Below are 122,882 nucleotides of genomic sequence, written 5' to 3'. Positions count from 1 at the left end.
TCATGATGCCACAGCACGCGGTGGATTCGTCCCATTGTGTTTCCCATCGGCAAGGAGCTCAGCACCCTGAAATCCAAGGACACAACCAAACCAGATCCCTATTCCTGTCTTTTGAGATTTTCTGGGACTCCCCCTGAGTACCAATTTCTGTATCAGTCAGGGTCCAGCCAATGAGACAGAACCATACCAGTCATTGCATAGAGGGGATTTAGTATAAAGAACAGTTGGAACCGTTAACTAGGTATAAAGCTGTAGCTAAATAACTGGAAGTTATTAAACACAACTTAAAACAATTTTTTTAATGTTTGTTTATTTTTGAGAGAGAGAGCATGAGCAGGGGAGTGGCAGAGAGGAGACACAGGATTCAAAGCAGGCTCCAGGCTGTGAGCTGTCAGCACAGAGCCGGATGCGGGGCTCCGGGCGCTCAAACTCATGGACCGCGAGATCATGACCTGAGCCGAAGTCCGACGCTCAATGGACTGAGTCACCCAGGTGCCCCTAAAGACAACTTTAAAGTTGTAAAAAGACAACCCTGAGAGATCACGGAGGCGGCAACAGCAGGAGGCATCTATAGCTCGTAGGGCTAGGAGAACAAAGGGGAGCGTTTGGAATCACTCAAACTTAGCAACTGAGAAGAGGGGCTCCGCAGGGCTGACACTCAGACCCCTGTGTCTAATGCTGGTGTCTGGTGTCTCCGCGCATGGAGGAGGGACCAACACCGCTGAGGAAGGAGTGCCACCTGGCTGGCGCTGGTGTCTCTGACTGGGACACCGTGAAGCTGGTTCTGAAATCGTTGGAAAAAATCTGCAAAGTGGATTCAGCTGCTGCTACGGGAAGGCACTGCTGCCACCCAGGTGAAGGGGCGTCGCTACAGTGACCTCACAGGAAAAGGAAGCACACAGGAGGGCGCTTCTCTTCCTCCTCTGGACTCACTGGCTCCCTCTAGTGGCCCTTATTGGCAGAGCCAAATACAGAGCCCGCTGACCGAACAGAAATGTGATTTGCAGAGCCCCGGCTCCCCGATCTCATAATAGAAAGCAGAGGGTGGGTTTAGAGCTGCGAGACAGCAACTCGCTAACTAGCCCGAGCGCTTTTATAAAGTATTAGAAGAAAGAGGTGAAGTTAGGTGAGAATTAGCTGGTTTTCAAGCAGAGATGGAAGGGAAATAGAGACAGTCCAGAGGTAATGGCACTTTCAGAGTCAGAAAAGCTGACTGCGTTTAGACAATAAGTAGTATAAGACTGAAAAGGGTCTTGAAAGACGTGAGCACCCGTAAGGCAAGTATCAGCCGAAGAGTGTGGACTTCCCAATTATTATTTCACGTGACTTTGGTGTAGCCACCATTACATTAAGCATGAGGCAAGGGGTGATGAAGCAAATAAATAGATTAGCTTGAGAATTCTGTCTACGAAAGAACTTGAGGGTGGTTAGTGTCACATGGATATGACTAGAAGCAAATAGAACAGAAACTTTGTATTGTAAACGTTGCAGTAATTTTGTATGTCAATTTGACTAGGCCACCGTATGCAGATATTTGGTCAAATATTATTCTAAATGTTTCTGTGAAGGTATTTTTAAGGTGAGTTTAACATTTTTAAAGTTTATTTATTTATTTTTGAGAGAGAGAAAGAGTGGTGGAGGGGCAGAGAGAGAATCCCAAGCAGGCTCCACACTGTCAGCGTAGAGCCCAACACAGGGCTCGAACTCATGAGCTGTGAGATCATGACCTGAGCCAAAATCAAGAGCCAGATGCTTAACCAACTGAGCCACCCAGGATTAGGCTCAGAAATGTTATATTCTTAATGTTTTTAAGAATATATTTTTAAAGTAATCACCACACCAATGTGGGGCTTGAACCCATGACCCCGAGATCAAGAGTCGCCTGCTCGGCCAATTGAGCCAGCCAGACACCTCATAAGGTGAGATTAACATTTAACCAGCAGACTTTAGGGGCGCCCGGGTGGCTCAGTCAGTTAAGCATCTGACTTCAGCTAGGGTCATGAATCTCACGTTTGGTGGGTTTGGGCCCCACAATGGGCTCTATGCTGACAGCTCAGAGCCTGGAGTCTGCTTCGGATTCTGTGTCTCCCTCTCTCTGCCTGTCCCCTGATCTCACTCTGCCTCTCTCTCTCTCTCTCAAAAATAAATAAACATTAAATAAATAAAGTTTAGTGAAGCAGATTATTCTCCATAAAGTAGGTGGGCCTCATTCAATCAGTTGAAGGCCTTAATAGAAAAAAGACTGACTTCCCCCAGTGAAGAGGGAATTCTGCCAGCAGACTGTCTTCAGATTTGAACTGCAACATCAACTCCTCCACGGTCTCTAGCTGCTGGCCTAACATGCAGATTTTGGATTTCCCAGCCTCACAATCATGAGCCAATTCTCTCCCTTGTACCCATCTATATGTACCCCACATATGTACACTTAATATATCCCATTAGTTATGTTTCTCTGGAGAACTCTGACTTATATGCCAAAAAGGCTTTGTGGTAACTGTATTGCCAAAGAATCCATGAGACCAAATTTTAAAAAACCTTTGTCTGCCTAAAATTAGTATGAAATCTCAAGGGACCCTGAACAGTCAAAACAATTTTGATCAAGAATAAAATTGGAGGTCTCACATTTCCTGATTTCAAAATGTACTACAGGACACCTAGGTGGCTCAGTCGGTTGAGCATCCGACTTCAGCTCAGGTCATGGTCTCACCGTTTGTGGGTTCAAGCCCCACATCAGGCTCTGTGCTGACAGCTCAGAGCCTGGAGCCTGTTTTGGATTCTGGGTCTCCCTCTCTCTTTGCTGCTCCCCAACTCATGCTCTGACTCTCTCACTCTCTCAAAAATAAAATAAACATAAAAAAATATTCAAAATGTACTACAAAGCTACAGGAATCAAAACAGTATGGTACTGGCATAAAGACAGACATATAGACCAATGGAATAAAATTAAAAGCCTGGAAACAACTTTGCATAGAGGTACCTGAGTGACTCAGTCAGTTAAGTGTCCAACTCTTGATTTCAGCTCAGGTCATGATCTTATGGTTTGTGGGATCAAGCCTGGGATTCTCTTTCTCTCTCTCTCTCTCTCTCTCTCTCTCTCTCTCTCTCTCTCTCTCTGCCTTTCCTCTGCTCTCTCTCTCTCAAAATAAATTTTAAAAAACATTTTTTAAAAAAGAAAAGAAAAAGAAATAACTTTGCATATATGGTCAAATGATTTCAACAAGGGCCCCAAGACCAGTCAATGGAGAAAAGACTGTCTTTTCAACACACGGTACTAGGAAAATTGGATATTCACACGCAAAAGAATGGAAGTTAGACTTTTCTCTCACACCACATACAAAAATTAACCCCAGACGGATCAAACACTTAAACATAAGAGCTAAAACCATAAAACTCTTAGAAGAAAACAAAGAGCAAAACTTCATGACATTGGATCTGGCAATGATTTCTTGCACATAACCTTGAAAGCACAGGCAACAAGAGAAAAATAGATAAAATTGGACTGCATCAAAATTAAAACTTTTGTGCATCAAAGGACACTATGAACAAAGCAATAAGGCAACCGGGCAACCTATGGAATGAGAGAAAATATTTGCAAATCATGTATCTGACTGGTATCCAAAATATCCAACAACTCAAAAACAACAAAAAACAAGCAACCTGATTTAAAAATGGGCAAAGGAGAGGTGCCTGGGTGGTTCAGTCGACTAAGCATCCGACTCTTGATTTCAGCTCAGGTCACCTCATGGTTTGTGGGATCAAGTCCCATGTCAGGCTCTGCACTGACAGCACAGAGCCTGCTTAGGAGTTTCTCTCTCCTTCTTTCTCTCTCTGCTCATGCTCTCTCTCTCTCTCGCTCTCTCAAAATAAATAGACTTTCAAAATATGGGCAAAAGATCTGAATGTTTTTCCAAAGGTATACATTTCATGCACCAGTAAGCACATGAAAAGGTGTTCAACATCACTTATCATTAGGGAAATGCAAATCAAAACCGCAATGAGACATCACCTCATACCCACTAGGATGGCTATTAGTTAAAACAAAACAAAATAGGGGCACCTGGCTGGCTCAGTTGGTAAAACATGTGACTCTTAATCTCAGGGTTGTGAGTTCAAGCCCCACATTGGGCATGGAGCCTACTTTAAAAAATAAAATAAAACAAGTGTTGGTGAGAATGTGGACAAATTTGAAACATGTGCATTGCTAGTCGGAATGTAAAATGGTGTGACTCCTGTGGAAAACAGCATGACAGTTCCTCAAAAAATTAAACATAGAATTAGCATATCATCCAGCAATGCCAATGCTGGGTATATACCCAAAAGAATTGAAAGCAGGGACTTAAACAGACACTTGTCTACTAATATTCACAGCAGCATTATTCATTAATAGCCAAAAGGTGGAAGCAACCAAAATATCCATTGACAGATGCTCCATTGACAGATGCTTGGATAAGCAAAATGTGGTGTATTCATACAATGGAATATTATTCAGCCATAAAAAGGAAAATGTGACATAGGCTACATACAATACGGACGAACCTTGAAGGTATAATGAGAAGTGAAATAAGCTAGTCAAAAAGGGACAAATATTGTGAAGGAGTGGCCAGATTCACACAAAAGTAGAATGATGATTGCCAGAGGATGGGAGGGTAGAGGGAATGGGGGGTTACTGCTGAATGGGTATCAGGTTTTAGTTTGGAAAGATGAAAAAGTTCTGGAGCTGAATGGTGGTGATTGTTGGACGACAAGGTGAATATACTAATGCCACTGAACTTTACACTTAAAAGCGGTTAAAATGCTAAGTTTTATGTTATGTATATTTTAACATATACATACCCATGAGTGCCCGTGAGTGCACACATGGGTGCCTCTGGCTGGCCGTGATTTAAAATAATTTTTTGGTCCCCATGCTTGCACCAGCAGGAAGTAGACTGTGAAACCTGCACATTCTCCAAGGAGCTCATACTGCCCAAAGCCCATCTCAGATGCGGCCCTAAAGGATAATCAATGAGCCAGAGGGCACAGCCAGGAGGCCTGGAGAACAATGGACAAAGAAGTCCCTCCTGGAACAAATCAGTGTCTAATCAAGGAGTGTCTCCAGCCCCAGGGAAGAGGACTTTGATAATCTGACCAGTGGAGATTCAGAACTGCTTTGGATCAGAGACTGTGACACATCTTCAATTCTTTCCTTTTCTAAATAGATATTTCTAAGGACGTTATTCTTGCTCTGCCATTGGATGTTTTGCTTTTTCAGTTCATAAGGAACCAAATCAGAAGCAGACTGAGAGACTTGGAGCTGAATATAGTCACTAGATGGGATTTGGGGTTATCTCCCTTGGGAAGGGGTGTGTTCTCTCTGTGAGAAGAGCAAAAACAGGTATTTGGCTCCGAAAGACAGACTGAGGCAGACTGTGACACAAATATCTGTATTTTCTTCTTCCTAAACCCACATCCAGACTTTATTTCCCAGTAGGGTTCCCAGATTTAGCAAATAAAAATACAGGCTGCCTGGTTAAATTTGAATTTCAGATAAACAATGAAGAATTTCTTAGTAGAAGCATGTCCCGTGCGATGTTTGAAACCATAATTATACTGAAAAAAAAAAAAATTTGTTTACCCAAAATTAAATTTTAACTGAACGTCCTGTATTTCATCTGGGAACCCTACTTCCCAACCTCCCTTGCAGTTAGATGCGGCCATGTGACTGAGTTCTAGCCAATGGTACGAAGTGCAAGTGATGTGCATCTCCTTTAGGCCTGGCCTCTTAAAACCTCTCTGAAAGCAGAGGACTCTGAGCATCTAGAGGGGGAGTCACAAAATGGTAGAAGCCTAGGTCCCAAACGACTGGGTAGAAGAGGCCTCCCTCTCCAAAGCTGCACCAGGCTACGATGCAAACAAAAAAAGGAGCTTGTATGATTAAGCCACCGAGTTTTAGTAGTTGTTTATTACAACAGTTAGTCTATCTTGAATAATATCCCTAATCCCTAAATCAATAACTTTTCCCCTCCTTTCCTTAACAGTGGGTGATCTTAGTAACTATCTGTTTCTTCTTGAAACTTTCTCTTCCCTATTTTTTTTTTCTAGTCCTTTGATGATGATGATGATGATGATGATGATGATGATGATGATAAATACCCACTGCTCATGAAGTTCTTACTATTGCCATGTGCCGTGCTAGTGCTTTATCTAGTGTCTCATTTAATCCTCGTAACTACTCTGTGGGGTTGGTGCTATCACCCCCATTTTCAGGATGAGAAAACTGGCTTGGAGAAGTTGAATCACTTGCCCAAGGTCTTCTAGGCCCTCCTACTCTATACTTTTCTGACAGTCTCATCCGAGATCATGGCTGCTGCTGTAATGATCATGTCTGTGTGGATGGCTCCCTGACCTCTCTCCTTGTCTCCAGTTCCACATTTCCTGGCGTATGAATGTGTTGAATGTGTTGTCATTGTAAACTCAGCAAGTCTGAAGTGCAGCTATTCATTTGTTGGACTGTTCTAAACACTTTTCATTTAGTTTCCACAACAACCCTATGAGACAGATATTATTCACATCTGTGAGGTAGATAGTGTTTCCATACTTCACAGGTGAGTAAACGGAGGCTCAGAGATTCAGTATCTGGCTCACATTTATGCGTCAGTACGCAGATCTCAATGACAATACCTCAGTTCCACTCAAGCTAAGCTTCTTCCAGTCCTGTTCCATGGCCTGCTTCCTATACTCATTCTCTGCCCTTAACTTTCAAATCCTTTCTGTCCTTCCAAGTCCAGCTCAAAGGTTATTTCCCCGCCAAGTCTGTTCAGGTATTACAAACTGGAAGGGATCACCACTTTGTGTGAATTTACAGAGGACTTAATCTGTACCTCACTTACCTTTTCCTAAGCATACAAGCAAAACTTTAACTCTTCCTTGGCATAAAAAGTTCAAGTAGAGAGGTACAGAGCAAGAAGTTTACGTGGCCCTTCAGTCTTCAGAATTTTCCAGTTTCTACCTTGATTAATGTTTCTGTGTATCTGCTAGCAACTCTGTTAGACAGTTATTTGAGGGCAGGACATATAGCAAATCACCTTTCGTCCCTAAAACAGGCATAATAAACAATTGTTGAAAGAATCCATCAATTTCAAATCCTTTGAGCTTGCACACACTACATTTTTAGACGAAGGTGAGAAGGTCTGTTCAAGAAAAGAAGTGATTTTTCCTCAAGGGGACTGGTAAAGACATGTCAAACACTCCCTCTCCTCCCACCTTCATTAAAGAACAAAAAAGCATCTACTTCTTAGGTGTATGGAGCGTCTGGTTTCTGTTTTAGCTGGGTCTCAGAAGGAAATGACTTTTCTCTGAAATTGTAGACGCCCAACCCAGCTGCAGCATTGTTAGACCTTAGGGTAAACAGGAAGCTTCCTGCCTTGGGCCCTTCATGTCCCTCTCCCAGACTATTAAAGACTGTTAATAGGATGGTAAAAGGACAGCTGCTGGCCATAAAATCAGCCCATTCCTTAGATCCTTAGAGAATAGCAACTAGATCCCTCCAAGGTCAGAGAGAAAACTGTGTCCGTCTCCAGGTCACATACCAGGTGTGTCCACCTAGCTGGGGTCCTCAGTTATCTCCTCTATGATCAAATGTAACCATTAAGGCCTTTGCAGAACACCAAGAGTTTGATTCCTTGGTATTAGTTGAGAAGGTGGGATTTCCATTTACAAATGGAAAGGGTTTCTGGTCCTTGAAAGAATTTGTGTCTGCAAGCATCATGTCCTGTTCACCCCCAAAAAAGAGGTAAAGAGGAGAATCCATGAAAACAAAGCATCTAGTGCTCCTACCTCTGCGGTACAGAGCTGAAATAGGACCTCAAGTCTTCCTGCACACGGGGTGGATTTGCAGCTGTTGGTGAGGAAGGAGGGAATGGTTTCTGCCAACTGGAGGGACACTAGGGCAGGGGTTATCCTCTTTTGCCAAGAAGGGCACTCGGGTGTCTTGGCAGAAGGCAGAGGGCTGCCCCAATCTGTGTGTACATTTTCAGAAGCATTTGACTCTGGACCAAATGCTCTCAGCTGTGCTAAAGCTGGGGCAATGGATGGGAAATGCTTATTGGCCAGGCTGACTAGAAGCTCCAACAGAGGGTGTTGGGGCTCAGCCAGGAGCTTCCCTTCAGCTGGCAAGTTTAGCTTTCTGTCATGGTCAGAGGGAGCATGTCAAAATTCCAATTCTCAGTGCTCTCCAGAAGCTGTGATTACCCATCTATTTTGAAATTTCTGCTTGTTGGAATTTTTAGCTCAAACAGGGATCGAGTGGTGACGATACAGAGCCTCTTACCTGGCTCAAAGAATGAGCAAAAATAGCTGAGGAGGGGTCAATGCTCTTACCACCAGTACAGTGATGGGCACATAACCAAATGGGAGCCAGAAAGATACCATTTCGTTCAACCTTGTACTTACAATTTTTCAATTCATGCTGCCTGGTTGGCTCCTCTGACCCATGTCTACCAATCAAGCAAGCACAGACACTTGGGCAGGGCAGGGAAACCAGTCACCACTTTGACCATTTACTTGCCCGGCACAGATTTACTTACACAGGTCAGGGAGCCGTATTTGCCAGGTGTCGCTGCTTTCCCTCATTCAAAGGAAAGGTCACTTGAGTTACTCGTCAGAGTTGCACCCAAGAAGGGAGAGTTCCTTCTAAGTACTGAAGGCAGGAGAATTGGATATTTTCTCCTAAACTCACATGTTTGAGCCGCTACACGAAGTGTTTAGACTGGGGTGATTCCATGGCTTAAGGCAGCTCTTAAGATCCTAGAGCAGAAAGGGACCTACTAGATTATATGGCCCATCCCCTCTCCTCTCCCAATAGGATAATATTATTTCCCCCAGTTTCAGAAGGGGTGACTAAGGCTGTGAAAACCCTCCCAAGGTCACACAGCTGGTAAGTGGGGTTTTACTGAGAGGACTACAATCCAGGTCTCCTGCTTCTTTGTGCAATGTTCTTTTTACCATGACTTTTTCCCTAAGAAATTTGTAGTATTTTAAAAAAGGTAATTCATTGCCTGCATAACCAACACTTGTTTAATTTGCCTATCTTTGCAAGTTTTTTCGTATAAATAAATGAACGAATCATGAAAAAAGTAGTCAGAAACAATGTCCCATTAAAAAGGTGGTCCTACTTTACTTCTTACTGCCACTACACTGTTCAGGCCTCTGCCATCATGTGTGGACTATTACCAGCCTGTCAGCTAGAGCTTTTGATGAAATAGACATTTAAACAATTTACATTTAAATTTACATGTGGGTCAGTGGTAAGTTTGCAACTATCTTTGCTATGCTTGGTTGAGGGGACAGATCCAAGTGTAACTTTAGACCTAGAGTATGATTTCTTTACTCACAGAGAAAATAGCTGCTACTAATCTAAAATTTGCCACAGCCAGGACCAGCAGGGGTTCTCCAGTGGCTCACACTTCTCCCAGTCCTGACCAACCTTCAGAGAGAGAGACGGAGGGGTTCTAATGGACGGAGCAACGGTCCCAGGGCAGTGCAGCCAGTCCCAGTGAGTATCTACTTCCAGACCCCTGAGACTCCAGGTCACGTCCAAGGCAGGAAGTTGCAATGTAGGAGTAGTCCCAGGAGCCAGTAAGACAGGAAGTAGCCCAGAATGCATCGTGTGACTAGAGAACAGGTTTTCCAGTTGTACAAAAGTCCCATGATAGAATTCCTGAGGACCTTTTGTCCTGGTGGGCAGGCCCCTGCAAGCGGCTTCCAAGGCACAGTCTCTAGGGATCTCAACAGTGGCTCTTGATCCTGAAGCAAGTAAGCTGGAAACCAGTACACAATAGGAGTGGAGGAACCTAGAAATCTGGTGAGAACCTGAAAATCGTAAGAGAGGGAAAACTGACATTTATTGGACTGTCAATGTTTCAAACCGGACCAGCCTGGGACTTCCCTGCTGCTAGGTGAACTACAGCCCCATGACTAGAAATGTATTGTACTGGAAAAGAGACACAGCAGAACTTAGGATCTGCCTGATAAAGCTGTGTGTGACACCAGCCGGGTGACCTCAATGTTACAAATAAACAGCTACAGGCTAATTACTACAGTAATGGGCCAATCAATACTAAAAACTCTATGGGGTCCAATTTTAGCCTAGAGCCTGGACTCTAAACACTAGGCTGTGACGTGGGCTCTGGGGACCTGAAGTGGTTTCCTCATCCCCTGGGAATGGCAAAACAGAGGGAAAAGGGGCAGGCAATCCTGTGGTTCAACATTTTCCCTTCTAGGGGAGTTCAGAGCCAAGTCTCCACATGGCCTCCCTCATCTAAGCTGGAAACTCTAAGCTTTGCTGGCACGCACTCTACTAGTTAATCCAGCTACAAACACAGAATGCTACTTTCTATTTCCCCTGTGCCTCTTATTCACACAGCCCAGAGAACTTCACAAACAGCCAATGTGCGCCTCCAAGAGGCAGAAACTGCTAAGGAGTGGCCGGCACGGAGAAAAACAACTTCCTCGAGATTATGTGGGAAATGGGGCCACAGCCAGGAATAAAAAAAAATAGAAAGAATCAAACACTTCCCATTCCTATCTCCCCACCCCCACCCCAAAGATGGCACAAGGGAGCTCCTCTGAAGACGGAGTATCTGCCAGAGGGGAGAGCACCTCAACAAGTCAACACTCGAGCAGACACTCTGGGTGTTAACCATACAGGAGGGGAAGGTCCCGAGCTCTCCTCTGCACTTACTCCTTTATCACCATCACATCAGGTCCTTCTACAACTCTCGTGTCTCCGCACACACCCTTCATCTGCCCAGAATAGCTTTCCTCTGCTTCTTAAATGCATTCCTTCTTACTCTTTAGGACCCAGCCTTAGTATGATGCCCTCCTCAACTCCTTCAGTCCATTTTTTGCTCCGTGCTTCCACAATACTTGATCTCAGAACAGCAACTCCTCTTCCATCCCGCTATACCAGAATTTTATCTGGGAAGTGTCTGTCTCCCCATTTCTACCATGAGACCCACCAGGGCAGCAACTCTATCTCACTTGTGTTCCATTCCTCAGTGGTCTGACCCAGGATCTAGACAAAGAAAGCCCACAAATAGTTGTTGAATGAATAAATTAGGTGCAGGTTTCTCAAATGGGAGAAGCTAGCAGGCTTCCTTGTCCCTGGCCAAGGGGTCCTGCCTGTATTCACACCCTTATCCCAGCCAGGAATTCACACCCTTATCCCACCTCACCTGAACATGCATGCACAGACTGCCAAACAGCAACAGTGCTGCAGCGTGGACCAGGTACACAAACACCCGAGGACCGAGGAATCCAGAGTCAGATTTTTCTAGGGTCTTACTCTTCTTGCTCCTTTGCATTCCAAGGGTAAGGCAGAACCAAGGGTGGGTGGTCACATATGTCCACGTGGCCCAGGCAACCAGGAGGGCCACTGGTGCCGCCAGTAGGAAATTGGGCACCTGCTTGAGCTCATAGTATCTCAAAAAGCCAACATTCCAGTAGATATCCTGGATATAGCTATATATTAGGGGAAGTTCCCAGGAGCACCAAGGTGGCTCATTTCCCTCCACGATCCGGTAGCCCTTGTCAACAGCTAACTGCAGCAAGGGCTTAGGGATGGGGTGGGCTGAGCCTGACAGACAGAACTGAGTATAGGCATAATACTGAAAGAGGGCAAAGGGAAGGCCAAGTATGAGCACAGAGAGGAACACAGAGCCCATCAGCTTCAAGAGCTGTCTCAGAGGATTCAGCACCATGAGAGAAGACAGAAAGCTTTGGCACTGAGAATACACGAGGAAGCCAATGTTGACCAGCCCATTGGAACGTACACCAGTGGCAAGGGCAAAGAGGAGTCCACTAGTCCAGCTTCGGCCCCTTTCCAGCTGCCCCATGGCGCTGAATGTCAGGAGGGCAAACAAAGCTTCTGAGTAACCAGCTGCCAGGAAGACATTGGCTGGGCTGAGGCAGAAGAGCAGGGCTCCGTAAAAGGCCTGGCGGGGACAGTGCAAAACCAGACAGCCCAGGTCGTGAAGTGCGACTGCAGCCAGGACGGAGAACAAAGAATTGAGCAATGCTACTGAGATTAACAGGCAACTCCGTAGGTTCAGTAAGGCCCGCAGGGGTCTCAGGAGTTCAGCTCCCACCAGGAGAGCCAGGGGGAAGCCAGGGAAGAAGGCAAAGTTGTGCTCATACAGATAGCCGTGCTCGGCAATGAACAGGAAGTGTTCCGCATCCCAGTGAGACAGGCCACCCAGAAGACCTTCCACAAGTTGGTCCACAGAGCCCGAGGGGGTGAGGCGAGGAGGAGAGAAGGCTTCTGCACGGTGATCTGGGATGACGACATTGAAGAGAGCCTGTGGGATGAAGGAGAACTAGGATTTCGGTTGAGCAACTGGAAGGGAAGAATTACCATTTAATAAAATGAGGAAGAACCGACTTGTTGGAGGACAATCGGGAGTTCGGTTCTAGACTAGCTAAATTTGAGTTAAGACATTCCAGCGCAGAGGTCAACAAGGCAGTGAGATCTAGGAGTCTGAGGGTAAGGAGGGCAGTCAGGGCTGGAGATGTAAATTCAGGCATCATAAGTGCACAGAAGGTATTTAAAGGCATGAGACTGAATGAGATCATCTGGAGAGGAAGTATGGCTAGAGAAGAGATATCGGAGGATTGGGCCCTGGATGTGTCAACATTTAGAGGGTTGGGGCTTGAAGGACAATGAGGATCCAGAATGAAGATAAAGAAGGAACAGTCAGTAAGGTACCAGGAAAACCAGGAGAGAGTGGTGTCTTAGAACCAAGTGAAGCAAGGGAGTGATCAACTCTGTTAAGTGCTGCTGGGAGGTCAGGAAGATGGGGACTGAAAAGTGACCACTGGATTTAGAAATGTGTAGGTCACTGGTAAGTTTGACAAGAGTTATTTCAGTAGAGTTGAGGACACAGCAGACTTCATGGACTGGGTTTGGCAGAGAAGGGAAGAAGGCAGACTGAGGCAAACAGACAACTATTTGGATAAGTTTGGTTGTAAATGGGGTAGTAGTGAATGACAATGTGGGAGATAAGTATTTGTTTGTGAATGGGAACAATCCAGTGGAAAGGCAACCACCAGGTTTGCAGGAGAGAGGGGAGAATGGCTGGAGCAGGCAGAAGGGGGTAGGAACTGCTACACAGGTAGAGGTGGGGGGCGGGCCTGGAAAGGAGGGCTGGGTTCAGCCTCACTTCAGCAGTGAAGGCCCAGAGGTGCAGATGCAAGCGTGTGACGGAGGAGGTGGGAGCACTCACAAGGCCATTTCTGATGGCATCCATTTTTCTGAGTTTTCACTCAGGGAAGCAAGTTGGGGAAAAGGTGTTAGGGACTTGAACAAAGAGGAAAACGTGTAAAATAAGTCATCTCTGACTCTAGTTCTCAAAATAGGCTGTGCACTGGAATCACCCCAGGAAATTAAAAACTACTGAGGTCTGAATGTCTGGGTCCTATCCCCAGGGTTAATGATTGAACTGGTATGAGATACAGCCTGGGTATTGACATTTTTTTAAAGCTCCCCCACGGGGATTCTGATGTACAGAACAATTTGAGAGAATGGGAGGGTGAATGGACCTGGGAAATACACTAAGATTGCCAGGTAGCACTAAAGACTCACTTGGGCCAGTGATCTTGCAGAGAAAGAGACTAGTCAATACAGTTGTGTGTTCTCTGGGCAGACGCAGCAGTAGACAGAGAATGAAACTGAGCTGTGACTGGGCTTTTGTGTTGTAAGCCAGGGAGAAGGGAGCAAGCGAATTATGCGTGTATGCCTGGTGGACTATGGAATCTAGCTGGCTAAGAAGGGGCATGGAAGCCATAAGGTGGATGAGGCACAGTGAAACAGTGGTAGAACCAACGGATTTTAAGTTCTGAGGGGGTGGGAGAACCGTTAGAACTGGGTTACTAGAGGGAGTGAGCTGGAAAGATAGGAGATAGTGGTTAGTTGTATCAGCTGTATTAATATTGAAACCACCAAGAAATCAACAGTTCTGGAAAGAGCAATGGTGAGTCAGGAGCTAAAATCTTCAAGGAATGAAGAGGAATGAATTGTCATTAACAGAGATGCCAGCAACAATAAAGGGTAACTGGGGATATCATTTGAGGCGTGAGCTTTAAAGCTGGAAGGGGGCTGGGGGAGAGAGAGGGATGATGAAGTAGCATTATTGTCAAGTGTCTTTTTGCATCATTAGATTGTCAGTTACTTAAAGGAAAAGAGACCAAGACTTTTCATACTCATCACCTAGCACAGTACTCAGAACAGAGTAGGCACTTCATACAATTGTGGTGGCTGAGTGAGAGAAGAGGAGACATACTCATTTCCAGATCACCATCGGAATTAGTCCTGGTTCCCTATCCCAGATGCCAGTTCACGGTCCTGCCAGTCACTCATCTGATGCTGTTCAAAGCCATCACTGAGTCATTTTCCCCATATGACCCCATTTTTAAGGCTCTCTCTCTTTTTGGTCAGTTTCTTTATCAGGCCACTTTCAACAGTGAAGACAAATGGGACAGGAGAGATAGTCACAGAAAATGGCCCTAGTCTCCAAGTTGAAGCTACTTTTAACTAAACCTGGGGCCCAGCAGAGGCTGCTATGCCTCATTGTGTGGGAAGGGAGAAAGGAGGTTTCCAGAAAGGAACCAGCTATGAGCCTGAGGAAGTGCCATTTGTGAAAAAAAGCACACATAATTATGCTAATATAACATCACTAGGTTGTTGGCATCCATTCAACAACACACAGTGAGAACATACTAAGCACTGAGCACCGTGCTAGGCACCAGATAGAATTCATATATGTGAGAAATTTGATTAAAATATGTATCAAGGCCAGCCTCAGAGGGGAAAGGGAATTAATTGTAAAAGTGCAAATGCATTCTGAGGGTTGTGGTGGGTAAGGCAGCAAGGGGCGATACCAAGGGAAGAGTTGGGACATTGCTGACTAACCGAGTATACACAGAGTGTCTCAGGATCGTGCACTCAACTGACTGACACAGTGCTCAGTCTCCTGCTAAGGGGACTCTAGGACAATGCCTTGTGCTGTCATGCCCTAATGGCATCTCTCATTACAGAACTTCATGGTCTGTTAGAAAGCCCACTACCTCTGGAGTTAGGAACCCTGGGGTCTGACTCTGGCCCTTCTCTAACTTGCTGTGTGTCTTTAGGGAAGCCATTTAACCTTTCTGGGCCTCTGCTGCTTCATGTGTAAAACAAGGGATTAAAAGATCATTTCTGGGGCACCTGGCTGGCTCAGTCAGTAAAACATGCAACTCTTGTTCTTGGGGTTGTGAGTTTGAGACCCACACTGAGCATGAAGTTTACTTTAAAAAGTCAGTAAGGGGCGCCTGGGTGGCTCAGTCGGTTAAGCGTCCGACTTCGGTTCAGGTCACGATCTCGCGGTCCGTGAGTTCGAGCCCCGCGTCGGGCTCTGCGCTGACAGCTCGGAGCCTGGAGCCTGCTTCCGATTCTGTGTCTCCCTCTCTCTCTGCCCCTCCCCCGTTCATGCTCTGTCTCTCTCTGTCTCAAAAATAAATAAAAAACATTAAAAAAAAATAAATAAATAAATAAAAAATAAAAAGTCAGTAAAATATTTTTTAAAAGACCATTTCTAAGAGTCCCGACCACTTCTGAGTTATCAGGTATAGGTGTCTATGGTTCCAACCACATGGAAGGGTACACCTGGGAGGCAGAAAGAATACAGGGACAATTCTTAGTGCCTAGCCCAGCATGTTCAGGACAAAAGATCAGAGACTGACCTGCAGCACCAGAGTCAGGACACGGCAGCTGACTGCAAACCTCAGCACCTCTTTCCTGGATGGATCCATGGGCCACATCCTCTCACCACCGGGAATTCAGGGGTGTTGCTGCCAGGACTGAGCTCCCTCGGGTTTCTAAACTCCAAAACCCAAGGAGAAAACATTACATGTGGGCCGAAAGTAAATTCTTGAAAGCATTCTTCACAGGAGACTCCCCCTTCGGCATTACATGGCAAACTCAACCACCTAACGGCCCAGATGAGGGAAAAGCATCTTGAAGGCAGATGGGACCCACTTGGTATCACCCTGAAGCACTGTATTGTCAGGAAAGTTCTACATGAAGATTGGCATGAGGTTGGCAGCTAAGCTCGCAGAAAACCTTTAAAAGACTGTTGAGTGCCTCTATGTAGGAACTAAAGACCTGGGTTCAAGTCCTGACTCTGTCGCTCACAAGGTCTCATTTAGTCCTTCTGAGCCTCAGTTCTTTACGTATAAAATGGGATCAGACTATTTTTTTCCCCAGACTATTTTCTCTCACAAAATTGTCATGATGGTGAAATGGACGAAAGTGTGAAAAAGTACTAGCAAATCCATGTTGTGGTTGCTATTATTTGGTGTGTGCCCTTTTCCTCCTGCCCAGAATAATAAACTAGATCCCAAACCAGAGTCCCAAAAGTGGGGCATAGAACTGAACTGGAAGACCATAATGACTACACACTCTAGCCTAGCTCTCTGATGTGTGTTCAGCTGGTCTGTTAAATTAAGTGGAGAAGGAAAAGAAAACCACCACTCAGCAGGACTTCAGCCAGCTCACATTGCTAAAACAAACTTAGGGGGAAGACAGAGTCGACTACTAGGGATGGAGAAAACTCTTATTTCCCCATCTCTTTGTTGGAATGGCAGCAATGTATAAACAATTGCAAAGCCATTCTGAGGCAAGGAATGAACTTTAAGGCTTTTTTTTCTTTTCTTTTCTTTTCTTTTTTTTTTTTTTTTTTTTTTTTTTTTTGGTCTTAAATAGTTCCTTGGGCTGAAAGAAGTAGCAAAGGCTCCTACAGAACATTCAAACACCAGTCTGGGAAATCAGAAGTGGGGACAAGAGCACCAGAGGCAGCTCACTGATTTGGGGTGCACTATCCCTAACAGAAAAAAATATTAAAACTTAGAAATTAATGGAGAGGGCTGGAAGAGTGTTCTTTCTTATCTGGCCAATACCTATCACATCTTTAGGTGTCACCTGTTTCTGGAATTCTTCTCTGATGCTCACTAGACTATTTGATATGCTCTCATTATACTCGGCCTTGTCGTCCTTACTGCTGTTGCTTATTTAAGTTGCTTGTGAGGGCGGGGGCTTTGTTTTGCTCCCAACTATACCCCCAGGGCCTGGCATTATAAACAGGCATTTCAAGCCTGTGTTCCCATTGAGTGGAAGTGGCAAGAACAAGATATGGCATCACCAGTTCATTGGCTCGGGATATAAAATCGCTGCTTTAAGTATTCCTCCCACCGTATCTCACGGTAAGATCAAGACCTAAGTCACAGAAGCCACAGGAAAATACAATTCCTCCAGAAAGGGAGCAAGGTTGGCCAAGGCTGACAGTACACTTTCCTCAGCAGAAGGGGGCGCCTGCTGCTCACTCCATCACCAGGAGGCCTGAAGGAAGGGAGGGGCCCTTAACGCCACACCGGTTTGCTCATCAAGATTCAGTTCAAAGGCAAGCTTTTGAAAAAAACCAAAGAGCCGCGGTAGTTTATGAATCTACCCAACATTTCCAGCATCTGACTCGCTGAATTGAGAGGAACTGCAGAAACAAGTACAGCCAACTTCACACGGCGGCTGATTCTTTATCCTAGAGCGAATTCACTTTTTCCCTTCCTTCTCTTCCCACTCACATGCAGAAGAAAAAGTTGGGGACAGAAAAGCAGTTAACCCACCTCTGCCTCTTCACCAGGCTTCCATTCTTCCTTTCCTCTCTCCAGAGTCAAGCTCTAGCCCCCGCGACCACCGGAGACTTGTAACCTACTCTTAGCTTACAGGTAAACCAAGTAAAAAACAAAATAAAGCCAGTGAGTTGTCCCTCTTGGCTAGTTGCAGACCTCACTTCCCAACAACCCCTTGACGGAATCAGACTCTTGAATTGGCAGGACATTTACAGGGCAACTAGTTTTACTCTATCTTCCCGGGAGATAAATATGCCCATAGTGGTGAATAATAAAAATCTCCTTGGTTTTTACATCAGAGATCTCATCAGACCCTGTGAGGCCAGTATGGTTACCATCGCCATTTTATGGATGTGGAAACTGAGGCTCATTGGGGTCAAGTGACACACCTTAGGCTATATTTAAAGAGAATGTCATTTTTTTCCTTCTGGAACTTCATGGTCTTCCGACCAGCCTTCACCCGGGCCAAAGGGGATGCGCTCTTTCACAGCCAGGGCAACAACCCAGGTCTCCCAAGTCCTAGCCCAATACTTGTCCGAAGACGGCGCATGCTCCTACTGGGTATGCTCAGGGCAAGGGAGGGCCCTATCTGAGACTCTGGGGGAGCCTGAATCGGAGCCCTGGACCCTTGGATGCTCCCTTGGAGCATCCTCTGTGGAGTGAGGAAGTTTCCGTGACTCAGGGTCCTTGGGGCCAGAGGCCTCGCTGGCTGTCGCGAGCCAGGGGCCGCCTTCTGCCAGCCCAGCCGGGTCGGAAGCCCATTCTAACCCTTACTCTCGGACATAGTCCTAAATGGACAGTGGGCACCTCTTCTCCCAAAAGGAGCCACGGCTCAGGGACTACTCCCGAGGGGGCCGGCGGGGCCCGGCCTAAGGCCGGAAGGCAGGCTAGGGCGGGAGGCTGTAAAGGAAGAGGCGGCACCGGGAAGCCGCTATGGCGGAGGGGCGGGGCTCCCCGCTTCTCGGCGGCCTCCGCCTCATTTCCCTCGGCCTCCGTTTGACGGCTTCCCTCCCCCGAGAACTCCAAGGCTCCCGAGCTGGCGCCTGGTCCACAACGCCGGCCCGTCTCGACCTCCCAGGCGGGGCCCGAACCTCGGCTCCTCCATCCGGGGCCCCGAGCATCCCGCGCTTGCGCACTGGCTCCGCCGAGGCGACCCCGCCCCCCTCCTGCCCGGACTCGGTGTCGCCCCGCCCCCTTCCGCGGCGGCCATGTTGACTCCGGGCGCGCGGGGCGGGGACGGCGTGGACCCGAGAGTCCGCGCCCCTCGGCCTTGGCACCTTCCCGCCTTGGTGACACCTGAAGAGTTCCCCCTGGCGCTCTACGCGCCTCAGGCCCCCTCCCTCTCCTTCCGTTAGTCCGCCGTGTGTCAGAGTCGGCGCTCTCGCCCGGGTTGCATCCCGCAAACATCCACTGAGTTCCCGATGTGTGTGTGCTGAGGCTCTCGGAGTTTCGGGCCGCCCCGCGACCTCTTCGCAGAAGCCGGAGAGAGCCGCACTTTCCCTGCTGTCAGGCAACCCCAGCTCAGCACAGGGCCTGGCACACAATAGATGTTCCCTGAATAGAAAGAAACGCCTTGGGGTTTCTGTGGCCAGCAGTGGCATTCTGCGTCCTGGGTGTGAGGAAAGTGGGGGATCCCCCTGCTTTTCCCCTTCAGCTCCCTACTTCGTGTCCTACTTCGTGTCCTACTTCGATCCTCAACCCCACCTCCTCAGGTGGCTAACGAGGATTATGAAGGAAACTTAAGAGAATGCGCCCCGCCCCTCCCCCCCCCCCCCCCCCCCCGACTCTTCTTCCTCATTCGGGCAGTTGCTCTCGTAGGAAGTGAGGCCAAAAAGAAGAAGAAAAAGAAGCTAACTCAACAAAACCGTCTGTTAGGGAGGAGCGGCCGGTGGGCACCCCTGTAACGGAAACTGTTAGCACAACTTTGCACCCTCCTTAAAGGAAATAGATAATAAATCCTTCTCCGTTGGTGGATTTCTTGTTTCTCAGGATTCCAAAGCCTTCTGTGGTTTCAGTTATCGGCCCTCCAGAACGGAGCGAGGGTCTGGGTTAGCCTCTGGCCACAGCCCCGGCTGAGGGAGGGGTTTTATCTTCTGCCACAGCTATTAACGTGGGTGGGAACAAAGGGATGGTTGCTATCTCTCCAGGCAGAGAAAACTAGCCTCCGTCAGTTCTGTGGGGGCCAGGGACTGTAGCTTTTGGTTCTCCCTCATTGCAGGCTCTGAGACCTAAGCTGCCCTAGGGTACTGTTGTGTGTAAGGTGGATCCGGTAGAAATCACATTTTAGTCCTGTGTTGGAGAAGGGAAACAAATGGAGAGGACTCTCCCCCCGGTTTTTCAGGGACGCTTGTCCTCAGCTTCAGACGCCCCTGAGTGAATCGGCCAAGCTGTGGTGCACACTCGTGACTGGGGCCTGAGGTTGTGGCTTGAATCTCTAGAAGTCCATGAGGCTCCCAGCAGCACTCAGTTTGCAGAGACAAAACTGAGCGGTGTACCGTACTTGCTTTGTGAATTCACAAGGGAGAAAGACCAGCATTCCTAAGGTTCCCTCTATCCACACCAAATTCTCTCAAAAATCTATTTGTAAAAAGGACAGGGGTCTCTTGTGACAAGTCAGAATGTTTCCTAACAGCTCAACCGTCACCCGTGACAGGTAGAACTTTGTCCAGACCTTCAGCTCTACTTTCCAGCAATTTCTCCTTCCTTCCTTTCTCTGCTGCCCACCCCCCTCCTCTTCCGCTCTGTTTCCTGTTTCATTTTCTGGCTTCTGCTCTGACAGGAGAACAAGAAAGCTGAACCTTGTGCTCTCAAAGCCCTGGCTTGTCAGAATGGAAGAAGACTGGGTGGGATGGGAGGGGGTTCTGGGCCTCCAAGGCCGTGGGTAAGTAGTTGAGGAGGCAGCTCTCTCCAGTCTGCGTTTAGAGTCTGCAGCTAAAATGGAGTCTGCATCTACACAGGGAGCCAGCTGAGCAACCAGCACTGTGGGAGAGCCAGGGAGACAGAGACGTATCCAAGGGCTCCACAAAGACTCTATACCACCCATCCACTTCCATTAAGAAGCAAATGTCCCATACCGCCAACAAATGATTTCATAATACAAATCCCTGACCTAAACAACGCAAGCAATGCGTCACTATTTCTAGAATCCTAGAAGGTAAGGGTTACAGCATTTCTGTTTCTTCGACTTGCCTGGCTCTGCTCTTGCTGCTTCCCCTGCTTGAAATGCCTCACTGCCAGACCACCCTCTAGCCAGCCCACTACCTTCAGGTCTCAGCTGAAAGGTGGCTTTGTCAGAGGGGCTTTCTGCCACTACCTGGCCACAGCCAGCACCCTGTACTATCCCATCACTCTGTTCTGTTTTTTTTCATAGCACCTATCATCACCTGATTGTCTTAGGAACTTTCCTCCTTCCATTGTCTGTTTCCTTCTTATGAAATATAAGCTCTATGACAGCACAGGCCTCGTTCACCAAAGTATTACCAGCACTTAGAACAGTGCTTTGCGCATCGTCTATACTCAGTAAAGATCTGGTTTATGAATCAGCTTAACCTGACACCAATTGTTTATGGATATGGGAACTAAGGCTCAGAAAAGAGGAGTTACTCGCCTGAAGTTACATAGCTGGTGGTGAAGGTGGGACTTGAATTCGGATCTCTGGCCTCTGAAGCTGGTTTTCTGTCCCTCCACACTACTTTAGTCTTTTTCGGGTTTACCTCTTTCCCTCTCTTCCTTTTGTTCCACACAACTACGAATCTTTACAGGCTATGCCAAGAATCCTGCATCGGGCATACCATGGCTTAACGGCTCCTACCTCCTCTTTCCTCTAGTAAATTCCCATATTACCTCTTCGATTTAGTCAACAAAATGGGACTGCCTACTGTGTGACAGGGGATGAGAATGTAACACAGAGCAAGACAGACACAGTCCTCGTCCTCGTGGAGGAGATGGTGGTAATATCTACCTCATGGGCACAAAGGGCTCGATAAAGATGGGCTGTTGTAATTCCCTGAACCGAAAGGGGGAGAGAGTGATGTTCCCACTGGAGGTGTGAAGAAGGAAGGTTGGTAGTTCTCATGGAGCACTCACCATGCTGAGCAACCTGACGACTCATTTCTTTCTGTAGCTGCCTTGCCTTGCTCCTGCACCATATCCAAGCCCCGGACCGAGCAGTGTTATCTATTCTCAGTAATTCAGTTTCAGACACTAAACTTGCCTTTCTTTTTTTTTTTTTTTTTAGTTTATTTATTTTGAGAGAGAAAGAGAACGAGTGGGGGAGGGGCAGAGAGCAAGGCAGAAGGAGAATCCCAAGCAGGCTCCTCATTGTCAGCACAGAGCCGGATGGGGGGGGCTCGAACTCACGAACCGTGAGATCAAGAGCTGAGCCGAAGTCAAGAACCGGATGCTTAACTGACTGAGCGACCCAGGCACCCGAGACACTAAACTTTCCATGGCCCCAGTCCTGTGGGAATGATGGAGTAGGTGACCCTGATCTTGGCTTTGAGGCCACGCCATCATGGGATAAAAGTGACCACACTGGCTTCTGATTCAGTCACCGCCAACTGTTAGCAGGCAGGTCTAATGCCTGTGATGACAGGCAGGCATCTGTGCCTTACGAGAACTTTATGCCACTTCTTTCCCCTGTGGGTATCCACTGGCAGTTTCCAAGGGTGCCCGGTGACATTTACATCCATCCTGAGATCTGGGGTGGCACCAGCCAGGTTTTGGACATTTACCAAAAGCAGCATCCTTTTGGCCTCTGCTGTGTCATTTGAAGATGTCCATCCACCGTAGGACAGAGTCCCCACCCTGCCTCTCAATTGCAGGAGCCACCAGACACTGACCCTTTAAAGGTCATGACACTAAATATTTTTCACCCTTCTTTCGGTGTTTGCCTTTCAGTAGTTAGAAAACCTTGACCCCACTGAGAGGCCTAGTGGGAAGGGCCTTAGCCACTTGGGGGTGGCAGTGGCTGCAAGGCAAAAGAGCCAATGAGGTTGAGAGTATTGTTTAGGCCAGACTTGGCTGCTCTCCAGCTATGAAAGAAGGTTAAGGTCACTTGGGGGGTGGGGAGGGAGGAGCCTGGGAAAAGAACTACTGGCCACACCCCTGGGTTCTCTACTGGCGAGGTTCTATTTACTTCTCAAAAGCAAATTACTCACAGCTCAGTGGCTAGCCGTTCTCTCAGCCTGTGGTAACTCCAGTCAGAAACTGGAGACCAGGCTAGGCTCCCCCTGCATTGCAGGAGAGTAGATGAAAGGAACCCAGGAAACCAAACTCCTAGGTAATGCTCCACACACAGCCCAGAAATGCACTTTCTAGACTAGAAAATGAAGTTGAAGAGGCCCGGTGCAACTATAGCCATTAGCAACACCGCTCACCAAAATATAGATATGAAAAGTTTCCCATGTCGTTTTTTTCCAGGAGAGTCCTAGGAAGGCATCCTGGTTGACAGAGGTTCGCCATTGTCTCTACCTCCCCCTTAATAGAGAAAAACACTGATTATTCATTCCTGTCCCTGACCCAAATATTAACAACCACACTCAGGCTGATGAACACTTGATTGATATTCTTGGGACACTTTTTACCTCCTGCTGAATACAACAAAGATCTTTCCTGCGGAGCTCCACAGCTAGATTCCGTTACTCCTTGTTGTCCTCTGACCCAGGAAGGAGGGCCTTCGTCAGCAGGACCTTGCTTGGTGTGTGAGCTCAAACCAGCCACTTTCAACTGTAAAATGGGAACCAGAATACTGATTCACAGGCACAATCCTCAATCCTCCCTTGTAGGGTTATTTGACCTACTACATCTGGTACCCAAGTGGGTACTCACTAGAGCACTGTGGTTTCAAGTTTACTTCTAAGTGTCCACAACAATAGCATTTTCTCTGTTACTGCTTCTGATCTCTCCGTTGTTTCCCCAAAGAAGATGAACAGAGAAGCTCTATATTGCAACATTTAGCCTCATAAAAGTAACTGCATCTGGCCAACATCTACAATTTCATTCAACAACTACTTAAGTGGCCAGGCTGTTGTAGGACAGGGATGGAGCAGTGAACAAAATAACCTCCCTGCCCTCAGAGAGCTTACATTCTAGTGGAAGACGACAGGGGAGTACAATATACAGTTGACCCTTGAACACTGGGCTTGAACTGCACAGGTCCACTTAGATTTTTCGATCCGGTGCAGTACTCTAAGCGTATTTTCTGTTACGATTTTCCTGACATTTTCCCTCTCTACCTTGATTGTAGAAACACTGTATATAATACATGTAACATACAAAGTATGCGTTAATCAACTTTGTGTATCAGTAAGCCTTTTCCCGTCAAAAGTAGGCCGATAGTGTTAAGTTTTGGGGGGAATCAAAAGTTACACGTGTTATTTCTGGGGCACCTAGCCGGCTGGCTCAGTTGGTGGAGCATGGGAATTCTTGATCTTGGGGTGAGGAGTTCAAGCCCCACGCCGTGGGTCAAGATTACTTAAAAAGGAAAAAAAATAAAAGCAACATGTGTAAAATTTAAAAAAAAAAAAAATTACACATGTATTTTTTGCTTGGGCAGGGGGTTGGTGCGCCCCTAACCTCCACACTGTTCAAGGGTCAACCATAACAATAGGTCAGATGGTAACAAGTGCTACCAAGTAAGGTAAAGCAGAGAGGGAAATAAGGCAGGGGAGCAGAGATTGCTATTTTAAATAAAGTAGCCAGGGAAGGATTCGCTGATACAGTATTTGAGCGAAGACCCGAAGGAGAGAAGGACTTCAGCCGTGTAGTTATCTGGTCAAAGAGTATTCTGGACAGAGGGAACAGTAAAGTGCAAAAGCCCTGAGGTGGAAACATTGCTATGTGGTGGAGCGAGCAACGGGGAAGAGAAAAGGGGCCCAGGGAGGTAATAGCAAGCCAGATAATGGAGTGAGACGCGCTGAAGGATTTCTTTTTGATCTTAGGTTTTAAAGGGAGCGTTTCTGGTTACTATGTCAAGAATAGGTTCAACCAGGCAAAGCAGAAGCAAGAAGGTCAGTTTGGGGAGTAGTTCGTGAATTCAAGAAAGATAGGACAGCGTCTCGAACTACAGTGATAATGGCTAGACTGAGGGTTCTTTTTTGGAGAGCGCTAACATACTGGATGTAGAAATGATAGTAGTTGGGTTTTTTGTTTTTTTTTTTTTTTTTGCCAAGGAATGGAGTTGCTGTTTACTGGGCAAACTATGGGAGAAGCAGGCTTCTAGGGGGAAGTCAGAGGATTTTAGCTTGGTGGGGTGTTCAAATTAAACTTCCAAGCAGAGATGTCAAGAAGCAGCTGAATGCTCAAATCTGGTAACAGAGGAGAGTGCCAGTCTGGAGAAATAAAGTTGGAGGCTGCCTCGAGATAAATGATTGTCTTACTGTTAAAGATTTTCTAGAAAAGCAGATATCCTCCCTTCGCCAACTATTCCCGAAAGTTTTTTTTTCTTTCCTAGAGCATCATCAATTTCTTTGGCTAGTACACCCGTTTCATTTCAAGAGGCTACCGTGTTTTTTATGTCTAAAACTTCCTCTTGCAGGTGTAATCATCTCAGACGCTTTCTTGCACTGTGGAAGGTAAAGCAGGATGTGATGCAACGGTGACAGTGTCCAGGATGCCACCACTCAGTGGGGAGAGAGAGCGCACCACAGGAGATTTCCAGAAAAAAAAAAACAAAAAAAAAAAACAAAACCGAGACCGGCAACTCCCCATGCCCCACCCCCCGAAAGGTCAAGCTTTTAAATAGTCGGAAAACAGTAAAAAGCCTCACAAACGTCTTACCAAGATTTAATGTACATTTATTCTTAACACGTGGAACATATAGTATAAAGATTTCATACTGAATAAATGATATTCATTAAGCCAAAAAAGGAAAAAAGGAGGAATTTACATCAAGTTTTAGCTACATTGTTTGAAATACAAATATGCAGATTTTATCACTGAAAAAATCTCAATTGTGTTTCTTCATCAGGAACTTCAACTGAACCTAGAACTTTTTCACACCTCGATTAGAAAGAAAACAAAACAAAACAAAAAACCCGGAAAAAAATAAACTATAAGTTGATTGGCTGCTGAGACAGCAAGGACTTTTTACAGAGACCTGTACAGCATCGCGCCGAGGGGGGCGATGTCTGGCAAGAGATTAAATAGCTGTGTCTCGCTTTGTGCAGGTCACCAACTTGTTAACTCGTCATACTATAAAGGGGTAGCTGGGAGGGGGACCAAACTGTGGGTATCCAAGGGTATGTGCAATGTACAACGTCATGTATATACACACGTGGCAGCGCAGCCGCTGCAGCTAAGGTTAAAACCAGTTCTAAGAGGTGATCTCAGGGTTATTCATACAATCAAGGAGGAGAGAAAGAGGTCAGGGTGTTGTAGGTTCACACATGATACTTTGGGGGAAAAGCCTTTTTTTTTTTTTTTTCTCCTCAACGTTTAACTAAAAACATTTTTAAAAACTACAGCTTGCTGCTGACCCAGCGTTTTCTCTTGTTTCCATGTGAGACATTATTATTACAGTATGTTTACAGTATCGGGTGTACAGTACAGTACATGAAAGGGTCTACACTCTACTGCACAGGCCTCTCCAGTGAACAGAGTCTGTCCACAACTGCGAACTTCTCGGCTCCCGCAAGATTGTGAATGTACAACAATAAACCACACACAGTTCAGCAGTCACCTTTTTTGTCCTTCAGAGGGTTTTTTTTTTTTTGTATTTTTTTCCTTTTTTTTTTTTTTTACCATTAAAAACAGTTATGAAATGTGGCATCCCGTCGATGCAAGGGCCGGGAAAGCCATTTTTATTTTATTTTATTTTTTTTCCCCAAACTCACTGTAAACGACAGTAACTTTGGTTAAAATAAAAAAGTCTTCTATGTAGGCAGAGCTTTGTCTTTTCAAACAGGGTGGGGTCCTGAGGGGAGTGAGGTGAGGACAAGGAACAGACAGGTGTCGGGGGGGTGGAGTGGGGGGGAGAGGAGGAGGAAAGAGAACTAGGAGAGACTTTTGACCCAAGGGAGAAGCCGGACAGCACAGGGTAAACTGGATTCTGAGGTGGTTTTGCATAAATAAAGGGCAACAGTCAGTTTCTAAGTTCTCCACACACGCACACACACACAGGGAGGGAGGTGTCCCACGGCTGTCATGACTGGCCAATCAAAAACAGTACATCACAAATGACTTGTGAAACCAACGAGTTCATCAACGGTGAGACCGAGATGTCCAACAGCCGCGACTCGTACAGCGTGAACTCCGAGTGGTTCTCGTCCACCTTGGCCAGGGCCAGCAGCGCGCGGGCAGCCCGCCGCATCATGTCCACGCTAGTTGGCTCGAAGGGCGGGTTCTGCATGTGGAGCAGGCTGGCCTGGCTCTGCTGGAACTGTGTGGCGGCAAGGCTGTCCTCCAGGAAGCCCAGGAGGTTGCCGATGCTGCCCTTCTGCACTGCGATGGCACGGGCCGCCAGGCTGTCGCCCTGCGCCAGGTTGGCCAGCAGTACCACGGCCATCTCCCGGCACACCGGGTTCTTTCGGTCACTGAGGAAGCGCACCATGGTGCTATACAACTTCTCCAGGCGGCTGAAGGGGGGAGTGGCCAGGATCAGGTCCACATTGTTGTCCTGGATGCTGAGTTTGCTGAGGGTTTCCAAGACCAGTCTCTGCGGGGAGAGGACGGCGTTGGGGCCCAGGGTGGAGAAGGGGTCCTGGGCTTCGGCGGAAGGGCAGACTGCCCAGTGTAGGAGTCCGTCCAGGACAGGCAGGCAAATGCTCTCAGGGTATGGGGAGAGGTCCAACTGCCCCGAGATGTTGGCGAGTGTGACCAAGGTGTTTTCCCGGAGCATCTCCAAGCAGTCCCACCACCACTCCACTTTGTTGCAGCTCACCCCTTGGTCCTGCTCCTCCTCCTTCTCGTAAGTCAGTGGTGCCTGCTTCCGCTCTGGGTGCTTGTGGTGCAGAAGGATCAGCTTGCCCAGGATCAGCAGCAGCCCCGGGTGTTTGGACATCTCAAAGTCGTTGCCTGGCACGAATGACAGGCTTCGGATGGTGTTGGAGACACAGACGCAGCGCTTGGCGAGGGAATCCTGCCAGTCCAGAAGGGTACACAGTGGGGTCTCATCTTTACTGTGGGGCTCGTCCTCTAGGATCTTGATGTTCCGGTGGCTCTGTGCCGGGCTGATGCCAAACGGAAACTTGCTGCTCTCCTTGGTGGCCTCTGCACTCTTAGCTCCCTCCTCGCTCAACGTGCTAGACCGGGTGGACAACATGTCATCCATTGTGGCTGTGATCCGTTTCTCTGGAGGGCCATCGGGTGGGGGGCCCTCCTGTTCTGTTGTCCCTGGTGTCCCCTCTGCCGCCGTGACGTGTTTCCGGGTGACTGGTGGGCAGGGCACGTGAGGCCGGGTAGGCAGCAGCTCCGTCTTGCTCTCAAAGTGGGTCTGGATATGCTCAGTGGTGTCCCCCCCACCAATCCGCCAGTGCAGCAGGCCACTGTCAAACTCCTGCACACGCCCAAGCTTATCTGAGCAGTCCACCACAAACGGGTCATTCTTCTGCACGATCTTTACCGGGAGCTTGTCAAACTTGCTAACCAGTTTCTCCTCACTACTCTCCGAGGCCGCCTTGTCCTTGCTCGAAAAGGCCATCTCCTCATCATTTTCCACTACTTCCTCCTCTTCTTCCTCCTCTCGTTTAGGACCTAGAAGGTCTTCCTCCTCCTCCCCCTCCATAGGGGCTGGACTAGACGCCTTGCTGAATCTCCCAGGGTCCAGTAGTGTTCTCTGTCCTGGGTCACCCACCTCATACTCCTTTAAAATGCCAAAGATCTCGATGAGGCAACGCCGGAAATATTCCACAAGGAGCTCTAGCAACCCTGGGAGCTAAAAGAGGAAAAAAACAGGAGATAAATTAAGGGAGAGAAGTGGGCTAAACGAGAGAATCCTTGACTTGAGAGGCTCCCCCAAGGTCTTCTAGCAGATCTCCCCGCTTTCCTTGGAGGTCAGACATCTGTATCCCTGGGAGAGATGAGAGTTGCTCCTTTCCCAAAGGCTCTCCGCAGAGCAAGTCGTTGGGTCTCTCCCATGCCCAGCACACAGTTCTCCCTTCTGCTCAGCCTACCTCCACATAAGCCCGCTTCCAGCAGGACAGACATGCTGAGCGACAGCCCTGCACCTCACCATCTCACAGCCTCCTCTTTCCCTACCAATCCCTGCTTTTCTTCCTCAGGCCCAGTTTCCTACCCACTGGTCAATGCTACCGTCCCTCTTACGATACCCTACGTCACACTGCCAAGTGTAGCCCGAGGCTAGGCACGGTGGGATGACCCCTCTAACACGAGCTGAGAGAAGAAGAGATGCAGTGCGGACAGATGTTCACCTGCTCTCTTCTCCAAGCTTCCCAACATTCCAGGAGGCTAGACCTCCATGAATCAATCGTGCAACATAATGAAAGGGATGAGGCTTCGGTCCTCCAAACACTGGTGCAAGCTGGTGCTAGATAGACCCAAATTCCAGCTTGGATCCAAAACAGGCTAGTTATCTCTAGAAGAAAACCCTAATTGCCAGTCAGATTAAATCTCTGGCAAGACTACAGCAAAATGGAAAACATAAGGGCTTTAGAATTAGAAAGACCTAGGTTTGAATTCTGGCTTTTCTAGGAACTAGCCATATGATTTAAACTCTCTAAGCTGTACTTCTTCTATCTTTCCACTGAACATGACGGAAATTCCTAAACTTTACACGGTGGTTCTGAGGACTAAATGGAATATATCAAATGCCTGGCATATGGAAATCAGTATCTGTTCCTTTTCTTTCTCATGGGGAGGCAATTTTATAAAATGGACATCAAGTCAGGCTTTGGAATCAGAAAGACCCTGATGATAGCTGTGTGAACTTGGGCAAAGATAAGACGCTCAGCCGACTTACTCATCTCTAAGAGGCCACATGTGCCTCAGAAGACTGTTGTGAGGCTGACATGAAAGAAAATATGAAGGATCTGGCACAAGGTGACGGCACAACAAATGGTTAACTATTAATAACAATGCTCCCTAGTCAGCTCCTTGATAGATGGGTTGGTAAGTACTAAGGATGATCAAAAAGACTGGGATGGTGCAGCAGAAACTCTTCCCAGCTAGTGGGAAAACTCAAGGTGCACACATCCTGTGGAGAGAGGATCCGGAGAACCATCTCTCTGAAAGAACGTAATTAAAATACCACCATCACCCCTCGCCCCCCGCCAAGCCTACTTCTTTCCACTTCCCTTTCTATACCTTAGGAAAATGGGATTGATAAAGACCTCCCGTACTCATGGTGGATGAAGTAAGAAGGGGGAAAAAAGAAACTGTCATGCTCACTAACAAAGACCACAGGTTTTTCTTGTAGTCTGAAAAGGTGGTGTCCTCACTCACACCAACAGAATCTGCATTTCTTACCGATTCCAAAAAGTTTCTCCCCAATTCCCTTTGAAGTCAATCCTGATACCTTACACAAATTATTATTGTTCCCAGTGTTCTGGGCCCATGGCCAGTGGCAAAGTACTGGCATGGAATCAAAGCACTGGCATGGAAGATACCAGAGAGTGAGTGAGAGAGGGGAGACCATGTTGGCCGGGGAAGGCTTAATTCCCTGTGTCACGTAGCACTGTCTACTTCAAGAAGGTCTCAGGCCCTCCCATTCTTCCAATCTTTCCCAGGCACCTGTACTCACCTGACTGAGGTTGAAGGTCATGATGCTGTTGTCGTCATACAGCAGGATGTTAATGGTGTCTAATGCCCATGTGCTCTCTGCCAGCAGCCCAGACTTGAGGGACATCATTACCCGCCATGCCTCCGGGGTTCCTGAAATAAACCTCCATGTCGTCCATCTACCAAGCCCAGGTTGGCCGGATGCTCCCCCAGGGCTGGCCCATCAGTCAGGCTACTCTGAAGATAACACATGGCGGGAGGCAGTTCCTATCTAGGAGAGGACACACATCTGCTTCTAGGCTCCCTTAGGACATCACTGCATGGCGCTTGCTTTTAGTAAAGCCTCATACCAGCTGTTTTCCTTATCCAAAGTTCTTTGGCTCTATTTCAGACAACACTGGACCAGATTTTATCTCATCCAGAATGTTGGGATGGAGACAAAAAATGGACAAGACTTTAGGAAGAGATAAAGCAACCTGATTGGGGAGGTCTCCTTACCAATGTCTTTCATTGTGAGCCGCCTCCTCTGCTTCAACACAGGCTGTGTTGCTTCCACAGAGCCAGGTGGGAAGGTGATGTCCCGCCGAATCATGGGTGGCTGCACAGGGGCAGGTGCTATGTGCGAGGCAGGCACTGGGGGACCTGCCTTTTGCATCTTCATCCCAGAGTGCAGGAATGGAGACTTGCTAGGGGAGGTGCGGTTCTCCATTGGCCGGGGCAGGGGAGCGGGGCTGGATACCTGAGGAATGTGATTCTGCATGCTTGGCGGGGGCTGGTAGTTGGATGGAGGGGGCCTTGTCATGGGGGGCACGGGGGCAGAGGGACCATATGGGGGCTGACGTGTGCCATGGGAAGGCCACGGGCCTTCATGGTTGGCCCTCTGATCCGTGTGCAGCATTTCATCTGTTCGGTTCACACCATGATAGGCGGGGCCCTGGGGGGCAGAGCCAGTGCTCTGCCTGTTGGCGTAATTGTAGGTCATGTCATTACGCCCTTGCCACATGGTGCCTTGCTGAGTAACCTCAGCCGATGCCTGTATGGGGCCGCCCATCATTTGCGGTGGCATGTTCTGCTGGGCATTGGAGCCGGGGGGTGCAGAGACACGGTCTCGGCCAAACTGGAATGGAAACTGGTTCTGGGGGCCGCCTGCTGGTCGGCGCTCAGTAGCAGCAGCGGCAGTGGCGGGGTAAGTGTTGCCATACTGGTTGTACACATCTTGCTGAGGGGAAGGCTGGGCAGCTTGCTGCTGGCTGGCAGGCTGGGGCTGGGCTGGGGGCAACTGCTGCTGTTGGGGCTGCCCCTGCCCCGTGCTGTACGGCACGCTGTACATCTCCCCTTCGTGCCGCTTGGCAGGAGGGCCGTACGTGCCATCCATCGGCCGCTTGTAATTCTAAGATAGGGACAAGCAGAGGGGAGGTTAAATTCTGCACTCAGGGACCCAAGATCCAAACGCAGCTGCCAAGATGGCTACACCAGACACTCGCCAGGCTTACTTCCACTCCTCTAGAAGAGGACATGGTCTCCAAGCGAACAAAGGATTCACCTTTACAAATGATCTTTTGAAGTTGTTTCTGAAATCAAGAACCATTCCCTATTCCCCTCTGGTTCTCCCTTGCTCTGTGTAGAAAAATGTACATAAGTCTAAAAATCAAAATAAGGCCTGTATCTGGCCCTTGTGGAGAACTAGAGAGACTGGACTAGAATCTAAACAGGACGAGGTTGAGGGCTTGGCTCTTCAGCAGAATTGGTCATGTAGGTGGGAGAACACCAAAGTATCAAAAGCAAGCCTAAACTTTTCAACTTCGTTTTCTAACTGCCTCTCAAGGGGAACCTGTGTGTCAGTTCACCCTGTTACCCTCCTCACCTGCTGCTGCTGCTGATACATTGTGGTCTGCTGGCTGGGGAAGGGGCTGCCGGAAGGGGTGCCTTGAGTGGAGAACTGATTGCCATAGGAATCATGTCTGCGGGAGGGAGAGAATCAGAGGATCAGGGTGGGAAATGGCAAAGCCTGAGCCACAACGACACTAGGACCAGGGTTCACTCACCGTTGTTGCTGCTGCTGCTGCTGCGGGGGGTAGCGGCTAGGAGAATACATCCCCGAGTCTGGGTTGGAAGGCATGAGATTCGGCTGTGGGGCTCCAGTGCCCATGTTTCCCTCGGGTCCTATTCCAGGCTCCGTCCTAAACACAATTGAAGAAGTGGATTGAGTCCACTAGAGCTGTGGGGTGCTGGGGTGGGACAGGAGCGGGGGCCATGCTTACCTCACTCTGTCATAAGGACCTCCATAGGGATAGTGCTGTCGAGGTCCCATCGCCACATTTCCCAGCCCAGGGCCGGCAGCTCGGCTGTAGGGGTCTCCCATTCCGCCATTGGGGCCCTGCCCTGAGGACATGAAGGGATCACTCCCTGGAGCTGAGTACAGAAAGGAAGGCAGTGAGCAAACGGGTAAGCCAGCAGGCCTAGCAACCCACACCTTGCCTGCCCCAAAGACCAGGCCCTGTTTGGAGCTTGGGTTTGTTCCTACGGTTTCCCCGGCAAGTTCAGAAGAGATCTAAAGAGGCTCCAACCAGCAAAGAGCACATACTTGTTAAGGTATGACAAGGTAAGGCCAGGGAGAGGGAGACAAGAAAGGAGGTAGGGACGAAGAGTGGTGGTTAGGTCTGGAAATGCCTTATCTCAGAAAATGGCTCGACAAGAACCCTGAGCCACTCTCAAGACATCCCCCCCATTTCCCTGGCCCTGTCCTCAAGGGCACGAGGCCAACAGTAATTGGTCACCTTTCCTCATGCTGCCATAAGGATCCTTATTTGGCTCGTAGGACATGCGCCCCATCATGTCAGAGGTATTCATACTGGGCTGGTACCCAGGGTTTGGAGTCATGGAATTCCGCTTCTGGAATGTGGGGTCACTTCCATCAGGAAAGGCATCCTGGATCCCAACCGAATTGCTCCTGCTCCAGAGTGAGGAAAGCCAATTAAACCCCAAATAAAGCAATTCCTCCAGTAAGCAGGGCACATGCGAGTCACTGGCTGGGCAGGCAGAGCAGGGACCACTCCTGGGCTGCACAGAAGCTCATGCACTTCTGCTCAGGTCTTTCAACCCCCCTGCCCCTGCTCCTGGCCTTACCTCATGCCTGGCAAGGGGGGGATCTGACTGTGTGGTGTGGATGCTGGAGTTGGTGGCTTCAGGTCTCCTCCTTCTGCCATGGAACTGCTGGTTGACTGAGGTGTCTGTGGCCCCTGCATAGACCCAGATCCCGCTGTGGACAGAGATGTGGGGTGAGCCAGCAAGTGTTTAACTCTCACAGAAATACACAAATGCCCCAGGATCTTTTTGGAAGGGATTGCTATAAAGCTAAAGCTGGGGTTCTTTAAAGCCTGAATCGCCCTTCTCAGCAGGAGATCGATCTATAAGGCCAGGTAATAGAGGAGGGAATTTGAGGGGTCTATTGCTCCTTGCTACGATTTCACATTTGGAGAACAGGAGTAGTGTGGCAATGCCATCACCACGCTGGTGATTTCCTGGACTCTCTGCCAGCTTCCCTGACTATTTTGCTTTCCTTCCCCAAGGACTCTGGTTAACTTACTAAACCCTGTAATGCTGGAGCCCAAGTTCCCAGGCAGAGCCCCTAGAATCCTAGGTAGGAAGGCTCCATCTTGCCCTAAACCTGCAGCGTGCTTTAGGAACCTAGGAGCTCCTACTCACAAGAGTCTAGCACAGTGTCACCACTTAGGTTCCAATGTTCCTCCTCTAAGCTGATGCGAGCAGAACCACCAGTAATTAATGTTTCCATTAGTTACCATTCCCAACAGCAGACATCCCACTGCTTAGGCCTCCCCAGCTGATGAGTCATCTCAGGCACTCATTACACCCTCAGAGGTCAATACCAGGGCACATGTGTTTACACCCACCTTCTAGGAGCCCTGGCCCTCTTCCCTCTCCTTCCCATGCTTGCCCAGGACCCAGCCTCCTCTCAGAAAGGAGGGTGGGCAGAGGCCCTCCCATGAGAGAGTTCCATTCATATCCCTCCCTACCCGCTCCTTCCCATTCATTAGCATCTGAGCTCCCTGGGGAATTCAGGGCTCTCGTCTGAGCGGCATTCTAAGGCGCTGACATCAGTGGGCCAAAGCTCCCAGATGGCCCTGCCTCACTGCTATTTGTCAGATTTCCCCACTCCTCTGGTGTCCCTCCCACTCACTAGTTTACAAACATTTGGCAAGATGCCAGGTGCACAATGAAAATTAAAACTTAAGGGCTGCTACAGACTACGTCTCAAGGGAGTCGCCACCGTCCGCTCTTTAGTCTGCCAACGCGTTAAAGCCCTGTGGTAGGACAGGGTGGAGTACACGTCCCCGGTGCCAGGCACTGCCGGATAATGAGCCTGGACCCTGAATGGGTTGGTGGGGCGGCTCACCCAGATCCTTACCAGGAGAGGGAGGCTGGATCTTGGGCTGCGACTTCTTGGAATCAGCAGCTGCGAAGATGTCTGGGGGAGGGTCTTCCCCCCGTTCAATCTTGCACTCAAAGGCATAGAGACACTGGATGTACTGCTTTTTCAGGGAGCTGGCAGCGCTGCTTGAGGTGCCCACATTGAGGTTGGTCGCAAGTTCCCGCCATTTTTTGTTCTTGTTGACCTGTACAACCAACCAGAAGAGTCGGGGTACGTCTTCCACCTGATCTTCCTGCCCACAAGCCCCAGACCCCATCAGGCTTCCAGGTTCTCATCTCTTAGGGAATCACGGTTCTCAGTCAACCACCAAAGTTAACCCCGCTTGGTGCGTAAGTCCGTGACAAATGTTAAATCCATGGCTAGCGTCCCTCCACCCTCAGCAGGCTCTATCCACAGATCACTGCAACTAGCAGACAGTGCTTATTCACATGAGGGCAAATTTCACATCACTGTTAGTGGGAGAGAACAGAATTTAGAAGGTATGATGCTTTACACAAGTATATTACTGAAAACTGTTGTGCAAATCACCATCAGATCCAAACCCCTTTCAAGGCAACAATAAAAAATCACTTTTCCAAAACGGAGATGTGGTACTGTCAGCCACCACTCTGCCTGACTTACTTTTGTCAAACTGGAGGTTTCCGGGTTTTTCTTTTTTTTTTTTTCTTGGTGTGGGGCTCTTTGCAAATTTTACATTCTTGTGCCACTGCTGCCCTCCTTCTCAGTGACATGTAACTAACTACAAGCCCTTCCCTACTAGGCACTATCCTGATTGTTCAGGAGATGCTTCAGGCCCTATAACTTCTCTGTGCCTTCCCAGCAGCTAACCTACCCTTCTGCCTCCTTTCCTAAGCTTCAGGACACGCTGACCAAGACCATGCCCCAATCCCTACAATTAGACAGTCTTTCTGCTCTAGCCAGGCAGGCCTCCTTCTTCATGTATTCTTACACTTATTCATCTACCTCAAAGGCTGGGAACACCAGCTTTCCAGTCCTAACCCATAACGGAAGTTTAATATGTTGTCATATCTACTGATCTGGTACCCGTGATACCAGAGAGAAGAGTGATAAGGAAGCAAAGACAGGGACAACCTAGATGGCGGGGAGGTGACCAGAACACGTCCCTGGAACAGGTAATGTCCGAGATGAATTCTGAAGGTTGGAGATGGTGTCGGTCGTGTATATTCCAGACTCTCTCCTATTTCCATGCCACTTAGGCCAGTCAACTGGAATGGCCCCTTCCTCTGCCTAACACCCTACTAATCCTTCACAGAAGCTCAGGACTCATTTTCTGCCTTCTTGGAAGCATGACAGACTAGCTTCTAACAGCGCTATTTCTCCTCTGAACCCCGTCTTTAGCGTTCAATTACATCATAGCGCCTAAAAGGCTGGCATTCTCTCACAAACTGCAAGACAGGCACAGGCTTCAGGATTCCCTCTGTACCTCATCCTACATCATTTAATGAATCCAGAAGCCCATTCAATCAAAAGCGTGCCAAACCTAAGCCAACAACCCCCCCACCCCCCACCCCCGACCCCATCCCCACAGGCAGGAGAAGCCTGGCTAGGAAAACTCAACGCCAGGGATAACGGCGGGAATGAGCCCAGGGTCACCTCAGAAGCCTGCTGTGGCGTTGCTTCCCACGCCAGTTATGTGGCAGTGTGCACGTGTCTTGTTTTGTTTTGTTTTCCTTTGTGGGGGAGGGGAATAAAGCCTGAAGGGAGAAGGAATTCATAACTGACTGTTGGCTGGCTTCATTCCAATCACTTTCTTTTCTGCTGGTGACAGCTGTTTTCCTCTTCTGATTTAGAAGGTTTGGAATACATCTCTCCCTGCCACGCCTCCCCCTGAGCTAAGCCACAAACTCAGATCCAACAGTAGGCTCCTGATCTAATGACTACGTAACACACATAGGAGGAAAGTTTGCAAGGCACAGCATTGCCTCAACTGTGTGCCTCATGGGCTGAGTGTAAAGCAAAACTCTAAGGTTTCAGAGCAGAGGCAGGGCTCAGGATGGAGTTCAGTTCAGAGTTTTTCAGCAGAAATGAATCCATTCACTTAAATATCCCATACAGAGTAACTAAACAATTTCCCAACCTACTTTGTCCTTCAGAAACTATTTCTACTAAATAGCTCCTGAAATCTCATCTTCACCGGGAAGTTTCCAGGAAGGAAAGGGTCAGCCACTACTATGGCTACCTGGGTACCATCTCACAAACCAATTTACGTGGCAGAAATCTTGCTGTAAGCTTTGCATATTATTTCCAGCTTTAGACAATCTAGCAGGATACACACTATCCCTACTTTACAAATAAGAAAAGTTAGGACTCAGAGTGGCCGTACACCTTGATTAAGGTGACATATATTGTTAAGTGGCTAAGGAAGAATTCAAAACCAGGCCCATCTCTCCAAACCATGGTCTTGCTTGCAATGCCAGACTGCCTCCCATGGAATCAGAATGTCCACATTTTGCCTATCTTTGCACCCCAGTGAGAGCCTAGACATATGGTAAACTCAATGCTAATACTTCATACTAGCCAGGGAGGTCTCAGCCTCCTGCCTATGGAAGCCCCATGCTTCCAGTCTATCAGTATGTGCCTCAGAGAGCAGGAGACGGTGACGTCCCTGTGGGATGCTTTGCACCAGGTGAAGCCACTGAGCACCTAGAGAGAGGCTTGTTGAAACCACAGGGGAAGCCAAGTGCTAGGCACTCACCTGAGTCAATCCACCAATCTCCTTCACAGACACATAGAGGCGATAGAGGTCCAGAGGTTTCCTACCCACAGCAGGCAGATTTGTCATGCCCATGGCCTTCTCCTCCGTGAAGGCCAGATAACGGTCCACCCACATCTTCCTCTCAGGCTCACCACCCAGCTCATACAACTTGGTGATCTTCTCATTGGTTGTAGTAGAAGAACTGGATTTCTGGAAGGGGCAGGTCAAGATTCATAGGAATCGGTCAGATTCAAAGCCTATGCTAAGGGTCTCAGAAGTCCCTTGATTAGGGTAGTGGTAAAGCTTCTTATTCTGGGGTACCTTGCATTTGCAAGGTCAAAAGACCAAATGAGAGCTAGAAATTCTTCCTGTAAAGGAAGGAAGCTAGCACTAACTATATATAATGCATTGGGCGCTATGCTAAATGCCTTTTCATATTAGGTATTATAAATTATTCTCCTCTTCAAAGATAAGGAAGCAGGCACATGGAGGCCATTCCTAAAATCTCACAGTTTTTAAGCAGCAGAGCTAAGTGTCAAACCCTTATCCACCTCACATCAATGTCACTACTACTCCCCTGCTATCACCCAGGAGCCTAGGCATGCTTTTATACACGGTTTCTGAGAATTCAAGAAACTCAAAACATGATCTTGAGACAATGGGATGGACTAAAACAAAAAGAAACTTCCTCCTCTCAAGAAAGGAACGGTCTCCTACGTGCCTAAAAAGGCTCTGGATGTTAATTATCCTGTCCAAGACAGGAAGATGGCTAAAAGGGTCTGAGAGCCAGAGGTGAAGGTCCACAGGAGGTGGCAGCTGTAGATTTTTACTTTCCCCTACTTTATAAGATGGGGAAAATGGGGTATGACAAAGGGCAGAAATGTTTCAAATGACTCAAACACTGAGCAGGTCCCCAGATTGCCACATAACCCAATAGACAGCACACTCAGGACCATCCTACAGGGAGGCCAAGCAAGGGCCCAAACCCCACCTGCCTCATCTCCTTCTTTAGAGAACCCAGGGCACCAACCATTCCTACTGCTCTGAGTAAGGTCCAGGAAGAGAAGAGGAACTAGTTGCCTATGGCACACACCACCTATCAATGCATGAGCACAGGGTGCACAGTTTCACAGAGGGCATTACAGACAATTCTACACTGCTGGCCTGGCACTTCCTCTATAACAGACAGCTGTGAGAACACTGTGTTATTTACATCAGGACCCCTTAGGCTAACTGAAATCTAATTCCATGAGCTATTAGTCTGGGAACCTTCATGATTAGAAGAGGTAAGAGCAGCCTTTTCTGAGATGATCTAATCCATGTCATAAAAGACTAGAGAATCTAGTCACCCTCTTTTCTTTTTCCTTCCTATCACTGGAAAGCATGGGACAGAGAGCTGAGAGGAGTCAAGATATAAATCATTACCTTGGATTTGGATTCTGTCTTGGGTGTCCCATCTGCCTTGTTGTTCATTTTGGTGGCTGGAGTTAACTTGACGTCCCCAAGGCCCATCATCTCTGGGCTGGCTGCCATCCCTATAAAAGAGGGAAAAAAAATCTCAAGTCCAACAAGCGTGTGACAGGAAGATCATTCTAGACGAAATTCCTGGAGTGAGCAAGGACTTGTACTTACCTGCTGAATTGTTGGCCATGGTTCCACCCATGGGATACGGGGGTCCCTGAGGGTTGATCATGCCAGCCATACTATTAATCCCTTGCCCATAGGGAGGTCCTGTTCCCATCATGCCTCCCTGATTCATATTGGGGTAGCCTGGTGGCCTGAGGAAGAAGATGGAAAGTGTGAGTGAGTGAGTGAGAGAGAGAGAGAGAGAGAGAGAGAGAGAGAGAGAGAGAGAGAGAGAGAGAAGACACTGAGCGTCACACTTGGACCTGAGCTGAATAGAGTTTGTGAACAAAGATTATCTACTGAGGCTTATACAAGGAAAAAGTTTATGGGTTTCCCAAACCAAAACCATGTACCACCTGACCTAGATATTCCCATCTTCTACCTCCCACAAGAAGTTCTAAGAGGGTTCAGGCTCCAAACAGGACACAGTAAAGCTCAATTTTAAACGATACAGTACTTAAAGAAGGAAGTCCTACAGTGTCTCTCTTTAAGTACTGCCTCCCTCTAAGGCACCTCCAGTGTCAAAATGTGTTTCCATACAAGGACCTTCTGTATGGCAAAAGGCCTAAATTAAATGCTCAACTTTACCATTCTTTGTTATGTCAAATCCCAACCAAACTGGACCCCTCACAGCATTGCACCTGGATGGACCTACTGCAAACCCTATGGTTCCATCATTCTTCAAAGTACTATCAAACTCACCTCTTTACCATTAATCACCCTATTCTACCTTAGTTCATCAAGATTTCCATAAGACAAGAGTCACTTTAAGAACTGTAGCCACCAACAATGGAGTGCATGGACAGAGCCTTCAAAAACTAGTAGAATCATATTCACTGAAGTCAACAGCCACCAAATTGAGTGGCCAAGGAAGAATGGATGAATCTTCAAGTCATTAAACCAAATCACATGAGCTCTCTGCACTTTAGTACCAGACTCAAACACAAAGAACCATACAGAACAGTAGAAAAATGGCAAACCACAACCCTGCCATCCTCTATTTCTCACACTACAGATCCAAGTCATGTGTATATTAAAAATCCTTTTGGAAACCAAAAAACTAGATTGACACAAGAAATAAAGAAACTCTGAAGACTTATTTTACTCATCAAAATAATCTGTGTTTACATATAGTATCAGGTCATGTGAAACTTGATACCAACTGAAGACGCTTAAGAATCAGCACTTTGGATCCTGTGTCCACCCCCCCACCCCGGCTCTCTCTGCCCCTCCCCACTGGTTCTCTTGGTTCTCTTTCTGTCAAAATAAATAAACTTAACATACACACACACACAGAACCAGCACTTTTGTTGTGTATTTCACTGTAAGGAAACTCAGTTTTCAAAAGAGCTCTCAATAAAATACATATTTACCAAGATGACATGGTTTAGAACCAGAAGTGTCTCAAGAACCTGAATCACTTTACAATTTATTTCCTTGTGCTGACACTCTCTTCACTTCCCAGACCTTACCTGTTTTGGATAGAGTTGGCAGCAACATGCATGGCGACAGCAGTTTCTTGAGTTTTCCGGTTCATGCCCCCTGGTGGGGGACACATCCCTGACCCAACCTGAGGTGGCATATTGGCCATGTTAGGGCCATAAGGCCGGTTGCCCATGGAGGCATGACTCATTCTCCCTGGAGGGAGTGTGCCATAAGGTGGGATGCCAGGCTGCCCATGCATCTGACCTCCAGCACCCATAGGGTTCATGCTTCCAGCCATGCCTGCACTGGGGTAGTTAGCATTGGGCAAGGCATTATAGTTTGGCTGCCTGGGGTAGCCTCCTGGGAGGGAAAGAAGAAGAGAAGACACAGAGATTTGGTTAGTGACTCACTAGCAACTCCCAAATCTTGCTCAGCTCTAAAACTCCAAAGATAATAAATGATGGGAATCACTCAATATTTGGTCTGGTAAGACCAACTTCATGGCAGCCTTCACCCCATTAAAAAAAAAAAAAAAAAAAAAAAAAAAAGGTGGGGGGAGGCCAGGAGCATACAAAGGCAGGCCTCAGCTGTCCTCTCATCTTAAAGACAGTACACAGCACAAAGCAAGGGTGGCTGGCTGGCAAGGCTAGCTTTGTTGCTATCCAAGCCCTTCAACTCCCGGAACTCTTTCCTTTCTACGTGCACAACCTGCATTCTCTCCCATACTCTGTGTAAGACATTCAGTTTTACATCTGTCCAGGGCTCATTTTGAGCAAAGATACATTCTATAAGGACTAATTTATTTTAATTACCATTAAGTGTCTGTGCCCAGTCTTGGGTTAAACACCGTCTTCCCATTTTACAGATGAAAAAAAAGGCTCAGAGACTTTCCACTATTTTAGGACCTGGCTTTGGTGGATTTAAAGCAAAGGGCAATCCTACTCTTGCAACCCAGATAGCAGCATATCAGACAAGGAACTGTTTTCTCCTCCCTCCCATCTCTATGTACTCCTAACTGGGCAATATACTCACCCTGTGGGCCGTACTGACTCCCCTGGGGACCATAGCTCCCCATGGAGTTCTGCTGGTAGGAGCCCATGCCTGTGTGCATCTGTCCACCCGAAGGCTGACGCGGAGATAAGGCCGAGCCGGGCTGGGGGGAACTGTACTGGGGCATCTGGGGGTTCCTCTGCATGTAACCTATTTGTGGGTAGTGTCCATATAAGTTATTACCTCAATACAATGAGAATAAATGCGCTCCCTTATCACAGGACTTCACCATCTACATTTTCTTTAGCGAATACTTGCATGAAGTCTCTTATGTTATTTGCTATATAACTAGGTGCCCTTTTAGGGACCCTCCGAAGTGACATGGCCATTAACCAGGGCATGCCAACTGTTTCTATTAAATGGGGGTTGAGAAGACAAACAGCAATGACAACAAAACGGTACATGATTTGAAGGGTAAAGATTTGATGCTGAGTCTTCAGTATTTGCTGACCAAATTAGGTACAATGTAGGGAGGAATCCATCAGAACACAAACACTGAGAAACAAAGACTGGCGGGGTGGGAGGAGTGGTGCATGCACAGTGGAACATAATTCTGGAGCCACCAACATGGTTAAACCCACTGTAACTTCACAATTTGCTGCTGGGATTGTCCTAAGCTTCCTGGTCATACAGCTCTCCCAAAGCTATTGCACAGGATAATCAAATGGCTCCCTTAGACCTCTGCACCTCCCTGAAAGCCCAGGGTCTCACCTCGATCTTGAGCAATGCTCGATTGATTCATGGAAGGATGCATGATGCTGTCCGACTGGCCACTGGGTGGCCGAGGTGGCATCTGGTTGCCTGCTCCAAACAAAGAAAGAAGCCAATAGTGGCTAAGCCTGGAAATTCTAGCTCAAAGGTCATTTCAGAGAGAAATGGCTCCTGGGAAGGCCAATACCAATACCACCTCCCAATACCACATACACAGAGGGACCCAACCAAGGGGCTCCCATCTCTCTTCTTCAAATGCTGAAGGGAAACTTTGCAGACATGCTCTCTGTGGCAGTGGAAGGCTGGGGCTCCCTGATATCATTGGGGACTAGTCCCCTTTCCCTCTCCCCAAAGTCCAGCATTTGAGGGTACCTGGCACTGCAGCAGGCGAGAGTGGTCCTGAGCGAGACTGGGCAACACTGGCGGGAGAGCCAACAGGGGACGGGGAGGGGCCTCGGATGCCAGGCAGGTGAGGGGAAGTATGAGGAGAGAAAGGAGACTGAGCTGGATTACTCTGCTCTCCTTGGCTGCTGGAAATCCCTGATGTGCTCACTCCAGGGCTCAGAGCTCCTTCTGTCCCCATGGGGAGATCGTCTATTGAACCAGACAGATCCTGAAACATACACACAAGGACATATATTAGCAATATTAGGCAGAAAGACTCTTCTTTCAACAGTCGTACTATACGGCTAACATCTTCCTTAACCAACCAAAAGCAAATACACTGCACACGTTATATAGTCCTGATACTAAAGCTTACAGATGGCAAAGTCTATTCAGAGCCAGATAGAAAATATTTTAGACTCTGTGGGCCATTAGCATTTGTCACAACTACTCAACTCTGCCATTGTAATGCAAAAGCATAATCAGATAATACATAAACAAATGTGTGTGACTGCGTTTTTTTTTTTTTTTTTTACTCTTCGCTAGCTGTGTTCTAATAAAACTTTATTTATATCTATAAAAAAAAGTAACTAGCCCATAAGCTGGAGTTTGCTGACCCATGGTCTATCTACCAGAAACAGATCATCTAGTACTTTCGTCTTCTTTCCTGTCCCCAACATCTATAGTCATAGGAAAGCTGCTCTTTCAGTGAGCCTTTAGTTCTTTTCCAATGGGGAAACTTTATAAAACACTGCCAGGATGGCACCAGGAGTTGGCTACAGTTCCCCTCTCCATCAGGTTATTATAAAGTACATTTATCAAGGACACACTTGTTCCAAGTTACCATACAATAAGCTTAAAGTGTAGGAGGTGGGAAAAAGATGTATTGTATAGGAAAGACAATTCCCTTTCTGCCAAGAAGGTCTGGGACTATATTCCTAACAAGTGGACCACAACAGGGATGAACAAATGTACAAATGTTTACCAACTGAACAAATTCAGTTTTTGTCCTAGCTTTTTTGTTGTTGTTTAATGAGAACTTGATGTTTATTGGGGGGCCTTGCTTGCCTTGAATTAATCAGTAAAGAGTTCACTCTAGGTCAGTAAACTCCAAGATTGGCAACCAAGAGCTCAATATGAAAAATATTCGCCACAGCAAATGCACCGCCGGCCCCAGCTTCATTCTCTAGCAATACCACTGGTTCAACACCACACATTAACTTCAAGCTGGGAACTAACTGTATCCTGAAGAAAGGATGAGAGCTTTGGGTATGGGCTCAGGTCTGGGAAAGCTCTTAATACTCAAATGGTTAAGAAAGAAGTTCTCTTAAAGAGACACATCTGAAGAGAAAGGAGATCCAAAATGGCCTGATCTAAGTCCATTGCTACTCCCACAACAAGCTCATCCTGGAAAGATTATGTCGAGACGACTCTGACTCTGGAGTCTGATGATAACATTGAAGGACAGAAGGTACCTCTTAGGCTCTCTCCCAAGTATCCGGGTTGGTTGGACCTTCTGCAAACCATGGGTTACTTCACTAAGCTGGGAACATTTCTGCTGAGTACTGTGTGAACAAAGCTTGCCCTCAACGCAAGGCAGGCATGTAGGTATGCATTTGTGGATGTGTCTAGCTCTCCAGTGTTAGCTCAGAAAGTCAGAAAATTCTAGCTTTCCTCTAAGCAGCAGACCTAGAACACCATAGCATGCTTTAAATATACAATTAGAATTAGTCCCATCATGGACGAGAACTCAAGAAGGCCCTCCTCTAGGTAACACCAGAGTGTCTTCCCTTCCAAAGGAATAAAGTACCTGTAGCTATAAAAAGCCCTGGGTTCATTCCAAGAAAGGAGGATTCCACCCCCATGTTGAGGGTTAAGCTATACCAGGGACAGCTGGCTTCTAAGCCAAAGAGAATAAACTCAAAAGAGGCAGCAAGAAGACAAGAGGAGCCAACTGTGTAGGCCTTGAAAGCCACCTGCTAGGCTCTGGTCTGTATCAGAAACCACAGCTCAATGCTCTCTTTTACAGGGGCCAGTAGGTTCCCTCAGCATTCCTTCCCTCAGTATCCATTCCTTATCAATCTGCCAGCTTCTGGTAATAAGAATTACTTGCTTGCAGAAAAAAGAAATCAGTGTATTCTGAAACAGAATAGGAATCAAAGGTCCATCCATAAGAACTTGGCTCTTTTCAAATGGCTTTGAAAAATTAACTGTTTTGGGGTGCCTGGGTGGCTCAGTCAGTTAAGTGTCTGACTTTTTTTTTTCTTTTTTTTTAACATTTATTTATTTTTGAGACAGAGAGAGAGCATGAACAGGGGAGGGTCAGAGAAAGAGGGAGACACAGAATCTGAAACAGGCTCCAGGCTCTGAGCTGTCAGCACAGAGCCCGATGCGGGGCTCAAACCCACGGACCGCGAGCTCATGACCTGAGCCGAAGTCGGACGCTTAACCGACTGAGCCACCCAGGTGCCCCTTACGTGTCTGACTTCTAATCAGATCATGATCTCACGGTTGGGGAGTTTGAGCCCCGCGTCGGGCTCTGCGCTGACAAGCCCAGAACCTGAAGCCTGCTTCGGATTCGGGGTCTCCCCCCTCTCTCTGCCCCTCCCCAGCTTGTGCTCTCTCTCGTTCTCTCTCAATAATAAATAAACTTTTTTAAAAATCTTAAAAAAAATTAAGTGTTTTGAACATTTTTCTTTTTAACTGAGTAAGTAAAGCATAAATATTCTCATGATAAAAACAGTTCCAACAGTAAAAGCCAAAGTCCCCTTTTGCTCTCTTTCTGCTGCCCTCAGCTGAGGAACCCTGCTCAACTAGGTGTATATCCTTGAAATCTTCCGAGGAACTCGGGGGGGGGGGGGCGGGGAGGAAGAAAAAAACCCCCAAAACAACCCACCAACCACTGTTATATAGGTCGGGCAGGGCCTACGGATGCTCACATCCACAGGCTGATGCTTCAGCCACAACTTCTGTTTTTAAAAAACCAGGCTCTCCACAGATCCACAAGTGAATGTTCTAGTCCTGCTGAGAGGTCCCAGGAGTTGGAAGAAAACATCAGCAGCCCCTGCGACAGGGCTCTCAGGACCCTGGAGGTAACTGCAGTGGCAGTGTGGTGGCTTCCTTCAGAGATACACTGAGGAGGGCTGTCAGTTTTGGTAAAGTACCCTGAGCTCCTTGGAGAAAAAGTGCGAAATAAACCACTGTCAACAGCAGCCCCACGTGGGCTGGGATGCCTGGGCACAGAATAATAGTAGGGAAGGAAGCAGCATTAATCTTATCTCTCTGATTTGGTTGGTTTGGGGCCAATCTCTCAAACTGTCATTTTCAGCAGATGGCAACTGGTCAGCATGGGGGTAGTTGATTGGGGGAAACAAATTTTTTTTTTTTAAGAACCCAAACGTTAGCATAGGAAGAGACAGATCATTTCCCATTTGAGCATGTATGATGTGCCAGGCACTTTATGGAATTCCTTCATTTCCTACCACTCTTGGAAGCACTCCCGTTCACATGTGAGGATGAGCACGCTGATGCTCAGAGGGACTGGGTTACATGTCCAAGTCATCCAGCAAGTAAGTGGCAGAAACGAGATTGTGATCCCAGGTCTGCTGAACTCCAAAGCCTGTGTTCTCTCTCTCCATTACGCTGTGATACCGTATGGACTAAGGGGAAAGCACCACACCTTTGTGTTAGGAGACCAAGACCTAGTGCTTGGCACTTATCAGTTGTGGCCTTGGACAAAAGCTTGCAACAAGCTGGGCTTCGTTCTCTCAGTTATACAAAGGAGGACTGGACAAATCGGAGTTTGTGGTACCCCTGGGGCCTATGCATGAAAGTCCACTGGCACCATATGGTTGGGGCCATATGGAATATGCAGTTACCGGCAGTAACACCCTGGAATGAGTGATATGACAACACATAAGCAGTGTAAAGATGTAAGATGTATCTATCAGTCCCAATGGCTAATCACAGCAAGTGTGTTTATTGGGAATTAGGAGGGACTGGTAGGGGAGGAAGACTCCGAAGGGGAGAAGTCTCTCCCCTCTATCCACACGGACAGATAGTGCTCTGAACTCCATGTCCTTTTATTGCACGGGACACACCTCTGCTTTCTACCCTACAAAAAGCCAGTTTTTCAGGTCTTTTGTTCCACAAAAAGCCGGATGTCTGGTTGTTGAGTCAGACCTCAATGTGCCGAACAAGTTCGACTTTCTACAACACACCTATCACACAGACAAAGTTCAATCAGCCTAAGCCCCTATTCACCTGGTGGGGGCCACTTTTAGCATTTCCAAACTCAGGGTCTCCGTTCTTGCAAAAGGGCCCACCTAACAGGTACCTTCCAGGAGGTCTACTGAAAGAATTGTAGCAATGCCCCTTAAGTGGAAAGATCTCTTTCCCCGGGTTAGCTATCTTCCAAGCATAATCCTGCTGAGAGATGGGAGGTAAGGATCAGCCCACTCAGTGCCCTGCCAGTTCCAAGGAAGCAGCAGGGCCAGGGAGAATTTCCTCACGTGTTTCCAACGTGTTTCATGCATTTTATTGCTCATCTACCATGCAGATCAAAAGCGCTGGAGCAGGTCCAAGTATTTCACACAGAATCTCACACTCCAGGCTGGCTACAGCCCCGAAAGCCTTCGTTTCTTCACTTGAAATACTGCCCAATGTTATTTTGGGATGTGACCTGATAGAGGAAGCCCATAGGGACTCCATGACGATAACCGTTCCAGCTGTGATTGGTTGCCCAGCCCCAGCAAGTGCCAGCATGGGTTTGTCAGGCTCTGCTGACAAACAGAACTCGGCAGCTAACACCTTCTCTTCACACCACAACAAAACCATGCCTGAAATCACACAGTCCATACCTCACTGGGGGGTGTGTGGGGGGAGGCCAGCCAGTGCTCTCGCAGGAAGGACTGCAAGCTCTAACATGAATTGGCTGTCTGATGAAGTACATTTTCAAAGCAGGAAGATACCAGATCAGGGTTAGAGGAGGGGGGGGGGATTCAAACAATCTCCTGACAGAGCCTGAGGATGACATCAGTTCGTTTTGCTGCGCAGATTAAATAACATCAACAGGCAAGTCTAAAGTACAGGCTCGTGGAAATGCTCAGATTCAGGGTTTTCTCTCAAATTTGGCTGAATCCTTGAGAAATGGAGCTTTTGTTAACCCCCAGATGGAGTTCTCGTCTTCTTTCAGTTGAGGAGTGCTTTTGCCAAGTTGTGCAGACTACTGGCGAGGAAACCACCCACCAAGAGAACCAGGTAAATCCTATACACATACTTATAGGGTGTGTATGTTGGGGTGGGGGTGGGGGGAACCTGGAAATTCAGCCACATTCACTTAAATGACTTTTCCTTGAATGAAAATGCACAGCCTGAAATGACCAAATCTGCACTGGCATTTGTCAAATGTTTTTCCGGCGGCATACCTAACAGATCCATGGCCACGGCGGGAGGCTGCTCCCATGCTGGAGAATGGGAGGAAATCCTGAAGAACACAGAAAAGGCTGGGAGACCTGACTCTTGAAGAAAGGCAGACAGCAGGGAAGGAGGCAACAGCCTGGACAAACTTCAAGGAAAATGGAGTATGGCAAGCTTAATTATATAGAAACTACTTAAGGCAAGTGAGTTTTGGGGGAGACCTGGTTTTTCATAAAGACTTCCTTAAGCAACTTAATTGTCAAGTGTCAGGGGAAAAGAAGCTACCTCAAACGCTTCTAAAAGATATTCAGTACAATAAAGCTTCAGTTGTAGGTTCTCTTTTCCTCAGTATTTGCTAAGTGGAAGAAAGGGTGATCTGACCCACCCCAGACTAGTAGGGATTCCAGAGTTACAAAACTCTGCCCTTGTTCCAATGAGTGGTCAACAGTCCAACAGACGAGCTGCCATCCCTGCCCAGAGAGCAGGCTAGCTGGTGCTGGCTGAAATGCCAAGAACGAATCAATACACAGAACAAGCTGCCTCTTAATCCTGGTGGTACTTTTTTTTTTTTTTTTTTAATGTTTATTTTTGAGCAAGTGAGCGAGAGAGAGTGGAGGAGGGGCAGAGAGAGAGAGAGAGAGAGAGGGAGGGAGAGAGAGAGGGAGGGAGACACAGAACCTGAAGCAGGCTCCAGGCTCCGAGCTGTCAGCACAGAGCCTGACACGGGGCTCGAACTCACAAACCACAAGATCATGACCTGAGCCGAAGTCGGATGCTTAACTGACAACTGAGCCACCCAGGTGCCTCATACTGGTGGTACTTTCAAGTCAGGGGCTAAGCAGGGATTAACAAGGTGAAAGGGAAGGCAGAGAGGCTGGAACCATCGTTTTAGCTTAGGACCAAACACCATCTCCTGCTTGAACTACACCCACTGTTTGGAATGGCAGAAACTGCTCTGGGAAAGGCTAAGAGAACTTGATTTCCTACCTAACCCCTACCCCAAGTTTCCCAAAACCCCCCACTGAACTCCCTCACAATAGGCTATTGTTCTGGAGATAAGGGGACATTTCTTCCTGGTACCTTCGGGCTGCCAGGTGGGGAATGCACAGTAAAGGAGAGTCAGAACTCTTCTGGTCTCCAGAATGCTTTTCAGGAGCCCACCTCCACAGGGAAACCCCCTATATATACACTTCAGAAGTCATAAATAAAGCTCAAGGAGACCAAATCTCCAAATTCAAAGGATGCTGGAAAGAGGAATAAAGCAAGTCTCCTTGTGGGAAGGGAAGCACAACTGATACAAATATGGGACTCTCGTGTGTCTAACCCTCAGGCACATGGCTGACTCACATTTAACTCTCGCAACCGTCTTCTGATGCAGGCATTCTCCCCATTTTACCAAAGCAGGAGCTCAGAAGTGAAATGACTTACCCAAGGACAGAGAACTATTAAACAGAAGCACTGGAGTTCAAACCCACAGCCCTCTGATTCCAGAGCATGCACTCTTTCCACTGTAAAGGGGAAGCTTGCCACCATGAGAGGCGATGCTCCACGCTCCACAAAAAGCCTGGCGACAACCCGTCTCTGGACATGCTGAGTGCCTACCTCCATGGTTCTAACAAGTTAACCTCACTAGGCCTTGCCTGGCTCCTATGTAGAAGGGAAGACTAAAACTAGCTAAGCTAGCTCTACTAGTCTGCAATGCCTCACACTCCCCTCGTTCCTAGCCGCTCTTCCTAGAAGAGACCTTCCTTTCTAGACCTTCTTTCATGGCTTCTTTCAAATCGGCCCTTTCATCTAGAACTCTCTTAATTTAAACTTACTATTGCTACACTAAAGGGTATGGTACTTCTTCTCACCTCTGGGCCCTTAGAGGGGTACTTAATGTACAGGGGGTAGGAGGAAGGACAGTGTGACTGAGACTCCAGGGAGACCAGCAGGAAGTTGAGTCCCATGAAGGTATCTGGTCTCCGCAGGTATTCATACTGAATGTGCTCTAATAATGTTATCAAGCACAGGGGTGTGGCCCAGAGAGAGAAGTCAAAACATGCCTGGCCTCTAGATGGCCTCATCTCAGGCGATTTCAAACCCTCACCCAGACCTGCAGGCAAGCAAGCTTCAACCCCCTGACCACAGCTGTTCTCCAACAGGGGGGCACCAGAACTCTCCTCTCACACAGCCGGGTGGCCCATTTCCCAGAGAACTGGGTGGGAAAACCAATTACTTGAAGCTATAGGTGCAGCAACTATGGACTAAAATCATTTATTTTTTGGCTTGGAGACTTCAAAGATAAGAATAGCTTCGTGGGGACAAAGCCTACACAGTCCCAGCACAACTTCTCTGGCCTTTCACTCTCACCCCGCGGGCGATGCTCAGAGTCCCTCCAAGGGTTCCCCTTGACCCAGTGCGGCAAGACTGATAGCACTGTGTTGAATCTGCCTGTGGGACCAGAGCAGGACCAGGCTATACCCTCTTATGTTATTAGTAACCAGAAAAATGTCAGGCACACAAAAGACAACATGCTTCATAAATGTTACTCAATGAACCAATCTACTCAAAAGCATCCTCTTTAGACCCAGTCTCTCTGTCTTCTCTCTTTCATTTAACCTTCACTCCCACAGTAATCCCATACGCGACCGAGCTCTAGACCTCTACATGGAGGGAGAGACTCTTGGGTGCCGGCATCAGGGGAATGAACTCTCCTGTCTAAAACTGCCAAGTACAACCCCGAACAGGCCCTGGCCACTTGGGTAAGAGCTCTTGATAGAACTGCAGTGCAGAGAAGGAACGCCTGGAAAGGAGGCTGCCGGGAGGCGGGGCTCTGTGTCACTGGAGAAATTTCAATCTAATTACAAAAATACAAGAACCTGCTGTTCTAATCCACCTCAGCAAAATCTCTTGAGGTAGTTCTGACCCTTTGGGTGGGGGCCGAGGGCGTTTCTGAGGCGAAAAAGGGGGGAAGAGAGACTGTGGGGCTGCCTGCACTCCTGCGGCGGGAGCCCCTGCAAACAGCAGCCTGGGCCACTGCAGCAGCCATTGATTTTCCAGGGGTCGATATTCTGCTCCCACAGATCTGCTCGGCTAGAGGTTTAATCACATTGAGTGCTTCTGCTCAACATCTCCCCTGCACTTCCCCCTCCCCAAACCAATAAAACAAACACCAAACACAAGGAGAGCCGGCAATGGGTAGATGGCATTCCCCACAGCTGGCCCCCACCCCCAGAAAAATTCTAAATCCCAGCTCCAAGGAAGCCAAAACTACATGGGTAGTCCACAAGAAGCTGCAGGGACAGACCCACAGGTGCCAGAGAACCTTTTAACCCACTGCCTGACACTCGCATATAGACTCTTCTAATAATCCCAAGATTTTATATTAAAAGCCCGGGGCACCTGGGTGGTTCAGTCAGTTAAGTGTCCAACTTTTGATTTTGGCTCAGGTCATGATCTCACGGTCCTGAGATCGAGCCCCATGTCAGGCCCTGCACTAACAGTGAGGAGTCTGCTTGGGATTCTCTCTCCCACTCTCTCTCTCTGCCCCTCCCATGCACACACTCTCTCTTTCAAAATAAACAAATAAACTTAAAAAACAAAAAAACAAAAACCCACAAAACTCCAGTTTCCCAACTTGTGAAAAAAATAGATCCTAGAACTCCCATAGGGTAGCGAGCTAACTTGTTTTCCAATGTGTCACAGTCCCCACCAGGCCCGTATAATACCACGTTACCTACCTGATCAGCCTTTGGACACATACCCCTCCCCTGAAAAGGCTACTTTCTCACTTGGGCCAGGAGAGAATGTCTTATCTAGTCAGAAATCACCTCTTGGCCAAAAATGTACAGGGTTTTAAGGGTCACTAGCTAACGGACTCAAATCTGAAAAAAAAAAAGGAAACTGGGTCAGAGCTGGGCCTGAGTTAGAGCAGTCAAGAACAGTGCATATTTATGGAATAGGGCTGTTCTAATCCCAGCAGGAAACAAGTGCTGTAAAGTTTGAGAAAGCAAAGAAGTTAGGAACTCCCTACTTTCCCCAAGTTAAGCATTTCCTGTTAGGAAAGCCAACCACATAGACCTTGTTCTACCATGATCATCAGCTGAAATCCTAGAACTTGAGCAAGGAGCGGGTAGGGGAGGGAAGAGCAAAGAAGCACAGAAAAGAAGGCAGAGTTCTAGAAAGGAGAAGTGTTAAGGAAGGGGTGCCTGGGTGGCTCAGTCGGTTTGATCGAGTTGACTTGATTTCAGCTCAGGTCATAATCCCAAGGGCGGAGGCTGTGTGGTGTCTGCTTAAGAGTCTGTCTGTCTGTCTGTCTGTCTCTCAAATTAAAAAAAAAAGTGTAAGGGAGAAGGGGTGTGGCCTTAGGCTTCCACCTCAAGCAGAAAGCAAGCAAGGATACAAAGTGCATAACTAGGGAAGGCAAGACTGGCACTGTGCTGCACACAGCTTAGACCAAGGTCTAGGGAGCTCCAAGGCCTCCTCGGTTTGGTATTAAAACCCCCTAAATTTATATTTGCCAGTGGTCTTCTCTACCATGGCCTACTAGATAAAATCCAAAGATTTGGGGGACGATAGGGAACAAACAGATCTGAGAGTAGGAAATGGACAGCATCTTTACCCAGAAAAGACAGCCAGCCATCTATCCCAAAGGCCTGAAAACCAGAACTCTGAACATGGGGAGAGACACAGTCAAGTTCTGAAAGTAGAAGATGAGGGGGGAAAACAACCAAATATTCTTTTTTTTAATTTAAATATTTATTTTTATTTTTGAGAGAGTGCGTGAGCACACATGCGTGCAGGGGAGGGGCAGAGGAACCGAAGCAGGCTCCGTGACAGCCCGAATTGGGGCTCAAACTCACAAACTGGGAGACCACGACCTGAGCTGAAGTCGGACACTTAACCGACTGAGCCACCCAGGAGCCCCACAACCAAATAGTCCTAATAACAGTTCTTCTGACACTGATCCCATTTATTTGGAACTTAATTCTTCACCTACCTTCCCCAGAATGTCAGGAAATTACCTTCACTTATCTCAGTAAATAATATTCAATATTCCTCCCACATGAAAGCTGGTCTTCAGGGACAGGTTCTCTGACTCTCAGCTTGAGCCTTCCACTCTTAGTTTCCACTTTCAACAAGACATGGCTTCTTAGTTTCCTTGGGAAAGGTCAAATGGGGAAGCAAGCTAGCAGCTTGGAGGTGAGCTATACCTCACGGAAATCAGAGACTATGTCACAATACCAGCCAATTCCATGCTGACAGCAGGTGGGGAAGAAAGAACAGGTTCAGGCTGTGGAAGTGGATGGAGCAAGAGAGTAAGCACCGGTCCCCAAAGGTTGAACACCAAATATCTTAGGAATATGAAGAAAAAGACAACAGAACTAATTCTATGCTTCATTTATCAGGTATGTTAACACAGCTCCATACCCAGGGGTCCTCCCCTCTGGACCAAGTTTGCCAGAACAGATTTTCACTCTGGTGTCCGGTTGGAGGGGGAGGCCCTCATGGTTTCTAAATTATAGCATTTCTAGGAAGATTTGGTTTATTTCTATTTATTTATTTATTTATTTTTATTTATTTATTTTTTTAATGTTTATTTATTTTTGAGAGGGAGAGAGACAGAGTGTGAGCAGGGGAGGGGCAAAGAGACAGGGAGACACAGAATCCGAAGCAGGCTCCAGGCTCCGAGCTGTCAGCACAGAGCCCGACACGGGGCTCGAACTCACGAACCGTGAGATCATGACCTGAGCCGAAGTCGGATGCTTAACCGACTGAGCCACCCAGACGCCCCCCCCCCCCTTTTTTTTTTAATGTTTATTTTTGAGAGAGAGAGAGAGAGACAGAGAGAACATGAACAAGTTGGGGAGGGGCAGTGAGAGGCAGAGACCATAGAATCTGAAGCAGGTTCCAGGCTGAGCTGTCAGCACAGAGCCTGGTGTGGGGCTCAAACTCATGAGCTGTGAGAGCATGACCTGAGCTGAAGTCGGATGCCCAACCGACTGAGCCACCCAGGCACCCCCAACTTGGTTTATTTCTTGTCCAAAAAGCCCAACACCCCCCTTGCCCCAAGAACAGATGAGAAACAGCTTGGCAATCACACATCTGGGGGCTGGATTTCTGATTTTGTTGGTCTTTTTGGAGAAGGACAATGGCAGAAGCCAGGGCATGTACTTCACTGAGGTAATCGTCCAAACAGCTTGCAGAACGTTATAAATGTACCAATGGGAGAGAAAGGGAAGCGGGGTGGGGGTGAAAGAGAGCCATGTTCACCAAGGCAACTGAGTTCATCCATATGTTGAGTCAGGAATTGCAGGAAATTCTAGTTTTTGAGGTTTCTTCCTATCAGAATATTTCCTACATCTTCCTGGAGAGTAGGCCTAAATCCAGAAGCTGTATAGTATCACTACCTTTGCCTAGAAATCTCAACCCCGCATCTCTACATACCTCTTCCTTCCTTTTCTCCAAAGAAGAGACTATGGTATTCTTCCTTCTCTTAAAGGAGTTGTTTTTGTTTTTTTTTTCTTTTTTTTTTTTTTTAAAACTGATCCTTTAGAGGAGTTTAGTAAAAACTCCTAATAGTAAAAACACTGGAATGGGAGTCAGGAACCCAATGTTCTCATTTACTGAATGACCTTGGGCAAGTCCTTTACCCTTTCTGGGCCTTAGGTTCCTCATATGTAAAGTGGGGGGAAGGGGGAGGGGTAGTGTTTGTGTTAGTGTGGTGAATATTCTGTGGCCTAGCTCACGCTGTCTCCATCCTACTCTTTTCCTAATTATAGAGGTTAAAAAGCTAAAAACCAAATTTCCCAGAATCCCTTGTGGATGGGTTTAGATATAGTTCAGGTTCTCCTAATTAGGAGCAAACTCGAGGTTAGATCAAAGTATGGCAGAGACCATATTTCCGTCTCCTTCACTTGCTTCTGCAGCAGCATTTTGGCTTCCTCTTCCAGTAAACTGGATGCTGGTTCTGGCGGCAGCAGCTGCTCCTTCTTGACTCCAGCTCACTGATCCCTGGATAGCAGACTTAGGGCATTTAATCTGATAGTGGCTCAAAGGTAGGAATTTCCTTCTGGAGGACAAGCCTAGAGCATGCTTCCTCAACCTTCCTAGCAAGTTTGTAAGCCCAATTCCCTGCATTAAATTCCACTCTATTAAATATACCTAGGCCTAGGGTTCAGTGTAGAAACCACTTGATCTGACACAGGATTATCAGATGATCCCAAAAGAGTCGTTATGAAGGAGAGAGGAGAATAGAATTATTCACAAGGCCTACTCTCTGCTAAGCCAGCATCTTCTGGGGAAAATGGGCAAGATGGAGGAGCATTAGAGCATTAAAATACATTTGTCCAGAACAATCTCCTTCACTTCTTCCTTTCTTTAATTTTTTTTAACAACCTCCCTGCACTTTCTCCCTCCCACTCTAACCCTGGGGTGGGGGTGGGGGTGTTGAACTGCTTACACAGGACAGAAGGTTGAGTCAGCACATGCTTTCTTTCCATCTCTATACTCTCTGCAAGCTATTACTCTGCTGAGGATAGCATTACCTGCCCAACCCCATATAAGTATTCTCTGGATTTTAGAGGGGGGAGGTTTGGGCTAGAAAGGGCTACAAAGTGTCTTTGGCAGCAGCAGGAAATGCTTTTAAGCGCCAGGTAAAAAAAAAAAAGAACCAGTCCCGACAACCCTGTGCAGCTGAGGAGTGAAGACAAGTTTGGCTGCAAAAGATCCCAGCTCATCTTCTTATAGCAATTTCTGGTCTAAGCAATGAGCCACCAGCTTCCTGTAGCAAGACTGGGGACCAACTGAAGAACAAGGTCAAATCCAACAGGTATAGTATGCTTGGTGGGAAGGAGGTACTTCCTGCCAGTCCTCCATAGGGTACTGACCCCAGGAGCCATCACACTAGAAGTAAGGCTCAGTTAGTTTTCAGACCGAAGTTGTTCCGAAGAAAACAAAAGGTACTAGCAAGAGGAATCTGTGTGAGACACACAGGCAGGAAGCAGAGCTGAGCCACCAGCGACTAGAATAGAAACAGGAAATGGGCCCAGGAACAAGCATAGAGTAATGTGCTGCAAGCAGCACAGGCTCCGGCAGGCACCAGGCAGTATCAGGGCCGGAGCAGCGTGACTGGGATGGAGAAGCAGATTGGCTAGCCCTGCCAGAGAACAGGCGTTCTAGAGAAGGGGCGGCTACTTGCACATGGTACACGCCGCTCTGAGCAGTCTGGGCAGATATGACCGAGGGGGTGGGGATTTCCTTTCTGAGACTTTTTGAGAGCACCTGGGCTACAATTCAAGGGGAGCAAGCACACACAGTCAGATATAAAGAAAACAGGTCACCAACCTCAGAAAAGCCCAGCTTCTCTGAGTACCAAAAGTGCTAGTGGCATTTTTGTCAGCCCCTTGAAAATAAGCCATCAAAAGCCTAGGCAAAAACTGTTGGCCTGTTTCCTTTCACCATGAGATGTGACAAAAGGCAACACAGTGTAAAATTTTAATCCTTCAAGCGTTCCAATTTTTTTAAGCCTTCAGAGGATTTCTGTCACTCCCCCCAGTAAACACAGATGACAAAACGCTGGCCCCCGAGCTCACGTGGGCAGCAGGAGCCCAGGGCTGCTCAGCACAGGTGTACCGAGCCCAGGAGCTGCCTCGCACAGGTGCTACACGCAGATCTGGTCCCTGAGCAGAGGTCCCAGGCCACCATGAAGAAATCAGGGGAAAAGTCCCAGAGAACGTATTGCAGCTAGGTTTTGAAGCCAAAGTAGGAGTTTGCCAGGCATTAAAGAGAGAGACAGGGAAGGTGACTGGGCAGTCATCGGAAGCAAGAAGACACTGGCAGGAAGGACTGGGAGTTGTGAGGAGTTTGAGGCACACCTGAGTGGCTGGGGACGAGGCTACACAGGTATGCTGGGAGCTGTGGCTGGTCCCACAATGGGGTCTGGCCTGTAGGCATGGAGAACCAGGGCCCCCAAAGCACCACAAAACAACGGGTGGTGGTCTTCCATTCCCACCCCACACACTCAGAGATTATTTACAGTTTACTAGACACAGTCAGTAAAATTCATGTATTCCAAAGTCCCCAAGCTTGACATTTCATTTGAAAATTTTACTCTCAGTTCTCAGGGTCTAACTCCTTGCTGCTGCTGCTGCTTCTTTTCTTTTAATGTTTATTTATTTATTTAGAGAGAGAGAAAGAAAGAGGCAGAGAGAGGCAGGAGAGAGAGATTATCCCAAGAAGGCTCTGCACTGTCAGCACAGAGCCAGACTCAGGGCTCAATCTCAGGAACCATGAGATCATGACCTGAGCCAAAATCCAGAGTCAACCAGACGTTCAACCGACTGAGTTACTCAGGAGTCCCCCTAACTCCTTGTTTCTAAACCATTAGATAAATGAATCACCTGGGGATCTTGTTAACAGTGTTGGATTCAATAAAGCTGGGTGGGACCCAAGAACCTGCATTTCTAAGCAATTTCCCGGGTGATGCCCGTGTTGCTAGATACAGGACCACATTTTTTCAGTAGCAAGGCTCTGATTAACATCACCATTAATCAGGACACTGTTCTCTAAGAAGAAAGGCACAAACAGGGTTTGCTCCCATCTAAGTCAAGGGGAACAAAAGAACCAAATTTGAGTCAACTTGCCACTGTTTGAGGCGATTCCCTAGTTGGTTACTTCCTCCAGCAACCCTGCGCCCTATCAATTTGGGCATGTTCCCTCTCCCACCCCTCCCTGCCCCCCAGCTGCCCTTTTCACAACTCATCTGTGCTCCATGACAAGCAGGTCTGGAAAAACAGAAGTGAAATGGCAATTCTTTCAGGACAAGCCTGGTAAATGTTAAACGACAAAGGGGTTGAGGCTTCTGGTTAAACTTGAAGAGAGAAATTCAGATTCTCCAAGCCTTTCTTCTGCTGTGTGGGATGCTAGAGGAAATATTTCGTCTGAAATATCAGAGAGAGCTGGATTCAAATCCTAGTTCTGACCCTTAGTTTCTTCTAACATAAAAAAAGGAGTGGTTACTCATTACATTTCAATTCCTGCTCTTCTAGGAGGATTGGTATTGCCTATAGCTCCTTTCCTGGCCTCACTCCTACCGTCTTAAGATGTGGATGCTACAGAAACAACGTAGTTCCCTCCCATTTCTTCTTTCTAGATCACTGTAACCCAAGCTCCCAGCAGTCTGACAGTAGTAAAACATGAGTGCTAATAGCTATAGTGTTATTAAGTAAAGTCTTAAAAGGGGCTTGAAAACCCAGGTGATTAAAAAAAAATCTGTACATAACTTAACAGACATTAAAAATCCTAATCCTATTCTCCACCTCATTCCCAGCATCCATAACCTCCATTCCTACCTAATGAGAAGAAACAAGTATGATCCAGCTCTTCAACACTGGCCTCTAAGATTCTCCAGTCAAGGGTACAGTGCCCTTTGTGAGCTAACCCAGTGAGTGCCCTTGATGCCTTTTTTTTCACAACTCTTGAGAGATAAGTCTGTTTACACCCTCCTAATATTCTGCCAGCATCTTCAACCTTCTTCCTATCTACAGTATACACATGCGGGTCTTCACGTGAAGTGGAGGAATTTGGGCTGATTCAGCTGTCACCACCCCCACCCCCCAACACCTTTCAAGAGTGTTCTTTACCTTTATACCTTTCCCTGAATTTCCTTTTCCTCCAGCCCTCAGAAACCAGGTCCTCTCCACACCTAAAAAGGAGCCCAATAACCTGCTTCATGACAGATCCCACTTTATATTCCTTGAAATATAAATTCGATGTGGACCATTCCCCCTCGCCTTTGGCTTCCATAAATATGACACAATCCTGGTCCTACTCAGAGCTCACCAGCTATCTGCTGGGCGCTTCTACCAGATGACTGCAGGCATTGTCCAGGGCTCCATCTGACTCCTCTCTCCGTAAGCCATGGGCTGGGAGGCCTCCTTCAGGCCACAGTTTAACTGTTAATCACTATACACACAGCTCTCCAATTCTATCTAGTCTCAGCTCTTTCCCAAGTTGCAGTCTCCTCTCTCCAACTAGCAACTCAGCATATGTTTTTGTCTTGTTGTTTAAGTAGGCTCCACACCCAACGTGGAGCTTGCATTCACCACCCTGAGATCAAGAGTAGGATGCTCTGGGTGCCTGGGTGGCTCAGGTAGCTAAGTGTCCGACTCTTGGGTTTCAGCTCAGGTCATGATCTCATAGTTTCATGGGTTCGAGCCCCATGCCAGGGTCTGCACTGACAGTGCAGAGCCTGATTGTGATTCTCTGTCTCCCTCTCTCTCTGCCCCTCCCCCAACTCACACTGTCTCTCTCAAAATAAGTAACTTAAAAAAGAAAAAAAAAAAAAAACAGTAGGATACTCTACCAACTGAGTCAGACAGGCACCCGTATTTTTTTTTTTTTTAAGTTTCACTATATGGAACTTAACTTCTCCCCCAAAATGAGTTTTCCTTTTAACTTTTCCGTCAACGAGATCTTTCTCCTCACCCCCTTCAAGATCATTAAATTTTCTACCCAGTAGAAGCCACTTTCTCTCAGATCTATACATTTTTTCCTGCACACCTCATAAATGGGACTAGTTGGCTATGCAAATGAGACAAAGGGGTACAACTCCACACCTCTCACCAGAATTTTTTCAACAGTTTAACTTCTGCCCTTGCTTCCAGACTCTCCCCTTTTCAAACCACACTATACACGAATGGATTATTTTTTATAACATTAGTTTTATCACGTTACTGCTCTAATTCCATATCTAGTCTGCAGGCCTGTAAAATCAAATCCAAATGGCTTACTTGGCCCACCAGGGTCCTAATTCCTTTAATCTAGCTTTCCTTCCTGTTACTGTCCACCCCCTGGAAGCTGGATCCTGACCAGCTCCCCAATATCATCTATACTATACCCCACCCCCACCTGGCCTCTGCTCAGGCTATACTTTTCTTTTTTTAACCACCCGAGTATCTCCATATCTAGGTCATTCTAAACTTCTGCCATGATGTCTTCCCTCAACTATGTAGACATAAATGATCACTGACTTAACCAAACTTGGCAGTATCCATTATGACATTCAGGTATACATTCTTCTACCTGTTTTACTAATGAAACAGAGAAGGATCCTTGAGGGTAGCAACCATGTCATATTCAGAATCACAGGCTGCCTCAGAAGTCATCAAAGTCTAACCCTTGTCTAATGCCTGTCTGCCTTCTATAGAATGCCCACAGCAAACAGTGTGCTAGCTTTTACTCCAGGGACAGGAAACTTACTCACTTTTTTTAATATTCTCATCCTCCAGATCACAAAAGAACTTGAATGTCACACTTGGCCTTAAACCTACAGGCAACAGGTAGCCAGAGGCTTTTAAAGCAGTAATGTTAACTTGCCAGATTTGACTTTTTAAGATGATTACAATGAGGACAGACTTGGAAGGAAAAGAAACAGAACAGCTGGGAGTCTGGGGGGGAAGACACTAGGTGAGAAGTAACAGGGGACTTAAAAAAAAAAAAAAAAAAAAAAGGCAATGGGTAGGACGGGAGAAACCAGATCCAAAAGCCATTTCTGAGGTAGACTGGGATTTGGTGGCCAACTTCTAGAAGGGCTTCAGTGACGAGTGCCACAGAGCGGAGAACTCCCAGGGTGGTGTTGACAGTGCAAGGGCTGCCCTACCCCAGGAATAGACTGCACTGAGCCCACAACTGTGGGCAGACTATTTCTCCCAAGTCTCTTTTCTCTCCACCTTTTTCAAGTCACAGCCTTCCCTCCAGATCACCAAGAGTCAAACTACAGTTTAAGTCACCACTGTTATTCAAGTTACCATTGTGGCTTCCTCGTCTTCTGATTTTTTTCTTCCCCTTTCGAAGGGCTACCTAAGCTCACTATTATTCAAGTATGGTTTTTAGAACTCTAGCACCACCTGAGAGCTTGCTAGAAATGCAAACTGTTAGGTCCCACTCTACACCCAGAATCTCTGGGTAGAGGTCGGTAATCTGTGTTTTAATTAATCTCCAGATGATTCTTAGTGCATGCTAAAGTTTGAGAAGCACTGATCTAGCTAACCTTTCTAGATCTGGATTTTCAATTCTATATCTATGTTCCACCACTGAATGGAAATTGTATTCCAAGTAAAATTTCAAGACTAAAATGTAAATTTACAAATGTGCCTCAGTAAGAAAAAAAATTGGGAAGCATTCTCTAGGGAAACCACATACACTTGAATGAATCACTTAAACAGAAGCTTTTATTTATTTATTTTTTTAAGTTTTTATTTATTTTTGAGACAGAGACAGAGCATGAGCAGGGAAGGGGCAGAGAGAGAGGGAGACCCAGAATCTGAAGCAAGCTCCAGGCTCTGAGCTGTCAGCACAGAGCCCGACGCGGGGCTTGAACTCACAACTGCGAGATCATGACCTGAGCCGAAGTCGGACGCTCAACCGACTGAGCCACCCAGGCACCCCAAACAGAAGCTTTTAAAGATGTAACTCCAAGTCATTCCCAGAAATGATTATAATCAAAAGTCAGATACCAATTTTCAGATGAGACCCTTAAAGATTTTGCCCCAAACTAAAGAAACCCCAAACAAACCCATTTTGTTTGCTTGCTCACCCATCCCTTACAAGAACCTTCTTCTCTTTTTTTTAATGTTTATTTATTTTCAGAGAGAGAGAAAAAAAAAACCAAACAGCAGGGGAGGGGCAAAGAGAAAGAGGGAGACACAGAATCTGAATCAGGCTCCAGACTCTGAGTTGTCAGCACAGAGCCTAATGTGGGGCTCAAAACCATGAACCGTGAGATCATGCCCTGAGCCAAAGTCAGACGCTTAACCAACTGAGCCACCCAGGCACCCCAAGAACCTTCTTACCATAAGGGGAAGTAGTAGCTATTTTACAAGACAGATGACAAACCCTAACCCCACTTTTTCCTAAGGCCACTGTCAGGAAGCACAAATAAATTAATCCATCCTCTACCACGGAGTTTGGGCTTTCCTGTAACAGGTTGTGATACCTGCCTTGCCCTAGTAGTGAAAGCAACAATCTTATAATATGGTCAAGCTGTCCCCTGTCAGACATACACTTTGTGAATGAACAATGTAATAGATGCTGCTCAGTGGAGCCTACTTTATGCCAGGCACTAGGATGCCAAGGAACAAGACAGTCAGCCCTCATGAGTTTGTGTTAAATAAGTAACACTTATTTAAATTTGAAATTACACTTGAGAAAGATACTGACGAAAAAACATGGGTGCTAAGTCTATTTTAGCAAAGGAACCTGACACAGTTTGGATTAGTGGATTTCTACCAGGGCTGCAAATCACAGTCACCTGGGACAGCCTCTAACCACAGCAAAGCCCAAGCCCCACCCCCCCGCCAAACAATTCAGAACTCTGAACCCTGGCCACTGGATTTTAAAGATCGTTTGTTCCCCAGGCATTTCTGACATGCAGCCAAAGTAGAGAACCACTGGTCTGGGGCATCATGTGATAGATATTAGGGGTAGATAGGTCATTAACACAGTGCCTGCCCTCCAGAAGCTTACCATCAAGTGGAAGAGACCCAAGTAAGTAGAGGTATCAGCAAATTGCTCTAGTGACATGAAGGAAAGAAACCTCAGATATTGGATAGTGTTTCCCTTGGTACAAGGATGGGGAAGTGATCTCAGAGAGCTATATAAGGTGCTTTTACCTATGTCAGCAAGGTTTGCTTGCTAACGATGGGTCCTCAGGCTGAATCCTTCTTTGTATCTTTCAATTTTTTTTAGTGTTTATTTATTTTTGAAAGAGACAGACAGACAGACAGACAGAGAGCAGGGAAGGGTCAGAGAAAGGGAGACACAGAATCGGAAGCAGGCTCCAGGCTCTGAGCTGTCAGCACAGAGCCTGATGTGGGGCTCAAACTCACAAAACTGCGAGATCATGACCTGAGCCGAAGTTGGACACTTAACCGACTGAGCCACCCAGGAGCCCCTCTTTGTATCTTTAATAGGTCTTAAATATTGCAGATGTTTTATTTATTTATTTATTTAGCATTTATTCATTTTTGAGAGACAGAAACAGAGTGTGAGTGGAGGAGGGGCAGAGAGAGAGGGAGACACAGAAGGCTCTGAGCTGTCAGCACAGAGCCCGATGCGGGGCTCAAACTCGTGAACCGCAAGATCATGACTTGAGCCAAGGTCAGACACTTAACCGACTGAGCCACCCAGGCGCCCCTGTTTTTTGTTTTTTAAATAAAAACTGACTTCAGTCTGTGAGGGCATCGCAGAAGTTATTTAAGCTGAGTTTTGACACTTGATTAGGAAGGAGTTTTCTGAGGAAATAATCTTAAATATGTAGTCTGAAATATGAACAAGAATTAGGAGGAAATGTGTATTAGGCAAGGGAAGGGTCTGTGCAAGGGTCCAGAAGCAGAAAAAAGCATGGGGCCTTATAAAAACTGAGAGGAAGTCGACAGCAAGGCAAAGAGCAAAAAAGGATGAAACAGAAGTTCTCAAAGTGCCATCCCTGATCTAGCAGCATCAAGTGATCTGTTAGAAATGCAAGGTCTCAGGCCTCATTCCAGATCTAAATCAGAAGCAGGGGGCAGCCTATGTAATATTAAGGATTTTGGATTTTATTCTAAGATTAATGAAAAATAACTGAGAGGTTTTAAATAGAGGGATAACATAATCAGGATAATAGCAGCTAAACGGTCTGGCATTAATAGCTGAGCAAAAACTCCTCAAAATCTAATTTTTGTAATAATCAGGATCAGAAACCATAATGAGTCTTTAAATCAAGGGTCACAATCATAATGCTTTTAAGGCTAAGTGGGTAAGGTGAATGAGCGAAGAGGGTGATGTGGAAAACTGGAAAGGCTGCCCTCCAGTCAGCTGCTAGCTACTGTTCTGGAGCCACACACAAAGGGGTGCCCCCTAGACATCTGCTGAGTGAAGGAATGCACTGGCAAACCTAGGGATCCCTGACACAACCGCTTAAGAAAAGAGAGGGCCCCTTCTAGGGAATCCCAACTTCTCCTTTCTTCAGATGTGACGGTTTCCCAGCCTGGCTAGGCAAATCTGGCATCAAACCAAAATTTCAAAGAATAACCACCTTTTGTTTCTTAGTCCAAGTAGCAGAGGGATAAAAAGCAATTCAACAAACAAGATGCCAATAACCCAGCCAGCTCACCTCCCACATAGAGCTTCTACCACAGAGCAAATGACCCATTTGGATGAATCTATAGTAGAAGCCTGAGCTTGGGAATGCTGCTTGTGATAGGCTGCCCAGGAACAATCCTCCCCTGGGCCTACAAAGCTGCCAGCACCCTCCCTTCAGCAGGTCAAATCAGAAGCTCTGGCTCAAGGCTCTCAACCGTTAGAAGACATGCAACATGTTTGTATGCTAGGCTTCCCAGGACTAAAAGACAACAAATACAGTTCTGTCGAAAGCTTACTAGGAGCAAGCAGAAACTTTTTGACGGGGAGCAACTTAAAGCACCGGCAAAAACCCACTGATTTGGTTTCTTGCCACAGTAGCACCTCACCAAGATTTACCTACAGACCACAGATGACGAGGGAGTGGTTACACATTTCTGACTGAATCAGGTTAAAAAACACGTTCCGGTGAGGTTCAGGATGCAGAAAAGGATTGCGACAGACATTTGTGAAAAGGGAACAAAAAGGGACTGCCTTATTCAGACACATCCTCACCCAGTTCCTCAACTGAGAAAGTCAAGGGTCTCAGACTCCCATCTGACAGTGCCTACTTGTCCTGGCCTGGGATGCCTGCACAGCAGGTACCCAGGGACTCCGCAGATCTTGCCCTACTCAGGTCATGGCTCAGAGATCTTCAGGGGAAGCCCCGAGAGGCTTCATGATGAACAGAGTTCCTGCTTCCTACCTCTTCCTTAAAGATCCAGAAACCATTTTCTCCCAAGTCAGAATAACTGAAGAGACAGGCTTCAAATCTGAGTAGAATCAACATTTCAAAAGACTTTTATCTAGATACATGTGGCTGAATTCCTATTTACTAATAACTGAAGCACGATTTGCCATGGAGGGTTTGATACCTACTGTCTTAACTAGATTTCAGAGCAGCCCATTTTATTCCTGTGCCCAGATTAATTTTCAGAGTCCGACTGACTTGCCTACATACAGCACCAGAGCTAAGATCTGGGGCAAATGTTCCCAGAACCAGTCTACTGTTAACTAGTTGGTGCCGTCTCTCAGGTATCATGTAGAGTCTCTGCCCTCAGAAGTGATGATGATCATATCTGACATTTATGTAGGGTCAGATATTCACAAGCACTCTATTTTAACTTATCTCACGTTAGTAACCACCCCACAAAGTGGGTACTTTTAGGTTCATTTTACAGATGCAGAAACTAAGGCATGGCAAGGTTAAGTGACTTGCCCAAGGCTACAGTTAGTGGCAGAGTCAAAAGGTAGACTGAGTAACAATGGCTCCACAGCCCAAGCTCTTCATCAGCAGACTGTACTGCTGTTCTCAGGATACAGTCGGTTCATCCATAAACACCAATCAAGCATCTGGGCACCAAGCACTTAACTAGACAAAAGCACCTATTCACACAAAACAACCAGAAAAACTACTTTTACTCAGTCTATGCTCAATGCAATAATCCATGCTGAATGCACCCCCAGATCGTACTTCCTAGCTAAACACTGAGACAAAAACCTAAAAATTAAGCCCTGAAAAGTAAGGTGAAAACATCCCTGAGACTTCTCTCCCTTTGGTGGAGAGCACATAGTGCTTCCAACATCTTCATCATCTCTGTCCCTCACCTGGCCCATGCCGCAGAGTCCAAGATTTAAAAAACAAAACCCCAAACCAAAAACTCTAAATAGAGATCACAAACTTATTTTCCAGGCAGGGAGCCAAAACAGACATTCCACAAGGTCAGTCCATAAATTCCTATTTAGAATTTTCAACCTGAATTCAAGGAATAGCTCATTGTTTATTTAGGTCATACCACCAAAACACCCAACCAGAAACCAGTTTTCTTTGCTTTCCTCTCTGCCCCAACATCTTTTAGAGGTCGGCAAGAATACTCACAGGCAAGCTCGAGGGTCTTGACTGAAGACTCAAGTTCATATCTTCTTGCCCTCCCTTACTGGAGGTCATTGAGGGGGCTGAGGATGCCTGAGACCCAAATGAATCTTGAGATAACTCCTAAAATAAGAAAACAAAAGCTGTGAAGGCCTGGTACTGATAAACCAGGCAAGCTTGCTTCATGGTTAATGGGCTATGGGGCTGTCTCACAGAGGGCCAGTGAGAGCAAGAAACTGCCCAATTGCCCGCAATATTATCTGAAGGCAGAAAAATACAAGGTGTGGCTCTTAAGACACATGTCAAGGAGCACCAGGTGATGTACGGAATTGATGAATCGCTATAATATACACTTGAAACTAATAGAACACTGTGAACTAATTGGAATTAAAAAAATAAAGTTGTTGGTTGGAAAAAAAAAAAGACTTGTCAAAATGGATGTAAGACTCTTTCTGAATGGCACTGCTGACCATTTATCACCACAGAGTGTTGTTTCTTCGAGTTAAATGTTGAAGTATGGCTAACTATAATTTTATGTATCAAGGAATGAGACTAATTAAAAAAAAAAATCCCTCTGCATTAAAATGAGTCCTGCTTCCTTCAAAGACATTGCCTTAGGATGAGATATTCATTCCAATAATGCTACCAATGCACAGAATCTTTAGTGGATCTGTCACCACTCGGTCATTTCTTCTCTTTTTTGCTTTTTAAAGAATAAAACCCAAATTGTTATTTTTAAGCTTTATCACCTACCTTGTTCACAGACATGACTACAAATGAATGTTCGCTATTTCCTAAAATCAAATCCACCTTCAACAAATGAAAGGACTCGCCACCATGGAGAATATTCTAAGCTATGTGATGTCAGCTCTGATGGCAGTTTCAAATGAAGGGGTCCGAAATACTTTGAGCAATAGCAGAATGTAATGGCAGTTGGAATGAATGTGCAGTACAGCCTCCCAAAGCAACTGTTTTTAAAAAGACCAAACTCACTTAGATGTTCAAGTTCTGAATGCTAGTATAAAAATTAAAAAAAACAAAACAAAACAGTCCCGTTATCTTTAATTTCTTATCCGTCTATGCAACTTTCCATTGCCCTATTTCTTCATCAGTAAGGAAAGGTACAGGTTTTTATGCAGTTAAGGTTATGCCTTTATTAGTTCAATCAATCCAGTTAGCATGTTTACCCAGAGTTTAATTGGTTTTTAAGTGCACATTTGAGAACCAATTTGTATGGCAAAGTTCTCGGGACAACCAATCCCCGAGTTGCCTGTGGTCACGTGTAGGGAAGGGTGAAAGGCAGAGGTGCCTTACCTGCGGTGGAGGGAAGCGCTGCTGGGAATAGGCAGTTTGCTGGGACTGCTGAGACTGGGGCTGAGGGTACGCAGCCTGCTGGGAGAGCGTCGAGGAGGCTGGCTGCTGAGGTTGCTGCTGCTGGTAGGGAGACTGTGCCTGTGGCTGTGAGTAGGGGGGCTGGCTCTGGGGGTGCTGCTGCGTCGTGGATTGCTGGGAGGGGTATGGAGTCGGGGACTGCTGATGTGGAGGCTGGGATGGCTGCTGGGAATAGGGAGGCTGAGAAGACGGGAGCTGTGGCGGCTGAGACTGCGGCTGCTGCTGATAGGAAGGCTGGGCGTGAGGGTTCTGGGATGGTGGCTGCTGGGAGTAGGGTGGCTGCTGCTGCTGGGGGTGAGGACTTTGCTGGTTGTAATATGGAGTCTGGCCCTGTTGACCATACCCACTGGGGCCTTGTTGTCCATAAGGAGGAATCTGTAGGAAAGGAAAGGATACTTTTAGCACAGACTCTTCTGGATGAAGAAAGGTATTCTGTCAGAAGCTACGCCCTAAGGATGGGTATAGAAAGCAGGCAAGCCAAGCCTCCCACTTAGAAGGCCCATGGTTTCTCCTACCATCCCTCTCTCAACTGAGCCAGGAAGGACAGCCAAGCTGGGTTACAAGTTGGTTTGTTTACAAGTAGAATGCATTCATCCACAAAAAATTTACACTATTTAATATTTGAGCAGCTTACAAGAGTTCAAGAGCAGCTGTTTTTACCAATGAACCTACTCTTTTTATCATGGCCTAGACTGTTTTTGTAAGTGCTAGGAATCTGCACCCTAGCCACAACGAATAGTCAACAGCAGCCTGGCTCAGCCAAGTGAAAACTGGGTTTAGTAACCCAGACAGTGTGCAAATCTCTAAGCTACTCGGGCTCTCTTTTTTCATTTAGTCTTCATTCAAAAAATATCTGAAAGCCTACCTGTTTACTTGTACTAGGCATGATCCTAGGCACTGGGGATATATTTGGTAAGCAGGCAAAACCAAAAAACAACAAAAAACAACCAACCTAATAATATCTACCCATCTTTTCCTCCGTTTTCTCGTTGGAAAAAAAAATCCAAACAAAAGAAAACAAAATAAACAAACAACAAAAAACCCCAAAGTGACAGTATCCTATTTTCTATATTTAAGAGCATACTTTAAAGTCTTAGAAGTAAAGTTAGGTTTTATATTCTGTCCATCACCATTTTCAGTATGAGTATTACTCAAATATAAATGATAGAAAATGCTGTCAAAACAAAAAAATGACAATAAAAAGATAATGGTGCAGATGGCCAGACAAGAGGAGATGAGGGAAATCTTAACATTTATAACAGCACTGTTAGCATCGTTATGGTTCGGTCTTCCCCTTCTCTTCTATTCCCAGTCCCTCCTAACCATTCATTTTGAATCAGCTATATGCTAAAGGCCTTGGGAAACGTGAAGGGTCTTTTCCATCCCCAGGGCTCATGGCATGAGGGGCTTTTCTTGGTAGCAGTGGATAGGTGCCTAGCTGCTGCCTTTCTTCTCACCTTCCCAGAGATCACTACTCAGTGAATACAAGCAGGCCAGCCAGGCCAAAGAACACAGATCTGTACAGCCTGTGGCCAGGGAGTTTTCCTTCAAGCACACAGGGGATGGTACCCACAACCTTGGCCTTGTAAGCAGCCTACTGGAGCCAACTGAGTTAGTTGGTCTATCCTCCTTTCAAGAGATTTAGATGCCAGAGACACATTCTGATTCTATAACTCAAGACCAGATCATGGACAGCAACAAGGGTTAAGGTAACTGGAGTCACCATCTACCTGCTGTGCATAAGAGAGGCCGCCCATGGTACTCTGCGCCCGGCCCTGCATGGCCATCGGGTACCGCTGCGGGGTCTGGGACCCATATGGCTGCCCTGGGTACCCATGTCCTTGCTGCGGTCCTGATGAAGGTCCCTGTTGTTGCGAGTATGGGTTAGTCCCGCCATATGGCTGAGGTCTCATCTTGCCCATCTGATCCATTGGACTGGATGGCTACAAAATAAAAAGCATTTCATTAACCTGAAGCTTTGATAGCCCCTGGCCAATATGAACATAAACCCAAGCGTATAGGTCTGTATGCCACATAGAAAAACAGTTACTGTGAAAAAGTAATGGTACAGACCCAGTAACCCGTGGGCAAGTCACTTAACCTTCCTCAGAACCTTGATTTTATCATTTGCAAAACAAAAATACCACCATGAAAGCGTCTTGTATAAGTGTGGTACTACTTGAGATCCAAGGGAAAAACCATGTATAGAGCAATGAATATAGGTACTCTAGGATGCAGAAAATCAGAACAAAGGCCCTGCAAGCTGGGAGAGGACATTGCTGCTGTATCTTGTTCAACACCACCAAAACTAATGCTTCAATACTGTGGTTGGGAATTCAAATACATAAGCATCTAGATGTTTCCATTCTTTAAATAGTAGAATCCCTTTTCTGCATATCTGTAGACCGTTCATACTATGGCACAAGCACTTAAATTTATGCTTTCTTCCAAATGGGTAACGTGGCTAAGTTACAGTTGTTGAGAGCCTTGGGCATCTCAACTGAAAAGTTCATCTCCTTTAATATTCAAGAGTTTGAATGTGTAAGAAGGATTATAACTTTTGTCCCTTTAAAGGACAAGGCATAGAGGTATACCAATAACGGAAACTCAAAGTACAATTCACAAGTATTTGGTTATACGTATAGCTTTCCTTCAGCTCTTTGAGTGACAAGTTCAATCAGCTCATTCACTTTCTGACATAACTCTACCCTACTGGAGCTACATAGGATACAGCCCAGCATATTTCCCAGCCAGAGATGCCTACCCATATGGATGTGGGCATGGGGGTGGGGTAGAGGGAGTGTCTCTAAACACCTTAAATAGATACACCCAAGTTGAGAAGTAGGCTTGGACCAGACACAAAACTTGGAAACTAAATTTTAATTTGGGAATGGGCAGTAGATATTAATACCCTGGACCTGAAGATCATTAGCTCTCAAATTAAGAAGGAGTTCAGTAGTTCCCAAACTTTAGCCTGCATCAAAATCAGCTAGAGGGCTTGTTAGAACACAGACTGATGAGACCCACACACCTGGGGTATCTGACTCTGTAGGTTCAGGGTTGGGCCTTGCATACATATCTGTAACAGTTCCCCAGTGATGTTGATGCTGCTGGTCCAGGAGCCACACTTAAGAACTTTAGATTATATCTAGGGTCCCCCTTCCTGTTCCATTATTCTGTAGTTAGTAAATTATTCTATAATTTAAGGTGTGTAAGACCTTAAAACAACAACAAAACCCCTCTAAGGGGAGGGAGGCACATTCAGATAGCTGGTTCTCTGTACATGTCTTTCTTGGGGGGCAGAGTACTACATAATTATTTTATAATAGAGGGAAAGTCAAGCTATCATGAGGAAAATGGATAAGACAAAAAGCTACAGAAACTATTCTTCTAAATACCAAGAGGAAAAAAGCTGAGGCAAAATTCTCTTAGGCTACAGCAAAATCTCAGCTAAAAAGGTTAGCAATGATGATGGGAGCACCCTTCAAGTTTCTAAACTACAGTGAATCACAGTAAAACTGTATCCCAAATTACTACTACATGTCAACATTATTAAAGTGTTGTTTCAATCATCCTACATAAACCATTTTTGTTTAAGTCCTGCCTCTGTGTCAGAAGCTCTAAGAAAGCTCTCAGTCATTAATTTTGGAGCTACACAGATTCTTTTGGGGCTTTTTAGGAAATTCAGATTGAACAACAATTGGACTAGTGAGTAATAAATGGCATGTGGTCTTCCCCAGATACACCTGGCAGTGAAGCCAAAACACCACCAGTCCTCCCCATACAGAGCTCAGGGGCTTACGCAGCTAAGTTATGCCAGATATAACGACCAGATCCTCATCTCATCCCAAACTGCAGCTGCTCTCCATGTGTCTCCCAGGTGACACCCTCTTCCCAGGTGAAGAGACTACATTTACTCAACAGGGAGACCAGCCCACTCTGGGTATCTCTGTCAGTCCAGGTCTCCCCACAACACAAGAGGGGCAGTCATTACCATGGTTACTATGGAGCTTCTAGAGCAGCAGCTATCAACCAGGGCTACAGATCAGAATTTTCTGTGAATTTCACAAATGGAATCTCTAGGGAGAGACGCAGGCACTATAGAGAGTCTGCAAGGGCTTGGGCCCACCCACCCTCTCCACCCCTCAAGATCCTCGGATGATTCAAATGTGTACTACTGAGATCTAGACACACTGTCCGATCACATTTTCTGTGACAGGTGACTATTAAGTACTTGAAATATAGCTAGTGTGACTGAAGAACTCGATTATTTTTATTTACTTTTAATTAAATTCATATAACCACATGTGGCTAGTGACTATCATATTGGACTCCACAGTTCTAGAGCAATGCTCACAAATCATTTTCACCTTTCCCTGTCCAACAATAGCTACAAACTCCCTGTCTACATCCTGGACACTATCACATAGAAAGAGCAAAGAATGTAGTACATCTACAGACTTGGGTTCAAATCCTAACTCTACCATTGTCTGACCTTGAACACAAGCCCATCTAAACAGTGACTTTTTCATCTAAAACGCACACAGCACACTACACCCAGTGCCTGGTATCTAAATGCCCAATAAATAGTAGCCATTATCAATAATGATAAATAGTGCTTCTGCCTGGCTCCAAAGCCCTGCACAATGTGCTCCAGTTCTACACATTTTTTCATTCTCACCCCAAAATTCCCCACATAGATACGAGCCCAGCTCCATGCAATGGTCCGCTGCCCTGCCCTCCTGTCCACAATGGATTCCACCAGCAGAACCCCAACCCTTCAACATGAAGCCACTTCCCATTCTTCAGCACAGTCTGATCTGTCACGTTTCTAAACATCCTATGGCAAATTCAGTCAGAATCATAAGATATGGCACTTAGTTGTCTAATTAACTGACTGCATCTCTCAAGACTACGTTGTAGGAAGCCAGAGATCGGGTGTTTTACCTTCAAAGTCGTCCCCCACCCTGCCCCACCACCACAGACCCCAAGTGCAGAGCTAGGGCAGTAGAATTTCACTGTGCCAGGCTGCCCTACTGTAAGAAGTAGGCAGGGGATACTATGGGGAGAAAGTCCAGATCAAACCCCCTTTAGGGTCAGGGGCATACCCTAAACCAGGTTATGACTTTGAGGGAAGAAAAACAATGTGGATTGAACTGGAAGAAAAAAGAGGGCAGGGTAGAACAAACAGCTAAGGGGAAACAAGTATACTTCTGAGAAGAATCTTACGCACCATCCTACACCAGAGAGGTCTTCAAAATTGCAAAGGCATCCCCAAACCCACTCCTTAAAAACAAAAGGCTAAAGGCCAGTTAGTTACCTTTTTCTCCCTCGTATCTAGGGTCCTGCGCCCCCAACGGAGGACACCTACTTAGCAGAGGCTAGTTAATAAACATTTCAAGGATCTCTCCATCAACTTTAGGAAATCTTCGCAGTCCAAAAATAAATGCAAATCAAAGAAATTCTTATTCTAAAAATAAAACTAAGACATTTCCCTTTCCTGGACATCAGACTTCTGACCTCCTCTCTTCACCAAAGAGTTCTAATCAACAGAATATTCAGTTTAGCAAACTAAAATATATTCAGTTCAAACAATCTGATTACTCCGATCTCATGTCCAAGTTAAACATTTGCTCATATCAAAAGGGGAGGTAAGTCGGGACCTAACTCATACTTGTGACATTTAAAACCATTGTGAAAGATTTGTGATTTGCAGTTATAGATGAAATGCCATCTTCCAATCTCTCATAACAGAAAAGGGGCTTTAAATCATCACTAATCAGTTTTATTGGAAAAGAGCAATCTCAGGCCAGAAAAATCCCTACTACATGCAAGACAGAAAAGCCAGTATCAGCAGTCTGCAGACACCAAGAAAGGCAGGGGATGGGAAACACCAAACTCTGGCTGCAAAGAGCCAGAGATTCCACTCTGGGAATGATGGAGAGGAAATCCTTTCAATGGGAAACCACAGGAGTAGATTTTACTATGATTACACTTCAAAAGCAAAGGCTCTGCCACAAAGACACATAATTGAGAGGAAAATGCTGCCCCCTTGATCAGGGAAGTCGGGCCCCTTGCTGTATATATTCTCCTGCATTCATAAAAACATAAAAATTAAAAAAGGGGGGAAAGAGGCATAAGAAAAAAAATCCACCACCATCCACCACTTATCGCTTTCCAGATTACTGACAAACTGCCTGTCAAATAAAATGCATCAAAAGACACAGTTTAGGGGCATCAAAGCCAAGGAGGCCTAGTAGGCTAGACCTTCCTCTAGCAGGTTGTAGACTGTCCATTGGCATAGAGTCCCCCTATCCTAAGCAGAAAGAATTACATGCCCCTCCAGACCAGTGAGCTAACGGGATCCCTTACAACTTCTTATTGACCCCAAGGAAAGCCATAACAATCCTCAGGGTTGCTGGGATACAAGAAACTGGACTTCAAATTCTCCAACTTCTGACCATGACGGATAGAGAAGAGAGCAGAGAAGCCCCCCGCCCTCCCCTGCCTCCTGTCAAACTTCCAGGCAGAAAGATACTATTCACCAAAATGTATCACACCATGTTGCAGTGGCACCAAGAAAGACAAACTCAATGTTCTTGAAATGAAAGTCCAACTGAGAAAAGCTCCAGGCTTTTGGTCTCAATCCAAAGACGCAGAAAGGACGTGACCAGGCAGCAACCGTAAGGAGCCAGATTTGGTATCCCAAGACTGGCAAGAACAAGACGGGAGATGGATGGGCCGGGGCTGCGGAGACGGTGTCCATCAGAAAGCAGAAGTCTTGCCTCCCATTTGTTCTGTCATCCTAAATGCCAACTAGACGGGGCCAGTATAAACTTGGTGCCATACCCTGGAATTTGGACATTTAAATATTATTTCTTACTCCTTGTGTTTTCAATTCGTTCCTGGCCAGATTTGTTGTATGACTTTTAATAATAACAATAAAAAAAAAAGCATCCCTGGCTCTTTAACCGAAAGAACCCCCTAATTGATTCCCACAGTAATTAACCTGCATTTTACCTCAGAGAGCGGTAGTTAAGGAAGTCGGCACTGCTATTTATAACTCATCTCAAATTGAGGGCAGACTGCCTAAAATCTAACACATCCCAGCTGTACTCCTGTTTGAACTGGGGCCAAGGGAATTTTTTAAAGCAATCTTGGCACCGAATGAATGACACCAACAGTATGAGAGCGCGAGCGGTTGTGTTGTGGTGACGTAGCACTGGAGGTGGAATGGGAGGGGGCCAGTGTACTGTGATCCCTCTCGTGCACGCCTGCTGCTCGCGAGTCCCAGTACAGTAAGCTGGGAACCGCCCACTGAGAGCCAAACACAGGAAAAGGCTTTTCCTGTGGAACGCCTTGAAGTGAGAAACACATGGCTAATCTGCATAAACGCGAAGCCACACCGCCCCTGCCAGGAAGGTTAGTGCTCGTAATCTCTGGCCATGAAGCTGGCTGCCTGGGAGGACTTGGACTGGCGCCTGATAACCCAGAAAGAGCCGAGAGAGAACAGATGGGTAAGGACCCCGGCAGAAAACAGCCCCGGGTCACGTGACTCGCCACATGGCCCCGCCAGCACAAACTATTGTCTGGCCGCGGAGCTCCCATACAAAGGCACCCGGCCTCAGCTTCCTGTGATTACAGGGACAGGCGGCAGCTGTTGATCCAGTTCCCGTTCGGGACCCTCCCCTGTTGAGGAGCATTCCAGGCGGGGCCAAATATAAAAGGTAAGGACTCTCCCAACCAACGATTTCAGCTTCCCGCGAGCTCCACGTGGCTCCACTGGGATCCTAGGGTGGACAGAACAGACTCCCCTAAAACGAACCACCCTTTTTACCCTGGTACACATTAGTTAACCAGAATAAGTCGTTCTCATGGTGTCCCCCTCCCCAGCCACACACATCTGTATCCAAAGCCGCCTCATCCTTTTCTTACTCACTCTTCCAGTATTTCGTGGCTTTGAAAATTGTTCAAAAACCCTTACTCCAACTGAAGAGAAACTGCCCAGAAATCTGTTTAGTTCTGTCCCCAGACTCTGCCTCCTAAAGTAAAGAGACTTCCTTCATTTGGGTTTTCGTTTAAACAGGTTTCCTTACTGTTTATGTGACCTAGGACAATAAAACATTCCTTAACTTCCTATTAGCCTCACCAGAGTCATTAAGATTTTCTGAAGCTAAATTGAAGTTGATGATGGGATAAGAAAAATACTCATCAGACATACCAACACCTGACCCAGGAAATCAAACCCACTCAGCCCAAGATTCTTATTATCCTTCTTAATCTCAGAATCATACCCCAAATTTTCTACTTTACAAGAGATGGAAACAATTCATTCTAGTTCTAGTTCATTCGCATTCTAAACAAACTGGTCATCTGCCTATGGTGAGAGAGAAATTACCAACATCTACCACTCCGAAGAGACAGGTTTAAAAACTAAATCTTTTCAAATTCCACAAGTGTCCAAGTTGAATATAAATTAAAAACCCAGGGGCGCCTGGGTGGCTCAGTCAGTTGAGCATTTGACTTCGGCTCAGGTCATGATCTCACAGTTCATGAGTTCGAACCCCGCGTCGGGGTCTGTGCTGACAGCTCAGAGCCTGGACCCTCCTTTGGGTTCTGTGTCTCCCTCTCTCTCTGCCTCTCCCTCGTTCATGCTCTGTCTCTCTCTGTCTCAAAAATAAACATTAAAAACAATTTTTTTTTTAAATCCAAACTCAATGAAAATCAACCCTATTCTGTTTACAGAAACAATTCTATTTTTTAAAATATTTATTTTTGAGAGAGAGAAACAGAGCATGAGCAAGGGAGGGGCACAGAGAGATGGGGACACAAAATCTGAAGCAGGCTCCAGGCCCTGAGCTGTCAGCACAGAGCCTGATGCAGGGCTGGAACCCACAAACGGCGAGATCATGACCTGAGCCGAAGTTGGCCACTCAACCAACTGAACCACCAAAGCGCCCCTGTTTACAGAAACAATTCTAGAAGATTAGGGCATGTTCCTCTTTGCAGACTAAGTAAGAACTCATTTCAAAGACATCACTTGAAGCACCAGCCTGACCAAACCCCTAAGAGGGGCTGCAACCAGACATCAGACTTGACCTTCCAACCCATACCTGTCTCTAAAGTGATAGAGAACAAGGTGCCTCTCTCCCTGGCTCAGAGAAATTCAGGCTACTGTGCTCCATCCTTCCAGATCAGATGAACAGAGAACGCTAACTAAGGGTAGGAAAAAAAAGAGAGGCCAAAGGGGTAAGAGTCATTGAATCATCTAGCAAAACTCAAACAGATTATGAGAGCCAACTGTAATAACCACCTCACAGCTGTCCACCCAAAAGAGGCATGCCAGAAAAACCACAACCAGGTGGCTGGTATTTTCTTTATTTCTTCCTGGGTTCCAGAAAGAGTCCTTCAAATAATGCAGCTACAGCACCAAACTAATGAACTTATTAACAAATGATCAAGGCTTTCTCATCCAGAACACTTTCAATTAGCCACCTTTCACACAGAAAATGCTCTTCTGTAAATGACAAAGATCACTTTTTTGAAAGACCAAACTTAGCTAACGAATCTCTCCCATTTCCAACGACTTACAAAAGCCTCTGAGAAAACCATACAACTTCCTTTTTTTTTTTTTTTTTTTTTTTTTTAATTTGAGAGAGAGAGAAAGAGAGAGAGAATCCCAAACAGGCTTCACGCCCATTGTGGAGCCCGATGCATGGGGCTCCATCCCACGAACGCTGGGATCATGACCTGAGCCAAAATCGAGAGTTGGACACTTAACTGACTGTGCCACCCAGGTGCCCCAAAACACTAGAAACCATACAACTTCTTGAGAAAGCATTCCTCTTTAGGTACTGCTTCAATCCCAGGGCTCTAAAAACAGTAAGGCCTCAAGAAGATGATTAAACAGGAACTGAAATGCCATCTGACAAAATTAAACATCCCCTTCTAATACAATATTTTAATCTCAAGAGTAAGGCAGCAGCACAACATGGTGAGGAGTACTAAGCTGAGAGGACACCTGGGTCCCCATCCCAGTTCTCTGACTGACTCCCTGGGGTGAGCTGGGGGTGGGGAGGGGCAAGGCACTAACCGGGTTGTACCTTAACTTCCTCAGCAACACAATGGAATCCTGCCCTCCAGATTCCGAATCAGCAGCTCTGGGACAGGGCCAAGAATCTCCTCCGGAGATTCTCACGTCCAGTCTAGGAGCATTTGGGCTACATGCCCTCTTTCCCAAACTCCTCCCATCTCCAGCACCAAGTGACTCTAGAACGCAGATGCACCTGTCCAATTTCCTTAGCCAAGAAAGGGTCTGAAGAGGGCAGTGCCTGGCCAACAGAGAAACAATCAGGAATGCACCTCAGATTCCCAGATTCCCAAATAAGCAGCATTCTCAGTCAAAGCCAAGCTTTCCTAAATTCCTATACCCGGTCCCTGGATTATCTTGTTCGCCTGAACACGTATCACTAACGTACTATATACTTATCTTGTTCACCATCTGTATTCTAGACTAGAATATAAGCTCCAGGAAGGTAAAGATTTGTGTGTAAAACAAACTTTCCTACTTTAAAAGTAGGAAAACTGTCGAAGAGAGAGTGAAATTCTAGAGGCCTTGCAATTCCTAACCTTGTTCGTGCAGAGGAAATGCTTTGGCCCTGGGTGGCCAGTCCCACATAATGGTTACGAGCTCTGCCCCTGCAATGCCTTCAACTTCTCTCTCAGTTTCTGCAACAACAGAATAGAGACAATAGTAGTAGCACCCTCAGCGCTGAATGAGTGAGTTGATACATTAAAACAAAACACTGTTCCTCAAACCAGCAGGATATGCTCTGGCCTCACTATCTCTCCACCAGGTACTCTTTCTTCAGGTATTAGTCTAGCTCTCTTTCACATCAAATAACACTTTAATCTGGTCTTCCCTGGTGAACCCATCTAAAATTTCAATCCTGCACACCTCTTATACCTGGTCCATGACAAATCTTTCTCCTGAGCATGTATCACTAGAACACTCTATGGTTTACTATTTATCTTGCTTAATGTTGATATCCTAGACTAGAATATATAAGCTAGTGGGTGGGTATGTGTCTAGAAGAACTAGAGGTGGATGTGTGTTTAATTGACTGCTATATCCTCTAGCACCCAAAATGTTAGCTATTATCATCCTACACAAGTCCCAAATTTCTAGAAACAAAGCTTAGCAACCAGAACACATAAGGTCTGGTCCCCATGCATTCCAGACCAGAAACCCAAAGTGGTCAATTAGAGGTTAACTAACAATCAAATAAATTAAGGTTATGCTTTTTATTTATTTATTTTTAATTTTTTTAATGTTTATTTATTTTTGACAGAGAGAGAGAGACAGGGCATGAGTGGGGGAGGGTCAGAGAGAGAGAGACACAGAATCTGAAACAGGCTCCAGGCTCTGAGCTGTCAGCACAGAGCCCGACGCGGGACTCGAACTCACAGACTGTGAGATCATGACCCGAGCTGAAGTCGGACGCTCAACCGACTAAGCCACCCAGGTGTCCCAAGGTTATGCTTTTTAAAACAGAGAAAAAAGTATAGGCTTTGACAAGTCACCTCCCTTGGCACCAGAGCCATCTGTAAAACGGGGATTAAAACCTAACAAAGATATGAGACAGCTGAAGTGATTAGGTATGTGAAATGCTCGTTAAAGTACCAGTTCATAAACTATACATACAACAGACATTACTTCCCTCTCTCTACCCTCAATAAGAGGAAGAGCAGAATGGGTTGAAAGCAAAGTTTCAAAGTAAATGCTTAAGAATCAAGAACACACAAGTCAGACATCAAAAGGATTGAGGAGTCCAGTTTTCAAGCTCCATCTACTTTCAGTCTGTTCTCCCAAAGGAATTTGTTCAGTAGCTCCTCCCAAGAATCCTGACGGTAAATAAAGCCCAATAGTTTTCAACCAGGACAGTACTAAATCCCTGAGAAGTGTTTGGAAATAAATGTATCCAAGTGCCTTTTTTTGGTTATCATATCAACTCTGTGGTGCTACTGGCATTTATTACCTGGGGAGCAGGATGCCAAATGTCCTGCAATGCATCTCCACACAAAGAAGAGCCTCGATGAGAAACAATGGACTCTAGCCCATTACAAGTCCAATCTTAGATGGAGAATTTCCTGTAACACTTGACCCTGGAGCAGTGAAGGGAAAGGGAATCAGAACTGGCCAGTACCCATCCCAAGAGCCCAACATTACAAAGTCACCCAGTAGCCACGGTAATCATAAATAAAAATTTACTTTTAAAAATGGTTGGAAGATAATTTACTGAATGAATGTGGTACTTCTCCAGTGCACTTATTACAATTTAATTATGGTTATTTGTGATTATTTACTTACATCTTTCCCCACTAGAAAGTACTCCATAGAGGCAGAAATTATGAATCCCGTGTTCACAACACAGTGACTGATACATTGTAGAAGCTCGGGAAGTATTTGTTGAGTTACTGTAAGCAATTGGCAAAAGGAAGGTAGGCCCTCACAGGTTTTCCAAAAAAAAGTTCTGCCATTAAGATTTATTACACTGGCAAGTCCCAACTATCGTATGTATGCTTCAAAGTCAGTAACAGGACTGGGTAATTAAGTGAGCCAAAAAAATGTTATTATCCCCAAAACTGAGAAACGGGGAATATGATCAAAGTCTAGGAAATCTTGATGGTGTGCAAGAAAGATCGGCTGGGATACTGCATCCCAATATATGCTCAATAATTAAAAACAATGGGCAGATCTTGCTACCCACATAAGGTGGGATGGATTGACACCAGGAAAAGGTACTTCCTCCCACAAACCACCCTTTGGTGTTTCTAGGAGGGAAAGGACCTTGTGGATGGACCACAAGCCCAACTGAGTGGTGCAGTTTTTTAGACATTTTCTGCCCTGCTCATTTGTCATTTATCATTAAGTCATATGGTACACTTAAGGAATACACGGAGAGGCAAGGGTCATGTAACCTTACAGAGATTCACCCAGGAGGGTACACAGCAACTTATCTTTAAGTTTATTTATTTTGGGGGGGGGGGGGGGAGAGTGCGCACAAGCGGGAGAGGGGCAGAGAGGGAGAGAGAGAACCCCAAGCAGTCTCCACGCTGTCAGCACAGAGCCTGATGCAGGGCTTGATTCCACTAATCGTGACATCACGACTTGAGCCGAAATCAAGAGTCAGCCCAGCCGACTGAGCCACCGCAGCAACTTTTCAATAAAGTTCAATAAAGATAACACTTCTAAATCACACCTACTTCTGACCTAGTTTCTAAAATACTCCTCCTTCTTCCATATTAAACTGCTTTGCAGATAACTGCTCAAAAACAAAAAAAAGGCAAAGGCAAAAACTGCTCCTAGTCATAAAACTTTAAGGCCTCATTTGCTTTCTCTTTAAAAAGCTCTCCTTTTCCCCACTCCTTTTATTTTATCTATAACTCCAAACTTGGACTGGTCTTGCATGGGTTATATAAAAAGATCCTAAATTTCTCTAAGTGCACAGTTCTACATCCTGCCAAAATTTCTCCTTCTGTACTATAAAAGGTGTCTGTGACACATCATTGAGCTGTAGGAACTTGATTTACATGCAGTCGGAGATTCCGTTTGTCATCAATCCAATCAAGTCCTGTATTTCAGTAAAGACACTGAGAAGCAGCAGCAATGCCACTGTGTTTATTTAATTCCTAGTGCTGCCTTGGACCACTTTCCAAAAATGCCAGTCTCTCACCTGGTCCCCCTAAGTTCACTCTGAACTGTAACAGGCACGATCAAGTAAGTTAAAGAATGGCCCAGGGCACAGCCAACCTTACTAAGATTATAGTGCCTCCAAATCTTCAGGCTTTTTTAAGGTCAACAATTCCCTGAATGAAAAGCCAAGAGTCCCGTAAATTGTCCAGTTCTTTTCAAAGCTCCAAAAGTACATTGGTACCAACCCTCTCTACACCACTGTTCACACAAATGTGTATAGGAGACCCTGGCTTCATCATTTATACTAGAAATACATTGGACCAGACCGATGTTACCAGCTGTCTTTTCTGAAGCTTATTTGTCTCTCCTCTTTATTTGTTATCTCTGGCCAGTATAATCAAATTGAGATGTGTACTTGGCATGCTAAGTTATGCAAATCTAGCTAAAATTTATCTCTTCCTCACCCCCTTACCCCAAGTGTGTTTGGCTCGTACACTTTTATTCAAGGCACACAGAATTTCCTTTTGGTGAATGTGTCTGGGTGGATGAACCCAGCTATCTCAATCTCATTTTATTTTAAACCAAAATACCATAATGAGACCGCATATTGGTCACTTGAGGTTTTATGCAGGGGTTTTAAAGAAGCCGATTCAAAGCTGCGCTGGGAAAGCAGAGAATTCAAATCACAGACCAGAAAGAAAAACAAAAATGTTACAAATCTGTCATGTCCCAACACAACCCCAAAAACAGATCAAGGAGGGCTAAGAAACAGTCTCCAGACCAAGGCAATAAAGTGGGAAAAGAGAGCAGAAGAGGTAGAGATCATTTAGGAAAACTTCTGTTTGTTAGTTATTAGATAAAGGCACTGGCTGCCGCTAGTTAGCCAGGCAACTCCAACAGAGGTACATAGATACCAGGAATTTTTACTAAAATGATGTTGATCTGAAAGTGGTAGAAGTTGCATCTCCAGTACTTTTAAAAACATTTAAGCAGCTCTGGTGTGGTAAAGTTACGGAGGCCTCCATGTGCTCTGTGTTCTGCTAACGGAGTTAGACACCAGAGGACAGAATGAAAAAGAGGAAAAAAAAGAACAGAGAAAATAAAGCTATAAGGCAGAGGGACGACAAAATGAGTTTAAAACACACAAACACACACACAAAGAACATAAAACTCCCTACTGGAATTTTTGTCTGTGCATACAAATGTTAAATCCCAGATCAAACTGTCAGCATACTGCCTCCTGAAAGCCTCAGCCTTCATTGCAGCCGGGTCACAGTTGATCTCCGCTTCAGTCCTCAGGCAGGAAGGAAAAGAGGCCTGGTACAAGGAAACTTGCTTGTATTGGGGACGATACAGAAACCACATCAGGTTTTCAGAAAGCACAGGTGTACCAGAACACTGGTTCTCCACTAGGTCTTTTGCATGGTTACTGTTTATTATCTGACCATTTCTCTAACTTCCATTTCTGGGTCAAGTACAATCATTATTTATTACATACAACTAGGGACAGGTCTTGGCTCAAATGTCCACCCCTTAGAGAGACATCATCTACTTCAAAGATGGGCGATTTGTCAGGAGTTGACTTAATGGGTTTATTTGCTAGGACTTTAAGACAAGAGACACAAGGAAAGGAAAAATCACAGTACAACTGGCTAGCCACTGGGGCTCAGGTGAGAGAGGGAGGGAGGTCTTTGAGGATGACCTGAGAGACCAGCAGATCACTGAAGGTCCTGTTCTCAGATCACAAGCCATCATAAGCAGAAGGGACATCATGGTGTTTAATTAAAGCTTTCCAAACTGGCATCTACAAGAATCACTTTCTTAAGCAATTTACTTGGCTGGTCATACCTGGAGACCACAGGTCACCATCCTAAAATTATCTTTTCCACCTTCATCAAACAACCAGTACCACAGATTCAGATTATCCTCATGCTACATGTCACCAAAGAGCTAAGAGAGAGAGAAATGGAAGGCAGGGAGTCCCCAAGCCCTATAAAGAAAACAGACATTTTCTGTCACTAGAGTTTATCATTATTGCATAATAGAAGATCCATCTCAAAAGTATTTCCTTTCTTCTCCCCCAACCCCAAGCACTTTTAACCTTTTCTGTATCCAGTAACTCTTTCACATCTTGGGAGAAACACATACATCTGAAATATTAGCCTATGGTGCAATCTGGAAGAAGCCCCTCAGGTAATTCTGATGGACTCTAGCCCAGTTGAGCATAGATGCTTAAATCCGGTAGTTCTAACTTGGGCCTGCATCACAATGGCCTGGAGGGTTTGTTAAAACAATGCTAAAGTTTTGGATTCAGTAGGTCTAGATGAGTATTTGCATTTCTAAACAGGGCTCAGGTAATGCTGAGGCTAATGGTTAGGGACCCCCCCACTCCCCATCCCCTGGAGAACCACTGCACAAATCTGTCTCTCAAACTGACAACAGGTACTTAATAAAATTTGTCGGTTTTTTTCTTTTAAGTATTAATATAACTTAGATGCAGCTAAAAACTATGGGATAGCTTTTTATTTTTTTAAGTTGATTTATTTTGAGAGGGAGAGGGAGAAAAGGGCAGAGAAAGAGGGGGAGAGAGAATCGCAAGCAGGCTCCATGCTGTCAGAACAGAGCCCTACATGGGGCTCAATCTCCCGAACTGTGAGATCATGGACCTGAGCCGAAATCAAGAGTCAGACACTTAACCAACTAGCTTTTAATTCAGTGAAGATCAACAACAGTCTTTAACCACCAATACTATCCCCCTCTCAAGCAGGGGCCTCTACCAACCAGGAGTCATGTTCAAATTTTATTTGATAATAGTATTTTCACATATCTCATTAATATTTATTGAAGCCTGCAAGGTAGATACTTTTCCTCATTACACAGTTGAGGATACAGATTCAGAGAAGTGACTTGCCTAAAGTCACACAGCCTAAGGGAACTTTAAACCTTGGTTTTAGAGCTGACTCTTCTAGGAAACTCTGTGTGAGGCACTTAATCTTTGTGTTCACTTTCCCCAAGTGGAAATTAAGACAATAATCTTTGCCTCTCCTGCAAGTGCTCCAAGTCATAGAAAGTAAAATCACTCTGCAAATATTTTTGTAATGCAAGTTACTCTCACTTAGATCAAAGTGAAGGAGTCTATTTTTGAGCCTCAATCCACCACCCACCCACCCCCAGCCCACCAACACTCTCAAAGACCCCTCCCGAAAAGAAAGTGGCCTGAGGACCAAATGCTGCCAACTCTTACACTGGGATCACATGGCCACTCTTCAGAAACTTAAATAAAATTCTAAATGGACAGAAATCTAGGCATAATGTAAAATTGTAACTTTTCAGTCTTTCACCCCATTTAAGAGGTCTGGGCCATTGCAAAAATAATGTCCCAATAAGCCTTTGTGCTTAAAACATTTATTTTAGAGAAGCAAATTTAGTATTTTATGTTACAACTCTAGAGAATCAGACAAACCTTGATTCATATCAGAACTCTACCTTTTACTAGCATATTGCCCTAGGGCAAATTTCTCATTTTTACTGTTTCCTCATGTGTAAAGTAGGAGGAGTAACAATAGAAACCCACCTCTCATGGTTTTGAAAATTAAATCAGTAAATTCATGGAGAGACCCAGCATAGAGCTTGCACATTGTAAGTGCTCAAATGCATGGTTGCTATCATTAATACTCACCCTCAACATGCCATCATTTGAAAATTTGGATCTCAGTGAGGCTTTCAGCCTATCCGTAGCCCAGGACACAGTTACGGATAAACTACCTATAGAATCGTTCCCTCAATCCTTTATAGTAGAATTATCTTTGGCAATCAGATTCCTAAACAGATAAAAAGTTAGAAGTCTACCACTGTTGGACCAACCCAAGAACTCCACCACCTTCGTAACAGAGGAAAAAAGAGAGAAAGCCATCTGTATGCACCAGGCAAGACACAGCAACAAACAGCAATTAATTCCCAGCATTAGGTGACTTGTTCGCTAAGGACAAGAGAAAGCCATAATAAGGTCCACCCAGAGAGAGGGGGAAATCACTGTGCAAGAAGAGGCCGAACACATACTTGTTTCCTCTAAAAGGAAGCAGCCATGCACTTCAATCATCTACCACGTGGCTGAACTCACACTTTTCTTAAAGTACACCGGCATAAGTCAGTTAAGAGTAAACAGCTGGACCCAGATGCACTCATGCCCAGCAAGCAAGTTGTGACCTCAAGGGAAACAGGAGGCAAAATAAAAAACACAAAGTACACGGCAAATGGGTTTTTAAATGACTGGTATCACACCAACCCCTAAACTCCCCTGCTGCAGTCATGCTGGTGCTAGATCTTAAGCAGGGAGTTCCTTTTAACAGAGATGTCTATAAACAAGCAAGCTGAAAGCTAACAAGTTTAAGAGGGAAAAAGCATACAAAAATCTTGGCTGCTGGTGATGAGCCACAGAAAATCATAAATGTGCCCGTGCCAAGGGAGGAGGAAGTCTAATATCTAACATTGCAGACTTGGGAACCCAGAAGCAACGAAGCCATAAGGAAGCCCAAATGTAGAAGAGGAAAAAAAGCACATGGCACATTTCCTCTTCATATGGGTGGCAATTTAAGCAGCACTCTGGGCCTGCAGAGCCCATAGCCCCAGTGCCCCAAGCTCCTTAGTATTTCATATCAACATTAACTTCCTGGAGGGCGACAAAAATCTGTCCTGGATTACTGGGTGATTTCTAATATGTACCATAACCAACACTAAGTCAACATTTTAGGGATCAAATTTCCTACTCTGCAGCATGTTGGAATGCATTCTTGGCATTAGACTGCTCATTGCAGTACACCCTTAGAAAATGCAGAAGCCACTGGTAAATACTCAACTTGTCCCAAGACTATCTTCTAGTATGCATAAATGACTAACAAAAACAAATGAAAGTTCACTCAGATGTCCTTTTACATTCAACAAAAACTAATTCCATCCATTTGAATGGCGGGGGCGGGGGGGGGGGGGGGGGGACCACAATTTCAGGGAAGAATACTCAAGATAGTTAATTCCACATTCACCCTAACTTGGATTCCTCTAAAACTTAGACAGACTAAGGAGCTCATCTCAAGCCCCTACTCACCAGCTATCCATGGCAGATGAACCACTGTGCCCTAATTCTGAGTTACTGGAAATTTGCTTTGCCAAATGCCAGAGTATTTTCTAAACTAGAATCTGTATTTAAGACTCCACTCCGTACTTGTATTCTGGAACAGTGTAACCTATCCTTCTCTTCCAGGTGAAAGCCCTGTAGCAGCCTGGCACTGGACTCTCTATGCATTTTCAGCTGTTAAAGCATCCACTTACAGTCCTTGAAAAGTGCCAGAAATCATGTGTGTTCCAATCACACATGGATCAGCAGGTAAAGAGAAACCAAAATCGCTACATTGCAGAGGCTCCCATAAGGAATAAGCATGTGTTTGCACCATTTATGAGCTTCTTGGCCACAGCCAACCTAATCAAAAACAATATTAAAGGCCATTTCTGTGAACAGATGGGCAAACTGTGTACATGCAGGCTTATCCACCCATCAACCCTCAATAGAAGGTCTCATCCAAGCAACTCAGCTTCAGCACAGCTCCCAACTCTTCAGAAATAGCAGCAGCCTAAGTGTCTGGACAGGTACTTCACGACTCTTGTTTTGCTTAAAAAAACTCAATTAACTCTACCAAAAAGAAGAAGAAGAAGAAAAACAGGCTCTCCAACCAAAGTTAAACCACCGTCACTGCAGAGTTGTCCAGGGCACACAACTCTGAAGGTGACACAACCTTCCAAACCCGAAATTACTACAAAAGAGCCCCTGAACTGGCCAAGAACTTGGCAGGTTGTACTAAAGGCCCCACATAACCACAAGAACCACTAAGACCCTGGAACCACTCTCACGGAATTTTACAGTTACAGTCCAAATTCTCAAAGTCACTAGAATGAGACAAGTACAGGTCTGGGGAGGGTTGTGTAGTTTGGATTCTATAAAGCCCATGGAACTCAGAGTAGCGGTATGAAAAGGCAAATTAATATTTTAACTTTCCCCCTCTTGAACATTAAGCTTCACAAATCATTGCCTCTGAAAAGCTGTCCCAGGTTAACCTTGCCCAACTCTGATTGCTCCTTATTCTGGAATTCCTTCAGCCCATACACTTAGGTTGGTCTATACCCATTTATAAAACCCTGCTTTGCAAGTTTTCCAGATGTATGCACATAAGCATGCTTCACCAAGAAATCGAAATTCCTCTGAAGCAGATACTGTCTCTTTTAAGTCCCTTCCTAATATCTAACTGGTGTGTTCACATAGGGCTATTTCCTATTTCCATTTGAATCTCCAAATCCCCCTGAGCTAAAAATTATACTCTCAGCAATGAGCCTCATGTTCTAATATCCTTACCACCACACTGACAAAGGCCTGGGCAACCACTGTCTGTGTCAACGCAAGTTTTTGAATTTTGTTTTAAAACAAGCTGATAGCCTTTGGTAAGTCAGCAGAACCTAAAAATTATGGTCAGGGCCATAATGACATTCATATTCCTTACTGCTATGCTAAATCAAAAAGACACTTGCAGGACTCTGGTCTATAAAAACACTTCTTGGGGCACCTGGGTGACTCAGTCAATTAAGCGTCCGACTTCAGCTCAGGTCATGATCTCACGGTTTGTGGGTTCAAGCCCCGCATCGGGCTCCGTGCTAACAGCTCAGAGCCTGGAGCCTGCTTCAGATTCTGTGTCTCCCTCCTTCTCTGCCCCTCCCCAACTCACACACTGTCTCTTTCTCTCAAAAATAAATAAACATTAAAAACACTTCTTGTAAAGAAAAGCGGTGTCAGAGTCAGTGGATTTTGTTTAAAAAGAGATTTTTAGAAGATAAATCTGGTTATCTCACAAGGCTACCAAACCAGAGTACCACAGGCACACAGCTAAAATACTTCTAAAATATTTCTTCCTCCACAAAAAGAATGTTTCACTGAAGGAACTCAGAAATGTTTTTAATCCTAAAATGGCAATTTCAAAAACAAAGATTGAATCTATCCATATAACCCTTCAGGCAGGATTTAGTGAGTCCCCAAACATTTGGACTTTGTACTAACCCAGGAACTTGGGAGCATTAACTTTATATATATATATGTATGTGTATATATATATATATATATATATATTTACATATATATATATTTACATATATATATTTACATATATATATATTTACATATATATATTTACATATATATATTTACATATATATATATTTACATATATATATATTTACATATATATATATTTACATATATATATATTTACATATATATATATATTTACATATATATATATGATGCACAGAAGAAGTCCAGTAAAAACTATACAAATAAACCCAACCCTTAAAGCGGGCTTATAATTCCGAGAGCCACAGCCAGAGGCTGAGGACGACGCTGAAGTTGCAGTATCTTTTTTTCTCCTTTCTGGTATTCCAAAAATGCAAACCCAACCCTAGAAACATCTCACCAAACTACAAAACCTTTCCAAAAGAACAAGGCTTTAAAACTCAAAGTCTCATAAACCAAGCTTTTGGAGCACACTTACCTCACTATTGAAACTTAGGATCTTCTTTCCAGACTTCTGTTTATTTTCTCTCTGAAACTGCAATCCATTTTGAACGGGGCTCCATTGTGCCCTGAACTACGCCTAGACCCAGGACCATGGAGGCTTCTCTTCCAGCGTAGCAGCGTCTTTTCACTTCCAGTCTCTTTTAGATCATCTCTCCTAGCCTCCATCCACGCCTCCACACCCCCAGTACTACCCTCTTCCCTATCCACATTTCTTTTCCTCCAAAGTTATTTTATTCCACCACATGAGAACAGACTAGCATTATCTTTGCTTGAAAACTGTTTATTAATTTGCCTGTCAAACATTCTATAGAGCCGTTTACATCTTACTACAGAAACCTCCTGGGTACATATTGACAGCTCAGCAAGTATTTACACAAAGCTCTGAAACATTTGGTTCCTTCAGAAGAGGAAGGAGCTGCTGTGTCAAGCAGAGAATTATCAAACACCTTTTCCTCTCCCTTTTTTCCTCTTTTATAAAGGGAAGCTTCTTCCTTCTAGCATACCTCTAAGATGCCTAAATTATACTTCTAAACTATCCAGCCAGGAGGAGAAAGAATGGAAATTCAGGTGTGCTGGAGAAGGGGAAAGAATAGCATTTCCAGGACCACTTGCAAAACACACCACATAGTTTAAAAAACTAAGGGTATGAGAAAAGGCAATAGGCCTATGAAATTGACCCTGCAATGCTTAGCTTTTCCGTTCCAGTCTCAGGAACTTTTGCTCCTCTCTCAGCAAAACTTACAGGGCAAGTTCAGGCACTCAGATTACAACCAACTGCCCAAACCAGACCTAGACCTGCCCAAACACCTGAAGAGTCTGGAGAACTTAATGCTACCTCTCCCCACCTTCCTATCCCCCCAAGAGAAGCAGAGTGTTAATGTTATGACTATCCACTCCCTACCCCACCCCAAATCTACTCCCAAAATCCCCTCTTAGAGATTTTGAGGCAACTATTTTTCAAGACTTGCTTTAATGAAATCTGCCCCAATTTTTCAATTAATGTTTAGTGTTTTAAAACCACCAGCCAGGTGGAATGACTAATGACAAACATAAGCAGTTTCAAAACAAAATAGTCTGGTAAGGCTTTTTCTGTAAAGGGCCACAGACCATTGTGGTACCCAACTGTTCAGAGCTTGTTCCTGTAAATCCTCAAGAGAAAACAGCCTTGAGTTCCTCGAGCCCAAGGGAAGAAAGATGGTCTCAAGACCCCTACTGGTCAATGTACAGGCAGAAATTGCCTTCATAACAAGTTAGGTATGGAAGCACAGCCCAATGCGTAGCATCACAGAGGAAGAAGGCCATACAGTCCACCAACTTCACTTTACTGATGAAGAGAAAATAAACCCAAGGTCAGTGGCTTGCCCCAAATCACACAGCTTAATCTAGATCTGCATGTGGAACCAAAGCCTCTTCCTCCTGAATCCTGCACTCTTTACTCCTCACCACTGTCACACACAACTCAGTGTGCATCAATAATGATAATGACCAATCTAAACAAGGAGAAACCCAGAGATAAAAGCCATGGGAATTAGGACTCCATGTTAGAGACCAAGGTATCCCAGCTCACTTGCAGGAAAGAACTATTCAGTGCCAATGTATTTTGAATACCGTATTTTAACCATATATTTGCTTGGTTCATTTCAGTTGCTTCTAGAATTTTGGGATTTGAAGCCAATCAATACAATGGCAGAGGGGCGGGGGGGAGGATTGGAAAGGGTCCTGACCATTACTTTGTTAGCCTATTTCCACATTAAAAAAAAAAGTCCACTAACCTCATTGCTAAAGCCTGCTGCAGACATCACACCCTACAGGAGCCAATCCAACAGATGAATGTTTAATGCAATCCAAGACATCTTATTACAGTAGGTGCCACTTGTCATGGTTACTGGTTGCTCTGTGTCACACACAAAGGAAGGAACCTTAAAAAGTCCTTGCAGGGCCCAATACAAAGAAGCCAACCTTGGTCCTGATGCTTTCTCTTCTCTTGCAACCATCCCAACCCCCATCACCCCTAGTTCCCTCACGGACAGTAGAGAAACATGAAGCCCTCACAATGAAGTGCCGTCTCAGTGTGGTTTTCCTGGTCCCTCCTACTTGAGAGAGTTCCAAGAGTCCTGTATTTTAGCCAGCCCAGAATTTCTGCCAGTAGGCATTCCCATAATAAGCCCAAGATGCCTGTATTTGTTTCCCAGGAGTTGGAAATATCGTCTGATATTTCCATAGCAAGAACTAACAGCCAAACTTCTACAATCAAATCCATCTTGATCCCAGACTACATATTCTATTTCATTTTTTACTTTGATGAGCTGATACTACTCTCAAGGTACTAGAGCTAAAAGCATCCCCAATAAAACGCTTCACATGAGGTTCAAGTGCATAGGTGACTAAAAAGTATCTCATCAGTAGCAGGATTCAACACCTTGAGATACAGTATTACTTATGGAAAGCCCTAAAGGGAAAATTTGCCTGCTGGGATCTTCCGGCTCCTGTGAAAAAGACAGAGCCACAATACAAACACTCAGCTAATCTTTATTTCATAAAGGCAGAGTCAAATGAGAACGTTACAACCTTAGCTATGTCCATCAATTCTCTGCAAAACAGTCTTAATCCAAGATTCAGTTAAGGAAAGAAAGGGACAGAGCAAGACCCCATTATTTAAGAATGCTTAAGAATAAGGCATCATGGTCTGATAAGAGGTTTATCCTTAAGTAGCAAAGAGAAATTCCTATCAAAATCTACCCACCTACATCCCTCATAGAGACTACCACAAAACTGGAAGTTGCACTGTCTCTTCCACAAGTGAATGCTCACTAGCCCATTCTCTGGGCATCAGGGCAACTGGAATGAAATTGAACAGGAATCTATGTTGTATGAAGTGCTAGGAATGGTGATGTTAAAAGTGAAACCAAAAATTCACCCAAGGGCAGCACAAACTTCCAAACAGGGACTGTATCTATTTTCCTACCATGTACTCAGCACACAGCATAGTACTCAGCACAAAGGAAGTGCTCAAATATTCGTTTAATGACTGAAAATCACTATATGGCAAGAGTTGGTTTTATACCCCCCAAAAACAAAGTGTTTGCCTGAATATTATTTTTCAACTTTAATTTTTGCTTTTAAATGAACCTTGACTTAGCCCAAATGTACTCCTCTAATAGTTTACAAAAGGTAAATGACTCAGCCCCCCTCCCCTCAAGGGAAAAGAGATGTAGCATGTCTCTTGTCCAGAGACAAGAGAATGTTCTCTTTGCTAAGACTAAGCTCATCCTCTAGACACTAGAGATTCAATTTAAAATTCTCCGTTTCTTGCCCAAACACAGAACATTATGGACAATGTGGAGTCAAGGCACAGCACTCTAAACCTGCCATTTAACACAACTGTTTTCAAAATTCCTACCTTAATAGAAGAGAACAGCAGTTCTAGAATGAGGAAGGAACACAACTAATCAGTGAACAAAATCTCATAGCAGGAAGGTACAACTGAATACTGCTGGGGCGGGGGGCGGGGGGCATGAAAGGAGCTTTCCCCCTCTTTGAAAAGATACAGGACTCCTGACAAAAGCACTGAAGACAGAACATGAAGAGGTACGAAGAGCAAAATTAAAATAAAACAGAATGCATAAAAATGTACCTTAAAGTTGTCATTTCTAAGCAAATATCAAGTATCATTATAGGTGGTATCTTTATTATCTTGGAAGATGGGGGGGGGGGGGGATGGAACATACCTTAAAATGCAAAGAAAAAAACAATCGACCTCTATTTCAAAGCTCTAAAATAACAGATGACAAAATACAAAACTAGCCTTTTTGATATCTCAGGAACAAATGATAAATTTCACCAAACCAGGCCTTTAGGAGAAAGTCCCTCACAAGATCATGAAAGACATCGGCTTCTCTTTAAATTGAGCTGCTCTCCCAAAGTTCAATTAACAAAAGAAAGTGTTAACCAGACTCAACATGTAAACAAAGAAGGAGGCCAGTCGTCCTTAAAACAGAACACTTGAACCTAATATGAAATTCTCTCTCAGAAAGCTTCCAGTTCTCAAAATAAATAAATAAAAGTTTTCCTCCTACCCCCTCCCATAAAGATCCCACATTTGTCACTCGATAAAAACCCCAGTAAAATAATTTCAATTCTGCAAAGCGAACAGGGTCAAAATTACTCAAGACAAATGCATCTTCAGAGCCATCAAAGAAGTCATTTATACCATCAGGAAAGTCACAAAACCAAAACAAACAGCAAACCCATTGTAGAGAAAAACTCAGCTACTGTTCTGACAACACAGAATCTATTTCAGGCTGCATAAAACATAACAAGCAAAATAAATCCAAGGTACAAGCAAAATGCCACTGCCTCCTCTTTTGTTTCGGCACAATGTAACAAGGGCAGCCTGTCTGGGGCTCTGCTCCTGCTGATACAGTATTGCTGCTTAAACCTCCCTCCTCAAGGTCACAGCCAATTTCAGCTCTGGAATAAAAGGCAGATAGTGGCAGCGATGGTTTGGGTTATCACTGGCAGAAAAGCAGAGTGTAAAAGTTTATGAGCTCATCAGGATTGTTGTACCATTACATCAGAGGCAATTATAAATGGCCAAGAGCAGGAGATGGGGAGCCAATCAGATCACAGATAGGATGTCAACCTAAGACCAACTGTCTCCTGGCTTTGACAGAAGGATTTTACCTCCATAATTCAAATCCCAAACCAAAGCAATCTGCACTTACTACTCCAATCACTCAGCTGTTTACCAGCACTTCCAGGGAGAAGCCCAGGCCACTGGGCCGACGGAGACTGAGACAGGAGATGGCCCAGGCTGCCCTGGGTGAACCGCAGCCGGCCTCTAGCTGCCCCCAAGCAGGCCCCTGCCCTCCCTCGAGGTACCCCCGAACCCGAGGGGCCCCTCCTTGAACGCACAGATGGGGAACGGCCTAGAGAAAGACAGGAGGGCGGGCAGAGAGGAGCGGCAGGTGAGCAAAGAATTGTTCACTCCACTCCCGAGCTCCTAACACCGCACACCCCTAACCTGAGCCCCCAGCACCCCCCTCAACCCCGGCCAGGCCCTTCCCCGCACATTCTGCCCCACACCCCCTTGAAGACCCCCGGAGTTCGAGGGGACCAGGAGGGAGGGAGAAGGGGAGCAAACACCTCAGGGAAAGCCCCACACAAAGGCTGAAGGAGGGAAGGAGAGGAAGGCAGACAGGCAGCCATTTTAAGAGAAGAGCCAGACAATGGCAGCTCCCCAGCAGTGGGGGCCCCGGACTGGGGGTATCCCAAGGCTGTGGCCTGCTCCCCGCAGCCGCCACCCACTCCCCGGACCCCGCTCGCCCCAGCCCCCTCCCCACTCAGCTGTGTACCTGCGGGGTCCGGGCGAGCGGCTGCCCCCCGCCGCCGCTGCTCCCGGGGCTCATGGGCGCGTGGTGGCTCCTTTGTTGGGCCCCTCCCGAGGCGGCTGCCGCCGCCGCCGCCGCTGCCGCCGCAGCCCCCCAGCACTGCGAGGCCATGTCCGCCGGGCCCTTGCCGGCGCCCCCGTCCTGGGGCCCGCCGCCGTAGTCGCCCCCGGGGTAGCCCTGGTAGCCCCGGGCCGAGCTGGGCGACGTGAGCAGTTGGTTGAGGGTGGGGGTGGCGGTGGGCTGGGGGGTTCCCCCGCCGGCCGCTGAGGGGCCGCCTCCCCCCATGGCCCCGAAGCGCTGCTGAGCGAAGGACGAAGACGACGAGGAGGCGGAGGCGCTGGAGGAGGGAGGCGGCTTGGAGCCTGCGGCCGCCGCCGCGCCGGAGCCCGGAGTGCCACCTCTCGGGGAGCTCAGCGCGTAGGCCTGGGGGGGCGGGGGGTAGGCGCTGCGGTTGGGGTAGTAGGAGTTGTACTGGTGGTTGGGGAAGCCGTGGTCGTGCGAGTTCTGCTGGGGCCCCGCGTAGGGCTCCAGGCCCCCGCCGCCGCCGCCGCTCTGCAGCGCTGCCAGGCCAGGGCTTTGTTGTCCGCCATGTTGTTGGTGGAAGACGGCGGCCGCCGCGGCGGCGACGGCAGACGGGCTCCGGCCGTAGGGTTGCCCGAAGCCGTAGGCTGGGGGCGGCAGGGCGGCCGCGGCTGAGTGAGGAGGCGCCCCCACCCCATCGCTGCTGCCGCCGCCGCCGCCGCCGGGCGGCTCCGTGAGGTTATTGTTCAGGGCGGGCCTAGGGCCCGCGTTCCCGTTCGAGTTCTTCAGGTCCGGCTCCGCGCCGGGCCCGCCGCCGGCGCCGGCTCCGCCGCCGCCGCCACCCCCATTGCTCTCGGCCCCGTCCTGCAGCTCCTTTCCCAGCGGCTGCGGCGGCCCCACGGCGGGGCCCTCGCTTTCCTGCCCGGCGGCTGCCTTCATTTCCCCGCGCTCGGCCGCTGCCGCCGCCGCCGCCTCGCCCCCCGCCTCCTCCCGCTGCTGCTGCTCCGCTTTCTTCAGCTCCGAGGGCGGCGGCGGCGGCGGGTTGCCCAGGCTGCTGGCGGCGGCGGGGGCGACCTGCGCGGCCATGATCCCCGCTGTCTCGTCCGCGGAGAGACCCGGCCCTGTCTTCGTCTTCTCCCCCCCTCCCACCCCGCCCCGGGGCCGAGTCCCCCGGGCTGCCCTCCCCACCCGCCCGGGCGGGCCTCGCGGGGCTCCGCTGCTGCGCGGCGCTCGCTCGCTCGCTCCTCTCCCCCCCGCCCCGCCGGCTCAGGCTCCGGGCTGGCGGCGGCGGAGGAGGAGGAGGCGGCGGCGGCCGAGGCGCCGGCGGCTCAGCTGCTCCCGGCTCTGTAGGCTCGGGACCCGGCTCTCCCGGCTCATTCCCCCCAAGCCCTTGCCTGGGAATGAGGGGGGCGGTGGAGGCTCCGCTCCCCAGGGCCTGGCCCCGCTGTGACTCTCCGCTTTCTGCTGCCGGAGAAAGGAGGAGGGAGGGAGGGAGGGAGGCGAGGGGGAGGGGGCGGGGAGGGAGGGAGGGAGGGAGCGGGGGGAGGGGGACCCGGGACGGGCGGGCTGGAGGGCGCGCGGCAGCAGCCCGGGCGCCGGGAGGCAGAGTCGGAGCGCGGACTGGGCCGGGCGCCCTGCCTCCCCTCCCCGGCCGCGGCGCGAGCTGAGGCTGCTGCGCGGCAGCGGGCGAGCGAGCGGGCGGGCGGCCGGACTGAGCGGCTAGAGCGCCCCACTCTCCTCCGAGTCCCCCTCACTCCGACACGAGGCTCAGCACTGCCATTTTACCCAGCGCCGTCGCGGCCGCCTGGCAAACCCGGACCGGAGCGCGGAGCGGGCGCAGGCCATGGAACGGACTCGCTCCCTTCCCCTCACAAAGGAGGAGGGGAGAGAACGAGCCGCGGCGGCGGCAGGCCCTCTGCCGCTTTCGCTCGGCAGCGCCGCCGCCGAAGGCTTCGGGGAAAACCCGGCCCGGAGCCCGCGCCTCCCCGGAGCCTGCGCCGCCTCCCTCCTGGCGTTCCTTCCTATCCGGGCCGGTCCCCTCCGGACCGTACGGAGGGGAGCGGGCAGCGTGAACTTTACTCGCGGCTGCAAAATTGGCCTGAGCCCGAGACCGCGGCCGCCTCGGCCCAGGCCTGACCCTCTGGCAGCGGTCCTGGTCTCTTGGCTGCTACTTAGCACCTCTACAGCACTTTTATTCTTCAAAGCCTTTTACAAACCCGCTCTTAAAGACCCAGCTGAGTGAGCGAGCAGGGCCTAACATTTTTCACCCTTTGCAAGCCCTACGGAATGACAGATCATTTGTTCAGACTTTCCGTTTTCCCACTCCCCAGCCCTCTTTAGCCGGGCCTCATAAGGCCCTGGGGGCGTGAGGTCCGACTCTCCCCATTTTCTAGAATTGTAAGACCGAGGGGAGGGGACTGCCCTGTCAGTCAGGGGGCGGAGGAGGGTGATTTTAAAAAGTAGCAAAGTCCCCAAAGCTACCCGCGTACTTAGCCTTGGGGGGAAAAAAAAAAAGTGATCAAGTTGCATCATATACAGCAATGGAATCAGACTAGAAGAATGGGTTTGAGACCAAGCTGATCTTCTCAGTCTTAGATCATCCCAACACTAACGTGAAATGGTAACCACTGGAGCTACTTTGGGGCATAAGACAGCCTTCCAGCAGGAGAACCCAACCCTAATCTTTTCCCAAGAGAACTTAGCCCACAATGACCAATAGTGCCAGTCTCCAGAGACAATACCTGTAAAACTGGGGAACAGACCACGGAAGAGGCTCTGCAGAAGAGCAGTGGGAAACCATTTTCTCCTTAAAGAGAGAAAAGGGACAGTCTAACAGGTCACTTAGAAAATAGATGTCACCAGGAGCACCCAGGTGGCTCAGTCAGTTAAGCATCGGACTTTGGTTCAGGTCATGATCTTGAAGTTCGTGGGCTCCAGTCCGGTGTTCCGCTCTGTACTGACAGAGCAGAGCCTGGAGCCTGCTTCTGAGCCTGGAACCTGCTTCACGTTCTGTGTCTCCCTCTCTCTCTGCTCCTTCCCCGCACATTCCCATTCTCTCTCTCTCTCTCTCTCTCTCTCTCTCTCTCTCTCTCTCTCAAAAATAAACATTAAAAAAATAAAAAAGAAAGAAAATAAATGTAACCAAATTTATTTTCTATCCTCCCGTGTAAAGATTCATCACAGTTTACCATTATATTCCAAGAGATGCCAATCGAGCTAGAGGCATACATAGAAACTTCTAGATCTACAGGCCCTACCACATCCCAGCACCAAGCAGTCTTTTCCTCCTCAAGCTGACTTGGAATGCTCTGACGTGACAGGCTACAAAAGCCAGAGGGGATTCCAGCTCCTCACCAGGCCCAGGCTGCCTTGGGAGAGGCCCAGGCCAGTGTAGTCACTAAACACCAGGGCCTCTTTCCCCCCTCAGATTTTATAAATGGAGACTTCATAGCCACAGAGCCATTATCTTAGAACTGGCAGATCCCGCAGGCCCCTTGGACAAGTTCTGGCCATGCCACTGGTCACTGTGAATAATTCCAAAAACCTGAAGCCACTCCTACTCTGAAGAAAACTTAATAGGATCTTACGCTAAAAAGGCAAAAACCTTCCTGTTAGTCTAAGAGTGGTGGTGGGTTTTCCGCCTCTAGCCAAGAACCAAAAGGAGTACCAGGATCTGGCTGACTGGAACGGGCCAGTGCCCTGGTTTCACTCACAGTCCTCAGGGGCAACTACTCTCCCAGTGCATTAGGTCCTAGAAACCAAATTATAGGCTGCCTCATAAATGGAGCTTGGCTATTTAATCAACTGCTTCTGAGCTGGCAAACAGTCCTGAGTCCTGCACACAAATGAGGAGTTTTTACATGCAATTACCCTGCCATTTTCCTCAGAGCTGGACTGTAATGGGAAACCTGGAACCCAGTGAAAATCTGGAAGCCAGAATGGATTTGTCTCCAGAGAAAGCCCTCATCTCCTTTTTTCAATGGCTGTGAAATTTGGAAAGTGCCCAAATCCCTTTCCTACACGTGAGCACGCTGTTTTGAAAACAGCCACCATTTTTTTCTAGCAATAAGGTAAAGTGCACAAAAATCTATCCACCTGGACTGGAGCAGGTAATGTGGGATTTCTCCATTCCCACTTAAAAAAAAAAAAATCTCAAATCCTTCAGGGTCCTCTTCCACCTCTACCTTTAGAGCCCCACACCACTATCCCAGGGACTGACGAGTTGAAGGGAACTTTCTTAGAAACTGGCCCATCAGCTTTCCCTAGGGGCAATGGCAGCGGGAAAGGGGGGGGGGAGGGGAGGAGCTGGGCACGTGGCTGGCTGGAGCTCCAAGACCCAGGTTTGGGGCTGCGGGTTCTCCCCGTGGAGTTTTTTTCCCCCCACGGCCCCAGTGTTTTAACCCCACACCCAGGCAGCTCAGGAATCCCGGCGCAGATTGGAGAACTAGGACTAGGACAGCGCTACCCTCACGAAAGCGCCTCTGCCACCAACAGCCTGATGGCAAATATGGACTGAATCGTTGACATGGAAACCGGACTAAAGTCTTGCTCGCTCCCTCACAAGAGAGTTCTTATCACCATCCCCGACCGCAAAGCACTTGGCAAACGTGGACTGGATCTCCCGCCCAGAGGATCAGGCGGAGTTTCTGTGCGCTGCTTTAACTCCTGCGGCTGCGGCAGCCAAGGAGGGGGGCAGGGCTGCCAGGACAAACCGACTGAAAATGGCAGAGGATGTTCTCATTTTATCTGGCTTGTACAGTGTGCATGGATTGGGCCGAGAATAAGAGAACAACCTATTAAAATCCACGCAGTCAACTGCAAAATGTGGAACCGAGGCCTGGAGGGTTTGTTAAGAGAGAGAAACGTTTGCAGGGAGAGAAACAGCCCTTCCTTTCTCGAAATTTGCTTCCCCTAAGTGTGCGAAATACAAAACTCAACAAACAAACAAAAGATCAGTCTCGGCTCCTTCCCTTCCTCACTCCTTTTGGGGGAAGGCGTTTTAAGCCTTAGGACCCTAGTGGAGGAATTGCCTCTGTTCTGAATAAGGCGCTGGGAATCGGAGGAGCGCGGGGTTGTGGCCCTCACACGCGTCCCCGCCGCGGCAAAGCATCAGACACCCAGCGGAGCTCTCCCGAGTGCGAACTGGAGCTGCGAGTTTGAGCAAAAGGGCAACTATGTCAGTTGACGGAAGCCAGAAGCAGAGTTCAAATCCTGGCGTGGATTTCCGTCTGGAGCTGTCTGCTTCTTAAAGTTTGTAACTCGGTGTTCAGAAACAGCCCCAGCGGAGGCTTTGGGAGCAGTGTGAAAGTCTAGCACTACCATCTGACAGCGAGCAGCAAAACTTTGGGCTGCATATTAAGCGAGGAAAGTGGATTGAAGCAAGAGTCAAGGCAATTCATTATATTATCGGCTCCCAGACGGGAGCTGTAAGTTACGAACTGGATCGCCACGGAGAAAAATGGAATGGAGTCTAAATGGCGCTCAACAGCTCTTAGCGGTAAAATTGTGGCTGCCCAGCACCTAGGATCCTAAAGCAGCAGCAGCAGCAACCGTAGAGGCATCGAGCCTGGCGGGCGCTCAACGACTGCTTGTGTAGATGCTTTCTTCCACTCAAGATTTTAAAATAAAATCTCAAGATTTTAAAATAATTTGGAGGAATTTACATTTAGAATAATAAGGGACACATTTTGAGAAATGTTCATTTCTGCATGAGGCTTTCTTTTTTTTCCCCCCACGAGAAGAGTAGCTCTGTAAAAATACCTCTAGGCATAAGTCAACTTGCTTTTTTTTTTTTTTTTGTATCAATATAGAATGAGAATGCTCCTCACCATCACCTCACCAAAAACTAAAACCAGAAATAAAGATCCACGTTGGTCTGGTTTGTGGCAGATTGCAAACAAAATGTAACACCCAGGTTCAATCTAACATGAGGAAATAGGTACCAACTCGTACACTCTAATATGCACATTTTACTTATCCACAAATTTCATTGATGAGTTTGCCGACTATTCCTTTGGAGACGACAGAGTAAAACTACTAACAATATTTTAAAGGGAAACAAACATACCTGAACTGGAGTTCTATAAAACCCCTGGGCAGATCAGGAATTTGGACATTTCTGCTGAGCCTCACTGAAGGTTTGTATTCCCCAACTGATACAAAAATAGTAGATGAAAAGCCTACTTGCAAAGAAGCTTGAAAGCCACTTTATAGTCCATCAGAAGAGAAACTTCAAGATGCTGTATTTGGTACTTACTACACCAAGTTGTTTTTAGATTTGGAAAGCTAAGAACCAACAATATTACCAAGGGAAGATCAGGTCAGCAATCTTAATATTGAAGCCTATTTCTCAGGAACAGGAAAAGTTTGTTATCTTTGACTTTCCATATGAAACCAATGTAGGCTGCTTTTGTTTTGCTTTACTTTAAACCCAATCGAGGAAAATTTCACACATGTAAAATGATTACAAGGGAAATTTTTGAAAGCTGAGGGTGGAGGAGAACATCAGAAGGTAAATAAAATATTCGAGGTGATTGCATAAAGCTTTCTTCACTGCCATTTTACTGAGATAGGAAAAAGAGAGAGTGGGGAAGTTTCTTGCTGCAACTCTGGAATGGATCTGGAATGGAGTTTTTTGCTCCAACACAAGTTAAATGGAAGAGGGAGAAAGAGAAGGAAAAACTGTGAGCACTGACAAAATGGAGGGAAGCAGGCATGCAGTCCTGTAAAACAGGATGGAAAGCTAAAACAGCAAATGTTCTGCCTGCTCTCTGTCACACAGCCACCTCAAGAGAATACTCCCGGCGTGATCATCCCAGGCTTTTTATGTAAGAATCAAAGAAAATCCAAAGGAACCTATTAGGCATAAGACAGGAAGTGAATGTCCCCTAAGGGAAAGCATTCTGACTAGCTTTAATAGAATTTAAACTCAACCATCCTCCCTACAGAAAGAAAATGGCTTCTTCCAAAGATAAAAGAAAAGTTGACCAAACAAAAAAGTGAGCTGTGGAATACTTTAGTGGTAGTGTTGTGGCACTCCAGTGAAATGCACAACTTACCAATGACACCAAAGGCAAGCTGCCTGGGGAAAAAAAAATCACAGTGGGCTTTGGCACTTTATCAAATGATCATTTTCTGCCCTGAAATTGAACAACACTGGATTCAGAAGCCCCCAGAGGGGCTGGAGGGTGGGGACCACCAGGTTGGTTCTCGTTGGCCTACCCCTCCAAAGATACTATTGGAAACCTGTGTACAAGTGTGTTGTTCTTCCAGTCTTGCTGTGGAGGGAGAGAACAGGAGACAAAGGAGAAATAACCCAACATACTTCATTGAACCTATCTGACAGGCCATTGAGAAAACTGCTGAACCCACCACCCCACCCACACATACACACAATCCTCTCTACTACAGTGTATTTTCATCAATAGAGTCCATCCACAAAATACACTCAAACGAAAGAATACACAATGCCATAAAACATTAGGCACTATTTTTGCCCCAAACACTAAGACCAGGATATAGATTATACATTTTTTTTTTTTAATGTGAGGTCCCTTTCGACCTCAGAACAAAGTCTGAGAGCTCATTTGTTTTTTTTTTCCTAATCAGCCACAGCTACCTAAAAATATGGACACTCTGTCCAACAAAAACTGGAGTTTATGGCTGATGTTGTGTTTCCCCTTCAACCAGCTAAAGTTGGAAGTCCAAAGTATTCTAGGAAAGAAGTGTGATAGTTGACTCCACACCTACTCTCTGGTTTTTTATGAACTAGCAGCCGGTGTTTCTAAAATGGAATCCTAGGAGAGTTGGAATACTACATGGCTTTCAAAAAGATCTTCTCTAGGGAAAAAACTTAGAGGTAAGGAAGTAATCCTGATTGGCTACTGAAGATTTTGAGTAATCCATCACTAGCACAATTTGTAACTGATACTGGAGAGGTTAGACAGAAACCATTTTTATAAACATAACCAAATACCACAGATCAAGGGCACTCATTTTGCCCCTTGAATACTCGCCTTTCATAATGAAGCAGCCTTACCCTATGCACCTGCCCTTCTTCAGCAATCCTTGAGTTGCATGTGCTGTTCTGACCCAATCCCCACCAAAACGGGTCCTCTTCTGAGGCTCAGAAATCTTGTGAGCATGTTATTCTTCCAACTAGAAATTAATAGTATGACTATTGCTAATAATAAGATTATTTCAAAGCCATGGTTATAAACTTCATTAAGTACCTTGCTCCTTGCTTTAACTATCTCCTGGAATACTTATTAATGCTATGTTTGGTGTAGACATTTCTAAAGTGCCACAGTAAGACCCATAGGACAGCCTTGCCATAGCAAGAGCTCTAGGACCAAATGCAATAACAAACAGGAACAGTCATGCCGAGCCCTAAGCGTTCACTGACATCACCTTTTGACTGCTTGTGAGTGATTCATATTCTCAGTGATCTGCTAATTGAAGATTAATTAATTTAGTAAGTTCTTCACCGTTGCACATTATGCTACCTGACCTACCTCCCTCATCTCTACTGCATGCACGCGCGCGCGCGCGCGCACACACACACACACACACACACACACACACACTGACGCTAGGTTTTGGTGTGCAATGCCAAAATGAGAAATATTTAGCAGGAACAACAGGAGAAACATTTTCTAAACAGCTAAAAACATGGAGGGGATCTGGATAATAAGGCACGTTTGTTTTCTGCCTTATTTGAGGTTTTTAATTCTGTACTTCAAACACAGAACACACACACATAGACACACACACATATACAGTATATATAATTCTTTTAAGAGATCACAGATGCCAGCCAGCATTAGAGTTATACCAAACATTTTCTACACTGCCATTTTCCAAACTAAGTGAAACAGAACAAAAACATGGAGAAGGAATTTACAGGAATGGAGTACTACAAAGACAGATGAAAACTCTGGTCAAGGTCTTTTGGGAGATGAGTGGGGATGGAGGATGAACTAGGGAAAGACAAGATTTAAAGGAGGATGACGTACCTAATATTCAAGGCAAAGAGCCTATAGTTTGAGAGCTATCTCAATATTTGAGACACATGTCTGGACTTTCATTTTAAGGCAGATTTCCAAATGGTTATCCTCGTTTATAAATTGTAATGATCAATCTTAGACTCACGAAATCTAATCAGATGAACTATGTATGCTCAGATGCATCAGAGCAGAGGCTCTCCATGAGGCAAATGACTATCGCTGCTCTGTGATGCTTTGAAACCAGTCTAGAATTTTCCCCTTTTTATTTTGGATATCAATTCTCTCATTCAGTTTACTATAAATGGGAGGCCCTTTGACAATTATTTTGCTGTGCCGTACAGCATTATATATATCCTACCCTTGTACCTCCTATAAAGTACATTGTAGGCTAATGTCTACTTAAGAGGAAAGACATGCCTCCAAAATAGTATAGGCCTTTTTCACTCAAAACTTATAAGTTCTTAGCACTCAGGTCAAGATCCCTCATTTTCAGAGAAAGTTGATGAAGAAAGAGAAAAGAGAAATAAAGAAAAACTTAAGACATGGCAATACCTGTTCTATAGGTCCTTGAGATTTTGGTGAGTACCAAGAAAATGATGAATGTTAAAAGTACTTTGAGATCACTGGCCTAGTTATCAAAGGTATTATTATTAATAATATTACTAATGCTCTTACATGCAGGTTATATTTTAGTCATTCTTTTCCCCTCGTGAGAACTCAGACAAGTGAATTTGGATAACTTCTCCTGTTCCTCCTTTTTTTCTCTCTTCTCTCTCTCCTTTTTGTCTCAGTGTCACACAGGCTTTCACATCGGGTAATTGGACTCTGACTAAATAGTACGAAAGCGTCCATGAGGTACAATTTATGCCACACAGCTGCTTTCAAAGCTCAGGCGCCTGTCCATAACGGTGATCATAACAGGGACTCCTGCATGGATCGGAACCCAGTGCTGCTATGGCAGTTACGTAGAATGATGCGGTATTTGTTCTATCTACTTGACTGAGTCTGAGTTTAGAATGGTCTTTGATCTTTTTAAGAAGAGAAACAACTATCCACCAAAACGAATGGCTGAGATGCACCAAATCAAATAATGTCCTTAATTGGACAGAGGAGGGCGAAAAGAACAAGCCGGACTTAGAGTCCGTTTAATTGCACCTCTCCAACAGAATCCTGGTGCTAGATGAGGAAACAGAATACAGCCTTCCACCCTTTTGATCCTTGCTATTGAAGACAAGAATTTGATCTTTAGATCAGTGTTTGGAGGGTTTCAAAATTAGTGACCTGGGAAGTCCCCAGCCAGCAGCTAGCACTTCCTCACTCCATGAGCGTGTGGTTATTCCTTTCAGGGGACTGGTGTCTCCAGCTCAGTCTTTTTGAGCACCTCATGTAGCAGTGATGCAAAGAACAGTTACTAGAAGAAATCCTAAATATTCAAAGCTACATTGAGCAGGTAGAAACTCCTGTTTTTGGGGCACCTGGGTGGCTCAGTTGGTTAAGCAGCCGACCTTGGCTTGGGTCATGATCTCGCGGTCCGTGGGTTCGAGCCCCGCATCGGGCTCTGTGCTGACAGCTCAGAGCCTGGAGCCTGTTTCAGATTCTGTGTCTCCCTCTCTCTGACCCTCCCCCGTTCATGCTCTGTCTCTCTCTGTCTCAAAAATAAATAAACGTTAAAAAAAAAATTTAAAAAAGAAACTCCTGTTTTCTTTTCCAAATGTGAAAACATGTGTTCAAGAGAATTGTTTATAAGATGGATTTTTTTAAATGGCATCTTCAAAACCAGTTTGCTGTTGGAGTGATGTTTATCTTAAACCCTAAACGTTATAAAAGTTGGAGTGATGTTTACCTTAAACTCTACACACTTACCAGTTGACAGCATTAGAGTCTTTTATAATTTAAAAATCAAATAGAGAAGAAAACAAATTCTTGTCTCCATACTGCTTAGGCCTTCATATAGGTAAGGCTGAGTACACGGTGATAGAAATGTGTTGGCAAGAGGTTAAATTTATAAAAGTATAAAAAAAAAAAAAAGGAGAAACAAATTTCGCTGAGGCTGCATGGCATGAACTTGCCAGTGATAATGTTTGCCACATTTTCTTCCAGAAACCAGGAAAACCAAGGAGATGAAGTCGGCCTAAAAGTCAGAAGAAAATGAAAAGAAAAGTAAATAAAGACATGGGGCAGCCTCTTATATGTCCGTAACTTCCAGAGAATAGCCCGAGTGTAACGTGGGGGAACAAGGCACCTAGACTCACCTAGGGCTGTAGGCCATGAACCCCCAAGGTCAGAGTCTCAAGAAGGAAGAAGCAGCAGGCTTTGCTCCAGCCCAAGCCCTGTGCCAATGATGTCATGTCATTTGTAGCAGGAATCCCTCTTCCACGGGGAGCTATTAAGGAGGAGCTCTGTTCCAAAACAGGGTTTTCCAAATCGCCTCTCTCTGTAGGCTTCCCCGAGGGCCAGGTATTAGAAGAACTTGCATGCTGTACCTGTAAAGGAAAAGGAAAATAACAGAGGCCCTAAAATGAAATTGAGCAACTCAGTCTGAAAATTTTTTTGATGAAAGTAGGGATCATTGTTGTTGAATTATTTCAGCCTCACACATAAGAATCAGGGAGACTGGGGCGCCTGGCTGGTGCAGTTGGAAGAGAATGTAACTCTTGATCTCGGGGTCGTGAGTTCGAGCCCCATGTAGGGTGTAGAGATTACTTAAATAAATAAAACTTAAAAAAAAAAAAGAATCAAGGAGGCCGAAGTTCCTTATTGAATACCTCAAATTTACTTTGAATTCCTTTTTTCTTAAAAATTTTTAATGTTTATTTCATTCTCGAGAGAGAGAGAGGGACAGAGGGTGAGTGGGAGAGGGGCAGAGAGAAAGAGAGGGAGACACAGAATCTGAAGCAGGCTCCAGACTCTGAGCTGTCAGCATAGAGCTTGACACGGGGCTCGAACCCGTGGACCTCGAGATCATGACCTGAGCTGAAATCGGATGCTTAACTGACTGAGCCACCCAGGCGCCCCTACTTCGAATTCCTTAATATCAGAATGAATTTTTTAAAAGCACAAATCTATGTATGAAAAACTTTATATTCCATATGGATTTTACTAGAGCTCTAAACAACAATGCCTTCTTCAAATGGATGAAGAAAAATATTCATACAGAAGCATCTCTTACACAACCCAAATTTCAAGATTTAGGATGGATTTAGAAGCAAATATGGAGAAATACAGACATGAAAAAGAAAGGTGGATAGATCCTCCCATCTCATACACTTTTGATGACAATAATAGTGATCTCTTGAGTGACCACTATGTGCATGCCATCTAGCCTCTAGTGCTCACAAAAATCCACTAAGATAGATATTATTATCTCCAAATATAAACAAAGATACTGGAGCTCAGATAGATTAAGCAATCCAGGCCATGATGCTTGTAAATGACAGAGTCAGGATTCAAACCTAGCTCTCTTCCAAATTCCAAGTCCTGACTTTTCAATAAAAATAGATAGTAAATGCCATAGTGTATTTGGTAATGTACTTTTTCAAGATACCAGTATTAATTTTTTTATTAGATACATCACCATGCATATATATATGCCATTAGACATATTAATGCCACTATCAAGTATGAGGTCAAAATAAAACTATTTAATTGGTCTTTTAACTTTAGTATAGAGCTGGCATACTACTGATCCCAATCAGACAATAAACATAATTTCTTTGGATGTCTTAGAGTCTCTCAGTTCAAAATGTGTTTCTAAGACTAGAAGCTTCAGGATCACCTAGGAGCTTCTTAGAAACGTACAATCTCAGGCCCTATTTCAGACCTTCTGAAACAATCTGCATTCTGACAAGATCCTTAGGTGCTTTGTATACAAATTAAAGTGTAAGTGGCACTGTCTTAGAGATGGATGATTCCAGAAAAAGGGATGCCTCTCACCCACACTGAAGTCATCTTTGTTCCTAAGACCAGGGAGGGAGAGAATGGTAAGAATCCATTCACATTATTACCTTTCCTTTCTGTTTTTAAACCAAATGTTCATCAGTCGTTCTTTTTTTTTTTTTTTTTTTTTTAGTAACAGCTTTATTGGGATATATTAAAATTCACCCATTGAAGCGCACAATTCAATTGTTTTTAGCTTACTCAGAGTTGTGCAACCATCACCACAATCAATTTTAGAACATTTCATCACCCCAGAATGAAACCCCATACTCTTTAGCAGTCGCCCCCCCCCCCACTGCCCCCACCATTCTCACCAGCCCCAACCCTAGGCAACCACTAATCTTTCCGTCTCTACAGATTTGCTTGTTCTGGACATTTCATATAACACAATACAATATATGGTCTCTTGTGATTGGCTTCTTTCACTTACCATGTTCTCAGAGTTCATCCATGTTGTTCATCAATCCATCTTAATCCTTCCTCATAAGTAGAAGTTATTCTTTCAACAGATGTGTGGGTGCCAGACCAGGGGACCCATCACCCAGTCCTCCCTATGGAACTCCTGAGTGCCACTGCTCCCCTAAGAAAAGCCTTTCTCTTCCCATTACTAACTACCCTAATAAGGAGGTCTTTAACAGAGTTCCCTTTGCCCATCTTCTCCCTGGGATTTGGCAGCTCAAGGACAGCTGGCCCTTGGCCAAGTTTCTCTCCACAACACCTGCGGGCACACTACGAGTGCTGCCACCTTATGCCCATTTCTTGAAGTAGTGGACACTGGGTCAGGCACTGTCTTCCTCCCCAGAGTCCTGCTCTCTGCTGTTTCCACAGCAAGGAAGGTTGTGACTCATGACTGAGTGTGACCAGGAGAGGTCGAGGGTGTGCCGTGTGGGAACACATGCCTGGTACCTTCAAACAACCAAGAGGCAGAGAAAGAAACAAGTGCAAATGCACTTGGGGCGAAGGGGACATGATTTTGCAATCTCTCTTCCTGATTCTCTTGGCTGTTTCTTCAGCCACCATTTGCTCTTCCTCTCCTCGCTTCACTTTCGTTTCCCTATGTTATTCTTCGCAGAATAGGGAACCTAAACATCTCTCCCCTTTCCTTTCTACCTGGATTGTTTTCTCTTTTGCTTCCAGCAGCACCACAGTGGTGCACTTAGACATTTGGACTCACTCACTAAGTTACTTCTTAAAGAAGAGAGTCAGTCTAGGGGCGCCTGGGTGGCTCAGTCGATTGAGCGTCGGACTTCAGCTCAGGTCATGATCTTGAGGTTCATAGGTTCAAGCCCCGCGTCGGGCTCTGTGCTGATGGCTCAGAGCCTAGAGCCTGCTTGGGTTTCTGTGTTTCCCTCTCTCTGCCCCTCCCCCACTCATGCTCGCTCTCTCTCTCTCTCTCTCTCTCAAAAATAAATTAAAAAATATGTACATAAAAAAAGAGAGAGAGTCGGTTTAAACATTCTGCCTTACTGAGAAGCAGGACAAGGAAGAGTTTTTTGTTTTTTTGTTTTTTTTTTGTTCTCCCAAATCAAGATAGTCTTCTTTAATGGAGAATTATTGATATGAGACCTAAATTAACGGTCCCAGAGAAAAATCAGCGTAATAACGAAAACACTTTCTCGAGATCCTCGTGGCTGGATTTAGAACCTTGCCGGAGTTCATTTTGGGGTGGACACTTTGGCTACAGGTTGTTGCACACTACCCCATACTCCCTGAGTAGCCCGTCCTTCCCCCGGTCATGGCCTTATTTCTGAGACAGGCTTTCCAAACTCACACTTCAGGTACCTCAAGCTCTCACTGCCACTCTGTCATATTCATTCAAGAAATGTTTGGCTCCTACTGCCCTCCAGAACTGTGCCATACACAAGGCAGACAAGGATCCAGTTCTCAAGGCGTTTTGCACGAGAGAACGTGGAGAAGGATATATAATGGTACACTGCAGCCGTAATAGTCTCGTCATGTGTTTGGCTGATTCCCTCTGTGTGTCTTTTTTTTTTTTTTTAACGTTTTTAATTTATTTTTGAGACAGGGAGAGACAGAGCATGAACAGGGGAGGGTCAGAGAGAGGGAGACACAGAATCTGAAACAGGCTCCAGGCTCTGAGCTGTCAGCACACAGCCCGACGCGGGGCTCGAACTCACGGACCATGAGATCATGACCTGAGCTGAAGTCGGCCGCTTAACCGACTGAGCCACCCAGGTGCCCCATCCCCCTCTGTGTGTCTTAATGAACCCTGCTGTCTCGGACTGAAGCAGGCAAGAAAGACCTTGCTGTCTTGGACATCAAGGAAGAAAAGCAGATGGACTGATGTGGTCCTGGCTGGTAGCCTTGCAGAACCTTCTACCTTCAACTTCCTTTGACACTTGAATCACCCCGAGAGCCACCGAGGTATCACAAAGGCTAAGAACCATGGTGGTAATGGATTTCATATTTCTGAATTCTTAGCTGATAGCTTGTATGTATCAGGCAGGTGTTACTTAGAAATTGTTCTTATACATAATCTTTGTTAATTTATATAGTTTCATATTATTTAGCTGCATCAATGATTTATGTTGGGGGTTTGTTTGTGTGACCATCCTTTAATCCTTGGGAACTTAGAACAGGGTGTTACATACCTTTTCTATTTTCTACTCTTTTTGTCTCTCACAGAGCTGGGCATACCAATGGGAGCTTGTTAAACTTTTACTGTTAGTCAGCTTGTAGTGGAATGCATTATTTATCTTCTCTTGCTTGGGGGTCAAAGCAACCAACCAGATCTAAAGACACATTTAGAAGACCTGTCAACATAAACTGGTGCGTATTTACTCTGACTTTGCTATTACAATTCAGAAAAGCTGCACTTATCCACACCTTTGAAAAATATAACCGTCTAAATCAGTTTTCTAAATAATTGAAAGTAATCCCTTTAAGTAGCAGATGCTTAAAAATCTGCCTTTAATGAAATATTATATTAAATAAAATAGATTTCTGCATTCTCAAAATGTATCTTATTTTCTTGGTCATTATTAGCATTCAGAACTCGAGGGCAAAGTAATGCATCTTTGAGAAACACAGAAATATGCTAGGCTTTTTAGTCTACCCAAAATGATCCAAGGTTGGTGTGTTTTTGTGTTCATTCATGTCCTTTTAATAATTTTCTTTTTTCCTTTTCTTTTTTTTTTTTTTACATTCTTAATCTTCACTTTATTTTTTTTTTTTAAGTTTATTTATTTTTGAGACAGACAGACAGAAAGAGTGTGAGTGGAGGAGAGGCAGAGAGAGAGGGGGACACAGAATCTGAAGCAGGCTCCAGGCTCTGAGCTGTCAGCACAGAGCCCGACACGGGGGTCGAACTCACGAACCGTGAGATCATGACCTGAGCTGAAGTCGAATGCTTAATTGACCGAGCCACCCAGGTGCTTCTATTTGTTTATTTTTTTTTAATTTTAACTCCAGTATAGTTAACATACAGTGTTATGTTAGTTTCAGGTATACAGCATAGTGATCCAACCATTCTATATATTCCTCGGTGCTCATCATGGTAAGTGTACTCTTTTTTTTTTCTTTAAGTTTATTTATTTTGAGAGAGAGAGAGAGAGTGAGCACTGGGAGAGGCAGAGAGAGAAGGAGAGAGAGAGAATCGCAAGCAGTCTCTGCACTGTTAGTACAGAGCCCGACATGGGGCTCAAACTCACGAACTGTGAGATCCTGACCTGAGCCAAAACTAAGAGTCGGCCACTTAACCAACTGAACCACTCTTAATCCCCTTCGCTTATTTCACCCATCACCCCCACCTACCTCCCCTCCTCTCTGGTAGCCATCAATTTGTTCTTTATAGTTAAGAGTCAGCTTTTGGTTTATGTCTTTGTTTTTAATTTGTTCATTTGTTTCTTAAATTCCACATATGAGTAAAATCATATGGTTTTTGCCTTTCTTTGAGTATTTCACTTAGCATTATACTCTATAGATCTACTTATTGTTGCAAATGGCAAGATTTCATTCTCCTTTATGGCTGAGTAATATTCCATTATATATATATACATATATATATATATATATGTATATATATATACACACCACATCTTCTTTATCCGTTCATCTATCAATGCACACTTGGGCTGCTTCCATAATAATAAATTTCTTTCTGGCTTTTTGCCCCCTATTTTGTTAAGATATTAGATAGTACCTCTTGAGACTTCCTGGGTGCCTAGCTTTGGTAATCCTCTCCCTAATCTGCATCCTAGGAAACCAGATAACCAAATTTATTAGCATTGTGTGTAAAGTAAGAACAAACAGGTTTTGAATTTGAGAGTCTTTCCTAAAAGTGAGTAGTACTGACTTTCAAAGGCAGTTCAATTTTCCTTTTTATTTACTCCAGTATTCTGGGGGCGCCTAGGTGGCTCAGTTGGTTAAGCCTCTGACTTCGGCTCAGGTCATGATCTCGTGGTTCATGAGTTCGAGCCCCACATGGGCTCTCTGCTGTCAGCACAAAGCCCGCTTCAGATCCTCTGTCCCCCTCTTTCTACTCCTCCCCTGCTCTCGCTGTCTCCAAAATAAACATTAAAAATAAAAAAGAAATAGTAAGTATAAAAGCTGATATTCAAATCCAACCCTGAATCAAAAGTCTGGATTTTCTAATTTTTTCTTTCAGAAAACAGAAAACAGACGTTTATTTGTCCAGTAACAGTCTGGCAGATCCTGGACCGCAGGCAGCTCTACTCCACGTGGTCAATCAAGGACTTGGGTTCCTTTCATATTGTTGCTGTGCTCCCCCCGCCCTTTTTTAATGTTTATTTATTCATTTTGAGAGAGAGCAAGAGCAGGGGAGGGACCAAGAGAGAGAAACAGGGAGAGGGAATGCCAAGCAGACTCCGTGCTCAGTGCCCCTGGATCCCACGACTCTGGGATCATGATCTGAGTTGAAATTAAGAGTCGCACATTTAACCGACCGAGCCATCCAGGCACCCCAGTTTTACTCTCTCTTATAGGGATTTCACCTCAGTTGCATGGTCAAAACTCTGTCTCAGGCACATCTGGTCCAGCTTGTTCTGGATCAGTAGTGGCCTGACAGGAGTGTGCAGAGGAAACTTCAGGTGCCTGTGTGTTGAGGGGAAGGAGGTATAGGGAATCTGGGTGCTCCTGGATGAATAAGGGTTAAGGACTAGGGGTGCCCATCTCCCTACTTACACCTACCTCTCTCTCTCTGGTTCCCATACCTAGAAAGCTACTCTTAAAGTCCTCATCCTTTCTATTAAGCCAAATTGCCTTCCTTAAAACCATTGCTGAGAGATAAAAGGGTATTCAGCATGTATTCTCGTCATTGTGATCAACTTGACCATGGATGTATTGGCAATAAATGTAACCAACCAGCTGTGTCTATAATCAGCAATTATTATTTGAAGATAAAGTGGAAGTGCTTCTTTCCAGTTGCTACAATCTTCCTCTGAAGGAGGGGTTAGGGATAACTTGGACTAACCCAGCTTGAGCCAAAGGCCAAATCTTTTAAAGTCCAGGGTTAGGTTCCATAAGAGCAGGCCTAAAGCCGCCCAAGGAAAGCCAAATGGCCAAATATTGGCCAGGGATATGAACACCCCCTCCAGAGTGCAAAGGCAAATAATGGATTGGTGGAATATAGTGTTGAGATTTGGGTGAGAACAAGTGCAGAAGTAGTTCAATAAGAAGAAATCTTGGGGCACCTGGCTGGCTCAGTTGGAAGAGTATATGACTCTTAATCATATACTCAGGGTTGTGAGTTTGAGCCCCATGTTGGGTATAGAGGTGACTTAAATAAATAAGTAAATCTTTAAAAAAGAAGAAGAGGAAGAAGAAGAAGAAGAAGAAGAAGAAGAAGAAGAAGAAGAAGAAGAAGAGGAAGAAGAAGAAATCTTAGGCAATTTTCTAAAACACCTGTGACTGGAAGACATGTAGAGGGGTCAATGTGGTTTAAAGGGACAGGATCTTCTGTGAAGATATATGAGATGACTTAAATCAGGGGAGCTATTCGCAAGTTCTGTTAACCAATGGCATGGTCCCCTAATGAATAAATGACAATGAGAATTGTGCTTTTCTGAGTTTTTATTTAATATTTCTAGCAGCTTTGTGAAGCCTTTAATTCTTTTTTTTATGTTTATTTATTTATTTTTTTTGAGAGAGAGAGAGAGAGAGAGCAGGGGAGGGGCAGAAAGAGAGGGGATCAGGGATCTGTCAGCAGGCTCCACGCTGATAGCAGAGTGCCCAATGTGGGGCTTGAACTCGTGAACCACGAGATCATGACCTGAGTTGAAGACAGATGCTTAACAGATTGAGCCACCTGGGCACCTTTAATTCTTTATTTTTTCTTCCTTATCCCATTAATTGTGACAAGCACCAATTCTGGTTTGCCTCAGTTAATTCATATTTTCTTCCATTTTCTGCTTCTGCTTTAGGTAAGTTTTATGCTATGTAATGTATATGTTCATATATATTATTGTATTCATTTCTGCCCAGACTGCTTCTACCCAGTTAGCTATACTGTCCCATGATTCCACCCTTGGGGTTGGTTTTTTCCCTTGACTTTTTTTCCTTCAAATTTTCAGATTTACAGTTTTGTCTGTTACTTGGCCTTCTGTACACCTACTACCTTTTTACCTAGAAGATGTGAAACATCTGGTGTTCGTTGTGGTAAAGAGGTTTGGGATTCTAAGGGCTCTTCTTTCTTCAGATCCTGCAACCCATCAAAGTTGGGCCCCAAACTCAGTTTAACTAAAAGTCAACTGAAATCAATAATTCACCCTTCAAAGTTTTGCTTTGGATCTTTGTGTGAGGAGGAGGGAGAAGTAGGGATGTGGGCTGTGAGCTATGACTGATGAGAGATTCTGAGCTACACTACTTAGACACTCCTGAAATCCTGACCCTTGAAAACTATATGAGATAATGTTAATAATTGTCTTAAGCTGATGATTTGGGGAATTATTTGTTATACAGCAATAGGTAACATACAGTATGCTAAGTGGCTTTCATTCTGCGTAAAATCCCTATAGTCTTTCAAAACACCTTGTTAGCATTTCTTCTAGTATTTAAAATATCTAGGGGTGCCTGGGTGGCTGAATCGGTTAAGCTTCCGACTTCGGCTCAGGTCATGATCTCGAGGTCTGTGAGTTCGAGCCCCGCATCGGGCTCTGTGCTGACTGCTCAGAGCCTGGAGCCTGTTTCCAATTCTGTGTTTCCCTCTCTCTCTGACCCCCCCCCCCCCGTTCATGCTCTGTCTCTCTCTGTCTCAAAAATAAACAAATGTTAAAAAAAAAAACAAAAAAAAACCCACTCACTTAAAATATCTAATTCTATACTTGTTCAATGTCTGTCTATCTCCTTCACTGGGGCAGAGACCACATCTAACTTTTCATTAAGCACAACTCCCAGCATTCAGGAGGCATTCAAATATATATATATATATATATATATATATATATATATATATATATATATATTAGTAAATAAATAATAACCAATAAAATAAAGAATCTTAAACCCAAGAGTAATTGGCTGCCAACATTTTGTATCCCTAAAACATGTTTATAATGGTGTCTTTTCAAAAATCATCCTTCACATAGGATGAAAACATTTATGTGCCTCTATTGTAGCACTATCATATCAAATAGGAGTTGTCCATCTGTGAGCTCCATGAGGGCAGGGACTTTAGTTTATCACCTTTGTATTTCCAACATTTGCCAGTGCCCATCACAAAGATATTCAATAAACGCTTGCCGAGTGATAAATTAAGTGATCATGTGGAATGACTAAAGGTAGACTTTCCACGATATGAGTCAAGACTTGAGATTGTGCCATATCACTTAGTATTGCAGTTTGCGGAATTCTTTGCTTTGTTGTAGTATTATCAGTTACACTGAATTAAAAAATGAAGCCCTATAAATAATGCCTCTTGACCCAACCAAATTAAAAAAAAAAATTTTTATGTTTTTCTTTATTTTTGAGAGAGAGAAAGAGAACGTGAGCAGGGGAGGGGCGGAAAGAGAGGGAGGGAGACACAGAATCTGAAGCAGGCTCCAGGCTCCAAGCTGTCAGCACAGAGCCCATTGCAGGGCTCTAACTCGTAATCCACGAGAGCATGACCTGAGCCAAAGTTGGATGCTTAACTGACTGAGCCACCCAGGTGCCCTGACCAAACCAAATTTAATTTTTTTAAATGTTTATTCAATTTTGAGAGACAGAGACAGAGCATGAGTAGGGGAGGGGCAGAGAGAGAGGGAGACAGAGAATCTGAAGCAGGCTCCAGACTCTGAGCTGTCAGCATAGAACCCGACGCAGGGCTTAACTCACGAGCCATGAGATCATGACCTGAGCTGAAGTTGGATGCTCAACCGAGCCACCCAGGCATCCCTGGACCAAACCAAATTTAAATAGGAGGTCCTACTCAGAGAGACAGTAAATCAGAGCAAGGATACGTAGCACCTTTTAGTCCAAATCCCATCCCAGTTCAGCAGGTAGAGAGCACAGGAAGTTGACATCTCATAAGACATTTGGATCCACGCACTAGTCAATCGCTGTTTATGCTAAACCAGCAAATCCAAGATTCTACAATTAGAAGGGCTCTCTTGAAAGACAATGCCATTCAAAATACCAGAAAGTTCAAGTGATAATAGGATTTGGATAACTCATGATACATGCAATAGTAAATAAAGTTCAGAGCAAAATGCCTTGAGACTGTATGTAGTATTTACAGTAATACTTATAAATGGCCATGAGTGTAAATACTAATGTGTCCCAGAGCTTACTTTAAAAAAATTAAACTAAATTAATTTTTATTTTATGCTATTGTGAAGCTTACAAGAGAACTATTAAAGTCTTTCTCAAAAAAAATAAATAAAAAAAATAAAGTCATTCTCAGTGGGGGGCACCTGGGTGGCTCATTTTGTTAAGTGTCCGACTCTTACTTTTGGCTTAGGTCATGATCTCATGGTTCAAGGGATCGAGCCCTGCATCAGGCTCTGCGTTGACAGCATGGAGCCTGCTTGGGATTCTCTCTCTTCTCTCTTTCTTCCCCTCCCCCACTCGCACTCTCTCTCCCTCAAAATAATAAATACATTTTTTTTAAAAGCCATTCTCGGGGCACCTGGGTGGCTCAGTTGGTTAAGCGTCTGACTTCAGCTCAGGTCATGATCTCATGGTTCATGGGTTTGAGCCCCGCATCAGGCTCCACATACTGACAGTGCAGAGTCTGCTCGGTATTCTCTCTCCTCTCTCTCTGCCCCTCCCTGACTTGCATACACAGACTCTCTCGTAAAAATAAATAAATAAAATTAAAACAAAAAAAGTCAATTCTCAGTGGAAAAAGTACATCTAAAGTTCATGTTATACCAGAACAGATCAATGATCTATCCTGACTTCAACTAAAGCTGCTTATACAAATCCCATAATCAGTATACATACTAATTAAAACTAGCAAGAGTATCAGTTGATTTAGGGATGACTGAAAGTTGCACCAGTTAGTTTTCTCCTGTAACTTTCAGTTCTATTGCAGTGGCTTCTAATATAACTTATTCACATTAATGTATCTGTATAGAGTTCCAGCCTCAAAACAATGATGGAATTATCCTTCACTAGTAATCCTTCTGTTGACACCTTCTCATGCCATATACAAAGAAATGCCACAAAACAATAACAAAAATGTGTCTCAAATGGCCAAAGTACTATGACCCTGGTCTATAAAACATAGACCCTGGTAAAGAGTCAAAGACAACAGTCAACCTGATCTTTGAGGGTACTCCCATGCCAAAACATTTTCATTTAGATCGCCAAAAAGGGAGGGCATAGTAACACCCACGATGGATGACACAGCTTTGAAGAGGGCCTCCTAACAAAGTCAGAGGAGCCACCAACATATACCTGTGTTCGAATGGAATATTCAAGCACGATGCTCTACGACTGGGCTCCGGTTATATGATGTTGATAGAAAGAATATCTCAGCCCCAACTGTGGCTTGCCACCAAGAGTCTTTCATTGCAGTGGTCATAGGGAAGGAGCTTTGTTAACTGATAAAGCTGACAAAGCTGTTAATTAACAGTTCCTGAGAAGGAACCACGAAGGCCTGAATTACAACTTTCACAGAAGTAGCCAACTTCATTATGTTTCAATTTAATATATCCAATTTCATCATAAATTCTCAAGCTACAATGGCAATAATTCATTCAACAGATATTTTTTAGGGGCACCTGGGTGGCTCAGTCGGTTAAGTGGCCGACTTGGGCTCAGGTCATAATCTCGCGGTTCACGAGTTCAGGCCTCGCGTCAGGCTCTGGGTGGACAGCTCAGAGCCTGGAGCCTGCTTTGGATTCCGTGTCTCCCTCTCTCTCTCTCTGCCCCTCCCCTGCTTGTGCTCTGTCTCTCTCACTTTCCAAGATAAATAATAAAACATGAAAAATGTTTTTAATAAAAAACATATTTTTTTAAAGAACTATGATTTCCCTGGTACTGTTTTGGATGTTAGGGATACAGAGGTAAACAAAGTGGACAAAAAACTCTACCCATAAAAACTTACATTTTAGTGGTGGGAGACAGATTATAAAAAAATAATTAAAATATAGGTAGAATGGGGCGCCTGGGTGGCGCAGTCGGTTAAGCGTCCGACTTCACCAGGTCACGATCTCGCGGTCCGTGAGTTCGAGCCCCGCGTCAGGCTCTGGCCTGATGGCTCGGAGCCTGGAGCCTGTTTCCGATTCTGTGTCTCCCTCTCTCTCTGCCCCTCCCCTGTTCATGCTCTGTCTCTCTCTGTCCCAAAAATAAATAAAAAACGTTGAAAAAAAAAAATTAAAAAAAATATATAGGTAGAATATCTGCCCAATGACATAAAACAGGAAAGGGGGAAAGAGAATGCAACGTTAGGCAAGCTTGTGACTTTCAACAAGACAATGAAGAAATACCTCGGTGAGAAGGAAACATGGAACAAAAATCTAAAGTGAGTTTATGAATCAACTCAGGTTGCCATAACACAATGCCATAAATTGGGGGGCTTAGACAACAGACATTTATTTTCTCACATTCTGGAGTCTGGAAATCTGAGATCAGGGTGTCCTCATAGCTGGGTTCTAATGTTTATTTATTTTTGAGAGAGACAGAGACAGAATGCGAGTGGGTTAGGGGTAGAGAGAGAGGGAGACACAGACAAGTAGGCTCCAGGCTCTGAGCTGTCAGCACAGAGCCCAATGCAGGGCTCGAAGTCACGAGCTGTGAGATCATGACCTGAGCCGAAGTCGGTCACTCAACGGACTGAGCCACCCAGGCACCCCTAGCTGGGTTCTGATAAGAGCTCTCTTCCTGGCTTGCCGAAGGTAAACTTCCTGTTAGATACTTACATGGCCTTTCCTGGGTGTGTGCACATGGAAAGAGACAGTGAGAGGACTCTGGTGTTTCTTCTTACTTGGACACTAGTCCTATTGGATCAGAACCCCACCCTCATGACCTATTCAACCTTAATTACATAAAGGCCCTATCTCCAACAAATTCTTACACTGGGGGGTTAGGGCTTTAACATATGAATCTGAGTGGAGGACAAAATTCAGTCTATAGCAGGGAGTAAGCAGTGCAGATAACCGGGGGAAGAATGTTTTAGGCAGAGAGTTTGGGCCAGAAATATAAGTTAGGGAGTTTCAGCATATAGACAATATAGACATAAAGACATCAGATGAAATCACCAGTAGAGTAACTGTTGAGAAAAGCAGAAAAGGAGACTGAGAAGGAGTAGCTAGTGAGTGATGAGGAGAAAACCAGGAGAGTGTAGTATCATGGAAGCCTAATGAATAAAGCATAGTATTTCAAGAAGGAGGGGGTGAGAGGTCAAATAAGAATGAAGGCTGAGTCCTGACCACTGGATCAACAATATGGAGGGTACTGGTGACTTTATCAAGTGCAATTTTGTTGGAGTAGCAAGGGCAAAAGCCTGGTACTTTCAAGAGAGACCAAGAAGAGGAATTCAGTATGAGTAAAAGCAACGAAAGAAAAAATGGATAACTTGGACTATATCAGAATTTAAAGCTTTTCATGGCAAATGATAGATGCCATCAAGAAAGTGAAAAGACCAGGCACCTGGCCGGCTCAGTACAGCTTGAGACTCTTGATCTCAGGGTTGTGGGTTCGAGCCCCACGCTGTGTGTAGAGATTACTTAAAAATAAAATATTTTTGATAGCTTTTCTTTTTCTTATTTTAAAAAATATTTATTTAATTTTGAGAAAGCACAAGCGGGGGAGGGTCAGAGGGAGGGGGACAGAGGATCTGACACAGGCTCTGCACTGACAGGTTGACAGTAACAAGCCTGATGTGGGGCTTGAGCTGAAGTCGCACGCTCAACCAACTGAGTCACCCAGGTGCCCCTAAAATCTTTTTTTTTTTAAGTTTATTATTATTTATTTTGAGAGACAGAAAGCACACACATGCACAAGCAGGGAAGGGCAGAGAGAGAGAGAGAGGTAGAGAGAATCCCAGGCAGGCCCCCCCCAAGCTGTCAGTGCAGAGCCAGATGCAGGGCTCGATTTCACGAACCAGGGGATTATGACCTGAGCCTAAACCAAAAGTCAGACACTTAATAAACTGTGCCACCCCGGTGCCACAAAAATATAAATAAATAAAATCTTTTATTTTTAACGTTTCTTTATTATTTTTGAGAGAGAAAGAGAGAGAGAGAGAGAGAGAGAGAGAGCAGGGGAAGGGCAGAGAGAGGGGGACAGAGGATTAGAAGCGGCCTCTGTACTGACAGCAGTGAGTCCAATGTGGGGCTCAAACTCATGAACTGTGAGATTACAACCTGAACCAAAGTTGGATGCTCAACCAACCAAGCCACCCAGGCTCGCCCCCAAAAATAAAATCTTCTTTTAAAAAAAGTGAAAAAATAGGGGCGCCTGGGTGGCTCGGTCGGTTAAGCATCTGACTTTGGCTCAGATCATGATCTCATGGTTAGTGAGTTCGAGCCCTGAATCAGGCTCTGTGCTGACAGCTCAGAGCCTGGAGCCTCCTTTGAATTCTGTGTCTCCCTTGCTCTCTGCCCCTCTCCCGCTCACGCTCTGTCTCTCTCTCTAAGTAAAAAATGTTTAAAAAAATAACTATTTTTAAAAAAGTGAAAAAATTAAAAAAAATTTTAAGGTGAAAAAATAACCTACAACATGGGAAAAATATTTACAAATCTGATAAGGGAGGGATACAGAATATATATTAAAAAGTTACAACTCAACAACAACAAAAACAAATAACCCAATTTTTTTCAAATGGACACAGGATTTTAAAAAAAAAATTTTTTTTTAACGTTTATTTATTTTTGAGACAGAGAGAGAGCATGAACGGGGGAGGGTCAGAGAGAGGGAGACACAGAATCTGAAACAGGCTCCAGGCTCTGAGCTGTCAGCACAGAGCCCGACTCGGGGCTCGAACTCAAGGACTACGAGATCATGACCTGAGCCGAAGTCGGCCGCTTAACCGACTGAGCCACCCAGGCGCCCCCAGGATTTTTTTTTTTTAGTGTTTATTTAGTTTTGAGAGACAGAGAGACAGAACATGAGTGGGAGAGGGGCAGACAGAAAGGAAGACACAGATTCCAAAGCAGGCTTCAGGCTCTGAGCTGTCAGCACAGAGCCGGATGCGGGGCTCAAACTCACAAACCATGAGATCACGACCTGGGCTGAAGTTGGAGGCCTAACGGACTGGGCCACCCAGGCGCCCCTGGATACAGGATTTAAGGAGATTGTTCTCCAAATAAGATATGTAAATGACCACTAAACATATGAATAGATGCTCAACATCATTAACCATTAGAAAAATACAAATCAAAACCATAATGAGATATCAAATCACACCCATTAGGAATGGCTATAATCAAAAAAGCAGACAAGTGTTGGTGAAGATGCAGAGAAATTGGAACCCTTATATATTGCTGATAGGTATGTAAAATGATACAGCATTTTAGAAAACAGTTTGGCAATTGCTCAAAAGTTAAACAGAGTTATCTTATAACCTAGCAATTGCACTTTTAGGTATATATGCAAGAGAAATAAAACTGTATGTCTGGGGCAGCTGGGTGGCTCAGCTGGTTAAGGATCCAACTCTTCAGTTTCGGCTCAGGTCATGATCTCATGGTTCATGAGTTCAGGCCCCACTTCGTGCTCTGCGCTGACAGCATGTAGCTTGCTTGGGATTCTTTCTCTCCCTCTCTCTCTGCCCTTTCCCCCACTCTCCCTCTCAAAATAAATAAATAAACTTATATAAATATATAAAATATATATAATGTTTATATATATGTATATAATATTTATATATCCAAACAAAAATCTGTATGCAAAAAAAGTGTACATGGATGTTCACAGAAGTATTATTCATAATAGCCAAAAAATGGAAACAATCCAAGTGATCATCAACTGATGAACGGATAAATGAAAGTGGTATATTCAGACAGCAGAATTATTATTAAGCAATAAAAAGGAATCAAGTATTGACACATGCTACAACATGAATGAACTTGAAAACACTATGCTAAATGAAAGAATCCAGTCACAAAAGACCACATATTGTATGATTCCATTATACAAAAAGTCCATAGAGCAAATCCATAGAGACAAAAAGATTAGTGATTGTGTAGGGTTCTATAGGGTGGGGAGTGATTAAGGAACAGGGGTTTCTTTTGGGGATGATGAAAATATTCTAAAATCAATTGTGGTGATGGTTACACAACTCCGAATATGTTTAAATCATTGAGTTGTATACTTTACATGAGTGCATTTCATGGTATGTGAATTGTATCAAAATGAAGATATTTGTGTGTGTCTGTGTGTGTGTGTGCGCGCGCACGTGTGTTTACCTGCATAACAATGGTTTGAGGAACAAAGGTATAAATCTCCAGAGACACTCAACATCACCACTTGGGATTCACTTCTAAGTGTATCTGACTCCAAAGCCTGTGTGTTCTTAACCATTCTTCTGAACTACCTCCTAATGATCATTTCCTTAAGTTAGATTTCCATAAGTAGAATTAATTACTGAGACAAAGGATTTGAACGATTTGCTGCAAGGGTTGAAGGAGTCCCTGTAACCATCTGGGCTTGCCAGGTACATGCCCCCCTTCTAGACAAAGTGATCCAAACTCCTCTTTCCTCTTCAAGGGCTACAACTCATACAACCTGTTTTGAATGAAACAGACCTTGCCATCACAGCTGATTAAGACGCAAACCAAAGGCAGCTACACACACCCTAGCCAACTGCCACTCAGGCAGTAGTGACAGCTCAGTGTTCAAAGGCAGCACTCAATAGTGAATAATGGCAAGTCAACCCAATCAAATTCTCTTTTTAGGGACATATAAATGCCAGGTGAACAAAGGGAAGGCAAGTAACCGAAGCCTGAACTGTTGAGCTCTTAGCAGCTGTGTAGTAAGTATAGAACATGAATTATTTGTAGAGAAGCTTTCGACTGTCATCTGAAGAGTGAACCCAAACACCTCTTGCAAACAAGCTCACCCAACAAGGAACCCACGCACAGCACACTGAAGTCATTTGCTACTACTGACACTAATAAATTAATAGTGATACAAATGATACTACTACTAGTATCATCCATATGATACTAACCTAATCACATGAAGCATTCTCTAAGGAGGTTTCAAAGAGAAACCACGTCATTTCATCAGGTCAAATCATTGTACCAATAAAAGTTTCAAAC

General features: G+C 45.6%; 2 protein-coding genes and 1 long non-coding RNA gene across 13 annotated transcripts; 1 reads left to right on the top strand and 2 right to left on the bottom strand.

The window, feature by feature from the left end:
• Nucleotides 1-9,031: 9,031 nt before the first annotated feature.
• On the bottom strand, nt 9,032-19,416 carry PIGV (phosphatidylinositol glycan anchor biosynthesis class V). Of its 7 annotated transcripts, none has more exons than XM_042995675.1 (5): nt 19,357-19,416; nt 17,689-17,783; nt 15,754-15,888; nt 11,214-12,335; nt 9,032-9,849 (listed from the first exon to the last, which is right to left on the bottom strand). In XM_042995675.1, the coding sequence occupies exons 3-5, from the start codon at nt 15,829-15,831 to the stop codon at nt 9,568-9,570; spliced, it is 1,482 nt and encodes a 493-aa protein (XP_042851609.1). In that variant the 5' UTR covers nt 15,832-15,888; nt 17,689-17,783; nt 19,357-19,416; the 3' UTR covers nt 9,032-9,567. The 7 variants fall into 7 exon arrangements, with proteins under 7 accessions (XP_042851609.1, XP_042851607.1, XP_007078205.1 ...); XM_042995673.1 differs by lacking the exon at nt 19,357-19,416 and adding an exon at nt 18,786-18,858; XM_007078143.2 differs by lacking the exon at nt 19,357-19,416 and adding an exon at nt 18,084-18,779.
• Nucleotides 19,417-25,469: 6,053 nt separating this feature from the next.
• Nucleotides 25,470-95,410, bottom strand: ARID1A (AT-rich interaction domain 1A). 4 transcript variants are annotated; one of them, XM_042995669.1, is made up of 20 exons: nt 94,220-95,410; nt 69,288-69,500; nt 67,480-67,932; nt 66,172-66,288; nt 42,720-42,960; nt 42,348-42,437; nt 41,619-41,786; nt 40,634-40,946; nt 39,168-39,313; nt 38,961-39,070; nt 37,536-37,745; nt 34,796-35,003; nt 33,496-33,628; nt 33,147-33,322; nt 32,631-32,781; nt 32,415-32,549; nt 32,234-32,330; nt 30,868-31,759; nt 30,392-30,522; nt 25,470-28,567 (listed from the first exon to the last, which is right to left on the bottom strand). In XM_042995669.1, the coding sequence occupies exons 1-20, from the start codon at nt 95,360-95,362 to the stop codon at nt 26,837-26,839; spliced, it is 6,858 nt and encodes a 2,285-aa protein (XP_042851603.1). In that variant the 5' UTR covers nt 95,363-95,410; the 3' UTR covers nt 25,470-26,836. The 4 variants fall into 4 exon arrangements, with proteins under 4 accessions (XP_042851603.1, XP_042851604.1, XP_042851606.1 ...); XM_042995670.1 differs by having other exon boundaries at nt 33,147-33,319; XM_042995672.1 differs by lacking the exon at nt 94,220-95,410 and adding an exon at nt 71,360-71,688.
• On the top strand, nt 53,140-67,212 carry LOC122241057. Of its 2 annotated transcripts, none has more exons than XR_006220999.1 (4): nt 53,140-53,542; nt 55,784-55,965; nt 58,465-58,578; nt 66,930-67,212. It is a non-coding gene; the product is annotated as an uncharacterized LOC122241057 (long non-coding RNA). The 2 variants fall into 2 exon arrangements; XR_006221000.1 differs by having other exon boundaries at nt 55,767-55,965.
• Nucleotides 95,411-122,882: the final 27,472 nt, after the last annotated feature.

The sequence above is a fragment of the Panthera tigris genome, chromosome C1 (genome assembly GCF_018350195.1).
Source record: "Panthera tigris isolate Pti1 chromosome C1, P.tigris_Pti1_mat1.1, whole genome shotgun sequence".
NCBI classification, from domain to species: Eukaryota; Metazoa; Chordata; class Mammalia; order Carnivora; family Felidae; genus Panthera; species Panthera tigris.
This window is presented reverse-complemented; position numbering and strand designations above follow the sequence as displayed.

Bases quoted from the DNA above. Each gene is read 5' to 3' on its own strand.
- PIGV (XM_042995675.1), bottom strand. From the start codon at position 15,831: ATGTGGCCCATGGATCCATCCAGGAAAGAGGTGCTGAGGTTTGCAGTC. The intron at 12,336-15,753 runs GTCAGTCTCTGA...TTCATCCCACAG, and splicing joins TCCTGACTCTGGTGCTGCAG to GCTCTCTTCAATGTCGTCAT. The intron at 9,850-11,213 runs GTGAGGTGGGAT...TACGATTTTCAG, and splicing joins GTCTGTGCATGCATGTTCAG to GTTCTCACCAGATTTCTAGG.
- ARID1A (XM_042995669.1), bottom strand. From the start codon at position 95,362: ATGGCCGCGCAGGTCGCCCCCGCCGCCGCCAGCAGCCTGGGCAACCCG. The intron at 42,438-42,719 runs GTACCCTCAAAT...TGTTTGGAGCAG, and splicing joins CTCGCCTGCTGCAGTGCCAG to GCAACCAGATGCCACCTCGG. The intron at 41,787-42,347 runs GTGAGACCCTGG...ACCCACAAATAG, and splicing joins GAGCATTGCTCAAGATCGAG to GTTACATGCAGAGGAACCCC.